Source organism: Cornus florida, unplaced genomic scaffold, assembly GCF_030987335.1.
Source record: "Cornus florida cultivar Cherokee Brave unplaced genomic scaffold, ASM3098733v1 CherokeeBrave_3.0.0_Hap2_Chr03, whole genome shotgun sequence".
Classification (NCBI taxonomy): Eukaryota; Viridiplantae; Streptophyta; class Magnoliopsida; order Cornales; family Cornaceae; genus Cornus; species Cornus florida.
This window is the reverse complement of record NW_026775573.1, coordinates 44,485,349-44,629,527: the sequence shown is the minus strand read 5'-3', so window position 1 is coordinate 44,629,527 and position 144,179 is coordinate 44,485,349. Positions and strand designations below refer to the sequence as shown.

At 37.2% G+C, this 144,179-nt stretch overlaps 5 protein-coding genes across 6 annotated transcripts; 1 reads left to right on the top strand and 4 right to left on the bottom strand.

The window, feature by feature from the left end:
* Positions 1–46,922: 46,922 nt before the first annotated feature.
* Positions 46,923–47,756, bottom strand: LOC132301538 (F-box protein At3g07870-like). Its single transcript, XM_059798779.1, has one exon. It carries the CDS (start codon positions 47,754–47,756, stop codon positions 46,923–46,925), a length of 834 nt encoding a protein of 277 aa, XP_059654762.1.
* A 1,444-nt stretch (positions 47,757–49,200) lies between these two features.
* On the top strand, positions 49,201–50,530 carry LOC132300400 (pathogenesis-related thaumatin-like protein 3.5). Its single transcript, XM_059797444.1, has 3 exons — positions 49,201–49,295; positions 49,475–50,129; positions 50,391–50,530. The coding sequence occupies exons 1-3, from the start codon at positions 49,235–49,237 to the stop codon at positions 50,524–50,526; spliced, it is 852 nt and encodes a 283-aa protein (XP_059653427.1). The 5' UTR covers positions 49,201–49,234; the 3' UTR covers positions 50,527–50,530.
* A 658-nt stretch (positions 50,531–51,188) lies between these two features.
* LOC132300399 (uncharacterized) lies at positions 51,189–103,973 on the bottom strand. Of its 2 annotated transcripts, none has more exons than XM_059797442.1 (12): positions 103,642–103,973; positions 100,650–100,878; positions 98,814–98,961; positions 91,564–91,671; positions 86,246–86,403; positions 73,213–73,378; positions 71,697–71,833; positions 64,709–65,396; positions 55,897–56,009; positions 55,297–55,552; positions 51,977–52,259; positions 51,189–51,452 (listed from the first exon to the last, which is right to left on the bottom strand). In XM_059797442.1, the coding sequence occupies exons 1-12, from the start codon at positions 103,844–103,846 to the stop codon at positions 51,421–51,423; spliced, it is 2,523 nt and encodes an 840-aa protein (XP_059653425.1). In that variant the 5' UTR covers positions 103,847–103,973; the 3' UTR covers positions 51,189–51,420. The 2 variants fall into 2 exon arrangements, with proteins under 2 accessions (XP_059653425.1, XP_059653426.1); XM_059797443.1 differs by having other exon boundaries at positions 51,189–51,449.
* A 4,947-nt stretch (positions 103,974–108,920) lies between these two features.
* On the bottom strand, positions 108,921–110,006 carry LOC132301537 (putative F-box protein At4g38870). The gene has a single exon (XM_059798778.1). It carries the CDS (start codon positions 110,004–110,006, stop codon positions 108,921–108,923), a length of 1,086 nt encoding a protein of 361 aa, XP_059654761.1.
* A 21,719-nt stretch (positions 110,007–131,725) lies between these two features.
* On the bottom strand, positions 131,726–132,799 carry LOC132301536 (putative F-box protein At4g38870). Its single transcript, XM_059798777.1, has one exon. It carries the CDS (start codon positions 132,797–132,799, stop codon positions 131,726–131,728), a length of 1,074 nt encoding a protein of 357 aa, XP_059654760.1.
* Positions 132,800–144,179: the final 11,380 nt, after the last annotated feature.

Genomic DNA, 144,179 nt, shown 5'->3' with positions numbered 1-144,179 from the left:
TATCATTCTAAGAACAATTCTAGACACTTAGGTTGCCATAGACTAGCGCAGTCCCAGTGGTTCGACTTACCCGACCAATAGCCCTACTTTATAATGATTCGTGCTATTGCGAATGTTGATGTATAGTTGATCAACCGATCAATTAGGAAGCATTTGAATGGTTTGTGGCTTGATTTCATAGTGGTGTGCTCTAAATGGTGGCAATTGAATGCATGTAGGTGCATTATATTCATTAGGCTCATAGTGATCTCTTAAAGCAAAGGGAGGATTAGCAATTGGAGGTGCAACATGGGCACCTTAGTTGCCTTGAATGATGGGAGGTGGTGGAGCATAGATTGGCCTTGGCATTCCTAAAGGAACTTGGCCTTGTTGTGGTGGTGGATGAACATATGGTCTTGGCATGCCTAATGGAACTTGCATGTTATCATGATGCACATTGGGGTGGAGGATACCTTATTGGTCTATGTGACCAAGGTCCTCCACATGGTCCTCATTGTGTCCTTCCATTAATGAAATGGATAGACTAGAACTACCTCTTCCCCTAGGGTTTCGAACAATAGATTCAGGATGAAAATTTAAAGGAACAAGAGTGGGTCTCAATGATCTATGACCATGCATGCATAATGCAACACAACAAACAATAACAACAAACACTTCACCTTCACAACAAATCAACAATCAACTAACTTCCTTCACATACAATGTTCATACTCCCATGCTTTAACAATAATATGCAAGAAAAGTAAATTGCCTCCACGAGGGCTCACGATTTATCTAAGAATTGAAATACTAGCCTCCACGCGGGCCGACGATTTAACTAAGAGTTTGAGTAAGAAAAAGCTCACAAAGGTCCTTTAGCACTTCAACTCCAAATTTATAACTTAGCTTAGCAATTTTTTTTTAATGATTTTAGCATTTTTTCTTTGCTTGCTTAGCTCATTTGCTTGGAATACTCCTTTACTTGCTTCCTAGCTCAATACTCCTTGTCAAACAAGAACAAACACAATAAATAACAAAAATTGAAAACAAAGTAAAGACACGATCAAAAGAATACTAATTCCTAATTGATTCCACAAATATGACGTTGTCAATCAATCAATCCCCGGCAATGGCGCTAAAAACTTGGTGGTTGTCGCACTCCGAACCCAAAGTTTATGCAATGTGGTCAAGTTTTACATTTAGAAATTGCCACTACTACCTTTCACTAAAAATATAGCTAGGGTGAGTAGGGATCATCCCAAGGGATTGAGTGTCGTACTAGGTTGAGGAATCAAAATTAGGGTTAGTAGGTCGAGTGATCAAAATAGTGGTTGGTTGGTTGAATTAAACTAGATGCAATTAAATTAAAGTAAGCAATAATGTAATAGAGAGAATAAAAGAGAGAGAGAGAGATCTTAGGGTTTAGAGATCACCACTAAGCATAGCTTTTCTACACTTTTAATGAATGATTAATGAGGGGAAGAACATGTATTGCAACAAGGTGTGTGTGTGTGGTTGTTTTAACAAGCATGGATGACAAATTAAGCATATATTGTCTAAACAACATGGTGGTTAGCACAACGTATCAAATTAAGCCATTAATCCTTTCTTTAAGCTCACAATCCAAACACATCACAAGGTTAAAGATACATGTTACTTGCTTTTCATAAGTATGGAACATCAACAACAAGCATGGATTGTCCTCCTATTTAACAACTATACTACAACTAAGCTAATGGCAAGAAATTAAGCTAATTAAACAAAGGGAGAGGTACAATCTATCAATAAATGAGTATGAACCATCAAATAAATCACAAGAACATGACATTAAACACTATATCTTGACAATCTCTAAATCTATACCATCGACACACGTAGACATGTATCAATAACACAATAAATAGAGACAAACACATGAACATCTATTCTAGTATACATAGACATATGGATAGAATGAAATGATCAATTGGAAGCATTAAACCACATAAATCATTGAATAAACAAGATCTATATATATAAAAGTGTCAAAACATGAATCACAATACAAATCCCCTCAAAAATATATAAATCAAGAAGTAGAAAGCATGCTTAGGGCTAACTCTAGCCCCAAGAGGATGTCTAGCCACTCATGGATGATGTCCTCCAACCCTCAAGGGCAAGCTCCATGGAAGAAATTTGCTCCTTGGTTGACGAAGAGCCTCCAATGGTGTCTCTAGCCTCCTCCTCTTCTTTGCTTCCTCCCTAAGAGTTCTACAATGTATGATATGATATGATGTAAAAAGAAATCCTTATCCTTATATAGGTAGGTCAAATGACACCCAAAATGAGCTGGGGTCGTACAACAAATATTCCCCAATGATTGGATAAAGGACAACTTTTTGTGAGCTGGAAATTTAACTTTTTCGCACTGGAGGAAGTTCGATCGATCAAACCTTGGACTTGGATCGATCGACTATGGTTGAGATCTATTGAACTTAGGCTGGATCGATCCACGATGGCGGTGCCTTTTTAGATAAAAACAAATCTGAGATATTTTGAAGATATTTTTGGGAAAAGGACTAAAGTGGTTGGTAGGGTGGTACAACTGGATAAGATCAATCATATGGATAAGGACAAAAATGTCCGATCGATTAGAGAAGGAAGTTAGATCGATCGAACTTTTGAGATCTTTGAACAGGCGCAAACATGGCTCAGATCCATCTTGAAGTGCTGAGATCGATGAAAGTTGGATCGATCGAACTTTTCTTGAGATCGATCGAAGTTGCTGAAATTCCACCATTTGCTTCCTTTTGCTCTACTTTGTTCCTTTCTATGATTCATCCCAGAATTGCTTCAATTATGCTCTTATTTGGCTGAGTTAGCTTATTTTGGGAATGAGTACCTAAAAATGGAAATAACACGAAATCAATACAAGACGGTAAAATAAGATAGATAAAGGTCCTAGAATACCTAAGCTTAAGGGGTTTAAATACGCACTTTTCAGCGCTCATCAGGTATATAAAAAATAATTTGGTAATAAACGAAAACGGTATACAAGAAGAATTAAAAGAATAAATAATTTGCTGAAAGAAATTCTATTGATAAAATAAATCCTTCCTTACAAAATAAATTCCATAAATTTAAATCTCTAAAATACAACTCGGGAATCTTGTAAGTCAAGGACTCCTAAACCATGTACTACTAATCCATCAATTCATATATAAATAAACTAACATCTAACAAGAAATGCCAACACTACTTAGAAGTAGATGAGATGAGTAGATGAAAGACAAATCTCCAAGCTACGGATCCTCAATCTCAAGATTGGAGCCTCTAATAACCTGAAAAATAATGTGTGGGTTAGACCCACGAGTAAGCTCCCTCTACCAAGTCTCTGAAAACCAATAAGTAAAACATCTCTAACCAAAATTATCCTAATTAAAGTTTCAACCTTTAATATAAGATGATATATATATATATACAATATAAAAGTCACGTCCATTTAATACGTTTCTTGAATTCCAAAACTATTTAAAAACAATTTAATCATATACATAACTAAAACTAGGGCTGCAACTCAGGCGGGTTTGAAGTATAACTTGAGCCCAACCCACCATATAAAATGTTAAACCCAAGCCCAGCCCAACTCTATCTTCAGCCCTAACTACTTAATCCGAGCCCAACCCATCCTTCTATTTTTAAATTCGAGCTTGCAACTCTGGCTTAGATTCTATGTTAAAAATTTGAGTGAATTCGAGTTACTCATATAGCTAATCTTCACACCAAAAATTTAATATGATTGAGAATTAGTTTTAGATTAAATTACTCTTAAAAAAAAAAAAAAAGTTTAAAGACATTTTATAAATTTGAATAAATTATAAACAAATTCTTAGAAAATTAATTATCTTAAATGTTAACATACAATAAGTTAAGATTTAACAAATGAAGTTGAAAAGAAAAAAAAGTAATTGTAGTTTAAATATTATATATAATGTATTTAAAATAAAAAATATATATGAAAATAATATTAGAATTCGGGTTCGGGTTTGCTCGGGTTGCTAGTACCTCAACCAAAGTCTAACCTTAATTAAATTCGGGTTGAGATTTTTTAACCCAAACCCAACCTTATTTGTAAAAATAATTGTCCAAACCCAAGCAAAATTGGACGGGCTCGGGTTGGGTTCGGGTTGCCTAACACAAGTTGCACCTCTACCCAAAACCAATTCTCAAATACCATTCACTTTTTTTGAGAAACTCCTTTACACCAAAAATTTCGCTTTAAATAATTAAATAATCATTTAATAATATATAACAATTCAAGGAATATTTTCCTTTAATTTAATTTCAATATCCTCCCACATTTGATTTTATTTATAAAAATCATTTAGCAATAATATATGTTTTGGCAACTTATCCAAGCCTCTACAAGTATGTTTTTATTCATACTATAAAATAACCTAATATCCTTTATACCTTAAATTATTTAATATAAAGACATTTATATTCTCCAAATTACAAACACAATACCATAGATGTATATTTAATCATCTAACTCACATAGAAATTTATTTATCCTTTGGCAACTCATCCATACTTCCTCAAGTAATTTATATATGCTTTTACAAATCATCAATGCCCTTACAAGTTTGTTTATTTATATTTTGGCAAATCAACCATGCCTCTATAAGTATATTTATGTCCATACTTTTAATTATCAATTCATTCATGTTTTCCATGTATGTATTTTATTTATACAATTAATAAGGCAATTTATTTATACCTTTGGCAACTCATCCATTCCTCTAATGTAACCACGTACCAACATTACATTTAATAACATAATAAATCATACTACAGGCATCCCATGCATATTATAAGCATAAAACATTTAAATAAACTGCCTACTATGATTTTATCCATAACACCACATGTAAGAGAATGATATATCTGATAACACAACTTATTAGTTGATCAATACATGCTTACTCAAATACCACAGTTTTAAACATGGTTACTTTTATCCTTTCTCATTAATTCATGAATCATGTAAATTTAATACAAATATCATGCAATTAAATCATATCAACTGTTCCCGAGACTTAAGAACGTGTTTGGGATCTTTAGAAGTTAATTTGAAATCATTCTAAGGAGTTTGAACGCACCCAGCAGCCCCCAGTGCTCGAGCACTAACAAAAGCGCTCGAGCGCCATGAACAGCGCTCAAGTGCTAACAACAGTGCTCGAGCGCTATGGACAGTGCTCGAGCGATGTTCTAACAGCAGCGACTTAGCCTCTAAAATTCATTTGTTTCGCCTCTGATTCACGTACTAACAGTCCTAATTCATCTTAGGACATCCTAACCCATGCTTACGCATATAATCGTGCATTAATATCAAATAATAACATGCTTTAATTTAATTAAACCTTCTCAACCAAAACATACAAATACATATATATATATATATATATATATAACCCGTTTCATTCTATGCGTTTAAACCTATGTCTAAGTGAATTAGCATACCAAATTAATCTACTGATTTTGATGCCCAATGTGTTAAACTTATTGGTTATAAGAGGAGTGTTAGAAGAGATAAAGGTTTCGAAACGAAACCGACGTTGCAACCTTCCCAGATCCAATATGTTCTGCACTCTGGTTACCTTGTTGTTGTCACCCTCCTTGGTCCGGCCTCCCCTCCATGATTCGGCCTCCCTTTTTCTTCTTCCTCCCAAATCTATCTTTTCTCTCGGCATCTCTCTCTTTCTCTTTCTCTCGGCAGATTTCTTTCTACCTTCTTCTTAGCACGTAGTAACCTCTCTCTCTCATCTAACTTATGTATATATATCTAATATATCCCACAGACAATATATATATATATATATATACACCCATATGTTGGCAACAATCCTAATTCATATAGAATTTTAACTACATTAAAAATACGTAAAACATATCAACATATATAAATAAATATATATATATATATATATTATGTAATACATATATATATATATTATAAATCCTTCTTGACCGATACATATACGTGTATATACGTTCCATACACATCTACTTACTATATGAATATTTATTTTATGTTATATATATTCATATAATAAATAGTCCATAATAATGTTATTATATATACATTATTTTCATATATACATAATTCCCAACTATAGGTGAAGATGCAAGGAATTCATTTCTATTTTCTCTCTCTAGAATTCTTACACTTCAACCGAATAATAATCCTCTCCTTTCTCTATAATCACTTCTCATATTTATAGGTAGTTACAAACACTAATGGACTGCTAGATCTGGGCCCGTTCTTCTGTGGACTTTGGTCCTCTTTGATGGACTATTCACGTTCGGCCCATATGGCGGTGTTTCCTTATAGGCTGGACTCAGCTGCTCGGACCAGATGCCACGTTCGCGGGTCATATCCGGCCCATGTCGCTTCTGGCATCCTCAACTGCCCCCATAATTACTCCCTAATTAATAAGGGGGTAATTATCAAAGGCGTCCCATCATGATGTTGACGGCTCAAGAAGCTCTTATGGGGGAATGGACGGTCGGATCCGAAATCAATGTTTCGAGATTCGATAAACTTCTCGCCTTCCTGACACTTCGGCCTTCGGGTCCACTCCGTCTTTATAAGGCTCTAGAATGTCACTTCATGCCTTTTTACCGTCTCCATCTTTCTCCATCATCAGTCAAATCTCTCATTTGTCTTCTTAGAATCGTGCTAAATTTCATCCGGTGAACTTCTACGAGAGTCATTCTTCCAGCGATCTTGCAGTGCTCTTTGTTGCTTTCTACCCCGGAGGTTAATCCCGTTCCTTTTTACTTTCGGTAGACTTCTTTTATTCTTTTAGATCCTTCATTCGTTCTCACCATGGTTGTAAATCTAGATGTTCTTCGTATGAGGCTTAGACTTCCTGACGATATCCAAATTAGGGTTTGCCCTAGAGATGTAAATATTATGACTGGTGCCGGTCTTCTTCCCGGCAAGGTTTTATTTGCTAACCTTTAACTGAATGTCGTTAGGTTCCCTCTGCATCCCTTCTTTAACTATGTTTTCAATAGATTGGGGATCTCCCCTCTGCAGGTAAACCCAAATTTCCTTAGAGTCATATCCGTTCTGCTACTACTGATTCGTGACAGAGGTCTGGATCTTGATATCATAAATCTTCTTCTCTGTTATAAGGTTAGTAAGATCCAAACTGAAGAGCCATTCTAACACTTCTACCCGATTGACAAGATGTCCATATGTAAGGACACAATCAAATCTGAAAAGGGTTTGAGGGACAACATCGTGGGGGTTAGTGGGGCCTGGTCTTCGCCGGCTGCAGAGGATTACCCAATCCCGAGCGCCTTTGGCGTGTGTTTTGTCTCCTCGTATAAGAAATTCAAAACTCATAAAAACGATTGTCCTTGCGAAATATGTGTTCCTCGCTTTTGTACTTTCTTATGTCGCTCCTTAGGCATTCCTTGTGATGACTTGAGCTACAGTGTTTGCAGGGATAGGAGTAATTACTTGAAGAAGTACGTTCTGAACGACATTCCTTCTTGCTCAGACCTCCTCACTTCAGACAACCTTCTAGCACTTTCAGCCCTCGGCTATACAATGAGCAAACTTCAGATTCCTTCCTTTGGCAAGAGGAAAAATCCTCCCCCAGCCACCATAACTGCTGGAGCAACCTCTTCTCCCGCATCAGCCTCTTCTTCAGCCACCATCTCTGACACTATCCCGAGCGTAGTAGCTATTGATCCTGTTGTTAGCACTCCCGCTACCAACCCGAGCACATCTCCACAGATCACTACTACCTCTGCTGCTGCTGGGGGTGTTCGGGATAAAGAGCGAGGCAAAAGGCCTCATCCTGACGGTGGAGTCAACCTCGAGGATGAATCTCTTACAAGGAGGACCCGAATCTCTGGGCCGAGCACTCTCTTGCATCGCCCAGTCAGAACTCCTGCCCTCTCTGGGCCTGTTTTAGCTGCTGCCTCTGCTTCAGCCTCAGCTTCTGCCTCTGCTTTGTCACCATGGGCTCCTCGATTCGTCCGAACGGATGGGACGTTCGTGAAGCCGAACGAGACCATGTTCAAGGATGGCCAGACCGCCATGGCATACTATAGGAGCATGTGGACTCCCAAGGACATTGAGGCGGCAAAGGGTTTGTCACAGAAGGAGGTGTTCAGCCGCTTTCCCCTATCTGCCATGGAGGTGACTTTTATTTTCTAGTCCATTAATCTTCTCATAATATTTGTTCTTGACTTCTTCAGACCATGCGATTGTTTTAACCAGTATTCATGCATATCTATGCAGACTTTGTTCGGTATGATGGCTATGCAGAAGCAGGTAGAAATGGGGAACGCCAGGGCCCGTAAATTCTCTGATAGCCTTGATGTGGCTAATAAGGAAAACACTATCCTTGCCACCAAGAACACCGAGCTATTGGTTCAGCTTGAAAGAGCTAAAAAAGAGAGAGACGCTCTGAAGAAGGAAACCGACTCTCTTCAGGATGAAAAAGATGCCCTTCAGTTTGAGAAGAGTGTCTGGCAGACTGAGCGCGATTCAATCAGGGATGAAAAGGCAGAGCTCCAGCGCCTTCTGGCTGATGAGCAGTCCGCTCGGATGGCATTTGAGAAAAGAGCTCTGGACGAGCGTAATGCTCTGATTGACACCATTAGCAGAGTGAATGGTGGCATGCTGGCTCTTCATGCTCGGTTTTCAAGAGTTGGAGCTCTTAGATATGCTCAGGGGTTTCGAGATGGTTTCTCCGACCGAGTTCCGGCTGAAGGTCAGACCAGTTCAACTCCGGATGAAATTGACAAGGATCTAGGGATTGACCCTCTAGGAGTCTACGTTGACCCAGAATCCACCGCAGCCGAGCACATATTTGATGAGTGTCAGGAGATTGCTTCCTCCAGGATCACTCCAGCTCCCTCTACCGTTCAGCCTCTAATCGCTCTTCCTTCATTAACTATGGTATCTCCCATAGTCACTGCTGAGGTTGGGCCCCAGCAGAACGACTCTGTTATTCATCTCGATTCCCCACCTCGTGAAGGTGAGGTGGCTAATGGGAACGAGGAGACGAGTCAGCACAACCAGGAGGCTGACGGTACTGAGGCAACCAGCTAGGGCTCTTCAGATACCTTGATCTCATACTCTTTTGTAGTTATGTTATTTGAACGTTTCACTTTTTGTAACCTCAAAGCCTATTATGAATGAGATGACAAAACTTTCTGGGCTAAGCTCTGTTCAAACCCACTTTCAATATTTTTTATATTGACTTTGTCTATGCGTGAGTGACTGGCGCTCGGCTAAAATTCCACTTGCCATTTTTTTTTTTTTTTAAGCGTCTGGCGTTCGGCTCATAGTGCCAGCTGCCACTTATCTTGCTTAAGTGTCTGGCGCTCGGCTAGAATGCCATTTGCCACTTGGCTTTTCATTTTTTAGCAAGTTTCTGGCATTCGGCTCATAGTGCTAGCTGCCACTTATCTTGCTTAAGTGCCTGGCGCTCGGCTAGAATGCCACTTGTTACTTGGCTTTTCATTTTTTAACAAGTTTCTGGAGTTCGGCTCATAGTGTCAGCTGCCACTTATCTTGCTCAAGTGCCTGGCGCTCGGCTAGAATGCCATTTGCCACTTGGCTTTTCATTTTTTAGCAAGTGTCTGGCGTTCGGCTCATGGTGCCAGTTGCCACTTATCTTGCTTAAGTGCCTGGCGCTCGGCTAGAATGCCACTTGCCACTTGGCTTTTCATTTTTTAGCAAGTTTCTGGCGTTCGGCTCATAGTGCCAGCTGCCACTTATCTTGCTCAAGTGCCTGGCGCTCGGCTAGAATGCCACTTGCCACTTAGCTTTTCATTTTTTAGCAAGTTTCTGGCGTTCGGCTCATGGTGCCAGCTGCCACTTATCTTGCTTAAGTGCCTGGCGCTCGGCTAGAATGCCACTTGCCACTTGGCTTTTCATTTTTTAGCAAGTTTCTGGCGTTCGGCTCATAGTGCCAGCTGCCACTTATCTTGCTCAAGTGCCTGGCGCTCGGCTAGAATGCCACTTGCCACTTGGCTTTTCATTTTTTAGCAAGTGTCTGGCGTTCGGCTCATGGTGCCAGCTGCCATTTATCTTGCTTAAGTGCCTGGCGCTCGGCTAGAATGCCACTTGCCACTTAGATTTTTATTTTTTAGCAAGTTTTTGGCGTTCGGCTCATAGTACCAGCTGCCACTTATCTTGCTCAAGTGCCTGGCGCTCGGTTAGAATGCCACTTGCCACTTGGCTTTTCATTTTTTACTTAATTAATCTCTTAAAAAGGAATACTATTTTTATAAATCTCAGGAACTTGTACATTCATACGTATTCAATTGAAAATGAACAACATCCGATAAAACTGAAACTCAACTTTTATTGATAATACCTTTTCAGAGACGTAGCATTCCAGGGCTTGTTAACCAACCTTCCAGCCATGGTCTCTAATGTATATGCCCCCTTCCCTATGACTTCTGCAATTTTATATAGACCTTCCCATGGTGGCATCATTTTTTTGACTATCCCCACCTTTCTTTTCAGAATTAGATCGTCAGGGACAAAATCTCTACGTTTCACTCTTTTGTTATGACTATTCGCCAGTGTTTGTTGGTAGGATGTGAGCTTTATTGCTGCAGCGTCCCTTTTTTCCTCTACCATATCAAGATTCAACTTTAACATTCTGTCGTTCTGACTTTAACTCCATGTTAAGCTTCTGATAGTTGGAACCAAGTGTTCAACCAGTATAACCGCCTCGGTACCATACGCCATTGCAAATGGGCTCTCCCCAGTCGGCCGCCTCGGGGTGGTTCTGTAAGCCTATAGGACGTTCGGGAGTTCATCCAACCACTTCCCTTTATGGTCCTCCAGCTTTTTCTTAATGCAGGCGAAAATTGTTCTGTTTGTAAATTCTGCTTGTCCATTGGCCTGGGGGTGACTTACTGCTGCCAACTTTTGATTGATTCCATACTCCTCCAGCAACTCTCTTACTTGCTTGTTGTTGAGGTTACTGCCATTATCCATGACTATTGACCTCAGAACGCCGAAACGGCAGATAATATGGCTCTAGATAAAACGTCTCACATGAGTCTGAGTCACGCTCGGATATGGTTCTGCTTCCACCCACTTAGTAAAGTAATCCGTGGCTAGCAGCACATACTTGTTCTGAGCTCTTACAGTTAGCAGAGGACCAACCACATCCATCCCTCATTGCGCGAAAGGCCATGGTGAGGCCATTACGTGCAATTCCTCAGGTGGTTGGTGGATCAATGGTCCATACCGTTGGCATTTATCGCACCTTCGAGAGAACTCCTCCGCATCTCGTGACATGTTTGGCCAGAAATACCCTTGTGTCATTGCTTTGTGCGCTAACGATCTTCCCCCAAAATGATTTCCACATACGCCTTCATGAATAGCTCGTAACACCTGCTGAGCCTCTGTGGGGGTGACACACTTCAAGTATGGCCCAGAAAAGGATCTTCTGTACAGCTGGTTGTGCACTATGGCATATTTTGCAGCATTCGCTTTGATTTTCCTAGCTTCATCCCTTTGCGCAGGCAGAACGCCTTCTCGAATATAAGTGATGATGGGGTCAATCTAACTTGGCTCATACGGTATGACATTGACTTGCCAAGGTTCAGAGCCTGAAGGTTCTTCAAAAATGGATGGTTGGCTTAGTATTCTTATTGGAATCACCCTCGCCAATGTCTCGCCAGAGCTCAAAGCACTACATGCTAACCGATCTGCATCCGCGTTATGTTGTCTCGGCAATTGAATGAATTCAATCTTCACAAAGTCCTTGGCTTTATGCAGAACGGCAGAACGATATGCCTCCATCGTGTCATCCTTGGTTGCGTACTCACCATTTACCTGCCGAATAATCAACTGTGAGTCACTATAAACAGTCAAACTTCTGACCTGTAGCTCTCTGGCCAACTTTAACCTATTCAGCAACGCCTCGTATTCCGCTTCATTATTAGTGGCCCGGAACTCAAGTCTGAGCGCTTGACTCAAAGAGGTGCCTTCTGGGGTTTGCAATTTAATCCCAATGCCTGCCCCCATCTGATTAGAGGAGCCATCCACATAAAGTTTCCATGAGCAGCATCTAAGGTCTTCTTCCGTATCTTCTGAGTCACATTCCAACAGGAAATCAGCCACCGCTTGTCCTTTAACAGTTGTTCTCGGCTCATACGTTATGTCAAATGAACTTAACTCTATGGCCCATTTTGTCATTCTACCCGAGAGTTCTGGCTTGTGCATGAGCACTCTGATTGGAAAAGTCGTTATGACAACTATAGGATGGGATTCGAAATAATGCCTCAACTTTCTTTTTGCATTTACGAGTGAGAGTATCACCCGTTCGGCCTTCGAGTACCTTCGTTCTGCCTCGGTCATTATCTTACTGACATAAAACACCGAGTGTTGCACCCCTTCCTCACAACGAATCAGAATGGCACTTGTCACAACACTAGATACTCTAAGATATAGATATAACTTCTCTTCTGGATCCGGGGCTGACAGGATTGGTGGATTCTTCATATATTCCTTCAAATGAGTTAGTGCTTGTCGTTGTTCATCCCCCCAGACCTGTCTTCCATGACTCCGGATCGTGTCAAAGAACGGCTTGCAGCGGTCTGACAACTTAGAAATGAATCGACTTAATGCAGCTATTCGTCCAGTGAGGGCTTGCACTTCTTTAATTGTCATTGGCTCGGCATTCTTAGTCAAAGCCTCCGCTTGAGCAGGGCTAGTTTCGATGCCTCTACGATTGACCACGTGTCCCAGGAATTGGCATAAACTCACACCGAACAAGCACTTGGTTGGATTGAACCTCATCCCATATCGCCTCAGCACATCAAATACGTCTTGCAGATGTTTCAGATGATCATCCTTCTTCCTATTCTTTACCACCATATCATCAATATAGGCTTCCACAGTCTTTCCTATTTGATCCTTGAAAATTTTGCTAACAAGCCTTTGATAAGTTGCTCCAGCGTTTTTCAGTCCGAAAGGCATAACTTTGTAGCAGTAGGTCCCTCACTCGGTAACAAAAGAAGTTTTTTCTTCATCTGCTGGGTCCATGGGGATCTGATTATAACCTAAATAAGCGTCCAGAAAGGTTAAACGCTCATACCCGGTGGTAGCATCCACCATTTGATCAATCTTAGGCAGCGGGAAGCTATCCTTCGGACAAGCTTTGTTTAAATTAGTGAAGTCAATGCATACCCGCCATTTCCCATTCTTCTTCTGCATGACAACGACGTTTGACAACCAATCGGGATAGTGCACTTCTCTGATGAATCCCGCATCAAGCAGCCTATTAACTTCCTCGGCTATGATCTGGTTACGTTCTGGAGCAAACCTTCATTGCTTCTGCTTTACTGGTTTGAAATTGGGATTGACGTTCAAGGAATGACAGGATACGGAAGGACTAATTCCGGGCATGTCTAGGTGACTCCATGCAAATACATTGGCATTATGAGACAAAAAGTCAATTAGCTCCTGCTTCTCTTCCCTGGTCAGTCTTATTCCTACTCTGGTAGTTTGCTCTGGCTTGAACTGATCGATCTGCACATCCAGAAGGGGCTCCTCGGTCAAGTCAACAGGCTCCTTCGCCTTATTCTGCTTGGGCGGAGGTTCCTGTAATTGCTATCTTAGGCTCGCCGAACGGATGGGTGCCTTCCCTTTCCCAGCATATTTCAGTGTGACGGAATAACACTCTTTGGCTGCAACCTGATCCCCATGAATGTCGATCACCTTATTTCCATCGGGTCTGAGGCACCTCATGACCTGATGCACAGTTGAGGGTACACCTTGGACTCTGTGAATCCAACCCCTACCCATCAGGAGATTATACGAGGGGTGAATCTCCACAACTACAAAAGTTTCCATAAGAGCTCGTTCCTGATAAGCGCCGAATATTGCATATTCAAGCGCCCTTAATTGCATTAGTTAAGTCTATTGTTCGTTTAATTATGTAGATTACTTTCATTTGTATATTTTTGTGCATTTTCAGGTTCAATTGCAATAAAGGAGCAAGAAGGGTGTTTTGTAGAGTTTTTGAATATCAAGGTGCCAATTCTGAAATTCTGCCAGCAGTGAAGCCCGAACTTTGTTTGCCATTTTGACCTACCAAACTTAAGAACTAGACTTCCCTCATAACATAAAAGATTTAGAGCTCTGAATCAGCTTTCCAAATCTTCAAGCAGTTCATCATTCGGAGTTCAGAGCAGAGAGTTATGATCTTCTTATTAGAGGTGCTCAGAACTGCCTGGCAGCAATGAAAATCTTCCTTGTTCTTCAATTTCAACCAACCAAACTTGAGAATTGGATCTCCACCAAAACATAAAGTTTTTAGAGCTCTGAATTAGCTTTCCAAATCTTCAAACGGTTTGTCATTCAGAGTTTGGAGCACAAAGTTATAGCCATTTTACCAAAGTAGGTCCGGGCGAAGCAATGCAAGCATGGAGCAATCTGCTCCAATTTCGAGTGCTCGAGGCCTTGCTTCGAGTGCTCGAAATTCAGGCAGAATTACCTTCGGGAATTCTCAGTTTGGCAGCCACTTGTGCATTGGTTTTCTCATTTCTACTTACTTCTTTATGAGGTGGTTGGGGTTGTTTTTGGGAGGGGGAGAGAGGCCTTACCTATACAAAAGAAGATAAGGGAGGCCACACATGATGAATCTCACTTTTGGATCAGATTTTTGGAGAGAGAAGAGAGCAAAGAGGAGGAGTTCTTGAAGCTTCAAGGAGGAAGCTCGAAAATGGAAGGAGGATCCATGGTTCTTCTTCATTCTAAGGCTCCCATGTGTAACTAACTCCTCCTCTAGGGAGGTAATGGAACCCCTCATTGTAAGCATGCTTTACTTTTGATTCTAGTTTGGGGAAAATAATGTATTTTTGTGGTGATTCCATAATCTAGAACTCTTACTTGATGTAATGAATTGATTTTGATTTAATGATCATGTTGGACCTACTTTCTTGTCTTAGAATGTATGTTTTCATGGTTGTATGGTTTACATTTTCATGGTGACAATGAAGATGAGATTTTTGGAATGGTTTTAATGGCATGTTATTGAGAGATTTGATAGGCCATAGCTTAGGTTCTTCCTTTGATGGCTTATTCTTAATTCTTAGCTTCATGTGCTCTTATCATGTGATTGATGGTTTGACAATTTCTAGCTTAGTGAACATGTCTGAAATTACACTTTAGTTTAGGTAATTGAGCATGTAAAATCTTTGATAAATTGTTCTTGCCTATTGATTCCATGAATCCTTTGAAGGTAATGTAGTAACCATGAGTAACTACTTATCATAGCCACATATTTATGTTGTTTTTCCCTGAATGAATCATATTCTAGCATGTTTATATTGTAGGTGGTGAAGTTACTTCCCTAGTCTCTTTTGCCCACATTTTATCTCTTTTAAATTCTTGCAAGTTCTTAATTTATGCATCTTTACATTCCTATCTTTAGTGACAAACGAACACTCTATACCCCTTCATCATCCTAAGAATGACTCTAGACACTTAGGTTGCCTTAGACTAGCACAGTCCCAGTGGTTCGACTTACCCGACCAATAGCCCTATTTTATAATGATTCGTGCTATTGCGAAGGTTGATGTTAATTGACCAACCGATCAATTTTTGGCGCCGTTGCCGGGGACTGCAAACGGTTTAGCAACCAAAGTTTAAGGTTAAATTTAGTTTGATTGTGCATATTGTGTTTTGTGCATATTTTTCGTGTGGTTTAACCATTTTTATGTTGTAAGATTCTAGGGACTCGAAGCTCGCCGTGGGAATGCTAGCAAATTGTAAGTCTAGAGGACCCCAGGTAAGTCTCGTGACTTCTAGTTTCGAGTTGTGAATATTGTGCATGTGTTAAATTTAGTTTTAGTTTAGTTGTGAAGCCCTTGTTAAGGCTCTTATCCTGTTTAAATTTCGTGTTCAAGCATCGGTCCTTGTCGTGGCCAATTTAATTTTTGTCTTGATAATTGAGGAGAAAAGGAATATCATATGTGGAGGTTATGGTGATGAAGTGTTGTGTTGATTACTTTGTGTGTTGTTGAATTACTCCTAAATGGAGAATAATTATCTCCCAACTCAATTCTACACACCACATGCGTTTTGTGCTTTTTGCTCTAGTAATACACATCATACAAGAGATTGTCTTCCAACGAGACAATTCTCGGATTTTTATCTAGAGCAACCAAATGCAAATTTTTCTGAACTGGGTAGTGATCCATACTTCAATGGTTATAACTCGGGTTCAGGAGATCATCAAAACTTCTTGTGGCTTGACATAGGAAATTCAGCCCCACAATCTCTTGGGCAACATTTTCACTCCAATTTTCAACCCAATGATCATTATTTCCAGCCCTCTTCTTCTCCTTTTCTACCGTCTCCATTGGATGAGTTAATAGCTGCCAACGAACAAATGATAGAGTCTATGCATACGCAAATGATGGAGTCCAACAAGCAAATGTTGGATGACATTGTTAGCATGCAATCCACCGCCTATTCTCATTCCCAATCTAGAGTTGATTTAGATGACCAAATAGCCCAAATTCAACAAATGGTTGATGTTCTAAATCAGGAAAAGGAAGCAGAATTTCCAATTGAACTTGTGGTCAATCCAAAAGAGAATTCTATGAATGATGAGTTTACTTCTAGTAATTTTCATCACGAGAATGTTCAAGTGGTTACCGCATGTGAAAATGAAGAAATAGTGGGTGAAGACCAAATTGTAGCCACACAAAAAATTGAAGAATTTGTGGTTCAAAATGAGGAAATTAATGATGATGAGATTGTATCCTATAAAAATCCAGCACAACCCCTACATAATCCCTTGCTTGATGTACCTCCTTTAATGGAGGATCCTCTAAAAGCTTGCTTAGCTCATTTCAATTATGAGGATTTTGATGTTGACAATTCTATTCTGGAGGTAAATTCTTTGTTTGAAATTCCTCCACCTATTCATTCTCTTCCTTGGGCAACATCAAATGCACCCCTCTCTTAGGAGCTTGTATCTCATCCCATTCCCTCACTTGAGTTATCTCAGGCTGTTGAGCCCGAACCGCCAGATAAGTGTGAGGAGGATGTTGAAAGTCTGAAGGATAACTTGTCGAGCATTCCCGTGCTCAATATGACACTTCATCAGTCTTTGCTTGGTTCACCCTCACCTAATCCATCTTCCCATAATCCAAATCAGCCCCATAATCCAAAATTCTTCATTGAGGATGAAGAGTGGATAGAGGTCTTTCCATTACCTCTTTCCAACTTTTGTCTTCAAGCTCTTTTTCTTCCGCTTCCAAAAGAACTTTCTTATTTAGGGAAGCTTGAATCTCTTGAGAGACATGGTATAGGGTGATGAGGACTAACCTAATCTCGGTGCGTTTAGCTATCGACGTTAAATTTAGCCACTCAAGGGAAGAAATTCTTTTTATTTCTATGCTTCCCTAATTTCCAATTGCCTGAGCCTTGAAATTTTCTGGGAAATGGTTAAGAAAAGCCAAAACTTTAACCTTATCTGGAACTATCTTAAATTGTGTTCCCGCAATTCAGATTGGTTTTCTTAGACCTTCTCAGCTCTTGTTTTCATTCCCGGAAATTTTCAGCTCCATCCGGCAATTTCATAGGACCCTCGGAATGGTACTCTTATGCAAAACCTCCTACTTTCAATGTACTAGTTTTTTGAGGTTTCCTAAGTCCATCCGAGCATTTAAGTCCTACATTGGCACACTCTCTGACCTCACTGCCATTTCCGTTTAGCAAAGATGGAAATCCAAGTGCTCATAGGACTTAGAGAAAATTTTGCACTGCAATTTGAGGGCTCGAAAGTTCCAAAATGCTCACTGTCAAGTTTTCGAGTGCTCGAAACATCACTTCGAGTGCTCGAAAGATCCATGCAGCATCCCATTCCCTACTGCTTTCAGTTCGAGCGCTCGAAGACACCATTTCGAGCGCTCGAAAGCCCATCCATGCCCACTGTCCATTTTTCGAGTGCTCGAAGAGACACTTTCGAACGCTCGAAACCTACTGTCCATACTTCGAGCGCTCGAAGGGCTTACTTCGAGCGCTCGAACTCCCTCACTCCTTTAAAAAACTGACTTTTCTTCTTCCATTTATTCAGTTTCACTCATCCATTCCCCTTGCTCCCACGACCTCCTTGATTCATTTCACCTCCCTAACTTCTCCACCTCTTCTTCTTCCTCATTTCTTCATCTCTAACCTTCTCCCATCTCCATCACTCTCTCATCCACATCACCACCACTTACCACCAAGCACAAGGGGTCTTTGGTTCATTTTTGGGTAAGTTTCTTCTTTCTCTTTCTCTTTCACATTTTTGGTATAAATGGAGGATGGGATTGATTATGTGGAGGTGTAGTATTTGTTTGGGGTGGTGTATTGCAATTGCAGGGCCAAAATTTTTGGGTTTTCAAGTTTCTAATCAACCTTTGGCCCTCTTCCTTTTTGTCTTGCACACCAGGTGTTTGACGAATTGCCTAAGCCAACTTCACCTCTCTAAATGGCACCACTTTTGGCATTATTTTGTTATCCATTTTAAATTTATGGCTAATGTGTGCATATTTGTGTTTTGTATGGATTTTTATCTTTCAATAAAATTCATGTAGCGTTATTATCTCTGTTTTGGTTTTTCTTAAGAGACCTATGCTTTTACATGTGTATATTAGTTTTGTTTTGACAGGTCTTCATGTCCAAGTTTGGGGGACGCGTTTGCGCATTCACATCGATGGATATCTTTGCATTCGTCACTCCACTTGGTAATATTGTTCTTTTACCTTCTTTGCTCTTATTTTGTTTCACCTGTCTTCACACATTGAGGACAATGTGACATTCAAGTTTGGGGGTGCAATAGGACATTTTTGGTTTCACATTTTTGCTAAGCAATGATAGTACGATTTGAACTTGTCGGGGATGAAGCATATGTTTAATACCTTGTGTGTAGAAGTTATTGACATTTTTGAAAATAAAAAAAAAATTGAGTTGAAATGATCATGTGGATTCAAATTAGTCTGTATAAATGTCTCAATTAGATTCTTACTGGATTTGACACTCTTTTAAGCTTCACAATGCACATATGCACATTGGAAACTAAACTGTGAGGCATGCAACTTGATCGACCTTGACCTTGGCCTAGTTAATTTGATTTGATGAACCTGATAAATGAATATCTTTGGCATGATTTAAGTTGTCTAAAAAAAAAAAAAACTGAGAAAGAAAGAAAATAATGACCAGTTGACGTTCGTAGCCTTTCCAACTCGAGCTATTAAGCCCTATGGAGTGTCTCTACACTTAACACCCTAAAGCCGTCTGGTTTGGGAATTGTTGGCCTAACGCTTGCTACATGGGTTGGTTAGAAAGCTTAAAGGACTTAAACATTGCACGGTCATTCAAAAAAAAAGCTTGTAATAAACATGGTTCGTTGGAGTTCGTAGCCTTTCCAACTTGAGCTATTAAGCCCTAGGAGTGTCTCTACACTTAACACCCTAAAACCATCTGGTTTGGGAGTTGTTGGCCTAACGCTTGCTACATAGGTTGGTTAGAAAGCTTAAGGGACTTCAGCATTGCACAACCATTCTATGTTTCGCTTATGAGTTACAATAAATTGTCAACAAGCAACAAAAGTTATCTTGTAAATAAAATCATGCCTTAGGGACCTCATTTAAAGGGGAATTCAATGATTCGAAAACTTGTGCTTGGAAATTGGAAAAGAAAGTAAAAGCCGTATGTTAATAATCCAATTCACTTTCACTGAAGCTAGAGTTGATTTCCATTCAAGAGATGATAATTGAGTTATTTATATAGTCTATGATGTTGATACATGCATGTTGAAATGTGTTTTGCATCAATACTTCATATATGCAAGGTAGTCTTCCCAATGACCCCATCTCCAGCTCTTTTTCTGTTTCAAGTTATTTTTAAGCTATGTATATATCTCATTTTACCATGGATGATATTTTTGTAGTAGCATGCCCATGGTTGTCTTTTCATTAAGTTTTTCATTGTAGTTTTGCTAAGGGACTAGCAAAATGTAAGTTTGGGGGTGTGATAAGCGCCGAATATTGCATATTCAAGCGCCCTTAATTGCATTAGTTAAGTCCATTGTTCGTTTAATTATGTAGATTACTTTCATTCGTATGTTTTTGTGCATTTTCAGGTTCAATTGCAATAAAGGAGCAAGAAGGGTGTTTTGTAGAGTTTTTGAATATCAAGGTGCCAATTCTGAAATTCTGGCAGCAGTGAAGCCCAAACTTTGTTCGCCATTTTGACCTACCAAACTCAAGAACTAGACTTCCCTTATAACATGAAAGATTTAGAGCTCTGAATCAGCTTTCCAAATCTTCAAGCGGTTTGTCATTCGGAGTTCGGAGCAGAGAGTTATGATCTTCTTATTAGAGGTGCTCAGAACTGCCTGGCAGCAATGAAAGTCTTCCTTGTTCTTCAATTTCAACCAACCAGACTTGAGAATTGGATCTCCACCAAAACATAAAGTTTTTAGAGCTCTGAATTAGCTTTCCAAATATTCAAATGGTTTGTCATTCAGAGTTTGGAACACAAAGTTATAGCCATTTTACCAAAGTAGGTCCGGGCAAAGCAATGCAAGCATGGAGCAATCTGCTCCAATTTCGAGTGCTTGAGGCCTTGGTTCGAGTGCTCGAAATTCAGGCAAAATTGCCTTCAGGAATTCTCAGTTTGGCAGCCACTTGTGCATTGGTTTTCTCATTTCTACTTACTTCTTTATGAGGTGGTTGGGGATGTTTTTGGGAAGGGGAGAGAGGCCTTACCTATACAAAAGAAGAGAAGGGAGGCCACACATGATGAATCTCACTTTTAGATCAGATTTTTGGAGAGAGAAGAGAGCAAAGAGGAGGAGTTCTTGAAGCTTCAAGGAGGAAGCTCGAAAATGGAAGGAGGATCCATGGTTCTTCTTCATTCTAAGGCTCCCATGTGTAACTAACTCTTCCTCTAGGGAGGTAATGGAACCCCTCATTGTAAGCATGCTTTACTTTTGATTCTAGTTTGGGAAAAATAATGTATTTTTGTGGTGATTCCATAATCTAGAACTCTTACTTGATGTAATGAATTGATTTTGATTTAATGATCATGTTGGACCTACTTTCTTGTCTTAGAATGTATGTTTTCATGGTTGTATGGTTTGCATTTTCATGGTGACAATGAAGATGAGATTTTTGGAATGGTTTTAATGGCATGTTGTTGAGAGATTTGATAGGCCATAGCTTAGGTTCTTCCTTTGATGGCTTATTCTTAATTCTTAGCTTCATGTGCTCTTATCATGTGATTGATGGTTTGACAATTTCTAGCTTAGTGAACATGTCTGAAATTACACTTTAGTTTAGGTAATTGAGCATGTAAAATCTTTGCTAAATTGTTCTTGCCTATTGATTCCATGAATCCTTTGAAGGTAATGTAGTAACCATGAGTAACTACTTATCATAGCCACATATTTATGTTGTTTTTCCCTGAATGAATCATATTCTAGCATGTTTATATTGTAGGTGGTGAAGTTACTTCCCTAGTCTCTTTTGCCCACATTTTATCTCTTTTAAATTCTTGCAAGTTCTTAATTTATGCATCTTTACATTCCTATCTTTAGTGACAAACAAACACTCTATACCCCTTCATCATCCTAAGAATGACTCTAGACACTTAGGTTGCCTTAGACTAGCGCAGTCCCAGTGGTTCGACTTACCCGACAATAGCCCTATTTTACAATGATTCGTGCTATTGCGAAGGTTGATGTTAATCTGGACTCGAATTCTTCGAATTATGCTTACGGTGGACTAGATCTGAATTCTCCTAATTCTAAATCCGTCAAATCCAGCCGCAATTGAACAAATCGTTGTTACGTAGATCTGAAGCCACCTCCGTCAAAGCAACATGAATCAAAATTCCTTCAGAATAGGTCACAATCTCTCAGATCTGGATCCAACTCCCAAAGATCGAGTTTCGTCTTTACGAATTGGTCTGAATCAACGCGATATTGATCAATGACCGATCAATCTTCAACGATTCCCATGGACGACGCCAATTGAAGATGCAAGGAATTCATTTCTATTTTCTCTCTCTAGAATTCTTACACTTCAACCGAATAATAATCTTCTCCTTTCTCTATAATCATTTCTCATATTTATAGGTAGTTACAAACACTAATGGACTGCTAGATCTGGGCCCGTTCTTCTGTGGGCTTTGGTCTTCTTTGATGGACTATTCACGTTCGGCCCATATGGCGGTGTTTCCCTATGGGCTGGACTCAGCTGCTCGGACCGGATGCCACGTTCGCGGGTCATATCCGGCCTATGTCGCTTCTGGCATCCTCAATAGGACTTTAACTTTATTAGTCATACATATAAATATATAGCTGTAAATTTAATATCTATATCTAATTATATAATTAGATTATTTACAGAATATATTTAACATCCATTGGCCTTAAACCATCCCAAATCCTTTAAGGTTTTTCTCTGTAACCCAAGACCAAATCATTTGGTCCCAATAATCCAAATCCAGTCCATTAAACTTAAAGAAATAATTAAATAAATAAAATACTTAAATTAAAATAACTTAATACATGTAGTACATACACAAACCAGAATCACAACAATCAAGTCATTTCAAACAAACAAAATCAACACGCCAATAAATCAATCAACAATCAAGCACATGCATGCACAATCATCATACCAATAAATCAATTAAACAAGTAAACAAATAATTTAATTTAAAACAAATAAAACCATTAAATCCAATTAAAGTCAATTAATTTAATTAAATAATTCCTCCAAAATATAGGGATATTACAGTATTCATATTTATATATATAATATAATTGTAAAATTGTAAAGTATTTAGGGCATTTTAGTCTTTTTATTTAATTCTTTATGTTAGAGAGCTTATTGACAAAGTCAAAGGGTATTTAAGTCATTTTACGAGCTCTGGCACATGTGCGGGTCACGATTGGGGTGTGAGTGAAAGACGGGACAAACATTTGCACTGTGAATAATAGTAATTTTCGAAAATTGTTTCAAGGTGATATTTGGCCAAACCCGAGGGGGGTTTTAGTGAAATTAACCCAAAAAAATAAAAATTACTATTGAATTACATATATGCCGTCCCACACTGCTTTTGTTGGAAAAATAGAGAGAGAAATAAATATTTTGTTGCATAATTTTATTAAATAATTAAAAGATTTGGTATTTTCATCCCCTCAAAGATTGTTTGCAGAGTTGAACCTTAAACATGATGTTTCATTAGAAGGAATAGTCAATGTTCTTATCCACTTGAGTCAACCCTTGGGGTTTATATATATATATATAGCAGTGATCTCTTCTTGCCCGTGGAGTAAGAAAATTCGTCCACGCTTTTATGACCATTGGATGTAATCTATCAGTCACATTTCAAACCCACCTATATTATTTCTTTTAAATACAAAACTACTATCCTTGTTACTTGTTTCCAAATTTAATATTTACTAATACTACTAATTATAACAATAAAAGGTAATTATCAAAAATAGAGAATAAAAACCTTTTCACTTATGGGAAAAAAAAAAAAAAAAGGAAAAAGAAAAAAAGCAATGATATACGATTTCTAAACAAATTTTGAGGTATTTATCTCGAATATGATGTGGCGCAAATCAAAAGACGGATATATCTTCAATTTTAATAGATACTGCACTTTCTTTCTCTTTTTATTTAAATATTACCATATTTAAGTTACAATTAAATTAAGAAAGTAAACAAATTCAAAGAGGAGTAGATGATTTTGATCATATATATATTTATGTGTGTGTGTATGTATGTATGTATGTAAATATATATATATATATATACACACACATACATATATATGTACGCTTTTGTGTGAATTACCCATTGAATGAGAAGTGAGAATGAACATTAAATTAGGTTTCTCTCTCTAATTTTCTTTTCTCTATTTTTATCTTTTGATATATATATATATATATATATATATATTCTCTTATAAACTCTTGATTTTACAATTATGATAAACATGAAGTTGATTATCTATTAAATAAATTATTCAAACATGTAGATCGTTTAGCAAATTAGGGTTCTTATTTAAGATATAATTTAAAAATGCTTTAAGTGAATTATGTATTTATCTAATTATTCACACAAAAATTGGTTCAAAAAACTAGGTTTATTTTTGAAGAAAAAGAGTTAACCCGAAAGCGACTGTCAAAAAGTTTTGTTTAGGTTTAGATTTTACCTTAAATAATTTTTTCTTATTTTTTCTCTCAATTATTGTAACAATCCAAATTCGGTGAATTTGAGTCGCTAACGGATGGAGAAATGAATCTGGGTCCTTATCCGATCCCCAAGGACACACTAAGGGCAAAATGGTCATTTCAAGGTAAGGGAGAGGAGTGAGTTAAATCTAAATGAGTGAAAGGAAGTCTATTTAAGTCGTCATAGCCATATAAACCTATTTTGTATGGTTTTAGATACAAGAACAATGTTTTCACACAATTGGACATTTTTGGTTTGGAATATTTCTGGAGTAGTACGTACTCAAATGGTCATACCTTCCTCTATAGTTTGAGTTTTTGAATGGGATTGGTACTATTGGAAAGATAACTCAAAATCTTTGAAGTTGGACTCAAAGTTGACTTAATTTGGTTACGAAATGAAGGAGATATGATCGATTAAAATCGGGTCAAGAATGTTAGTGAACTAATGGGTTCAGTAGGCTAAAACCATATGTCAGCCGGCTAAAACAATGTTCCAGCATGCATACATTCTATATGAGCCAAAATTACACTGTCGGTCGGCTGGCTTATATCACCAGCTGATCGAAACACCCTTGGAGCTGAAAAATGGGTCGAGACGGTTGAAGTACTCCAAACTCAAAAACATGTGTGCGAGTACCAATTAAGAAGAAACACTTGTCCAGATGGTTGAAGTACTCCCTATAAAGCACGGACACCCCTCCCAGGGGTCCCGTACCAGTGTCGGACACGTGTCTGACACGGACACGCGAGTCCGAGGCTTAGACACGTGTCCAACACTTCTGTGAAGTGTTCAAAAATTATTTTTTATTGGACACAAGGTGGACACGGTTGGGACACGCGACGGACATAGCTGGAACACGCGGCCAACACGTACCGGACACGACGAAGTATATTTTGTAATTTTTTTTAAAGAAAAATGGGATATCTAATGTAATTTTAGAAGTTTAACTCTTTTGACTATTTTGTATAAGATTCTGAACTTTTACTTTTATTAAATTTTATGATTCCGTTATGTTTATTTTTTTATTTGATTCATTCATCTCAGTACTGGAATTAAATAAGTTTTTAGACCGTAACAAGAAAAATAGAGAGAAATCAGAACAATTATATTTGTGGGTGTGTGTAAAATGTAAACTGTAAAGTTGTTGATAACTTTGCTTTGTTCTTAATTAATTAAAGTATTTATTTTATTACTTTTGGGGGAGGTTAGATTTATGGTATTGTGGATTTTGAATATATCTATATATATATATATTATTTTATAGGCGTATCCCTACCGTGTCCGTGTCCTATTTTTTTAAAATTTGTCGTGTCGTTGTATCCGTGTCGTGTCGTACTCGTGTCCTATGTCCGTGCTTTATAGAGTACTCCAAACGAATTAAAAACAAGAAGGAAATGACTAGAAGACAAAGACTAGAGAAGAGGGTGATTATTGAAAGATCCAATTGTTTTTTCAACTTCTAAAGTCCCAGTCTAAGAATTAGATACAAGATGGAGATGCCTAAAAATAACAATGAATGCAGACTTGGTAACTTTAATGATGAAAATATCATTTAAGGTACTTAAAAAGTGGGATTTTATACATGAAGAACCCAAATTCCATTTTATTTCCTTAAGTTTGAGCAACTGAGATATTTTGTTTCTCCAAATGCTAAAATTGAGATAATCTTTTCCAGCTTTCCATCAATTTTCAATTGAGTCTGAATAATTGATTTTAAATAATATATGTTGAATATAATAGAGTGACATAGATATATCTTGAATATAAGAGAGATAAAGAGACACAGAGATATATGTTGAATATGTTCGGTATATTCAAGTGTGTATAAATCATATACAAATGGAGATATATATAAGCTAGTGATAAACAACGGCTATACAATAATCACGGCTATATTATGACAATAATTATGGCAACAATCACTATGTAACAACTATAATATAATATAACATTATTATAGTAACATCCCCCCTCAAACTCAAGGTGGTAGAGCAAATACCAACTTGAGTTTGGAAACTAATTCCCGAAATCTGCCTGGCGGATGTGCTTTGGTAAAGATTTCAGTGGTATGATCAGCAGAAGTTATAAAGTGAAGATGTACAGTTCCCCGAGTAACATGGTGACGCACAATATGACAATCAATTTCAATATGTTTGGTGCATTCATGAAAGACATCATTATGAGCAATGTAGATAGCACTCCGGTTATCACAACAAAGAATAGTACCAGTGGAATGAGAAACACCCATATCTATTAAGAGCCATCGAAGCTAGATAAGTTCTTGTGTGGAATCAGCAAGGGCACAATATTTGGCCTTTGTACTAAGCCTGAAGACGATGGATTGCTTTTTGCTGTGCCAAAAAATAAGAGAGTTCCCAACAAAGAAGCAGTAGCCAGTAGTAGAACGTCTGTCAGTCAGATCACCTGCCTAATTAGTATCATAATAGGCACGTAGTTCAAGTGAAGAATGAGAAGAAAAGTGAAGGCTATGAAACATAGTCCCTTTAATGTATCGAATGATGCGTAGTACAGTAGCATGATGAGTAGATCATGGTGCAGATAAGAACTGGATGACAAGATGCACAACATAGGCGATGTCAGGTCGAGTGACAATAAGGTATACCAAACTGCTAACCAACTATCGATACAATGTAGCATCGCTTAGGAGTGTACCATCTAGAGGAGTGAGCTTGACATTGGTCTCAAGAGTAGGAGCTGTTTTGCAATCTGTGAGTCCAGCACGAGCGAGAATGTCAAAGGAATAGTTGGCTTGGTAGAGATAATAGCCATCCAAATCAGAGAGAATTTCCAAGCCTAGGAAATAACTGAGGCGCCTAAGATCCTTCATATTAAAGTGATGACTAAGAAAATTTTTGAGTGCAGAGATACCTGCAAGATCATTTCCAGTGATTATTATGTCATCAACATAAAGTAAAAAAAGACTAATACCATAGCCAGTCTTGCGAATGAAAAGACTAGAATCATATGAGCTTAAAGTAAATCCAAAATCTCCAATTGTAGTACTGAATTTTGCAAACCACACCCTTGGAGCTTGTTTAAGACCATATAGTGCTCGACGGAGTTTACAGACTTGGTGTGAAGGATAATCATATCTTGGAGGGGGTTTCATATATACTTCTTCAGTGAGATCGCCATTAAGAAAGGTATTTTTGACATCCATTTGAAACAATGTCCATTTGTGGGCTGCTACAATAGCCAGTAGGCTACGGACAGAAGTAAGTCGAGCAACAGGGGCAAATGTTTCCTCATAGTCAATGCCATATTCTTGGGTGAAGCCCTTTACAGCAAGACGAGCTTTGTATCATTCCACGTAACCATTAGAACGAGATTTGATTTTATAAACCTATTTACAACCAACAATATTTTTGTCAGAGGGAGGAGCAACCATGTCCCAGGTCTGAGCTTATGCGAGAGCCTGTAATTCTTCTGTCATAGCTTGCTGCCAAAGGGGGTTAGAACTAGCCTCACGGTAGGATTGAGGCTTATGATGAGACATGATAGTAGAGAAACACTAAACATTGCGTAAATGACTAGGAGGTTTTCTTACCCGATCAGATTGGCGCGAAGAGGTTTAGCAGTAATGATGATATCTGATGAAGAAGATTCAGTAGCAAGACCATTAGATAAAACAGATTCGTCAGGTAAGGCCATTTATGGGTGCTCAGATGAAGACATGGGATCTGGAGTAATGCTTGGGATCTTAGATGAAGCAGATTCATCAGGTAAGGCCATTTGTGGGAGCTCAGATGGTGACGGTGTGTCTAGAGTAGTGTGTGGAATCTCAGATGAAGATATTAAATTTCTGTCATTCGGGAAGAGTGCAACTGAAGAATCGGTAAAGAAAAATGGAGTAGAAAATGAAGATAGATGGAATTTGGATAGAGAAAATAACATTTTGTGTTCCCAAAAGATGACATGATGAGAGATACAAAGACGTTTGGAAATGGGATCCTAACACCTGTATCTTTTGTGTTTAATTCCATAACCTAGAAAATAGCACAGTCGAGCACGAAGCTCTAATTTGGTACGTTCATGAGGTTGAAGTAAGACAAAACAAGCACATCCAAAAACCTTTAAAAGATTATAAGCAGGAAATATGCCATATAAACGTTCATAGGGAGATTGATTGCTAATAATAGGCATTGGAACACAGTTGATCGTGTATACAGCAGTGAGAGTTATTTTCGGCAAAAATGCTCAGGACAAGAACTGGATATGAGGAGAGAACGAATAGTGTTTAACATATGCCTCTGCTTACATTCAGCTCACCCATTTTGTTGGGATGTACCAGGACAAGAAGAGTGAGAAATCATGCCATTTTGGCGAAGAAAGTTTAGAAAATTTGTTTCATTGTACTCCATAGCATTATTAGCGCGAAAGATCTTAATGGATCGGGAAAACTGGGTTTTGACCATGTTTGCAAAATCATAGTAAAGTTGGGATAGTTCAGAGTGATTTTTCATAAGATATAGCCAAGTAAATCGTGATTAATCATCAATAAAAATAACAAAGTATTTGGATCCCCCCATTGTAGTGTGAGGGTAAGATCCCCATACACCAGAGTGAACTAAGTCAAAAGGAGCAGAAGTAATAGATGTGCTTTCATTGAAAGGTAAAACAGGTTATTTTGCAAGTTGACAAGGTAAACAAGTTACATCATCATTTTTAACTGAACCTAATTGACCGGTTGACACTAAGAAGCGTAAACGCCCAATAGACACATGACCTAATCGGGAATGCCAAAGGCTAAGTGAGGGAGCAGAGGTTGCTGAAACAACAGTGGAAACTGTAGAGAGCCGATGAGAAGGAATGCGGAGATGGATGAGCTCAAAGAGACGTCCCACTTTACGGCCTATCCCAAAGGTCTGCCCTGTCTGTGGATCATGTACATGACAACCAGAAGAAGAAAAAATGACATTAAGTCCAAGTTCACATATCTGACCAACATAGATAAGATTGATTGTAAGTTTTGGTATATGGAAGGTATTTGAGAGTGAGACATTGGGGGTGAAAATTTGACCGATGTGATTGACATGTAAGTGAGATCTATTAGCTGTATGAATTGTAGGTGTATTGATGGCAGGATGATGTTTAGAAAACATTGTAGCATCAGAGGTCATGTGATTACAGTAGCTAGAATAAAAAAACCAAGAATTACCTGAGGTAACTGACATAGCAGTGGAAGGAGGTGTACCATTATTAAAGAGAATCTACTTAAGGAGAGCCTCAATATCATTGGTGGACATCGTTGTGAGTGTAGGAGCTGGAGGATAGGACCCCTCAGCGGTGATAGCAGTGATAGATGAAGATGTATGACTATGGTTAGATGAAAAACCTTTGGAAAAATTGGTGCAAGATTGCCAGTTCTTGAGACAATCACTTTGGTAGTGACTTGGGCCTTTTTTGTAACAAAACTTGTAGATTCTGGTGGGACAAGTTAATAAAGCATGATCTGTTTTGTGACAGTAGGTACACTCTTTTGAAGAGGAGAGAGATTAAGTCAGTTTCTTTCTGGGTTAATGAGTAGCAAGAACTGTATTTGTAACCTGAGGTTGAGATGTACTTAAATGAGTTTCTTCCAAAAGAAGCTCGGTTATAGCATCTTCTAAGGTAGGCAGAGGATACCGATGAAAGAGAAAGGCTCGAACAGGTTCAAATGAGGGTTGAAGAGCCATGAGAAACATGATGACACATTGTCGATCTCGATAGGTAGTAAACTTTGTAGCATCAGAAGTACAAGACCAATAGGTTCAGAAAGAAATAGTTGATCCCAAATAGCATGTATTTCAGAGACAAATGTACTGATAAATTGACTAGACTATTGAGTTTTGCTGTGAAGATTGGTCAGAAGTTGATATTGATGGGCAAGATCAATATTGGTGTAACGATGCTTCAAAAAATCCCAGATGGATTTTGTAGAATTAAACCGGCCAAATTTGATACTAATAGATGAACCGGAGGTGTTGCGAAACCAAGTGATAATCTGATGATTTTTGTTGTCCATTCTTCAAGACGGTCATCATATTTTTCTTTAGTTTTGGTTTCTTCTTGTACAGGCTCAAGGATATCACCAGTGACAATGCGTCATAGTTTCTTACATTTAAGAAAACTGGCAATAACTTGGGTCCAAAGAATATAATATAAACTGCCTTCCGATGTAGTGCCAATGGGATGAGAATTTTCTGACCTATCCATAAAGAGTAGCTATATGAGATGCCTATTTGAAACAGTTTTATACGGTCACTGTCATGCAAAACAGAATCCAAAAAAAAAATTGGAAAGAGCACGTCAAGGCATACAAATAACAAGTCTAAACCAGTCCTGTAAAAAAGAGTGGGGTCCCACATTCCGTTTGAGTAATCAAGCACGGTCCTTATCTTCTCTTTCTCAAAAAAAATAAATAAATAAATAATCGGCCAGATACAAAAGATTTTATAAAGACCCAATACAGAGACCAAGATGATATTGTCGATCACGGGGAACAGAACTCCGGCAAGGGTGTAAGACTCAACTGAGACGAGATCCAGCAGAGAGAAGGACAGGTCACCGGAGAAGAACTGAGCAGAGATCTGCAAAGAGAAGAACAGGTCGCCGGGATTTGAACGAGAGGACGGATCTGGCGAGACAGACCGAACGGTGTCCAAGGATGGCGGTGACGGCGAGCAATCTACGGTAGACGGTAGAGAGCAACGGCAGAGGGCAGTCGGTGCCGGCGTCGTAGAGGAGCGATTTGATAAGGACGACGTTGATTGGTTTTAAGACCAAATTCTGACTTTACGAGACCAAATTCTTTATCACAGGTTTCAGCGGTAGAGACCAAATTCTGACTTTACGAGGCCGGCGAAAAAATCAATTGTCAGTGGCTTCGTTGATTATTGAGAGAGAGCACGATGAAAAATCAATTGCTGGCTAGTATTGACCAGAGAAAGCGATGGTGGTAATGAGTCACTGTTGATTTTGTCGGAGATAATAGCAATTTCAGGGATAATATAAAAATATCTGTGATGAACAAAAGCAAAAAAAGCACTGTATTGATGTTGACTTCAAAAAACAATCCGTGATGAAAAAAAGCAAAAAACACTGTATTGATGACTTCAAAAAGGAATATGTGATAATATATAGGGGAAAAAGACAAAAAAGTAAAAAAAATATATAATAATAATAATGGTGCAGATTGTAATGAAGAACAAATCAGAGATATAATGGTGAGGAAGGCGGCAGTGAGCATGTAAGTTGTTCAGTACAGGCCGGCAGTGAGCATATAAGTTGTTCAGTACAGGCTAACTCTGATATCAATTTGAATACAAGAGAGTGACAGAGATATATCTTGAATATAAGAGAGATAGAGAAACAGAAATATGTTAAATATATTGTGTATATTCAAGTATGTATAAATCGTATACAAATGGAGATATATGTAGGCTAGTGATAACAACGGTTATACAATAATCACCGCTATACTACGACAATAATTATAGCAACAATCACTATGTAACGGCTATAATATAATATAACATTATTATAATGGATGGATGTATAATTTAAATATCCATAATTAAGGAAAGATTGCTAAATTAGCGCACTATTGAGATAGGCTCTGCACATTATGATAAGAATTATAGATTGAGATAAGCTTTACAGATTACGATAAGGATTAAATATTGTGATAAGGATTAAAGATTACGATAAGGATTAAGTCTACAGATTACAATAAGGTAATTATACGTGATATCTTAACCTAAGCCTTATAAAAAAGGCGGGTTGATCAACGTTTTGAGGTACGCAATAAATCCTAACTCAATTTCTCGATTTCTCCAGAGAGATTATCATTCACACTGACTTGTTTGTCGGAACCTACTCCACCGGTAACACACCGGTGTTCGTAGGATCACTTTTTCTTCTCTTTATTCAGGAAGTCAGATCAGATCCGGGTTGCAGAGAATCCATCATCAACAGTTGGCGCCGTCTGTGGGAACTTATTTTTGTTCTCTAAATAAAGCATGGTTCGATTGCGATCTGGTCTGGCTATTGGCAAGGACGAAGGGTTGCAGGCTTCTGATGCAGGGACTTCAACGGGGCAACCCCCGTCGTCCCAAACGATCAGGAACGCGTCGCAGCGTTGGAACAACTGGTGAACCAGTTAGTCCAGTAAAATGCGATGATTCTGCAACGCTTAACCGCCCCCAACGAGGAAAGAAACAATGAAGTACCCAACAATGACTCCCGTAGGGTTAACAACGACGTTAAGCTTAGTCAAATAAGGGGTCAACAGAGGAGCCATCACCATCGATCTCCTGAGCGGAATACCACTAGGCTCCATAGAGATACTTCTAGTTATGTTGGTGACAAGACGGAGGACATCACTCATTTCGATCAAGAGATGCAGGATCTGAAAGTTAGGGTTGAAGACGTCATGCAAGCGATGAAAGGGAAGGGCCAGGCCGTAGTGAACGATATGGTATAGAAGACCAACCTAGCTTTTAGCCCAGCTGTTATGAGTTGTCCTCTACCTAGCAAATTCAAGATGCCAACTCTTAAGAGCTTCGATAGGACACAAGATTCTCTCGACCATTTGGAGACCTACAAAGCTCTTATGTATTTGCAAGCCGTACCAGACGAGATTATGTGCAGGGCTTTCCTTACCACACTAAAGGGTTGGTCTTGTCTCTGGTTCAATAAATTAAAACCAGGCTCCATTGAAAACTTTGAAGAGTTGAACAAATAATTCATAGGACACTTCATCGCTGGGTAGAAGCATAGGAGACCAGCAACACATTTATTGAATGTGAAGCAGTAGAAGGGAGAGCCTCTTCATGATTACATAAGTCGCTTTAACACTGAAATGTTGCAGGTAGAAGAGGTGGACGACAAGGTTACCCTCACAGCCTTTATGGGAGGACTACAGACTTCTAAGTTCCTATTTTCCTTATCAAAAGAAGCCCCTACAAGCATGACAGAGTTGATGGTTAGAGCGTGGAAGCACATGAACGCTGAGGATGCTATGAATGTACGAAAAAACAAAGATGGTGAAGATAAGAGGTCGGAGAAGAAAAGGCCAGCACCTAGTACTAGGGAGGAAAGGGAATCGAAGTACAAGAAATTCTCAAACACCCAGGCTGATAGATCGTCTCGCCGTCCAGTGAGCCTAGGCAAGTATAACAACTACACCCCCCTAAATACATCAGTAGAGCAGGCCTTTCTGCAGATTCAAGATGACGCATTATTGAAATGGCCGCCAAAGCTAAAAGTTGATCCAGCAAAGAGGTCTTGAGATAAATACTGTAGGTTCCACCGGGACCATGGACATAACACATGAGATTGTTTCGACCTCAAAAACCAGATCGAGAACCTTGTTTGTAAGGGTAATTTATGTAAATTCACGACTGGAAATGGAAAAGGAGGCTCCAACCCAACCCGAGAGGGCTGAGATGATCGCCCTCCTCAACACCAACCAATGGGTAAGATCAAAGTTATATCGGGTGGCTTCGCTGGTGGTGGAGAGACGAGTTCGGCTCGGAGGGCACATGCCAGGAGAATTCAGAATTTTTCAAAGGTAAATGAAGTTGGAGTGACAAGTCATCCAACGAAATTACCGCGAGTTGAAGAGCCGGTTATAACCTTTTCTGAAGAAGATGATAAGGGAATTCACCAGCCCCATGATAACCCTTTGGTAGTTTCCATGGTCGTCGTTAATTTCACTATGTGACGAATACTGATAGACAATGGTAGCTCGGCTGACATACTATTTCTCGGGGTGTACGACAAATTAAAAATCGGCCGAGAGAAGCTCTGACCCATGAAGTCACCACTGGTGGGATTTTCAGGTGACAAAGTATATCCACTGGGGGCAGTTACCCTTCCAGTCACTGCAGGAGCCAATCCAAAGCAGGTCACTGTAATGGTGGACTTTCTAGTGGTGGACTGCCCATCATCATACAATATTATCCTGGGGAGGACAACATTGAATACCATGAAAGCAATCACGTCCACTTACCATCTCTTGATACGCTTCCCAACTGAATATGGTATGGGAGAGCAAAGAGGGGACCAAACAATGGCTCGCGAATGTTATGTCGCCTCTCTTAGAAAAACAAAATCGCGAGAGGCATTTACGATTGAAGGGCTGGAAGGAAAATATAGACCAGACTTCCATAGAGCGGAACCTACAGAGGAGCTAGAAGAGGTCATCCTTGGTGATGGTGAGCCCGAGAAAAAAGTGAGTATAGGGTCTTTACTCCCCCCAGGTATCAAAGATGAACTTACTTAATTCCTCAGGAAGAATCGAGACGTATTTGCATGGGTCCATGAAGACATGCCGGGTATAGACCCCACTATCATGGAGCACCGCTTAAATGTAAATCCTGACTTCAAACCTGTCAGACAAAAGAGGAGGACTTTCGTTCCAGAAAGGAATCAGGCTATATCAAAAGAGGTGGAAAAGCTCTTAAAAGTTGACTTTATTCAAGAGGTGTACTACCCCGACTGGCTGAAAAATGTGGTCTTAGTGAAGAAGGCAAATGGAAAGTGGAGGCTATGTGTGGATTTCACCGACCTTAACAAAGCTTGCCCGAATGACAGCTTTCCTCTCCCAAGAATCGATATGCTCGTTGAGGGAACGGCTGGACACGAACTATTAAGTTTCATGGATGCATATTTTGGATACAACCAGATATCTATGTACACCTCAGATAGAGAAAAAATGGCCTTCGTACTGTTACAAAGTAATGCCGTTTGGGCTCAAGAACGCTGGTGCAACATACCAAAGGCTAGTGAATGCAATGTTTAAGCATCAAATTGGTAGAAACATGGAGGTATATGTTGATGACATGTTGGTGAAAAGCTTAAAAGCTGAAGACCATTTGACTGACCTGCAGGAGACCTTCGAGGTACTTAGGAGGCATAAGATGAAACTCAACCCCAACAAATATGCCTTTAGGGTTTCCTCAGGAAAGCTCTTGGGATATATGGTAAGCAGAAGAGGAATTGAGGCCAATTCAGAGAAGATCCGAGCAGTCATTGACGTGAGATCGCCAAGATCAACCAAGGATCTACAATGACTAACAGGGAAGATTGCTGCCTTGAGTAGGTTAATCTCTCGATCAACTGACAGGTGTCTACCTTTCTTTCGTGTGCTAAAGAAGGCGTTTGAATGGACCCCAGAGTGTGAACAGGCGTTCAAAGAACTAAAGCAATACCTTAGTTCTCCCCCACTACTGTCTCGAACCATACCGGGAGAGGAACTATACATATACCTTGCAGTCTCCACGACAGCTGTCAGTTCAGCTCTAATACGAGAAGAAGAAGTGGTCCAAAGGCCAGTATACTCCGTGAGCAGAGCACTTAGGGGTGCGGAGGAAAGATATCCAAGGATGGAACAGTTGGCATTTGCTTTAATTGTGTCCGCCAGGAAACTGAGACCATACTTTCAAGTGCATACGATAGTGGTCCTAACAGATCAACCCCTTCGACAGGTCCTACACAAGCCAGAAAGCTCTGGTCGATTGATGAAGTGGTCAGTAGAGTTAGAAGAGTTTGACATTCAGTATAAGCCAAGAACAGCAGTAAAGGCTCAGGTATTGGTTGATTTCTTAGCTGAGTTTACCCCTCCAGAAGAGGAGAAACAACTCAATTTTTGATAGAACCAGGTTTAAGTGAGCAGATGGGCCCAGAAGTAGTCTGGGACTTGTTCGTGGATGGGTCATCTAATGTTCAGGTTAGCGGAGCCGGGTTTGTTCTTGTCTCCCCAGAGGGAGAAAGTATACAGTACGCACGTCGGGTTGGTTTCAAAGCAACCAACAACAAAGCAGAGTACGAAGCCTTGATAGCAGGATTAAAAGTGGCAAATGCCCTAGGGGTTGAATAATTAAATATGTACACCGACTCCGAGCTGGTCGCTGGACAAGTTCAAGCGGAATATGAGGCACGAGACGAGAAGATGAAGAGTTACCTACAAAAGGTGAAGGAATTAAAGAATCACTTCCAAAGATTCTCAATTCATCAAATACCACGAGAAGAGAATGGGAAAACAGACGCTTTAGCCCGGCTAGCTATTGCATTGAACCTGAGATCAACAAGAATATACCACTGGAATGTTTGGATGAACCATCTATATCTCAAGAGAGACAAATTGAAGTGCAACAAGCGATATTGAGTGTGGAATGGGCAGATCCTATCATCAGATATATCAAGGATGGGGTGCTACCAACAGACCAAGCAGAAGCTCGAAAGGTCAAGATGCGGACAGCTAGGTATACGCTTGTCAAAGGGGTGCTCTACAAGAGAAGCTTCTCTATGCCGTATTTACGATGCGTTTCTAGCGAGGAAGCTGACTACATTTTAAGGGAGATCCACCTAGGAGTTTGTGGTAACCATGCTGGGGGTAGGTCACTTGCTAACAAGGCCATCCGACTAGGATACTATTGGCCCACCATGCAAAAAGATGCACTTGACTTCGTTAAAAAGTGCGACAAGTGTCAACGATTTGCCAACATCACGAGACAACCGTCAGAGGAGATGACTCCCATGTCAAGACCACACCTCTTTCCCCCTTAAAAGAATGAAGGGTCAGCTTCATCTTCTTCCCTCGATAAAAAGATGAGGGGTTAACTACTTTCCTTGTTAAAGGGTGAGCTGAGTGAAGCTCATATTAATCTACTTCCCCTGTTAAAGGGTGACCTGGGTGAAACTCGTATTAATCTACTTCCCTTGTTAAAGGGTGAGATGAGTGAAGCTCATAGTAATCTACTTCCCTCGTAAAAAGATGAGGGGTTAACTACTTCCTTTGTTAAAGGATGAGCTGAGTGAAGCTCATAGTAATCTACTTCTCTTGTTAAAGGGTGACCTGGGTGAAGCTCGTATTAATCTACTTCCCCTGTTAAAGGGTGACCTGGGTGAAGCTCGTATTAATCTACTTCCCTTATTAAAGGGTGAGATGAGTGAAGCTCATAGTAATCTACTTCCCTCGTTAAAAGGTGAGCTGGGTGAAACTCATAGTAATTTACTTCCCCTGTTAAAGGGTGAGTTGAGTGAAGCAGCTTGCCAAATAATAGGAGCATGGGTGAAGCTCGTATTAATCTACTTCCCTTGTTAAAGGGTGAGATGAGTAAAGCTCATAGTAATTTACTTCCCTCGTTAAAATGTGAGCTGGGTGAAACTCATAATAATCTACTTCCCCTGTTAAAGGGTGAGCTGAGTGAAGCAGCTTGCTAAATAATGGGAGCATGCCAGTAGGGCAGCTTGCCAAATAATGGGAGCATGCCAGCAGGGCAGCTTGCCAAATAAAGGCAGCCTGCCAGCAGAGCAGCTTGCCAAATAATGGCAGCATGCCAGTAGGATAGCTTGCCAAATAACGGCAGCATGCCAGCAGAGCAGCTTGTTAAATAAAGGCAGTATGCCAGCAGAGCAGCTTGCCAAATAACGGCAGCATGCCAGTAGGACAGCTTGCCAAATAACGGCAACATGCCAGCAGAGCAGCTTGCCAAATAAAGGCAGTATGCCAGCAGGGCAGCTTGCCAAATAACGGCAGCATGCCAGCAGAACAGCTTGCCAAATAAAGGCAGCATGCCAGCAGGGCAGCTTGCCAAATAATGGCAGCAATGCCAGCAGGATAGCTTGCCAAATAACGGCAGCATGGCATGTAGCTTGCCACATAACGGTAGAGCTCCAACATGGCAGCTTGCCACATATACGAGCTGCCAATGTAGCACTACGACAAATATACAAACTTGCCACTATACGACAAATATATGAGCTTGCCACATATACGAGCTGCCAATGTGATACTATGACCCTGTATTTGCGAAGTGACAATATAAGTCAGCCTATTGGACAAGGCTCTGCAATTCTAACTATATATTATTATGTAATATTTTGCAATTAACGTTCCGGTGGTTTGACAAGCAATCCTCCGAAACGGGGGGCAACTGATGGATGTATAATTTAAATATCCATAATTAAGGGAAGATTGCTAAATTAGCGCACTATTGAGATAGGCTCTGCAGATTACGATAAGAATTATAGATTGAGATAGGCTTTATAGATTACGATAAGGAATAAATATTGTGATAAGGATTAAAGATTACGATAAGGATTAAGTCTACAGATTACAATAAGGTAATTATACGTGATATCTTAACCTAAGCCCTATAAAAAAGGCGGGCTGATCAACGTTTTGAGGTACGCAATAAACCCTAACTCAATTTCTCGATTTCTCCAGAGAGATTATCATTCACACTGACTTGTTCGTCAGAGCCTACTCCACCGGTAACACACCGGTGTTCGTAGAATCACTTTTTCTTCTCTTTATTCAGGAAGTCAGATCAGATCCGGGTTGCGCAGAATCCATCATCAACAATAATAACAATATAGAAGGAATGCCCAGAGAACAAAAGGTAAAATAGATAAAGACAACAAATTTAGGCCATTCTTATTTTTTTTTATTTTTCATTTTCACAGTCAAGAATAAAATTTTATCGATAAATGTAAAAAAAAGATAGATCCATCAGATCCCTAGCCTAAATATCACATCAGGAAATACATCATGAAATGACACTTACCAGACCTTAAAGTCAATTGACCCACCTTTGAGTTAATTTTAGCATTAGGTTAAATGCAAAAAACCCCCTCTACTATCGATATAATGCAAAATGGTCCTTGTGTGGTAATAAACCCCTATATACTATCAATTTGGTGAAAATAGGTCCCTGTGTGGTGTAAAATGACGATAATGCCCTCACTGCAGTTGCATAAATTAATAATTATAAATACAGGCTATGTAAAATGACTTTTTTGTCCAATTTGTGTACAATTGTGTTTGTTTGGGATAAGGATAAAATAAACCTCAAATTGTATAAAATTGGGATAGCTTAAACCTGATATAATTAAAAGTAAAACCAAACATTCCCCTACTATATAAAACACATTTAATCATTTTCAACCCTAAGTCAGCATTCCTTTGAGTGAGGCCGACTCTAAAATCCTTAGTGTTATGAAACCCTAACCCGTTTGTGTGTAGTTGTTCTCCAAATTGATTGAATCTTTGTATTTGTGTGTTGATCGGTTGAAGATAAGTTGCAGGACTTCTAAAGTCAGTGAAAGATTGATTGTGTTGTTGTACAGTGGTGCTGTGAAGAGTTGATCGTGTCGCAAGTGTTCTTAAATCAAAATTTTGTTCTTAAATCGTGTTATTTGTCTAAAATTTTGCGTTGTGAAGACTTGTAAACTCGCTGAAAGTTTTGTATGATTGTGTGATTCGATTTTGTTTCACCATTTGTTAGGGTTTTTTGATTCGTCTCGTAAATTGTTAGGGTTTTCGGATTTTGTTCTTAAATCGTGTATGCATGTATGCTCAATTTTGTTTCAACATTTGTTTGGGTTTTTTGATTTTTTTCTTATTAGTTTCCTAACAATTAAGGTTTTTGTAAACAATAGTGGGTTTATCATGTTTTCTTATATTCTCTTGCAATTTTGACCTCTATATATGTTTGTGTCATGTATGTACGATTCAGTGCTGTTAAGGGTTTGTCCGTAGGTTGGTCCATTTGTGCTTTTTGCCTATATCTATCTCGATATTGAAATAGATTTAGCATATATATGTTTGTGTGACCCAATGCATGATTATGACTCATATATACCAAATATGATGATCTGGTCTCCATTAAATTGCTGTTTTATACTATAAAGTTTGAATTTTTATATGCACATATGCTTTGTTCAATGCATTATTGTGGGTTGATTGACCTTATTAATTTATTGTTAGGGTTTTATAAACAATAGTGGTCCCTTGCCTTTATGATTTGTTTAATGTATTATTGTGGGTTGATTGACCTTATTTATTGTTAGGGTTTTGTAAACAATAGTGGTCCTATGTGTATAGAAAATGCTAAGCTTTATGTTGGGTCTAAGTGTTACAAACAGTACCTCAGGATAATTGTCTTTTGTTTATTTATACTTTTGATGGAATCTTTATATATGTGATGTTGGGTCCATATCTTTATTATTTATATTATTTATAATATGTTATTGTAACACTAACATTGTTTTTAGTGCATGACATGCATATTGCATGACAAATCCATAGGTCCCGCTCTGATATGCATGCATGCTTGTGACAAGAGCATATATAGTTGTGGTTTTTGACGGCTTATATTTCTATGGTTGTTTAGTAAATGGGGTATTATTTATAAGATGTTATTGAAACACTAACATTGTTTTTTAGTGCATGACATGCATATTGCATGGCGGATCCATAGATCTCGCTCTGATATGCATGCCTGCTTGTGACAAAAGCATATATAGTTGTGGTTTGTGACGGCTTATATTTCTATGGTTTTTTATTAAATGGGGAAGACATACATGCTTTAGCTGCATCATTCGGGAAAGTTGAATCAACGTAACAACTATGTTGGTGGTAACATAGAGCTAGTTGACAATATGCACTCTGACATGATGTCTTACTTTGAATTGGAAGACATTGTGGATATGCTGCAGTTGGGTGAGAGTAAAATGTTCTACAGAGATTCTATTGGTGGGCACTTAATGCAGATAATTAATGATGGGAGTGTTATGGAGATGTTTATGGCCTACAACAACTCATCTTTGATTAAGATTTATGTCACTAATACTGAGAATGAGGATAATAGGTTTAGTGCAATAACCTTCATTTTAGACAGACAATTGGTTTATGGATAACCTCATGGATTTGCTTAGCCCCCACAAAGCAATAACCTTCATTTCAGATAGACAAAGGTATGTTAGCAAAGTATTTTAGTTTTTAAATAGTTTAAAATTACATTTTCAGATAGTTTAAAATTACATTTTCATATAGTTTTAAAAACATTTTAATAGAGTTTAAAAAACATTTTAAAATTACATTTATAGATAGTTTTTAGATAGTTTAAAATTACATTTTCATATAGTTTTAAAAAAAATTCAGATAGTCTAAAATTACATTTACTTATAGTTTAAAACTGTAGACTTTCAGGGACACACTTAATAGTTTAAAATTACATTTTCATATAGTCTAAAAAACATTTTCAGATAGTTTAAAATTACATTTACTGATAGTTTAAAACTGCAGACTTTCAGGGACACACTTGATAATTTAAAATACATTTTCAGATAGTTTAAAAAACATTTTCAGATAGTTTAAAAGTACATTTATTGATAGTTTAAAACTGCAGACTTTCAGGGACACACTTGATAGTTTAAAATACATTTTCAAATAGTTTAAAATTACTTTTTCAGATAGTTTAAAATTACATTTACTGATATTATGATTTTATTATAGGGTTTGGTTGACACACTTGAGAAGCTTGGGTCAGATCACAGATTCTGTGTAAGGCACATGTATGACAACTTCAAAAAGAAATTCCAAAGCTTCAAGTTGAAGTGGGATGCAACAAATTCTTTCACAATTGTAGACTTTCAGGGACACATGCAGAGAATGAGGGAAATTAACACATATGCATATGATTGGTTGGCTAAGATACCCCCTCACTTGTAGGCTAAGTGTAAGTACTCAGAATGGTCAAAGTATGACCTTAACAACAATAATATGTATGAATCATGGAATTCACACATACTAAAGGCTAGAGATAAACCCATCATCACCATGCTTAAAATGATCAGAAAGTCATTGTTGAGGATGTATCAAGAGAAAAAGGAGTACATGGAGGGGAAAGAGGGGTTGTTGTGTCCAGCTCTAGCAGCTCAGCTAAAACTAAACAAGGGGTACTCAATAGGTTGTCTTGCTCACCTCTCTGGAAAAGCCATTTATGTGGTTGAAGATGGAGGAATGAATGAAACTGTTGACTTAAATGATAAAAAATAAAAAAATAAAAAAATAAAAAAAAAGAAACCCTGTAGTTGTAGGGCATAGGATGTCACAGGTATCCAATGTAAGCATGCATGTGCAGCTATACAAAAGAGAAGAGGGGCAGTTCTTGAAGAGTTTGTTGACCCATACTTTTATAGGGAAACATTCTTGAAGTCATACGGAGGGATGGTATATCCAATGACATTGAGAAATATAAGAGAAGTAACTGGGGTGGTTCTAATGATTTATCCTATAGCTAGGACCCCCCCCCCCCCCCTCCCCCCCCCCCCCCCAGGCAGGGCAAATAAAATAAGGAAGAAAGCTCGTGATGAAGGTACATCAAGTGGAAAAACACGTGTACAAACAAAGGGCTCACCTTATTTGTGGAAGATGTAAATTAACTGATCACAACTCAATGACCTACAAAAATGAACAAGTGCAGAGAGGACCACCTAAAAGCAAAGGAGGTAGACCCAAAAACCCTCAACTTGGAGTATTACATGTTCAAAAGGCTAGTGAAACTATTCTTAATGGGACTGGTAGAGGTGTTGGCATTACTGTGGGGATGAATGGTATTGGAAGAGGTGTTGGGAGTAACAATGCTATGGGAAGTACTTCAGTGAGAGGCAGTGGTGTTGCGAGTACGAATTGCATTGGTAGAGGTGTTGGGAGTAACAATGTTGTGGGAAGTACTTCAGTGAAATTGTGGGAAGTGGGATAGGTAGAGGTGTTGTGAGAGGCAGGGGTGGTGGCAGTGGTAGGGTTGTAAATGTTGACATTGGTGCAGGCAACTTGACTGTTGTCCCAGTGATGGCTAGTGGGATCAACAGTGAGGTATATGTATTGATTTATATTAATTTTTGTTTTTATTTTACAAGTGTTATCAAGTCAACTTTAACTTTAACTTTAACTTTAACTTTACCATCTTTATAGGTTATCAATGTTTCTTAATCTCAGATTCTTGACATGCCACATACATTAGGGAATGGTATGTACTAAAGAAAGCCAAGATTGGTGGTTTCAAGTAAATGAATTTTCAATTTTACTTCTTTTCCATTCAAAACACATACTTGCTTAGGGCAATTTTAATTATTTTGTATCACTTATTTGTTGCAGATTCCACTATCTAAAACTGTTGCCTTTGTTTGATCCAAGATTCAAATTACTTCATTCCAAGGTGTTGCCTTTTGCTAGTGGACAATATGTGACTTGTATGGTAAATTTGAAGTAATTTTTTGTGTATTTGATTCATGGATGAACAAATGGACAACTGTTGTTTTTGTTTTTAATTATCTGTTTGAATGGATATGAACAATAATATGTATGTATGTGTTATGTTGTTGGGGAACTATGGAGCAATATCTATGTATTTCTGTGTTTTTGGGGAACTGTAGACCAATTTCTAATATTTTGTATCACTTATTTGTTGGGGAACTATTGACCAGTATCTATGTATGTCTGTGTTTTTTTTTTTTTTGGGTAAATTATGTATGTCTATGTTGTTGGTGGTTGTGATTATTTAAGTTATTGTCATTGAATGGGTGGTGTAGGCTATAGTTGGTCATTATTGAATGGTTGCTCACCATTAAATGGGTGGTGCAGTAGGTGTGTCTTAAGTTATCTATGTATGTCTGTGTTATTGGGTACAATGTTTACTTTAAAGCCTGTTGTGGTTGCATTTAAATCTGTTGTAGTTGCATTCAAACAGGTTGTGTATGTTTGGATAGGTAGGGGTCAGTGGAGCTCTCACTTACAGATTGGATGTCTTCTTGTTGAGGAAAAAGTCCTTTAATTCATCTGATTGAGTTGCATTCAAACAGGTTGTAGTTGCATTCAAACAGGTTGTACTTGCATTAAAACAGTCCCCTACTTGCATTTAAACACATTATGCTTGATGGAAAACATCAGAACATTACAATGTTTCACATTACTAGCTTGAACAATACAACACAAGTAAAGAACCCCAAAAGAAAATTGAGAATGGAATCATTAAACTGAGGTAAGCATCTTCTTTTAGGTTAGGCAAATCCAATGTTCTTCATTTATCTTAATTCTGCTATCATGGTTGGAGCTTGAGCAACTAATGGAGAATCAGCTCTTTGCAAGTCCCGCAGCTCTCGTATCTTTGTCATAAGATTCCAAATCAATTTACGGTAATAATCGGGCAGTTCATCATCCTCCCACCTTAAAAAATCACACGAACCAGTCCTGTAGTTTGCGCACCCGTAAAACCATCTACAAGGATTTCGTTGGGTAGATGACACCTTCAATGGACTTTTAACTCCACATTTACAATAATATTCTTTCACTGACCTCCCATATGGACAATGGTTTCTTGAGCTTGAAGATGATGGCATGTTTTGGAGTAAATGAATAAATTTTTTGAGACAATTAATAATATAATTAGTGTGCAGATATGGATAAAGAAAGAAATGGAGCAGATATGGATAAATAAAGAAATAAAGAGAGGAAAGAAACAGAAGCAGAAATAAAGAGAGGAAATAAACAACAGATATGGAGAAAGAAATTAAAGGGGGGGGGGGTGGTTATATGCACATATGGGTGAGGGGCAAAATGGGAATCGAAAGGGTAAAATATGGTTTTCATGTTTACTTTTTGTAAAAAGGTGGTCAGAGGGGCTTATTTGCACCTTTTTTAAATTCTATAGATTAATATGCAAATTTTCAAAAAGTAGGGACTAGTTATGCACAAACCCTATATATCCGGGGTTTTTTTGCACTTAACCCTTTAGCATTTGAAGCAAATCCTTCTTCACATACTCTAAAGCTCAACCAATTCCAAAATCAATTTTAATCCATTCTGTGTAAAGCTTAATTTACAAGCATCCAGTTATTTTATTCAATTTTATTTATTTATTTATTTTTCCCGGAACCTTGTCCAAACCCAAACCGTTTTATTTGATTTTCCTCCATTCTTTTTTCAGCTTCAAAAGTCCCAATATAAGATGGAGAAGACTAACAGTGTAATTATACAATGATACCAAAGAATGCAAACTTGGTACCTCTAATGATGTGGTGAATCAGGACATACGATTTTCAATCAACAATGAGTTAAAAATTGGGATTTATCCATGACGAATCGAAATATCATATTACATCCTAAAGTTTGAGCAACTGGGATGTTTTGCCCAATTGCTAAAATTAATCTCATCGATCTAATTTCAACTGAGTTTGAATGATGGACAAACAATCATAATACTGATTTTGCTGTACCAAAACCTAGAGAACAACCTCCACTGAGCAGCAGAACCAAGGAATACCATATGGCACTCTCCTTAGTAATCAAAGATGTAGAAAATGTCCCGAAAAATCTCCAAATTCGGCACAAGAACAACTAAAAAACTCCACCCCAGAAGCCACAATAGCCAAACTCAAGTATAGAAAATCACAAGGCACTACAAACTCAGCTGCTGACCGCTAAAAGTTCCTGAAATAAGATGCTATGTGCAACAAACTACAGATGCTATGTTTTGACATCCATCTAGCACAAAATATTTTCACATTGATCATCTCGTGCACGATAGGCATAAATCATAGACCTTAAACACATGTTCAGTGAGCCAGAATAAACCATTTCAAAGTTCAATGCTAGTGCAAGGTGGTCGGTAGCAAATGAAGACCAAAGCACGGATGGGGCAAGACAAAAAGTTACAACAGCAGCGAAATGTCGAATTGAATACCAGCGTGAATCACTCCAAAAGCAGCTCCCCTGAATTACTGACACAACAACACCAGATGAAGTGCCTTGTATCCTGCATCCTTATCTTCCCAGTTATGATATAAAGTCAAAATCCATCAATCGGGAGCTTGTAGACCAGATTAGTTATATAAAGGAAAGTTCAAAGCAGAAGAAACAGACAAGCCAGACTTATGGCACGCCATACATTGACAACCTAACAGCAGAAGCAAAAAGCAACAGACCTCGCAACATAGAAAGAGAAGCTTCCATGAGGATAAACCTTCAACTGAAACAATTGTTTAAAACCCCAAAACTTAAATAACAAATGCTATGCATAAGGCAGCCATGAAAACCATATGAGAGAACCACCATCCAGTTAACAACTAAAAACAGTAAAAAGTTCTATCCTACTATGCAGCTAGCCACTAAATGCACTGTATTACTATAACCATCACATGTAATACTCTCCGCGCACTATGTGCATTCCCAAAGGAACGTGGTGCTTTACCCATCTTCTTAAACTCAAAAACATTTTCCTCGTCAATTCTCTGTTGCTTCAATACAACCAGAACAGTATACATCAAATTCAGATTATAGAATAGATGAATACAATTCTTATTTACCCAGCCACATACAACATAAAAATCCAGCTCAAGGCATTCTTTTTTAATGTCAAAAAACAAACAAAAGCCGCTTGGTAAAACTCCCATTAAATTCATTCCAGAAAATGGCATTAAAAAAAAAAAAAAAAAAAAAAAAAAAAAAAAAAAAAGACACACACACACAAAGCAAGGGAGTATGAACAAAATACATTTTCAACATGGCATATAGAAGCCATGATAAGCAAAATGGCTGTCTTTATCCCTGCTAGCCACTTCTATCATATAAATTATTCCCATATGAGTTGAATATTAGCCACAAATGAACCATTAGTCGAGCTAGGTACATCATCATTTAAAATAAAGTGTTAACGTACTCCAGCCCTGTCTAAATAAGATACTACTGATATGACAAGAAGTAGTGAAACCAAATAAGGTAACAAATAAAATCAACATTGGAACTGTAGCTAATACTCCACTGCTATGTCATATATATATCTTGCCTGCTCCTTCAATCATCCTTCTTGCAATCCATTTGCTTTGTCAATCAAGACTAAGCTCTCTGTGTAAGTATTGACAGAAAGTGCTGCATCATATCCACGGAATCCTAGATACTCGAATGTTCGAGCCTTTATGTCAACTGAAATCATCCACCCATCTTTTACCAAAACAACTTCACCATTCCTCCTCAACCCTATAACCCGAACATTGTGTCCAGACGGTATACTAGAATCAAGATTAAACCAATTGGACAATGGCCCCACTTCTCTCAAATCAAATCCTCTACTATAATCAATATTAAACAAATTGGTCCATGACTCCACAACACCATATTCTTTCATCACCCAGACTGACACTTTGCATTCATAAGAATCAATGTGGAACGCACAAAGTGAGTCTTGAAACACCGCACAAGACAAACTATGTGGTAGACTCGTTGGTAGCTCCATCTCTGAAAATACTTCAGTACCCAAATTGAATAACACAATGTACAGGCGATGATCGTCGCCTCCAGAAACCCAATGGATAGCCCCATTGAGATAGGCATGAAATGGATCAAAACCGATACGAGGTACCAGACTAGGTACACTAATGTTTCTCCAAACACCCTCTTTAAGAGAAAAAATGTCAAACCTCAGTGCCACCAGAAATATAAACAATTCTAACAACCTTATAGTCATTCCTTGTGGAATCGAATCCGAATCCAAGAACACGATCAAACTTGCCGTGTGAACGGAAGGTGATGCGAGGTCTTGGAAGTACAACAATTTTCCTAATAGTGGGGTTCCACAAATATAAACTTCAATCCGGAAAGACCCGTATATCATCAGCAACGCATACCAAGCCATTGCAAGAACCAAGCATAGTTAAACAGGGACAAATGCTTGCAACTGGAGAATTTTCTAGATTCAAAGGGTACTCAGTGAGGGATTCATCATCAAGATGCAAGGAAAAATGTTCGTTCATGAAGTTGAGAGTAGTACTCGAGGAGAAGTAGGTGAGTGTTGTTCATGTTGTTCAAATGTGTGGTAAGATTGAACCAAAAGGTAACAAAATTCTCACTACTGATCAGAGAACACCAAGATTTACATACACACCTGAAACGAAGAAGAGTTCTGGCCGGTAGTCTTCCCAGAATTTCCATCATCACTTCGTCCGGTATGTAGTCCGACATTGTTAAAACAAAAAACAACAACAACTACTATTGAATTACATATATGCCCCCACACGACCTATATTTGGAATTATGGATTTTAAAATATGTTAGAATTTGAAAAAAAAAAAAAAAAAAAAAAAGAAGAGAATTTTATTTTATAAGATGAAATCATGAATTATTACTATTTAATTTCACAATAAAATGCAGTTAAATTGTTTGAAATGTTGATGCAATTTGTCGGAATTAAAAAATTCTATAAAAAATTTTATCCTAGAGCTAGAGGGTCCTTCATCCAATAAATTTCATTTGAATCTATAGTTCAGGTGATAAGAGGAAACTAAATTGAGCCATTAATTTTTATACCCAAGTATCAAGAAAAAAATTTCATGATAGAGAGGAATGCTCAAATGTAGTGTATTTTACTCATAGAACTTTTAGTCACATATTATGAACCTAATTTAAAAAGTACTCTAATTAAAGTGTTCTAAAGAAACATGGAATGAAATTTGTTGGGTTTTTTGTTTTTAAGTTTTTATTTATTTTTGTCAACAATACCACCAATGCAAAAATTGGAACAAAAATATTATTTGATTCGTTGATCCTTAAAAAAATAAATAAGTAAAGTTTTGTTATCCAATAACAAATGAGAAATTTATGGAAAGTTACAATCCCCACCCCAGAATAGTGCACCTACACGCCTTCATCAACGTCAATTTCTTACTGGAAAATCAAGAGCTAACTATCAAGATCTGATCTGTTAAAGCACCCATAAATTCACTAGTGAGCACATATAGTCCCATATCCCATATGTACTGGGCAATTAATGAGAAATTATCTTTAAAGTGTCCCTAAGGAGATTCGAACTCTTAACTTTCAAGATATGATAGGAGAGTATCTGTTATTAAACAATCCCGTTTATGAACTTGTTGCCTACATTGACACTCACAAGTCACAAAATAGGAGTGAAGTAAGAAGTATGATAGAAATTGTTTGAAGTTAGGAATCATTTGGTTATGGGACGAAGGAAGGAACCTTTTTGGGTTGCCCACACTTCTCTCAGCACGTATTCTTCCATTCTTTTTGTATATTTTATACTCATATAAGCACACATCTTCCTACGCTTGAGTTCACTCACAGCCTACTAGTAGAGAGAGAGATAGAGTGTGAGAGATGACTTCCCTTCATATTGTCCTTCCAACAGTCTTGTATATACTGGTTATTATTGCAGCAGGTAAATTCTCTCTTCAGACTTGTTTGGTTCTCGAGAAAATAAAAGAAATATACATTTTTATGCTTCATAACAATTTTCAATTTCTTATCTATTTATTTATTTATTTTACTTTGACAAGTTACTCACACGCGCATTTTGTCTATAATGAGATTTTAACTTCTTTGCATGTAATTTGACAGGTTTACAATTGTCCGAGTGTAGGAATTTCAACATAGTAAATGACTGCAAAGAGACCATATGGCCCGGAATAACACCAAATGACAATTTCAGTGGCTTTGAACTCAAACCAGGCCAATCTGCCATCTTCACACCCTCGGACACTTGGGGTGGCAGGATATGGGCCCGGACCGGTTGCAATTTCGACAAAGACAGCAACGGCACGTGCCAAACTGGCAGCTGCGGTAGCTCCCTAAAATGTGGAGGTCCCGGCGAGCCACCCGCCTCCATTGCCGAGTTTACCCTCGGAGAACTCGATTATTACGATGTTAGCCTTGTCGACGGCTTCAACTTGCCACTAGTTGTCACACCCCTTAATGGCAAAGGAAATTGCAGTGCCGCGGGTTGTGACAGCGACTTGAGGGTCAACTGTCCCTCGGAGCTCGCTTTTAAACCCAACGGGAAGATCATCGCCTGCCGGAGTGCGTGTAACGTGTTCAACACCGACGAGTACTGTTGCAGGGGAATGTACTCTAATCCCATTACATGTTTGCCTACAAATTATTCGAAAAGCTTCAAAGCAGCATGCCCTGCAGCGTATAGCTACGCTCACGACGATCCTACGAGCATTCTGACTTGCTCTGCCACTGACTACGTTGTCACATTCTGTTCTTCAAGGTATGTAAACATATTTTTCATGCAATTTAGGCCAGAAATTGACATAAACACTGGTGTAAATCACAGTGAAATTGAGTTTTTCATGCAACTATATGGTCAGTGGCAAAATGGGCTAATTTTATTTCCTTACATGGTATGTTTACTACACTTGGGCCAACAACCTAAACATTAGTCTACAAAACAAGCAAAGAAGCATATGTTCTGTGTTACTGTGTGTTGTTTCACTATGTTCTCTAACAGTTGATGGTGTTTTGACTATAGGAATAAAACGGCCTGCACATATCATGATAACCAGCTTGTTTGTAATGGATCAGAGGGCTTAATGGACTTTCCTCAAAGATTGTGGATCCTTGTACTAGCATTTTTCATGATGATAAGTTTACCAATTACATTTTGATGTATTAATCATTCTTTATATCAAGATATTTACACATTTGTGTGTGTTTCTATCAAGATCTCCAAAGCCCCTTTGACATGCATTTTGTTTATGTTATTTTTTTTTTTTGTACTACAGCGTCGATTTTGACAATAAAAACATATTTTGTGCGACCTTGTTTTATTTTACACAATGCTAAAACACTTCCTGAATGGTAGCCCAAAACCAAAACATAAAAAAATTATTTTTTCTTATTTTGACAACTGTTTATGACCTTAAACTATATTTTACATATATTTTACATGTTTATGTTTCCAACAATTCCACAACAAAACAACATTCCCAAACGTGCTTCCGATTTTTTTTTTCCGATACACTCCTATAACAAAAACAATGTTCCTGTATTATCCAAAAACAAAACGCCTAAAACAAAACGCATGCCAAACGGACTCTAAGTGATCTTTACATTAAGACTCGTTTGTTTGAACATAAAATATAAAATATTTTATGTGTTTTCTAGTGTTTGGTTGTCGTAAAATATTTACGAAAAAGAAAAAATCAAAACCTAACAAAAATAATTTATTCATTAATTTTCTGTAAGCTATTTTACACGCTCCACACGATGGACTCGACCTCAACATTAACTTAAATCTTTGCCAAATGACGAAAAATAAAAATAAATATTTTATCTCAAAAAAGATGTATATTTTATGAAAAAAATATTAATATAAAAAATTAACTAAAATTATATGATATTCTATAAAGAAAGATGAATATTAGACTGACTTCAATAATTAGCACACTAGCTGAGTGAGTGAATAGCTCCAACTCCTGAGTGAATTATGGTTACATTCATTATTACATAAAATGTGTATGTATTTCCCCTAAAGCATCAAAAGCCAGCACCAGAGTTAATCACAGAATTTGATGTTCAGATGCTTTCCCTGCTGCACAAACAACACAAACAAATTCAAGATTCAAGAATTATAAATTGCTGGAAGAATCTGAATCCCGGAATTTGGATATTTTTTATCAAACAATTCAGATGAAATTCAAGAGATCTGAGAAACATTTTGTATTGTCACTCTCACAAATTTTTAAAGAACATGCAACTTTTGGATAGATTCATATTCAATGCAATACAAAGAAACTAATGAAAAAAAAAAAAAAAAAAAGATATTGGAAACAAAATAACTATGAAATTGTCTCAATGCATTTAAAATGATTCTATTTATTGTCCTGCATAAAATGATTATCAAACAAAGGGCAATAAGCTACAAAATACACAATATTGTTTTAACAGTCATAAAGAATGGGCATGCATTTTGAATAAAAACAAGACTCTAATTTATATATACATAAAAATATAACGGGTAATGGGTAAATTTTTTGTTTTCCAAAAACTCAAGAAAGGATCCTTAGATTTTAATGACACCGGTAAATCTACATTTCAAAATTTATGTAGACTTACTACTGCTCCGAGTTCTTTCTGAATTTGATCCGTCATCAATACGCTTTCTTTGACTCAATGCTCCGGTCTCGTCACCCTCAAATGGTAATACAACCACAGGGGCTGCAGGCACAGTGTCCCAACGCTCCTTCATAAGGCTCATGAATTTCACAACCATCTGCCTCCGAAACTTGAGCTCCCGCGTGAAGAAATCAAAGAGAAGAAAAGCAAGAATGTATTTGAAAGGGACAACAAGGAGAATGGCTGAACTTAGTAAGAGGACCAGAGCAACCTCCATCGTTATCTGAGAAGATTTTAAAACAAAATCAACTTGGTCAAGCAAAAATAAATAGATAAATAAAAAGGAAAATTGTATATATGCTTTTTCCCACACCCCAATTCCCAACCAAAGGGTACAATATTTACAACAATGAACCAGCCAAATATACTTGCCAATCATCTCCATGAAATTTACATTTCGAGAAACCATCCATTCTTTCTAGACTTTAAATTTCCTACTTTTGCCTTTATGCAAGACAGAATAACTTACAAATCAGAGAATTACTGAAAAAAAGAACAAAATTCCAAATCAGAGATGAAATCACGAGGGGACTTTTCACAGCAGGTCTCATGCCTAAAGGCCGCTATCTCCATTCACCTATAAAGTCATTACAAATCAGAGATGACATCATGAGGGGACTATTCACAGCAGGTATCATGCCTAAAGCTTGTGTCTCCACTGCTTATCAGATTTTATTTTATTTTATTTTTTTATTTTATTTTTTATTATTATTTTTTTTTTTCCTGAAAGTTCAAGCAAACACGCACACCCACTGTATACTTTTTGGACCCACCGGCTCGAACACTCAATCTCCCCAAAGGGGGAGGAGAGCTTATACCATCTACGCTAGAGCCCGTTGGTTACTTATCTAACCCATAAGTTAATTATCAGACATTCACCTCTCTAAAATCATTTAAACCTACTTTCCAAATCCATGCTATAAGACAACTCTCACCTCATTGCATTACCAACCACAATTTGTTTTCCTACATTTCCTCCTACTTCAAACCTCCACAGCCTGTCCATATCTAATCCATAGTGCCAAAGCCATGTCCCCACCAGTGCACCACACTCATTCCGATAAACATTAAAAACCCCTCACTCAATTATTTAAGATGACTGACAACATCCAATTTATTAAGTCCCCTGTTCTTGTCACAAAGGATCTGCCTGAATTTTGTGGCCTTCAGCCATAACTAGAATACTAGAATTAGTGAAGGGAGACAAACTATAACAGAAAGCCTGAATGAATACTCCAGACAAAATCAGCCTACTCTCTTAGAAACATTAGGTTCTTTTCCAACTTGCCAATCTTCTCTCAAGACTCTTAATGATCAGGTCCCATACCATCTTTTCCGTCAGAGGTTGAACCAACTGAAGGCCCAAGTAAGCAGACGTGACACTATCAATCATACAACACCAGATGGATGTCAACACCACAATAATATCTATCCCAATCCCCACTTCCACAAACCAACCTTGAGGCAAAAACTCTCTCTTCAATAAAACTGGCTAAAGAAAAGCAATACACTTCTAATGTATCTGAAGTGAGCCCAGTCAACACAGCAAGAAGTGAAGGAATTATCAGCATACAAGTGGAATCCTAATCATTTCTTAAAGTCTGCCTTCCATTATTCAATCGCACAAAGCCTCAGGCTCAACTACCTTGCATCAAGACTCGTGCATTTTCAAGAAAAACTTTCCTAGAGAATGTTGACTGAAATGGGATATATGAAGGAACAATCGAAATAAACGTAAATTAATTGTGTGGAAATTTAGTGTTCCTTTTCATCATACGGGCAGATATTCTCTAGAGAGAGGGAAAGAGAGATAGTGGGGGAAAGAAGTGCACTAAGGACTACACTTGTAAAACAGAGACACAACCAAATGTTTTTATGGATTCCCTTCAACAAAATGAGAGCAGTCTTTATTTTCCAGAGAACTGACAGTAAAAAGTATGAATTTTAACAAGTTCACAGGACTTTCTCAAGTCTTGACAAGTATTTATCAGATTGCTAGAACATAGTCATGTAGTATATAGAATGGGGACCAGGTAAGCAGGATGCTGCTCACCTTACAGAATAGTATCCAACAAGTTCTTTTATCTGTTTGCTATAAAATGATCTTGTAACACCAGAATGGGATCAGGTATGACACACCTCAACTTGAAAACTATTATCTTGAGTAGGCATGAATAGAACATATTGGTTGCTCACTTAGAAGTTAAAGCATGAAAATTTTAGTTCAAATTGCATAATTCAGGAGAAGATGATAAACGTATTGTAGATTGAATGAGTTTCTCTACTCACTGATGTGTTGAGAGCATTTCACCTTTTCCCAGAACTTTAGATCTTATTAGGTTTAGGTTTATAACTTATGATATTGCTTTAAAAAAGGAAAAAGAAGAAAGATCCTGGGTTGCTAAAGGTGTTCTGAATCGAAATGTGCCATGTTCCACACGTCGCACTAAATATCACGCCGGTCCTATTGTCTACTTACAAGGATGAATAAGCTCCAGTGGCAGCCACCCGACCACATGGCTGATGGTGCACATCATTACTATAATTAATTTTGCACTCCTTCAGCTGCTTGACATAAAAACAGACCACTGTTGTGAGGTTAAATATTAATTTACTCTACAAGCATTCCAGAATATATATATTTTATTTATGTTAAAAAAAAAAATGCACCAATTATTCAACAATGTTACTCCCATTATTAAACATTTTATTACTGTTGAAGTATCATATATATCTTAAAACAGAACAATATAAAAACTGATATGCTTCAAACACTTGTTCAGAACTTTAGATATTACACAATGGTATAACTGCATACACGTACGTAATGGATTTAGATGCAAGTCTCATCATCCTTAAGAACACAAGAAGCTCAATATCAAAAGAATAGTAACCATAAAATTGTAAGTAATTCTCAAGGAGCAAAAACAAGGCTGAAAATACCCTCGTGGCATCTTCTCCCCAAGAACTAATTGCATAGAACATTAATTGCTGGTGATTTTTTGTCCTTACGAGGTGAAGGAGAGGTTCTTAACGATGCATATCAAAGAAATTGATGCTGCTAACAACTAATATATAAAAGAAATATGTTTAAGCATGTCTTTCATTATTTATTTTTTTATTTTTATTTTTTATTTATTCTATAGAAAAAGCATATTCTGTGCATCAGTATAAAAGAGCTAATAAACATGATTGTTCATGCAAAGTCACATAGATACATGATGCCAAATTACAACTAGTTCTATCATGAGCCGGCATACCTGAGGTTGTCCAGCAAGAAAAATTGTTCGTATTTTCAGAAGTGAAACATTCAGATTCTGGATATACATTTCCATGTCTCGCATGGCCATTTTTAGAGCTACAATCTTCTGAATCGTATTTGATGGTGGCTGATCACGTATAGTTACTTGTCCAAAAAATCTTCCTAGGCGGCCCTGTTCCTTGAGTCCCTTCAGTAATAGCATCCCAGCTGCTAAAATCATCAACATCGTCGGAAATATATATGGCAGCAAGTTTCTGGGCAAACAAATATCATAGATGGTACACATCAATGTTTTCACCAATTACGAATGTAATCATAAATGATAGTGAATGTGTGAAAAAGTTCCAGAGAATAATGCAATTTTGAACCACAATAACACAAGGGTTATGATATCAACTTGCACCCCAATTTTTTTTTTTTAAAGAAATCACACAATTACCCTTAAAAAATGCCTTTACTCCATAATTACTATGAAAAATATTAATGCACTCCACGTTTGAGGGGTTGATAGTACTAAAGATTACTTGTGTAAAGAAACTTGAACTAAGATTGATGCCATGAAACATCATTTAGGTAGCAATAATCATAACATTTTTACCTGAAAATTACCACATATGCGAGTACAAGAAAAGAGGCGGTTAAGTGTGGCTCCTCCCAGTGCCTGAGTTTTTCAAAACTTCTGGCAGTGACAGTTAAAGGAAGCACAAGTTCCTGATTAAAATAAAATTCCAGATTGTAAGAATATGAACTTGGGGATTATAACTGTAAAGATTGCACAAAGAAGAAATCCAGAGTCGTAAAGATTGCACAGAAAAGAATCCAGAGTCGTATATTACATTGTTACAAAGAAGTAAAATACAAGACATAATAATATAATAAGCCCTAAACTAATAAACTGAGAAAAGGACAATACTACCCTCAAAATAAAATAAATCCTACTCTAACACCCCTCTCCTTCTCAAACTCACAATGTGACAGTGAGAAACATCGAGAGTTTGCTAAGAAGAAAACGAAAATGTAAAATAGTGTGGGACTTTGAAGTCAGCCAACTGTAGAGAAGAAGAAACAAATGGTAGAGAAATGGTGCCAAGCTGAAGGTGTTGGCGCGTGAAATGACAATCAATCTCGATGTGCTTGGCGCATTCATGAAACCCAGAATTGTGTGCAATCTGAATAACACTCTTGTTATCAAAGTACATAGAAGTTGGACCAACCAAAGAAACACCCAAATCAGCAAGCAACACTGTAGCCAAACTATCTCTGCTGTAGTTGCAGCCATGGCACGATACTCAGCTTCAGCATAAGAACGACCAATAACTGTTTGCTTCTTGCTTTTCCAGAAAATTAGAGAATCACCTAGGAAAATGCAGAAACCGGTGGTATACTTACCATCTGTGGGATCCCCAGCCCAGTTAGCATCAGAAAAAGCTCGAAGCTCCAAAACTGATGTAGAAAAAAACAACAAAATTTTGTGCAAAGTACCTCGAAGATAACACAAGATACGAAGAACCGCAGCCCAGTGAACAGTAGTAGGAGACGATACAAACTGGCTGACAATGTGAACAGCATATGTAAGATCAGGTCGAGTGACATTGAGATATACTAAATTGCCAACTATAGCTCGATATAAAGTAAGATCAGACAAAGGAACACCATGTAGGAGCATAGCTAACATTAAGTTTGATAGGAGTTTCAACAGTCCGAGTATCACTGAGATGAGCTCTGCGAAAAACATCTGTGGCATACTTAGACACTGAGAGAAGATAACCTTTGGGAGAATGAGCAACTTCAATGCCAAGAAAATAACGAAGAGGACCAAGATCCTTCATCTCAAATTGCTGCTGCAATCGAGACTTAAGAAAGCAATGCGAGCTAAGTCATCACCCGTCAAAATCATGTCATCAATGTATAAAAGAAGAATAATACAGCCAGCAGAAGTAGAGCAAAGAAAATGAGCAGAATCATAATCACTAGAAAGAAAACCCGAAGCACACATCACCGTAGAGAATTTCTCAAACCAAGCTCTAGGAGAGCTTGTTTGAGACCATACAATGCCTTTCTACGTCTGCACACCTCACCAGGATTATGAGAAAGACGAGGAGGAGTCAAATAAACTTCTTCATTCAAGTCCCCATTTAAAAAGGCATTTTTTGACATCCAGCTGTGACAAATCCTACTAGTAAACAACAGCAATAGCAATCAATGTGCGAACAGTAGTCATTGAGCAAAGGTCTCCTCAGTCAATACCATATTCTTGCATAATCCTCTTGCAACCAAACGTGCTTTATATCGTTCAACAGAGCCGACAGACATAGTCTTGATTTTATAGACCCACCTGCATCCAATTGCATGTTTATCTGAAGGTAACAACACCAAGTCCCATGTGCTTGTCTTATGCAAAGCAAGAGCTCGTCATCCATTGTCTGTTGCCAAAGAGGATCAAGAACAACCTCCTTATAGGAGGTGGGCTCAGAAAGAGAATGAATGGATGCCAAAAAATAACAGAAAGTAGTAGAATAACAAGAATTAGAAAAAGCAAAACGATCGGGACACTTATGAATGCACTGAGAATAGCGAGGAGGGGCGGGGTTCACGCCACCAAAAACAAATTGTGAATCTGTTGAGAGAGATGGAGGAGATGTACCTGCAGAAGAAACCGCTTTATTCCTGTGAGTGTACTTGTGAATAATAGAAGGAACAACTAGAGAAGAAGGTGTAGAAGATGTCGGTGCAGAAGAAGATGAAACATTAGAGAAAGGTAGATCATCAACAGAAGACGTAATGAAATTGTCATCATGAAAAGGATCAATAGGAAGGAGATCAGACTGACTCAAACTAGTAGAGCTGGAGAGAATAGAAATGAAAGGCATATGCCCAAGCAATAGCACATGACGAGACACACACAACTTTTGAGGAACAGGATCATAACAACGACACCCCTTTTGGCCTTCACCATAAAAAAGAAACACACAGAAGAACGTGCAGATAGGAAAAAAAAATCTGGGGGCTTACCATATAATCATTCAGAAGGAGAAAGACCAAAGGTAAAATAATAGTTGGTATCCTATTTATTATATGAACAACAGTGAGAACAGCCTCCCCCAAAAGCTACTAGGTTCAGTAGAATACAACAAAAGAGAACGAGCAGTCTCCATGACGTGCTGATGCTTTCGTTCAGCAACACCATTCTGCTCAGGAGTTTCAGTACAAGAAGACTGAAAAATTGTGCCATCAAATTTGAATAGATCAAGAAAAGGATTATAACTATACTCTCCACCTAAATCCCATCGAAAGAATTTGATTACAGAGGAGTATTGGATGCGAATCATAGCACGTAAAGCACTAAAAAATAGAAAAGAATTTAGGACATTTCATAAGATAAATCCAACAATATCAACTATAATCATTTTAGTAGAAATAGGAGCAGGTCCCTGTTGACTTTAAGAGATAATCAAATCAAAGAGTAAAGTATAAGAAGAAGAAAAAGAGAAAAAAGAGGATGAGAGTAAATGAGAGAGAGATGGGGAAAGAGAGAAAAAATGAAAATAATCCTTTCATCCCCCCACCCCCCCCCCCCCCCCAAAAGAGCTGGTGCAAGGATATTTAGCATGCCCAACTTGACTAACATATTTTGCAGGCAAGTCTTGCTCACACCCTTAGTCAAAACATCAGCAATCTGATCATGTGTGTTGACGTATGGAGTACAAATCAGCCCAAGACGAAGCTTTTCCTTGATGAAGTGCCAATTGACTTCAATGTGCTTTGTCCCGTCATGTTGAACTAGATTATGGGCAATGCTAATAGCACCCTTGTTGTCACAATACAACTTCATTGACTAGAAAATAGAATAACCCAACTCACACAACATCGTTCGTAGCCATAACAAATCACAGACTCCATGTGCCATGGATCTGAACTCAGCCTCTGCACTAGAACTAGCTACTACAGACTGTTTTTTGTTTTGCCATGAAACAAGATTACCTATCCTGAAGTAAATCGTTGATCTTTCATAGACCCTGCTCAATTAGCATCAGTATAAGCTTCAACACGCAAGTGGCCATGACGGCCAAACAATATCCCCTTACCAAGTGAACCCTTGAGGTAGCGAAGTTTATGATGAGTTGCCTCAAGGTGAGGTGTACGTGGAGCATGCATAAACTTACTAATCACAATAACAGCATAGGTAATATCTGGGCGCGTGAGAGATTGGTAAATCATTCTCCCAACCAATCATTGAAATCTCCCCATATCGTCTAATGGGTCTCCATCTACATCATTAAGCCTATGGTTCTGCTCAATGGGAATATCAATAGGTTTAGCTCCAAGCCTGCCTGTTTCAGCCAACAAATCTAACACATACTTCCGTTGAGAAATGACCACCCCTTTCTTCAATCTGCATACTTTGATGCCAAGAAAGCATCTCAATGATCCGAGGCCTTTAACCTTGAACTCTGTCCCCAAGAATGACTTCATTTGATGAATCTTTTTTGGACAATTTCCAGTGAAAACAATATCATCGACATTTACAATAAGAGCAGTGTAGCAGCCCTAGTGCTTTTTGATGAAGAGAGAGTGATCTGCCTGACTCCGTGTACCTTACTCTTTTCACAGCAGTGTTGAACCTCTCAAACCAAGTACGTGGCGACTACTTTAACCCACACAAGGCTTTATTTAGCTTGCACACTAAATTCTGACCATTAGCAAGCTTAAACCCTGGTGGCATAGTCATATACACCTCTTCCTCCAAGCCACCATGAAGGAAAGCATTCTTTACATCCAGCTGATGTAAAGGGAAATTCAAATTAACTGCCAAAGAAAGGACACGTATGGAGTTCACCTTGGCAACTGGAGCAAATGTTTCCAAATAATCAATCCCATAGGTATGAGTGAAGCCCTTTGCAACTAACCGGGCTTTATATCTCTCAATTGTTTCGTTTGCATGATACTTTATTGTGTAGACCCATTTGCAGCCTACTGGTTTCTTACCCCTAGGTAACGGAACAATATCCCAAGTACCATTCTTCTCAAGGGCCTTCATCTCTTCAAGCATGGCTTCTTTCCATGGAGTTTGACTGAGAGCATCTGAAACACTAGAAGGAACAGATACAGAGGAGATACATGAAGTGCAAGCACAATATGTTGGAGATAAGGCATCATAGGATACAAACTGAGATATGGGATGTTTTGTACAACTACAAACACCCTTACGATAGGCAATAGGGACATCAAGATCAACAGGAATACTATTAGGAAAAGAATCAGGAGTATCAATGTCAACTGAGGAATTACCTGGATCGAGGGAGACTCCTTGGTCCTGGGGTGAGTCAATGACTCATTTTACCGTCCTACTGTAGACAATTGGCTGCTTTCCCTGCCGCAAATCATTAGTGGTAGGAGGACCAGACATAGGCACCTCAATAAGAAGCTCCCCCTGAATGGGAACACGCAAAGGAAGGGGGCATTCCCTCTAAATGGACGACAGATTCTCTACCTTTATAGTAGTCTCCCCCAGTAAAGTATCCCACAAAAAAAAAATAATAAATAAATAAATAAGAAGAAAAAAATCCTCAAAGAATGTAACATCCATGGAGACAAAGGGACAACAAGTGGTAGGGTTATAACACCGATACCCTTTCTGAGTGGCGGAGTATCCAAGAAAGACACATCGAATTGCCTTAGGGTCCATTTTGTCCCTCGATGATGAATGTGAACATAACAAACATAACCAAACACTTTTGAAGGGATAGTGAACAAGGCAGTGTGATAGTGTAAGACACAGAAGGGGGATTGATAGCCAAGAACCTTAGAAGGCATGCGATTGATAAGGTATGTAGCTATTAAGGTTGCATCAGCCCAATAACTTTTAGGCACTCCCATCCCAATTTAAAGAAAACGGGTCACCTCTGTAATATGACGGTGTTTTCTTTTAGCTACACCGTTCTGTTGTTGTGTATCGACACAGGAGGTTTGATGGAAAATCCCGTTATCAGCAAAAAAGGAGGCAAAACCACCATACATAAACTCTCCTCCATTATCAGATCGAAGGCTTTTGAGGGACAACCAAACTGAGTACATATCATCCTATGAAAGGTTTTAAAAATGGAATGAACTTCATCTTTGATTTTCATAAGATAAAGCCAAGTATATCGACTAAAGTCATCAACAAACACAACAAAGTAATGAAAACCAAGTAACGAAGTAGTAGGTTCAGGACCCTACACATCAGAATGAACAAGCTGCAAAAGAGCTGTACTTTTATTAATACTAGTAAGATAAGACACATGACATTGTTTAACAAGAACGCATGTTTCACAATTTAACTCCAAAAGATTCAACAGAAGCAAACTGGGGAAGCACATGCTTCAAAACAGGAAGAGGTAAATGACCTAGTTTATTATGTCATCACATTAACAGATCTTTATTGACATTACTATTCCTAACACTAGATTGATTTGCAACATAATAAGAAGTTGGCCTCGTGTTCAGCAAATACAAGCCATTGTCCTCACATCCACTCCAATCGTCTTCCTTGTATCCAAGTCTTGAAACACACAGTGAGATGGGAAAAAGGTTACACTACAATTCAAGCCTTTTGTAATGTGACCAACAGAAAGGAGGTTATTGGTGGGACATGAAGAACAGAGGATAAGGTAAGATTAGGAGAGGCGGAAACAGTGCCCTTCCCCGCAATGGAGGTGAAGGTGCCATCAGCCACTCTAACCTTATCTTTACCAGACCATAAACTGTACGAAATCAGATGTCATACCAGTCATGTGATCAGTGACTCCTGCATCAATGATCCAGGGTGGCCCACAGATAATGTGGAAACCTCATGTGCCGAATGAGAAGTACTTGTTTGAACGAAGTTAGGGGTAGAAATGGAGGCATTTTGAGCTAGTAAATGTCGAAGAGCATCAAGTTCAGCCCCAGACAAAGAACTCGGTGGCACTGAGGAGATATGAGTAGTAAAAGTAGTCTCACGCTTTGCAGTACTTGCCGTAGATAACCCCCTAAATGGCCCAGGCGTTGGCCTAGCATTCGCATGTGCAGGAGCTGGAGTAGGGCAACCGTGTAGATTCCAACATGTTTCCCTAGTGTGTCGCGTACGCCCACAGTGTTCACACCTCAACTTGCTCTTGTCATCCTGCTTCCTTCCATTTGGAGGATTGTACTTGTTCCATTGTTGTGTGGCTAGAGTAGATCTCTCAGACAATGGTACTTCTAACTCAGGCGTAGTGTATACAGATGCAAACATAGCCTTCATTCTACTTTCCTGAGCCTGGATATACGAAAACACATCTTTAACAGAAGTAAGGGCTGGATACCTGCCTAACACTTGTACCCTGGCATGCTCATATCTCGGATGTAGACCACCCAAGAACTCATAGATTCGATTCTTTTCTACCATAGCACGAAATGCTTTAACATCAGCTGCACACACAGGTATGCAGTCTTGGTAGTGATCTGACTCTTCCCATTTGCCACGTAGAGTGTGGTAATATGTAGCAAGAGTTTGGTCTTCCTGCTTGAATCTTGATATCTGTTGTTGGAGTTCATATAGTTTTGCAAAATTACCAACCGAGGAATATGTCTCTTCTACAGCATGCTATAGCTCTTTAGCCGTTTTCACAAACAAAAACCCTTTGCTGATCTGTGGCAGCATTGACTGCAACAACCACGTCATAACTAGTGCATTATTTGAACTCCACTATTTGAATTCAAGATTACTCTTGGAGGGATACGTGACAGTCCCTTCGATATGGTCGATCATCCTACGACCAGTGATATGCATTCGAGCAGATTAATGAGCCCACTCCATATAGTTCATCTCATCCAGCCTAACAATCGTAATACAAAGGCCTGAATGGTGATCACTACTACCTCCCAATACTGGAGTCAAACTTGTGGAAGACCCAGCTTCTTTTAAAGTCACATCTGAGCCACACATTTTATCAAACAGTTTCTGGGTATTAATCCTTATAAACAAAAACAACAAGAAAATACGTAGAGAACCACCTCTCTAACACACGAACTTCAACTAGAAAGATAAATGTATTCTTAGATGCATAAAAAAGCGACCACACAGTCACCACACAAACAATAGAAAGTAACAAAGTCGACCATACCAGAATCACGAACGACGAAGAAAAAGCCATTGTTGCATAACCTCGCGAACATGAAAAAAAATAAAAATAAAAAAAATAAAAAAATAAAAAAAAAAACGATCGAGACTGCAATAGATCAAAAGCAGGTCCAGTAAATTTTTGCAAACAAATCCCATCTTGGAATCTCTTAAAAATCAGTTGGATCTGTAGTATGTGTGGATGTGATTAACCATATTGACTTTAAGAGAGAATAAAATCAAAGAGTAAAGTATAAGAAGAAGAAAAAGAGAAGAAAGAGGTTGAGAGAAAAAGAGAGAGAGAATGAAAATAATCCTTTCATTCTTCCACCACATTATATTTATAATAATAAGTTTCAGAAATTACACATAAGCCCCAACATTATATAATTAATAACAAATAAGCCCCTGACAACAGTCCCCACACATCAAAATGAACTAAATCAAAAGGTGCCATAGAAATAGTAGAACTCTTATTAAAGGGCAAAGCAGAAAATTTTGCAAGTTTGCAACCACTACAATCAAAATGTCATGACTATGCAAATTCCCCGAAACACCAGTGGAGGCTAAATATTGTAAACGAGAACTAGAAACATGTCCAAGACGGGAATGCCATAAGCAAAAATTAGAGGACTTGGGACTCAAAAGCAAGCTGTAATTGCTGTAAAATTATATTTTCAACCAATGATGAAACCCTAGCTATTACAAGACTTAATATAGAGTTTCGTTCTTAGCCATAGATTGGCTTACTACCAAATATAGACTAAAACAAAACAGGAAAATTGCTGGAAATCAGAAAAATTACAGAATCAGGAAATTTCAGAGTATGGAAATTTATGGAAAGTTTCTAAAAGACATAAAGTTGACTCTGCAGAAAATTAGGAATTTTGTTTGGTCCTCCTCGCATTCCTATCCTTCTTTGGGTGCTTCCAATGGTTCACAAAATCACTGACTACATCATTTATCAAGACACAGAGCAAAAATTTGATAATGACAAACCAAAATTAAAAAACCAATATTAATGTGATACCAGCCATCTGATAACAAAATTGTAAACTTCAGTCTCAAGTGAATTTTTTTTCTAGATGTTTTAGAAGTACAAAAAAACTTACCAATCAAAAGTCTATTCAGATAAAGATTTACATTATATAGAGTTTAAAATCATGATTACACACACACACACACAGATCATGATTTGATTCAATGCTCATGCATAAATCTAGCCTATGAGGAACTATACAAAGAGTCAGGGAAAGAAGAATAAGAAAGAGACTAGACATAGTCCAACCTTGAAAAGGTCTATGTTACTGGGTATCCCTTCCAGCATTGCCGCGTCTATAGTGGCTTGTGTTTTTTCAACAACCCGGCATTTCTCTCTGCAAGCAATTGCTGCCTTTTCCACCAAAGTCATATCAGCCACTACAAGATTTTTACTCAAAACTAAGCCTTGTCTTACTGAAGAGTTCTTCCAGAAATCAACTGAAGCACTAGATGCCCATGATGGAGATCTCATCCACTTCCTCAAGTATACACTTCCATCCATGTCAAACACATGATTACTACTTTCTGATACCTCATCAGATGGCCTCACTTCTTGACCCGGTTGATACCCTCCCTCTGTAATTTTTGTAACTAGCGGTCCACCCCAACAATTTACGGCCAGAGTTTGGTAAACAACATCACCATAGGGTGCATTTTGTAAATATGAAAGTTGAACAAGTTTAGTGGGATCATCCAAGAGCTTCCGCATAAACTGAAGCGCCTGAAGTCTTGCAATACCATTAATAGCATGAGTGATAGCCCTTGCCTTCCCTTTGTGAGCACCATACACATGATATACTGACTGATCACCATCCTTGGGTCCATACTCTCGTATGAAATTGTGTAAAGCAATTACTTCACTAATAAATGCATGCCACACATCTCGTCTCATTTCACCTCCCAAATCAATAAGTTCAAGTACCCATGTTTCAGACCTGATTAGACATATACAATAAAGACATGAACTTAGCGATCTTAAAAGAGTTTATGAGGAGGATGTAAATAGAAGGCAGAGGAAATTCATAATTGACACAAAAGAAAACAAAAATTGCATTTTCACGACTTATGAGAAACTCTATCTCCCATGTCTCTACAACAATTTAATGCTAGATAAGCAATAAATAATGCCAGAGGTTTCCAGCATCCTGCATAAGTGGGAACATCACTTGGTAACAGCCTCTTTTTAAGCAAAAAGCATCCTTGTTGAATTCAAGAGTTCCATCCTTTGTCTTAACATATATATGTTAAGATTAAGATTCTAGAGCTCTTATATATATATATACACATACATATATACACATTCCTTATAAGTATTAGGAAAGTTACCTTTTTATGCTATAGGCCATATATGCTAGGTTTCCAAGTTTTTCAAAAACCTACTTAGGCAGGTGCTTATGCATAAAGAAAAAGTTTTTTAAACATGCATCCATGCTTATTTTGTAAAGTTCAAAGTTTCCATGCCTAGACATTGCTTGTGCATTGAGAAAACGTTTTTCTAGAACCTTCAATTTTTTTTTTTTTTTAAATTTTTTTTTTGATGAGTAAGAAAATTCATAAAAAGCGTTCAAAAGGGGAACGCGTCCCAAAACAACACGAGACACATGGGACCCTAAGGCCCCAAGGAACTCAGAAAATCTATTGTCTCCTCAGGGGAGGAACAATGTCTACCTGAAGGCCAACAAAAGAGAGCTAATAAAAAAAATTTAAGAACAACAATAGAAGATTCCTCTCCTTCGAAAGATCTTTTATTCCGCTCCCTCCACAAACACCACCATAGGCATAAGGGCGCCATCCTCCAATACCCACGAGCCGTGCTCCCAGGTAGCACACTCTCCAAACATCCATTAATCCTCTCACAGATCTAGGCATGACCCACGGAACTTCAAAAAGACCCAACAAAAGGCTCCAACAATCAAAAGCCACTGGACAATGCAAAAGAAGATGGTCATCCGGCTGTCCATTACACTTACACATGCAACACCGGTTAACAGTGATTTGTTTTCTCCTCCACAAGTTGTCAAGCGTCAAAATTTTGCCCCACCACTGTCCAAGCAAAGAAAACTACTTAGAGCAGTGCCTTGGATCGCCACACTGCCTTCCACAGAAACGTAGTCCCGACTAGGTCTGAAAGACATCCAAATTGGGATCTCACTTCGAAGCTTCCCCGAGAAGAAGGCACCCAAACAAGAGAATCCCTACCTCCGCCATGAATCTCCTGGCTATACAAAAGTTCCAAAAATCCATAGACGTCATCCAGCTCCCAATCCTAAAAAGATCTCAGAAATTGCACATCCTAGGTCAGCCCCCCGCTATCAAGCCGATAGCAGTCAACTACCGAGTCCAAGTCTTTGATCTCTTAAGTTTTGTACTTGGTTTGTCATTTAGACCCAATTATTTAGTCTGAATATTTTTTCCAAGTCTTTGATCTCTGTTCCGCTTCAGACTACAAAGAACAGAATTGTACACTCCCCTTTTACATTTATAGGTTTGAATCCTTCTAAAATAAATTACAACTGCTCAAGGATGATGATTTGCCTAAGAAAATTAAATGGCAATAATTATCCGTCTTGGGCTCATGCTGTTCAGATTTTTCTGCGTGGAAAAGGAAGTTGAAATACTTCACTGATAATCCCCCCTCTGACAATAAGGAACTTAAAGACCAGGCATGTGATGATTGTGTTGTTATGGGATGGCTAACACAGTATGAAACATGATATTCCTAGTACAGTTGAATTTTGTGACTCTTCTAAGAAGATTAGGGACTCTTTTGCACAGTCATATTCGCACCAGAGTAATGTTTCTCGGTTTGAGTTGTATGAGAAGATTTTAGCTACTAAGCAATCTGGGAAACCATTGTTGGAATACTACAGTAACATGAAGAATTTGTGGGATTAGTTACTGCAACATCGACCATTTACTACTAATTTAGAGCAACAAAAGCGTCATTGTGAGGAGTTTATGATTGGCTCATTGTTATTTGGTTTAGACAGATTTTTGTGGCTTCAAAGATCAGATTCTCACTAGCGAGATGTTACCCACAGCTGCTAATGCTTATCTTTGACTACTAAGATCATCTTTGGGGCAAAGCTCTACTGCATCTTGTACAAAGTCTTCTGCATTACTATCTAGCAGTGGAGGTGGTGGTAGTTCTCGTGGTAGTCGCAGTTTTCATGGTGACCGCCGCTCTAGTGGACATGGTGATAGGAAGTGTGATCATTGTGGTGGTATAAACCACACCGACTCTTATTGTTGGGTGAAATATTTCAAACCATCGTATGTGCATCAGGTTACCGGTGGCCTCGCACTACATTTCGACATGTAGCTTCTGATTCTGGTTCTCATGATGCACTCAGTACTCAACTTATTGAGTTCATTTAGACACTACAATCTGCTCTCCCGTCCACTTCCACTGCTACCTTGCCAATTCAGGTAATATTGCATGTGTGGCTCAATCTCCTTCGTCTTGGGTCATTGACTCCGGAGCTAGCTCACACGTCTGGTAGATCATCTCTCTTTTCTGCCTTAACACCTATTAAACACCATATTGTTCTAGCAGATGGTTCTTCTAGGTCTGTCCTTGGGAAAGGTGTTCTTCACCCTACCCATTCATTGTCCTTATAGTCCAATCTCTATGTCCCTAATTTTCCTTTTAATTTTCTTTCTGTAAGTCAATTGACTAAAGCATTACATTGTTCCATAACCTTTCCTCCCACTTGATGTGTTTTTCAGGATCTCGGGACGAAGAAGATGATTGGTTCGGGGCATGAGAAGGACGGGCTATATTATCTGGATCTTGATGAACCACCTCCTATCTTATCATCAGCTTTGAGTGCTACCATCTCTCCTCTTCGGTGGCATTTTTGTTTGGGTCACCCGTCATTGGCAAAGTTAAGATTAGCGATTCCTAAGTTGAGTTGTGTGTCTATTTTAAAATGTAAAGCTTGCCAGTTAGGCAAGCATCACCGTAGTTCCTTTCCGAGTCGTAGTCATAGTTGTCAAACTAAGCATTTTAATGTAGTTCATATGGACATATGGGGTCCTTCTCGAACCGCCAGTTTGAATGGATTTCTTTATCTTGTTATATTTGTTGATGATTATTCTTGAATGACACGGCTATTTTTAATGAAAGAAAGATCTGAGTTACCTCGTATTGTTGCTAAATTTTATAATGAAATTTTTACTCAGTTTGGTAAGCGCGTTAAAAAAATTCGATCTTATAATGCCTTGGAATATAAATAGGCTATCATAAATTCCTTTTGTGATGATCGTGGTATTATTCATTAGACCAGTTGTGCCCACACTTCTCAATAGAATAGTGTTGCTGAACGAAAGCATTGCCATCTATTGGATGTTGCTCATACCTTGTTCAATATGAAGGTGCCAAAACATTTTTGGGCTATACAATTCTTACTACTTGTTATCTCATTAATCGTATGCCTTCTGCTGTTGTAAATAATTAGACTCCCTTTTCTCTTTTATATCCTAGTATCTCTCCCTTTCAGCTCACTCCTCGTGTTTTTGGTTTATGTAGCCTTCGTTCATATATTGGATCGTGGTCGTGACAAACTGTCTCCTTATGCTCGTAAATGTGTTTTTCTTGGATATTTCCACACACAAAAGGGATATCGATGTTATAGTCCTCAATCCAATCGATACTTTGTGAGTGCCAATGTTACCTTTTTTTTAGTCCTCTACCTTCTTTTTGTCCTCTGGTCAGTGTTCGTCTCCGGATCACATATCCGCTTATGAGGGGAGCCTTTCTCATCTTTCCTGACTCTTCCAATGCTAATAGCTCCACCTTCTAATCCTACACTTTCTATTTCTCCATTACAGGTTTGTCAGCACTCTAAATCTTGGCCCCTTTTTCCTTATGGTCCGGACACAACGTCTTCTCGACTAGAGGTTCCTGTTCCTTCATCATCCACTTCTACCATTGATGATTTGCCTATTGCGTTGCGTCGACGTAAGAGTACTTGTACCTTAGCATCTTGTTGCTAACTTTGTGTCCTACAATCATATTTCTTCCTTATTGCAGTCTTTCGATTTTACCTTGTCATCTATCTCTGTTCCCTCGTCTTATCAGCAGGCTTCTATCTTCCTAATATATAAATAGGGTGAGAGGTGTGGAAAACCCGGATACACGCTCTCTACCTTTTACAGAACTTCTCTTCTCCTCTTCCTCTTCCTCCCTTCCTCTTTGTTTCTACAACTACATCCTCAATTTCAACTACTTTAACAAGTGATAAATAAAGCGCGTAATTGAAATAAGTATTGCGTGGATTTTAAATTTGGGTAAGTTTCCATTGTAGACCTATTCACCCTCCTCTAGGTCTGTTTAGGGCAATCGTGACCATACGATCCTACTCACTGCATTCTTGATTGTTACTTTACTATTTCAGTCAAGACCTCATCAGCTAATCTCACTCCTGAGTTAATTGATAAAACCCCAACATGTACCTCAAAATACAATAAACAATCTCTAAATGTGAAGTGCGAGGGTCATGCATATACCGACTTGCAACCTCGATTGCATAAGCTATCTGGTAGAGTGTGAGAAAGATATATAAACTTCCCTACAAGTCTCTGATATTTAACTTTATTTACTTGATTTCTTTTGGCACTTCTAAGGTGATCATTTGCATCAATATGGAAGTCTGCCGGTCTACACCCCAACATATTGGTTTCTTCTCAGAAAACCAATAATATATTTCCTCTAGCAAATGAAAATCCCTTTTCAAGATCTAGAAACCTCAATTCTAAGGAAATATCATAAATTACCGAGTCTTTTATTTTGAATTCAGCTAGAAGAGCTTTCAATCTGGAGATCTCCTCGACATCATCACCGGTTACAACAAATTTTTTATTTTTATTTTACATGAGCAAGAAACACACTCACACGCCCACTTGCCCCTGTGGGGACTTGAACCCTCAACCTTCTACTTTGGAAGGTGAGGATGTGCCACTAGGTTACAACCTTTGGTGGTATCATCGTTGTGTACAACTATGTCATCCACATATGCAGTAAGGATAGTAATCTTGTCAATTGCTCATTTTGTGAACATAGTATGATCAGCTTGACTATATTTGCAACCAGTCTTCACCATAGCCTTACAATATTTATCAACCCAAGCTTTGGGAGATTTCTTCAATCCATAGAGTGCCTTCTTCAATTTACACACCTTCCCTTCAGTTACATGTGATGAGAAGCCTGAAGGAATCTCCATGTACACTTCCACCTCTAGATCCCCATGTAAAAAGGCAATTTTAACATTTAACTGTTCAAGAGTCAAACCCAGATTTGTTACACATGAAGTAAGTGCTCGAATGGAGCTGATTTGAACAATCGATGCAAATGTCTCCTCATAGTTTATATCATATGTTTGAGTGAATCCTTCACAATCAACCTATTGTTATATCTATTAATTGTCCCATTTGCCTTTGTTGGAATATTTGAATAATTAGTGCATGATTAGCGTTCAGGGTAGTTCTGTAATTTTTCTTATTCGACAAAATAAATAGATAGTGTGTAGAGGTGTTGGTGACACTCTTCAATCCTTCCTTACAACTCCTCTCTTCCTTCTCTCTTTTTTAAATTTTTCTCAAATCCTAATCTTTCAAGTCTAGTATCATCTTCAACCAGGTATTAGAAAATCAGCTCAGGATTCAAAAGCCATTGGAGGTCGGAGGAGTAAACTACATGTCAGTATACAACATGCGTGTGCTAACGTCACTGTCACATGGTGACATCAGCAGCCCCGCCGTCAACCTTGACAAAAATTTATATGTGTCAATTATCCTATTTTTTTCTCAGAATTAAGGTGGTGTTTTTGTGGATGTTTGAAACCATTTGATTCCAGTTTTCCATTTTGAGTTAAACTATCAGCAATTTCAAGGCTTTCAGGTAGAATTGTTTGGTCAAGTCTGGTTCAGAGGGATGCGCCTAGGTCCCAGCTATTTCAAGGCTAAAATACAATGAACTATCAGCGTCTAATGATTTTATTAATATTATTATTTTGGATTAATAAATGTATAATTCTCTCCCCATATATCATGACATGAGAGAATTTCATCGACAGAATCAAGTAATAGCATGGAGAAACATACAACAGCTAGATGCTGAACATGTAGAGCATCTTATAATAGTTATAAACTTATTATATAGATGCTTCTGCTTGAAAAATCAGTTATCAGTAACTCAAATAATTCTACAGACTAGTATTGAGAGGCTTACTCACTCCAAACCAGAGGAAACAGAGACAGCAGAGTCAAAAATATCAGTTCCCAAAGGTCCAACCCTGGTTTTCTCTACCCGTGAACCATTTCTTGTTAGATCCAGTCTAACAGCATTTCTTTGCCTTGCCAAGTCAACTGCCTGTGAAAAGGTACAATACAATAAACCACTTGAGAGAGGGGTTGCTCCAATGAAACTTCTAAAATGGGATAAAACAACAAAACCGGCTAGAACTTAAAACTTCACAAGTAGAAAATACAATCATGTCAAAAACTATAAAAATAGTAGTAGTAATAAATAACAATAAGTTTCTAAGATTTTGAACTCCGCAGATAAAAATGTAGACACTTTTTCCGCAATAGATTTGTCCGGTTCAAATCTATTGAGGAATTTTTTTTTTCAGATTCTTATCTGAAGACAATGTGTCTTAAACATTACTTAACATATATATATATATATTTGCCTTCAACATTTCTTAATCTCTGCACATGCTCATGTTTAATTAGCTGCAGCCCAAAAATTATAATCACGTCCGTAAACAGCTTTCTCACTTTTATGTTTTCCATAACTGGGCACAACTTTAACAAAATGTATCTTTGGTTTTCACAAAATAGATGAACTAGGACTCTAATTTCAAAATATTTGAACAGGCACACGATGATACACATCAATAAAGGAATATTAAAAATTAAAGAATATAGGAGTGCATGCAAATGCTAGGAAAATTTCATTTTTTGCCCTTTTCATTGAAAAGACAAAAAAAAATTGATAAGAAAATCAGATTTGGAAATATATAGCTAGAAAAGGAAGCATAATAATAAACTAATGTAAATAAATAGACTTTTAAGAGGACTTAGCATCCAATTTTGCATAGGAATCGAATATTGGCAATAAATATGGGGTTATAATAAGTCTAAGGTGTCTCTTACTGGTATTTTAACTCTTTACATACTATTGAGAGAATTTATATCTTTTAGAGAGAATCTTTGAGAATCAATCTACCGTTTTTCATAGACTTCCATACTCTGTGATTGAGAGAATCAAGCAAGGAGAAGAATGAACATGACAAGTCATTGGAGATCAAAGGATTAAAGGAGCAGTGAACTGCATGAGGAGCGAGTTCGTTGACTAGCAGCAACAAAGATCAGGTTGGATCGTCTGGCGTGAGTCTGAATCAAAAGGAACCAGAGGATTCTTGGGTTAGTCTAGCTAACCTAGTTATAAATATTTCTTCATAGTGGATTTTAAATACCTAGACTAGTTCCCATGCTTTTTTTTTTTTTTTTTTCCTTTCTAGGGTTTTTCCCATAAAAAATGTAGTGTATCTGTTTTACTTTATTTACTATGCGTTTGTGATTGATTCGTCAACTATTTTCCTGTTCCATGTATAATCAGATTTAGCTACTCATCGATTCCAAAGTATCTGAGTGAAATAGATCACATGTAAGGTATTAGTATCTCAAATTATAAACACTCGTTTTATTTTTCCTCATGCATAAAATTGCTCAAATATCAAATACCTCAAAGTAGAGTGCTTTATCTGTCAAAGTAAGTTTTCCTGGCCATGCCATGTTCTTCTCCCATTTTAGAACAGGCCGCTTCCTGCTAGAACCAAGGCATAAGATTCTCTCACCAGAGATTTGGGAGCATTCTTGAAATTGGTAGGATTTCCGTCCTTCATGCACTCTACACCGAAAAGAAAAATAGAAATTCAAAAATGGAGCACTAATGCAAAACTCAGGTTACTAGTACACATTCAAAGATTACAAAGAGAAAATTCTTAATTAAATATACATATATATCAGACCATTGTATGACTATCATTCCGCAGAGAATAGAATTTCGACCAACATAAAGCTAGTTAGGTGAATAATGCAATAACAAAGATGAAGCAGATATTTGTTCCAATAAGGAAAGTTATACTTAAAGAACAATAGTTTAAAGATAATCAAGGTGAACACAAAGGCGAAAAAGAATAAATTCTGATATTCTCTTTTCATATCACATATGTTAGTTTATAGGCCTATATACATATAGAAGTGTATTACAAATTCTATCTAAGGAAAAGATATATACAAATCATAATTCCTATAATATAGGAACTACTTATGTAAAATTTAAAAAAGTCAACTATCTAACTATGGATAATTCCTAAAAATCCTCCCTAACTAATTTCCTAACAATTCAGCCTAGATCTTTCCACACACCCCCTCAAGCTGGCTCGAAAAATATCTTGCATTCCCAGCTTGCATGTAAGATTGTCAAATTTCCTCTTCGGTAATCCTTTAGTGAGGATAACAGCTACCTGTTCTCCTGTAGGAATATAGGGCATACATATCACTCCTCCTTCCAATTTCTCCTTAATAAAATGTCGATCAACTTCCACATGCTTAGTCCTATCATGTTGGACAGGATTGTGAGCTATGTTGATTGCAGCTTTATTATCACAGTAAAGCTTCATAGGCATCGGACTTGAGATTTTAAGATCTTCAAGTAATCTTTTCAGCCACAAAAGTTCACAAATTCCATCAGCAACTGCTCTGAACTCAGCTTCTGCACTTCTCCTTGCTACAACGGTTTACTTCTTGCTCCTCCAAGTAACCAAGTTGCCACCAACACAGGTACAGTAACCTGAAGTAGATCTTTTATCCGTCACACTACCTGCCCAATCAGCATCAGTATAGGCTTCAATCCTTAGATGGCCATGGTTTTCAAATAACAAACCTCTTCGAGGTGATCCCTTTAGGTATTTAAGAATCCGGTAGGCTGCCTCAAAGTGTTCTCCTCCTGGTGAGTGCATAAATTGATTCACTACACTCATTGCAAAGGCAATATCTGGCCAAGTGTGTGAAAGATAAATGAGTCTTCCAACCAGCCTTTGGAATTGCTCTCGGTTCACCACTTTTTCTACACTTGCTGCCTGCAACTTTAAATTGGGTTCCATAGGTTTGCAGCCAAGTAAATGTGTCTCCATAAGTAAATCCAACACATACTTCCTTTGAGAGACAAATATCCCTCTCTTGGATCTGGCAAATTCCATTCCTAGGAAGTATTTCAAAGCTCCAAGATCTTTTATCTCAAATTCTTTTGCAAGAAAAGACTTCAAATCCTCCAATTCTCTTTTATTATCTTCGGTCAAGATTATGTCATCCACATAAACAATAAGTATGGCTATCTTACCATCACTTGAATGTTTGTAGAACAGAGTGTGATCAGCTTGACTTTGACGATATCCATGACCCTTGATAGCTTTAGTGAATCGATCAAACCATGCTCTGGGTGATTGTTTCAAACTATATAGCGATTTCTTCAATTTACACACCTTTCCAGCTCCATAATCATTTTCAAATCCTGGTGGTAGATTCATAAACACTTCTTCCTCTAGCTCACCATTTAAGAACGCATTCTTTATATCTAACTGTTGCAATGGCCAACTCGAGCTTGCAGTAAGAGACAACAGCACCCGTATTGAATTTACCTTTGCCACCAGGGGCAAAGGTTTCTTGGTAACCTATTCCATATGTTTGGGTGAAGCCTTTAGCTACGAGTCTTGCCTTGTATCTCGCAATATTACCACCAGCCTTATATTTGACCATGAACACCCATTTGCAGCCTATTGTCACGGGCTTAGAGTTTTAGCACCACTCTAGCTACTCCCGTGCGGCACCAAGACGTTACTTCTACTCTCGCAAGGACTTGGTCAGCCTAACTCTCGTGCACACTTTAGCCAACACACTCTCCTCGTGCGCTTACTAGTGTTGCAGTGGCCTCGCCCTCTCCTCACTTGGCTTGCACACTCACACATACTAAGGCACTTAAGTTGGCAAGGAAAGAACACTTCTATTACTTCAAAGAATGCTTTGTACAAGGCTAGCACTCAAACTCTCTACAAGACTCTCAAGACTCACTCTAAGACTTATTGCCTACAAAATGAAGTCCTGCCTCTATTTATAGGCATCCCCATCCCTAATGGATGGCTAGGATGCATTCTAACCAACGGTGGAGATCGATTCTCTAGAATCTTCTCCCACCTTCTTCATACTTCCATACTTATCTACAAGTATCTACAATATTCTAGAACTCTCCATATTACTCCACACGATTCTGGAGAGCTCTAGAATATACTACACATATCTAGAATCTTCCACACAACTTTAGACAACTCCGGAAGATTTTAGAAACTCCACTCGCCATGCAGTTGCCATGCAGCGTCCGCGTGTCGTCTGCATGGCCCAACCTCCATAGGCGGGGCGTGACACTAAGGTCTTCTTCTCCCTTGGCACCTCAACAATCTCCTAAGTTTTGTTCTCATCAAGAGCCCTCATCTCTTCCATAATTGTTGCCTTCCACTCAAAGTATGATTCAAGGCCTCCTGTATAGTTCTAGGAATTGAAACACTAGAGAGATTAGTGGTAAAGGCTCTATAATTTGGAGACAATCTATGGTAGGACACATATTTAGCAATAAGATGCATGGTACAAGAGCGAGTACCCTTCTTAAGTGCAACATGAATATCAAGGTCATGAGAAAGGCTTTCTTCATTGCTGGTTTCAGGAATTAAAGATGGATTAGAGATAGAAATACTTGTTTCATTCAAGTTGCCTTTATCTGGAGAATTTTCTTGGCAGGTAGTAGGTTGGTGCTCTTTATTTTGATCCTTCCGTCTTCGAGAGTAAACACGAAGCTCAGATTGAGATTGGATTTAAAGTGGTTCTCCCCCTGAAGTGTAGCCTATAATGTTCGACTCAATAGGCTTCGGAGAGGCTGAAATAGTGGGTTTAGTAGGTTCAATAGGTAAGGTAAGGTTTGGTGACACACTCGGCAATGGTAAAGCGCCCAACACTTCCCAAAAATGGTCTTCCCTCTCATTAATCTCCCCCTGAAGAGTATTTTTGGTGAACTAGGGTTGAGTCTCAAAAAAGGTCACATCCATACTCACAAAGAATTTTCTAGAGGTGAGGTTATAACATTTATACCCTTTCTGTTTAGGAGAGTAGCCAACAAACACGCACTTTTCAGCCCTAGGATCAAGTTTTGAATGGTCCCGTGTATGAACATGTACAAAAGCAGTGCATCCAAACACTTTAAGAGGTAATGAGGTGAAGATCCTAATATATGGAAAAACTGACAGCAAGCTGTTTAGGGGCATCTCAAATTTCAACACCCTAGTTGGCATTCTGTTGATCAAGTATGAAGCTGTAAGAAAAGCCTCACCCCATAGATATTTAGTGAACATTATTGCCCTAGCAAACTCAAGTAAATGGCAGTTTTTTCTCTCAACTATCCCGATTTGTTGTGGGGTGTCAAAGCAAGTGGAATGATGGAAAATACCATTTTCTTTCAAAAAATCACCAAGAATAGAGTTAAAGAATTATTTTCCATTGTCGGTTTAAATACTTGAATCCGGGTTTGAAACTGGTTTTCAATCATGGCATAAAACTCTTTAAACGTTCTCGCAGCCTCAAATTTTTCTCTCAAAAGATATACCCAACCACTCTAGTATGGTCATCAATGATAGTGATGAACCACCTAGTTCAAGTCACATTAGTAACCCGAGAAGGCCCCCACACATCACTATGAATCAAATAAAATGGTTTGGATGCTTGTTATAAATGAGAAGGATAAGAAACGCGATGATGCTTTGATAATTAACAAGATTCACATTGAAATAACTGTTGTAAAGCACAAAACAGACGTGAAGAGAGAAATGAAACACGAAGAACACAAGGATATTACGTGATTCAGCCACTATGGCCTACATCCACGGCACAGAGCACAAAGAGCTACATCACTTTATAATATATTCTCTCTTAATTCATATACAATACAATGATGGAGGCTCCTTTATATAGGAGAAGAAATTATGAGAATGAAAAGAATTAGAAAATAGGAAACAAGGAGGATTTTTCTCCACTGATTCCTCTAATAACACCAAATCCTCAATAATAGGAAACAACATTAATTCCTGAAAGATTTTCCTCCACTGATTCCTCCATTAAATCTTCAATACTCCCCCTTAAGTTGGAGCATGAATGCCCAACTTGACATTGAGATGATAAGTGTGAATGATGAAGAGAGAAGACTAAACCAACGGGCCAGTGGCCTAGCGGTATCAGCCTCTTACCTCCCAAAGGGAGGTCAGGAGTTCAAATCTTAGAAGAGACAAGTGTATGTGAGTACCAACTAGGAAAAAAAAGAAAAAAAAGAGAGAAGACGAAGAACAATGCTACCGAACACACCGACAAGTGACAACCCAAACAAGTCAACAAAAAATTCCCGGAGACACGGCAAAGGCGAGGACAATGCTACCGAACACACCGGCAGCCCAAACAAGTCGATAAAAACTGTCGAGGACACGGTAAAGGCAAAGACAATGCTACCGAACACACCGGCAGCCCAAACAAGTCAACAAAAACTGTCGAAGACACGACAAAGGCGAAGAACATTACCACCGAACAAACCAGCAGCCCTAACAAGTCACAAATAGCACCAAGAAACCCTTAGCAACATTTCAGATGCTAAGGGAATATCCCAAAATAGGGGTCCGAACCTAGGAAGAGAAATTAGGCTCTGATACCATGTTGTAAAGCATAAAATAGAAGTAAAGAGAGGAATGAAACACGAAGAACACAAGGATATTATGTGGTTCAGCCACTAAGGCCTACATCCACGGCACAAAGAGCACAAAGGGCTACATCACTTTATAATATATTCTCTCTTAATTCATATACAATACAATGGTGGAGGATCCTTTATATAGGAGAACAAATTATGAGAATGGAAAGAATTAGAAAATAGGAAACAAGGAGGATTTTTCTCCACTGATTCCTCTAATAACACCAAATCTTCAATAATAGGAAACAAAATTAATTCCTGAAAGATTTTCCTCCACTGATTCCTCCATTAAATCTACAATAATAACAAAGGATTTAAATTTTGAACAGGGATGGAAACAAATGTTTTAAGTAAAAGAAACTGGGATTGCCTAACTTATAGTGCCATAACATTATTTGACTTTTAATAGAAATAGAAATATCACTACTACTTGCAGCTTGAGCTTGTCCACTCTTGAAGATTTCATTATCAAAATAATAGAGTACATCAACCATCGTAGCACTGCCAATCATCTTCCCTGGATATACATCCTGAAATTCACAGTGAGAATCAAGAAATTTGACAGCACAATTAGAATCCTTAGTGAGTTTACTAACTGATAAAAGATTGCATGAAAGGTTAAGGACATGGAGGGCATATTTTAAAACAAGGTTTTCTGAGAGAAGTATAGAACCTTTTCGTGCAACTGGTATCAAACTACCATCGGCAATACAAATTTTTAAGTGACCAGAACTTGATAAATACGTACTAAACAAATGTGATAAACTAGTTAATATGAAATGCACCAGAATCAATGATCCAAGGTGCTGGATTTAAAGAACTAGTGAGAGCACTTAAAGAGCTACCTTTTTGGGCAAGAGAACCTGATGAGACACTTGAAACCTGAGTTTGGTTCAGCATTTTAGATAGATGATCAAGCTGCTCCTTACTGAATGGAGATGCCTCGGTTTCAATAGTAGCTTGCATTCCACACCCATTCTTGTCTCCAAATATGCCTACCTTCCAATTTGATGGTTTTCCATGTAGTTTCCAGCATATTTCTCAAGTGTGCCTTGGTTTGTTACATAAATCACACCAGATCTTGGTTTTCTTTTCAATCTTCCGCTGTAGATGATTTGTTGGTTTTGGATTAACTGCAGCTGCTGCCATTTCAGTGGCTGTTACATTAAGTGCAGAGTTCTCACTATGAGTGCTAGAGGATTTCTTTCCCATCATCACCAACCTGCGGCTTTCTTCCCTCCTAACTTCCGAGAAGACTTCTCTAATGGTAGGCAATGGCTCTTTGCGCAGAATTCGTCCTCTCACTTCATCTAACTCAACATTGAGTCCAGCCAAAAATTCAAATACACGGTCCTTCTCAACTGTTTTCTTGAACTGGGCACTATCACCTGCACACTTCCATTCAAAATCATAAAAGAGGTCAAGTTCTTGCCACAACCTTGTAATATGTTGCAATACTTTGTAACAGTCTGATCTCCTTGTCTTGTTTCTCAGATCCTTGTTTCAATTTCATAGACTTAAGCAGAATTGACTAAGTCTGAGTATGTCTCACTCACTGCATCCCATAATTCTTTGGCAGTGGAGAGATACATAAATGTCTGGCCTATTTCCGATTCCATAGAGTTCACTAGCCATGACATAATCATGGAATTTTCTGCATCCCAAATGGCATATGCTAGATCATCTTCCTTTGGGGCCTGCTTTGCACCAGTTAAATAACCAATCTTCCCCCGCCCTCGGACAAACAACTTTACGGATTGAGACCACCGTAGAAAATTATGTCCATTCAGCCGATGAGTGGTAATTTGGAGGATTGGGTTGTCACCTGAACCAGATGAAGTGATCTGGGATTTCCGAGCATTTGAAGAATCGACCAAAGCTTCCTCAGTGGAGATTCCAAACATCACGGATTTAACTAAAGAAATCGTCCAGAAATTACGAAGAGACATAGAAGAATAAGTCTTCTAAATTCTGGTATAAACGACCAGAATTAACAATGAATGTTTGCTAATTTTATCGGATAATCAGCAGAACAATGGAGTAGTTTACCGTCCTAGTGAGTGCGGCTCGGATACCATGAATACAAAGGTGAAAAAGAATAAATTCTGATATTCTCTTTTCATATAGTTTACAGACCTATATATATATAAGTGTATTACAAATTCTATCTAAGGAAAAGATATACACAGATCATAATTCCTATAATATAGGAACTACTTATGTAAAATTTAAAAAAAAGTCAACTATCTAGCTATGGATAATTCCTAAAAATCCTCCCTAACTAATATCCTAAACAATTCAGCCTAGATCTTTCCACACAAGGGATCCACCATATTCCGCGATCAATACTATCATTCAATCCATTATATGAGATTGAGGACTTGACAACTACTGGTTGAGATTGAAATCGCTAGATTCATAATTTTTTTTCAAAAATTCTAAATTTGTTTTGAAATGTGTCAACGTGTTTTGAGTCGTTCATGTACATCTATTGAAGACACTTACCAAGATCACGATGTACAATTTGAATCTTGAATCACACATCCAAGGACCAAGGGTGCCAAATGGTACTTTCTCACCTTCCAAAGTAGAAGGTTGAAGGTTCAAGTCCCCAGAGAGGCAAAGTGGGTGTGTGAGTGAGTTTCTTGCCAAGGTAAGAACAAAAAATTAAAAATAAATTAAAAAGTCCAAGGAAAAGACCTACATTGACCTAGTTTGATCTTGATGGCGCACACAAATTTATTCAAAATAAGTTTCTGAAAATTAGTTTTTCAAAGTTATTGTTTTATATATTTTTTTAAAGCTATATTTTAAACTGAACAGGTCAACTGATCGAACATCTTCCAGTAGTCATCAATCGAATTGATCAATCGATATTTGACTCAAAATTATTTTTCAAAACCAGTATGCCTCGATCGATCGAGGTCAGTCCAGTAGGCTTCAAACAAAGGATCGAACCTGACGTATATATGTTTTCGGAAACTTTCTTAAAACATAATTTTACACAGAATCTACTTGCTAATATGTATCGGCTATAATTATGGGGTTATATTCAGCCTAGATACGACCACCAAGCCTTTCGGGATACCACTTCGGGGCGGAGGCTCAAAAGAATTCCGATTAGCAATTGACCCTCAAAACTCCATGGTAACCTTATTTCACACACTGGCCTAAACTAAACTGCTTTCTTATCCTTCAGAGTCCTCTTCATCCCCAGATCCATGGGTCCTCATCTAGAGAGAAAAAGTCCTTTAGAGAAGATAATTTCAAACTACTCAATCTAGGGTTTCCTTAGGCAACATTATAGTGTTTATCAAGGAGGAATTCAACAATCTGATATGCTTATAAATAAATAAATAAATAAAGAATTCAACAATCTGATCCAATTCAACCGATCAATTGTTAGAGCCAAAAGGGCGGTTAACAACAATCTACTCTAAAAGCTTAAGCTTTTAGAGAGGGTGTAACTTTAATATTTATATCCTTCAACACACCCTCTCACGTGTGGCCTTCTTTTGGTCCAACACATGCTTTTCAATTTTTTAATTAGGGTGACGGCAAGGTTTGAACTCGAGACCTTTGGCTCTGATACCATGTTAACAAACATCTACTCAGCTTTTAGAGAGGGTGTAACTTTAATATTTATATCCTTCAACCAAGGCGAACAATAACTGGAGAACAGGATTTGTGAGGAGCGAAGTCTGTTGATGAGTCAGCTGACGTTTAAAGACTTGTGTGAAAAGTTTAGTATCAGCATGGGCCAAGAGGTAAATAGGTTCTAGGGTGTGGGAACTGTCAACTTGTTTGTAACTTCTCCCTTGCATAATGAATTGTACTTGTCTAGACTGGGTCCAGTGATTTTTCCTGGTTTGGATTTTCCACGTAAAAATATGTTTTTCTTATTTTCCACTGATGCATGATTGTGAGCATGATTGATGGAAATTGAAGACTAACAGGTATAAACAATAATTAAAATATCAATCATCACAACTAAATAACTGAATTTCAAATAAGGCTTAATGGTAATTTAAAAAGTTAGTTAAGTTCAAAATAATATCCATAAGACCTATTAACACCCACCCTCCCCCTTTCTAGGATTAAGTCACCACTTGTACTCTAATGCAACAGGGCCTTAGCTAACAGTCCAACATACCCATCAAGAGTGTAGGGTTACCATCCAATTGTTTGGTTAGTATCAAAGCGAGTTGCTTGACACACTGAGTAGATCATGAATAGCCTTAAGGAAGGTGGATTCATAGTTAAGCCGATTTTGTTTAACAGAACAAATTATGGCTATTGGTAAGTCAAAATGAGGATTTTCTAAAATCCAGTGATGAAGAAGAATGGACCACTGTTGAAATCTGTTGGGAACCTCCAACTAAGGTACTTGAAGGTGAAATTGTGACTAGATCTAGTAAAGAATGTAATAAATTGAACTAGCTGAAGGAAAATGGAACTCTAAAGGCTTAAATCCAATATTTAGTGTTGTCACACCTAGTGAATTTACTAGGATTTCAATGTGTACAACCTCTAAGCAAGTATGGCACATCTTAGAAAAAGTAAATGAAGGTACAACAACAGTAAAAAAATTTAAGATGCAAATGCTAACCACGAAATTCAGAACTCTTAGTTTGGATAACTAAAATATTTGACGAGTTCTATGCAAAACTTTAAGAAATTAAAATAGGAAAAAAAAAAAAAAAAATGAAATTAATGTCATAAGAAAGATACTTAGGTTTCTCCCCTGCAGGTTTCAAGCTAAGTATTAAAGAAAGAAATTGGATTCGTAAGAAACTTGCTCAGAAACATCTATTAAAGAAGTAAAAATATTTATAATATCAATATAAAAGATTTAGTAGGATGAACTGGATTTCCCTCTGGCTAAAAAGAATAAAACATTACTGTAAAAATTGTCAAAGAAATGAATAAAGGACTGAGAATGAAATTCCTTTTCAAATTAAGAAACTTAGAAGATTTTTTGAAGAGAACGAAAATATAATTAAAAAAAAAAACCATAAAAGTAATTCATCAAAAGATAGGAAAGATCCATCAAAGGAAGAAACAAGAAGTAAATGAAAAGATAGGTCTTATGAAGTCTGTTGAAAGAGAGAGAGAGAGAGAATATATGAAAATGTATATCTTATTGAGTGAGTAATACAATAATACAATGGTGTTTATATAGGAGAAGCTACAGGAGCGAGTGAGTGGAGAACAAGTAAACCCTATACGTGGTAATTCTATATATGGTAGTGAGGGGTAGGTGACAACTCATACAATACTAACTGTACACGTGTGACAACTCATACAATACTGTACAACAAAGTCAATTGTTGGAGGTGTAATAAAAAAGAACACAACACGTAGGTAGTGATTGTCCAATGAGAAAAAGGAATTGTAAAAAGAGAGGGAAATCAAAAGCTATAAAAGCCACATTGTCTGAATCTGATAGTGAAGATACAACTAGCAAAATTGAGGAGGAACCTCAAGTAGCTCTTGTGGCCATAGCAGGCACCTTAAAGATGATTATAAGTGGAAAAAATAAAAATAAAAATAAAATAAAATAAAAACAAGAAACTTTAGAAAGTGAAACAGAAGATGATGCTGAGAGTTTAATTGGAAGTGAGAATGAGAAAATAACAAATAAGTTAGTCTACAAGGTTCAGAATGCATCCAATGAACTTTTAAGAAAACAGTAAGTGTTAAGAAGACAAGCAAGAAGCTCAATGAGAAAATCAAACAATTCGAGCCTAGTAAGGAGGAATTTAAAAAAGAAAATTCTAAAAAATTCAAGTTTAATAGAAGACGTAGAAAACAAATTTAAAAAGATTTGTTTGGCATAAATTTCTTGAACAATAAGTAAATGAAGCAATGAACCGGAAATCATTTTATTTGAAAAATAAAAATAAAAGACCTAGAAACCATATTGAAAAAATAAATAAATAAAAATAAAAAAAAAAACCCCGCTACCATGTTCTCAGAATGGGAACTGAAAACTTAAGATAAATCACTCACAATAGGAAAGTCTTAGCCTGATAAGTCTGACTGGCTTTACTTCAATGCTAATGCTACAAATCGAAGTTTCAAGTTTGTTTTAAAAACAATTCCAGCACTACCTGGAAATATTCAATAAAGAAGCCTTCACAAAACCCAGAAATATCACTCACAATAGGAAGAGAGATTCTATGCTAGAGACTGTAAAAACCCCAGAAATCAATAAAGAACATGTAGAACTAAGCAAGTGATAATAATTAAATACGTATGTTCAATTACAAAAATTTCAAAACATAAAAGTAAAATAAACCTGTGTAGGAAAAGAAGGAAGAATTAAATAAGTATGTTCCATTACCATTGTATTCATTGGCTATAAAAACCCTAAGCATGAAAATATCCAATAAATTTGTTGGCCACTCTTAGTTAGATTAAAAGAGAAACTTGAAATCCTAAGACTGATAATACTGAGCATTTGTTTCATATTTATATTATTTTAATTTTTTAGTCTATATACCTTTGAAAGGAAGGATGTAAATAGATGAAAATTCCTTACAGAGTATACTCAGTCACACATGATTAATTGGGTAAAATATATATTTTTTGTTTTGTTAATGAAATCAGAGTTTTTATTTTTGGTTAGTGATAAATTCAGTAAGTCTATCAGACACACATTAAGTCATGCATTTATACTTATGGTTCTAGAATGGCAAGTTAAATCCTACCTCTAAAAATCAAAATGATTATACATGACAAGATCGTGTCAATACAAAACAGTCGCGTGGAAAAAGAAAAAAAAATTATAAACACTGTTATAACCATGGAAAGACCACCTAATGGGAAAAGTCTGAAGCTACCTAGACATGTGAAAAGAAGAAATGAACAAAAATAAAAGAAATAACAAGAAACTATAAATGTTTTTTTCTGTCTAAGAACTGGGTACCCACTACTGTGAATGCCATCGTGATACTTAATAGAGATGAGATTGTGTGTTATAATGAATATTAAGATGAGATTGTGTGTTATAATGAAATGATGTGTGCTCTAAAAAGTTACAGTTCGATCACTTGTCAAAAAAAAAAAATTACAGTCTGATTCTTCATTAACATTCCTATATTAAAAAGTTATGACAAACAAATTGAGAGTCGCATTGAATGGGCACGAGCTTTGGACCATAGTCTAATATTATACTTCATGTATCTCATTGCATCTCAATTTTCTTTTCCCAAAAAAATCTAAGTAGTTGAAAATCGGAATCCTTGTATTGTTTTTCCTAACAAATACAATACGATATTATATTTAGAAAAGTTATGCTTCAATTTTGAAGACATGTTAGGACAGCTGTCCCAAAAACATTTAATAAGTATAGGATACATAGTCGAAAACTAGAACTATTTGAGAAGTATTGGATATGTGTTCAAAATTTAGAAAAGAAATGTTCTTGAATTACTAATACGTTTAGGAAATATCAGACAGTTATCTGCAAGTATTTGAGAAGTATCGGTATACAAGAGTAGTATTGTTAACGATATAGATACGTCCTTGTTGTAGAAGCATCCGTGCTTCAAAAATTACTAAGAAAAGAGTGGAAATATGACCATTAAGAATCTCATTCATCCAGGCGGAGATGTAAGGTGGAAATAGCTTAATGGCCTATTTCTGCAAAAAAATGTTACTTCATAGGCATCTCGCCATTAACATACTTTATTTACTACTACAGAATCCATTATAATATCAATGTTTATAACCTCCAAGAATGGTTAAACTCTACAAATCTTCTGAGTCTAATGATCATGAACACATTCGAGTTGTAAAATTAGGACACTACCAAGTGTATGTCCTGCCTTGTGCCAAAGTGGGATGTTGGGAAGGAAATATAAGCATATAACATAATAATTAGATGAAAACCATAAATTCCGCTCAAGATAGAAAAGAAATGATGAAGCTCACTTGAGAAGTTCGGCAATATATGTGGACCACAAGTTAAATGAGATGCCTTGTTCATCACCAGCAATAGCCTTGAAAAGGTTATGTGCTGTTGACCAATCAGCCACGCCAGAAACAGCAGGAGCAATGCGAACAAAAGCCTCCTCTCCAACAAGCCTCCTCTTCAAGGTCAACAAGGAAACAATAGATTGTGACTCATAATGCTCAGAAACTGTATTTTACAATTGCAAAAGAGAAATTGAACCTCAAACCAAGCAATTAGATGAAAGGCAAATATACATTCATCAAGTATGGTAATTATAATTGTAAGAATATTCATAAAAGAATTACAAGTGGACAAGTGTGAATTGAGATTTCTTGATTAGTTCTCATATTAATAATGAACAACTGTTTCTTAAAACTGCATCTTGCAACTTCTCAATACAATTTTTATTTTGATATGCCTCTCATTCTCAAGCTTCAGTGGAAAAACCTTTTCCTGCACCATTGGCCCCTCATATTAGATTAAAAGATGTTCCCAAAGAATAGAAACTGTCACCAACTCATGTTAACTTAACTGCTCAAAACCTTTCAAATACGAGCCCTTCTTTCTCTATTCCTGCAATGGGGTTTGGCAAGAGGAGGATGGTTCTGTCTTTACACTCTCCGATGTCTCCCCCACAATCCAACTAAGGTCCCTTGGCTCAAACCAGGGAGCAGCCGAAATCAGTTTCATACGACTTGTTGTCCATTCCAGACTTCTCGCTTGTATGGCAAGTGCATCAACAACAACCCAGTGAGTTGCAGCAGCGTATAAGTGCATCAGTTCTTGTTATCGGTTGAAGCTACCAGAGATGGATGAGACCTTGGCTGGTCTAGATCCATTCTGTTCATAACTAAAATATACACATTAAAGAAATACCCTCACAAATAAGACTAATGACAAGTGTGCAGTTTTCCCTGGATAAATTTGGTTTCTCCTCAAGGCACATACATGGCCCTCATCAAGTTAGATAGACTAGTTGAAAAGTGTGTACCCTAGAAAGGCTATAATATGACTTCCTTACCAGCAATTAACAGATATATCTTTTTCACTCTTGAGATCAAGTTATAGAATGGAGTAATAATTCATTATGTTTACATCAATTAGCATCTCGGTTCTGGGCCTTCTGGTAAAAGGCACATGCAGGGAGGAGATGTGTGTGTGTGTAGAGAGAGAGAGACAGAGAGAGAGAGAAAGTAGATCATCTCAGTAGGTAGACGATGATACGTATTTTGGAGAGAGAGGGAGGGAGTAGAGCATCTGAGTAGGTAGATGATGATCATGGCATTTTGGAGAGAACTTCACAACTGCAACAAAGTATAATGTTAGGAATTTTGGTTGGAATGGTCATGTTAGGTCTCTCATGGATTAGCCTTTTGAAAATTAGCATAAAAAATTGTATGAATACATTTTTTTTTTTTTTAAATAATAATAAAAGTCCACTGCCCCACAAAACCATCTTTGCTACATTAATCATGGTTGCAAACTTCAGAAACACTAAAGTGCACGGCCTGCCCAATCAATTTTGTACAGCCTGCCTAATCAATTTTGTTAGAACAGTTTTCCTTTCTTTAACAAGTAAAAACCAGACAAAATTTGAATTTTTTTTTTTCTTCTGAAAACTGTTTTTTATAACTGAGTTAAAGCAATGCCTAATTTCAAAGGACAATGTTTTGTAATTATTTGGGAACTGATCTTTGTTTTTAGTGTTTTTGGAAACTTTTTCCAGATAATTGAACCAAATAGACCCACAACCACCGTGGAAGATTAGCAAATCAATTTTCTCATGAACTCTCACTTGCCTAATTCTGAGAGTTCAAAATTAACACCACCTTTACAGTCCATGCAAAACCAATACTTACCCGATCCAAATATCCAAGAGAGCAATCACCGGTGTTATGAAAAGCAGATTACCATTTAGGTCAACATTCTATAAGTGTTTAAATGTTATTGAGACTTGCTGTCTTTTGAAGGATTTAAATATTTAAGTTACACCCTCTCTAATGGCATAAGCTTTTGGAGTCGATGGTCGTTAACATGGTATTAGAGACAAAGGTCTCGAGTTCAAACCTCACTGTCACCATAATTAAAAAATTGAAAAACACATGTTGGAGCAAAAGAAGGCCACACGTGAGGGGGTGTGTTGAAGGATTTAAATATTTAAGTTTCACCATCTCTAACAGCTTAACTTTTGGAGTAGATGGTTGTTAACACTGTCTTTGAAGAATCCCGTATATGTTACAAAACGTGATGCAAATAAATAATGGTCTACGGAATGTGCCTTGAAGAAAAAGTATTTCATTCTTGTTTTGGGTACTAAGTAATTAAGCTTTGGAATTATTAATTATTTACTCAGGAAAGTGGTAAGGTGTTATTAATGCTGTGGGGGAATTCTAAGGGTCATTCTAAGAAAAGTCAAGTGTGATTAATAATAGTATTATAAAAGGGACAACCCTCTATATCTGCTGTAATCAAGTCTTAATCAATATACGTTTGAAATATTTTCAGAGTTTAAACTCTCAAAGGCTTTCCCCAGATTTTCTTTAGAAATCTAGGCTCCAACGGTGATTGGAGTAACACTAGTCCTTCTTACTGTTGAAAGAAGATTTCTGTGTTTTTCTGTTTGCTTCAAGTGGTATCAGAGCCTTGATATAAGATCTGTGATTATTGCAGATCTATGGCTAGGCAAGGAAGCCACAAAAGAAGACGTTCAAAAATTCCGCATCAAATTTCTCGACTAAGCACTATATTAGAACAATATGGAATCATTTCTCCTCTGAATCTGGCCAGTAGGAGAGAGAGGGATCAGCAAATGGAAGCATATGAATGCGAATATTGGACAGAACAGACTACTGGAGAAAGAAATCAGTAGCATAAGCTGTCTCGAAGTCCAAAACAGAGTGCTGCTGGGTCATACAACACACGGGCATAAATGGTGAAACGTACTGAAGAACCTGAATTTTGGTCCTACACGTGAGGATTCAAGATTCAAGTCTGGCAAGTGCCCAAGAGTTGTAAACAATCACATTATCGATGGAAAACAACTCTTGGTTGAGGAAGATCGTGGAACTTTGTCGATGTCACCTCCACATTTGATGAATCTTTCGGAAATATAGATGAAGAAAATCAGTTCTTGGGGGTACATTCAACTCCCCATCTTCCAGAATTTGACAACAAATAAAGAGGAATGTGAAGGAAAAAAGAAGGCAGAAGAGGAGAAATCTAAGGAAGCAAACAACAACTTGTCTAAAGTTGTAGAAGCTGCTGCCACTGTTCAGCCTGCTTTCCATGGATTTGTCAACAATTTTGTTAGGACAAATGCATCGAACCCAAGAAACACGACAGAAAATAAACATGCCACACACAAAGAACACAAAGATTTAGCGTGATTTGGCAAAGCCTACGTCCATGGTGAAGATCCGGCGAAAGAATTCACTATACGAAAATTTGGAGATTACAAGTTTCAGCCCCCAAACCCTAGCTTTTGCTCTCTCTTTTCTGCAATGTTCAGTGTCTCTCAATTATTTCACTCCAAACCCTAAGCGCCCTTATATATCGGGCTACAAGAGAATACTAAATAGGGACCACGAACTGCAAGCAAAAACCAGGTCAAAAAATTTCCTCGGGAGTTGCCCCCAAAAACACGACACCCGGCACCAAATATGGGCCACAACATCACAAATTTCTCTGCTAAAATCTTACCTATTGCAAATCCTGGTAAGAGCTATGCCCACATCTTATATTCTTCTGGTGATTAGCCGAAAACTCTAGTTGCAAATCTGAATGAGGGTTCTGCCATGAAGAGCATAGATTTCAATCCAGTGCAACAAACTCTGCTTCCTTCTGGAAATATTGGTGATGTCGCATTGTGGGAGGTTGGTGGCAAGAAGAAGCTTGTTTCCATAAATTTCAAGGTCTCAAACCTTGGATTATGTTCAATGACTCTGCAGGAATCTTTGGCCAATGAGTATCCTGCATCAGTGAAGAGACTGATATGGAGTTCTGATGGCATTTTTTTGGTGCTGCGTACGCCGCCAAGAACACTAAAGCAGATATATTCCTCCCATGGTGGTAAGGATATACGAAACCACCTAGAAATTGATGCTCAGGTTGATGGTGTTAGTGATCTTGCTTTCCCTCATCCAAACCAACAGTTATGCTTCATAACTTGTGGACAGGACAAGACAATTAAGGTGTGGAATGTTGCCACTGATTCTAAGCAGTACACCTTTTAGGGTCATGAGACTCCTGTTTATTCTGTATGCTCACATTATAAGGAAAACATTCAGTTCATCTTTTCAGCACCTATTGAGAGTATAAATAATAATTCTGAACGGATTTCATATGCATGACATGATTTGGGATGGATTCTTGGTGCAACATATAACTAGGAATTGGCCCAATGTAAAAATCAGAGCAGTCCAAGTCTTGGTTCATGATTTATCTTCAAGCAAGTTTTGGAGATTTCACAAGAGAGCTTTGAAAATTCATTCAAAGTTATCCCTCGTCAGTAGCAAAAGCTTAATGTGCTTTGATTGAGCATGGAAAAGAAGAAGAAAGGATGGAAGGCTTTTCATGATAAATTGTTTCAAACTTGAGGCCGAGTTTTCTTCAAGGAGGAGCGTAAGATGCAAAGAATTAATGGTGCTTTGGAAAGTGCCTTGAAGAAAGTCGAAGAGTCATTATTATTTTGGGTACTAAGTAATTAAGCTTTGGAATTACCAAGTTCTTACTTGGGAAAGTGGTAAAATGTTATTAACGTTGTGTGGGGATTCTAGAAGTCATTCTAGGAAAAGTCAAGCTTCATTAATAGTAGTATTATAAAAGGGACAGTCCTCTATATCTGCTGTGATCAAGTCTTAATCAATATAAGTTTGATATATTACCAGAGTTTAAACTTCTCGAAGGCTTTTCCCAGATTTCCCTTTAGAAATCTAGGCTCCAACGTAATTGGAATAACTCTAGTGTTTACTGCTGTAAGAAGACTCCTGTGTTTTTTTCTGTTTGCTACAGAATGGCACACAGTACATCATTCTTTTTCTTCTTTTCTCCTTATTGGAGAATTATATATAGGAGTAGTTCACTCAGTCTTCAACCACTCGTTAATTACTCCAGTCAATCCCATGAACTACTTCAATCATGGAATTCTCCATAAGATTACTTCCCGCTCATTCATTGGTTTTCCATTAAATTAAATCTTAAAATGCAAAATTAGAAACTACGCTGTTAATGCAATAACATAAGTACATAACCAGCAGATGCTTCAAAGGGCTTTCTAAAACATAGAGATTGAACTAACCTTGAAAGAAGCTTTCTCCGAAGCATTAGCTCGATAATCCTTTCCTGTGCTGTAAGGCTTCTCCCATGCAAGCATAGTTATGAAAATCAGTCTCTGGAATGCAGGTTCCTGTTAACAGACAGTCTGAAAGAAATAAGCAAATATGTAAGTTTACAAAACCCAAAACTTAAAACATTTCGTCCAAGAAAAGAAGTAAAGAACTAAACAAGTCTTTATCTCACTTTGAAGCTTTTTGTTGATTTGAATGCCCTAAAATTAACTTAAAGAAAAGTAGTACGACAAATATCGAAGTTTTCAAAGGATTATCGTCCGCATAGCCCAACTCTGTAGGTTGTAATTCAGTGGTTGACCCCTTAAATACCTTGTTCTTCCCTTGGCAGGGAACCCTCGGGCCTAGCTCCTAAGTGATCAGAACGAGAAGCTAGAATGCGAACAGGAGCATGAGAGTGTCGATTGCTAACATACCTTGTGCGTCTTCAAATTACCTATAATTGAACATCTAAATATACATGTATTCAATTTATTACATTTTTCACTTGTTGTATTGTGGTTCGATTAATAATTAATAAATCCTGTCCTTGATGTAGGTCATAGGTTCAGAGTGTAAATAGAGCCACTTTTTATAAAAAAAAAATTAAATGTTAGGTATGTCTCCACTCTCCCTTCAAGGACATACACAAGGTAATGCACTTCTGACATAAAAAGAAGGTGCAGCTTTTTGTTGGTGATGAAATGGCTCCTACTCCTAGTTCCATACTCCCATGGACGTTTCGGTTCAACTCTCCCACCCCTATAATATTCTGACAAACTTGTGTATAGGCTGCACCTAACTTGCCTAGGAAAAGAGGTGCCTGTGTGTATGATCACCTATATTCACATCTACACTAAGAAATGATCAGTTGAACATGGGAGTGAGGCATCACTGTGCTCTCACGAAATCTATCCACGGACTGCCCACAGATCCACATCTAATATGCTGTTTTGCAAACTCAGAAAGAGAACAAAAAGGAATGAACTTCCTTTCTGCTTGCTCTGAATAATCTTTATTTATTCTTTACCATGAAATTTTGGTTCTTAAGAGTAATGATGGGTTTGTGTCAGAATTTACCAGTATCTCCTCATTTTTCTCATGGAAAAATGATCTGAAGGCTAAAATTCCCTTAAATATTTATGCATTTGCCTGGTGAGTTGCACACAAATGATCTGCTCCAAATTAGGCGGTCTTAACCCTTAAAGGCTTTATGGCACAATATTTCGGTTCTATGGCACTAATTTAGCGAAATAGTAAACCACTATTTCATTAATTACTGTTGAAAGATATAAAAATTGAAGAGAGAAATTAAAAATGAAGAACACAAGGAAAGATACACAAAGCCCAAAGGGCTACATCTCCCTTATTATATTCTCTCTTCAGATTGTTTACAATGAGCACCTCTATTTATAGGTGAAAGAACAAACTGGTAAATCATAAAATCAATCCCATAAATCACTCCAATCATATTTTATCATGGACTAAAATCACTCCCACAATATTCTCAGAGCAATATTCTGTGGAGTAATTTAAGGTTCCTATAATAATATTCTCCACCACCCTCCCTCAAGTTGGTTCACGGAGATTTTAACTCAAGTGTCCAACTTGAAACTAAGTACGAATTTGTTGGAGTCTGAAACAAGTTGCAAAGTCTGAGATGAGTTGATAGGAAGATCCGAGACAAGTTGATCAATAGATCGGAGACGAGTAGAGTATAGAGTATGGTATGATAAACCTGCTCTGATACCATGTTGAAACATATAAAAATTGAAGAGAGAAAAAAAACACGTAGAACACAAGGAAAGACACACAAAGCCTAAAGGGCTACATCACCCTTATTATATTCTCTCTTAAGATTGTTTACAATGAGCGCCTCTATTTATAGGTGAAAGAATAAAGCGATAAATATGGAAAATACATTAATGGAAGATTCATGAAATCAATCCCATAAATCACTCCAATAATATTTTATCATAGACTAAAATCACTCCCACAATATTCTCAGAGCAATATTCTGAGTAATTTAAGGTTCCTATAATAATATTCTTTAACAATTACCAACTCTCTCTCTCTCTCCACAAAGACCTCTCTGTTCTGCTGTTATTTTTTAGGAAGTAAATGCATTATAAATAAAAGCCCAAGAGCGGACACAACACCTATAAACAGGGCCAAATCCCTTAAACAACCAAAAATCTTAAGTATCCAGCATTATTATTTGGGTTAATTACAATGGCACCCCCTGAGGTTTGGCCAAATCTCACACGGCAAGAAATTTTGAAAATAACTTTCACTTACATTACAAATATTTGCTCCGTCTTTCACTCACACCCCATTTGTCACCTGCACATGGTGTCAGAGCCCTAACACCATGTAAAATGACTTGGATACCCTTTGACTATGTCAAAACACCAACAATTATGTAAAAAGATTAAAATAATTTATAAATTATTTGTAAATTTCACAATCACCCCCTTTTAACCATTCACATCTCTCCCACAAACCCAAAAGTCTCCACCATTAGCCAACAAGGAATACTCAGATAGAATTTTTTTTTTTTTTTTTTAATCGTTTGGAATGCTGATGTGGGAATATGGATGGTAGAATTTATTTGTAAAATTTCTTACCTTACTAGAGAACAGTTTTGGTCTCCTGCTTGCATTGTATTTGTAACTAGTTCATCTTTCCTAAATTTTCTCTGCTGTGATTAATTTTTGGTCTCATGCATTTCTTTTATATATGCATATGATTGGTTCACAGTAGCAATTGGGAGAGGTTTACGGTGGTGCGAAGGCAAAGAAGCTGAATCCAAAGACGCCAAAGAAACCAAAGGTCTCTGTTGCCAACGCCGTAGTGAAGATTGATGCCTCTAATGTACCTAGGGCTGCAAATGAATCGAGTTGTTCATGAACAACTCGGGCTCATTCGTTAAACAAATGAGCCGAGCTCGAGCTCGATTTCTAAGCTTGTTTAGTAAACGACCTGATCCTGAGCAATGCTGGACTCGACTCGTATAGGCTTGTGAACATGAACTCGTGTAGACTCGTTTATGTTCATGAACATGAGCTCGTGTAAGCTCGTTTATGTTCATGATCTGTAGGCTCGTTTACATTTATTTTTATTTTTTAATGAAATTCTTTAATTTTTGAAAGTATATGATAAAAATACAATAATTTACTAAACGAGCTAGCGAGCTCAAAAATGAGCTTGAACAAATTTTGACTATAAATTCAAATTATTCTCTTAAATGAGCCGCGCCCAAGCCCGAGCTCAGTTTTTTGAGCTCGTCACGAGCCCGAGCCAAACTATAAACAAACGAGCCCGAGCAGCCTGAGGCTCGGCTCGGCTTGGTTCATTTGCAGCCCTAGATGTATCCTCGTCATGAGCCACTACTTTATCATCTTCGTCATCGCCCTCCATGTCTTCGGCAAGCTATATTGCTATCGATCTGGTGCCAAAGCTTAGTGTTCCGGATTTGGATCAACCGAATCAGAATCTTTTGTTGGTGTCTTTATGATCGGTAATTGGAATGCCACGAATTTTTCACTCTATAATTTTTTTTGTAATTTTTGTTTCCTTGTAATTATTGAGCTCCATTTAGGTTTCTTTCGAAAGTAGAGATAAAAAGAGGATTTTGGTTTCCATATGTTGAAGATGAATGATGAGTTGATTAATAATGATGCTATCTAAATCATCATCATGATTTATGTGGTCAATCTGGTTTAGATTTTTTTTTTAGTTCGAGCTTCATGCTCTGTAATTAAAGAATGATTGTTACTCTTTTCTTGTGCTCCAAATTCTGCGCGGAGCTAACTGATTTTGGATTTGAATCTTTCTTGAATGAAGCTTGGTTCATGTTTTACTGGAATTAACTTTTCATAAGATGTTGAGGCCTAGAAACTTCTGATTTTGGCAGGTTGACTATGGCGGATTGAGTTGACGGAGTTGCTATAGAGAGAGATGAAGTATTTAGAGAAGAGAAAGGAATGGTCCGCGTTGGAGGGGCAATTTGGACGTTTGACACCTCTGATATTTTTTTAAATTAATTTGGATTAAATAGTGGAGGCATATATGACATTTCACACCTTCTTGACACCGTTAGTGACGGAAATTTTCATGGGGTGTGAGTGAAAGTTATTTTCAAATTTTCTCTCCCATGTGAGATTTGGCCCAAATATCAGGGATTTTTAAAATTTATGAACAAAATACTCTACATCATCAAAACTACCCCTGCTCTACTCCAATAGTCACCCTGTATAAGACATGAAGGGATTTGTGTCAGGACTAGGGTTTCTATCACCAAGAAAACTCTCAGCCCACAACCAATCAAATTTCACATCAACTGCTCAACCTCAGTTAATACCAAACAAAGAATACAATGTACAAAAGTTGAAAGAGAAGATAATTGTGATTCCCTCAAACCTTAGCACATGCAACACCAATTGGGGATAAACTTTTCTCCAACCAAAACTTATCCAAGTCAGGATTGCCTCTAAGGTAGCGGTCCAAACAAAGAAAGATACATTAGAAGGCAACTTGACCTTCCAAATACCTTTCCAAATTACTCTAGGATTGTCACCCCCATAAATCACTCCTAAAATTGTTGAACCACGAGCTGCCTATTGAACCGTATCTGTCAGGAATCCAATCTCAATGATCCCCCTAATCACCAACAGCAAAAAAAAAAAAAAAAAAAAAAAAACAACTAGTGTCTTTAACACATGCATCCACAAACTCCAACTCCCATTTTTGGCCAGAAAATACAACTTCATTACCCCAACAAATGGTACTAAGTCATAGCCAACTTCCAGCAAGACAAACCTTTCCATAGGAAGCCGTTACCACTTCTTCGATTGGAAGGAGATTTTCCACAGTCAGATTTCTTTTGGAAACGGCAAAGTTTTCTCAATCGATATATATTCTTGCACCTGAAGAATATATATGTCATAGTATTTTTCTTCCAATTTTAGAAAAAAATGCTAGTACTTTATTTGTCCCAAATTCACATCTTGTGATTTTTGGGGGGCAAAACTTGGCTAATCCACTATGTATTTGGCCAGAAGATGTACAAATTCGTCCTCTTCATAAACCTCCAGACGCCGGGGGGCAACGAAATTGGACGGGAGGCTTCAAATCCTAAAACTTACAACTTTCGGCCTAGTTAATAGGCTAATTAAAGTTTTCGGCCAAATGGTACATTCCGGCTGAAAAGTTTTGGTTGTCCCATTCCTTAGCCAACAAGAACATCACATACCAAATTCTCACTCACATCTAAAATTTTATATGTCGTACAATTCTTCAAAAAATATCAGGCACATAAAATTTGGGCGGCATATGTTTACACCATAATTATCAGCCACTTTCCAGTGGAAGGTTGCCCTGGTCGATTCCAATGGAAGGTACTACGACGTTTTAGTGGAAATCACTATCTTCTAAAGACTTTAGCTAAAAACCAATCCAAGTTGGACATGTGGCTTAATAAAAGGGCCACAACTATAACTACTTGCACCATAATTATCGGTCACTTTTTTTTTTTTTCCTAGTTGGTACTCACACACACTTGTCTCTTCTGAGACTTGAACCCCTAACCTCCCTTTGGAAAGTAAGAGGTTGATACCGCTAAGCCACTGGCCATTGGTAATTATCGGTCACTTTCCAATGGAAAGTTGTTGTGGCCGATTCTAATGGAAGGGTGATATGTAAACGTGGGTGCAATCATAAAGCAACACGTGGAAGCCAAGGAAGCAACCAATTACATGCAAGTGGAAAGTCATGGGACACGTGGCAGCCGAGGAAGTAAGCAGTTTCATACAAGTGGAAAGTCATGGGACACATGGCAGCCGAGGAAGCAAGCAGTTACATGCAAGTGGAAAGCCATGGAACACATGGCAAGCCAAGAGGTAAGCAGTTGGAAGACTCATCTTTGACACGTGGTAGAATTTCCAATTAAAGAGGGATTATTCCAATGGAATGTGCAAGATTCCAGTGGAATGTCATGCGAATAAGTAGCAGAAATGGCAGGACGTGGACTAGAACGTGGCTGCAAGTTGAGAGCACAACCCAGAAACGTGGAACACGTGGAGGATTTCCATTGGAAGAGCAGTTATTCCCGGCCAATGGAAAGTCACGCTGAAAATGGCAAAAATGTCGGAAAACATGGTCATACACGTGTAAGCACTATGAAGGATGAACAATGCAATAGGACACATGGCATGAATCCAACCAATCCACTTAGAGGCATCTAAAGTTGGCAATGAAACTGCCCATGCTAACTGCCATTACCAAATTCTATAAATAGGGCATGTTATTGTTACTTAAAGGCCTCCTCAACACACACACAACTACATCACTTCATTTATCTTTCAATTCCTGCAATTGTCCTTCATGTTATCTTTCAATTCATGCAATGTACTTCAATTATCTTCATTAATGCAACTTAACTTTCAGCACTTTACTTTCCAAGTCATGCACCTTCAATTCATTACTTTCACTCTAGCACTTCAAGTCCTTTCATTTCCAGCCGTAAGAAAATCTCAAAGTCCTTTGTCACTAAAGGCAAAAAAGAACCTTTGGAGGTGGTCATTCCAGACCTCCTTTCAGTCGCCTAATCCATTTCATTTCCATCTGGAATATAGTTTGGACTCTCACTCGGAATTTCCTGAATTCCTGGCACACCCGCACTTCCACCAGACCAGTGGAAGAGATTTTTTACAGGCCAAACAATATATACATAAAACTTTAGGCCTGCATCAGATCTTTCTTCTTCTTCTTCTTCTTCTTTCTATTTTTTTCCCTTTTTCTCAATAAGACTCAAAAACTTGTTTCCCAAGTCCTAACCGGATCCCAAACCCTTGCCCTTTGGAACTGGCACAAGATACCACTCAAGCTAGCAGCTGGGATCTCTGAATGTTCAAAAATACACATTTTTTTCTCGTGTAAAGAAAATATATTTGATTAAATTAGATTGTACTAAACTTTGTGCTATTTTCACATATTCATTTTCTGATAATCCAAAAAAAAAAAAAAATGATGTGACATTGCAGATTTTCTCAAGCTGAACCCGAAAAAGAAGAATCAACAACAGAAAAATGATATTCCAAAAAATCCACAATCCAAGAACCATTTTGTTTATGGTAAATGAATTCCAGCAGTGACAGAAAATGCCTATCTAGCTCCATTCAAGAATGGAACAAAGCATGAAATTAAAACTAAGTCTACAAACCTTGAGGCAAGGATGAATTTCAGAACTATCTCTCGACAAGAACCTGAAGCAGCAATACTCCACCAAATTACGGGCATCATTATACACAAATTCAGGAACAAGTGCTTTAAATATCTTCTGCATTTTCTGCCCAGTCAATCCATTCATCCTGCATTATCCCAAAAAAAAAAAACGTAAAACATAGTTTATACCCTTGATTCCTAAAAATTCCATAACAAATGATAGCAAGCATGTAAATATAAGAATTGTGTCATATGTCCTGTATTTAAAGATTTTTAGACTTAGATAAGGCATATGATAGAGTGCCAAGGTACATAATTTGGTGGACTCTACAAAAAGAACATGTCTCTGTGCAACTTATAAATCTTGCTCAGGATATTTATAGTGAGACATCAACTAGAGTTCATACTACATTTGGAGAAACTGGACACTTCTCAATAAAAGTAGGATTACAAGGATCAGTGTTAAGTCAACACCTATTTATGATAGTGTTAGATGAAATAACAAAGGGTATCTAAAACATTCCAAGATGAAATAACAAAGGGTATCTAAAACATTCCATGGGGGATGTTGTTTGTTGAATACATAGTTTTATTAGATACTTCTAATAAAGCCTTAGCAACAAAATTAGAAGATTGGAGAAAAACTTAATAAGATAAAGGCCTAAAACAGAATATATGGAATGCAAATTTGATAAAGTAGCAGAAGAAAACGATATAACTACTACAATTCAAGGCCAAAAAGTTACTCAAAGTATTATTTAGGGTCAATATTACAAAAAGATGGGAAGATAGATGGTGATGTTGTAACTAGGATTAAAACAAGGTGGACAAAATGGAGGAAGTTGTATTGCGACAAATGACTACTAAATAAATTATAAGGAAATTTCTATAAGACGGTTATTGGGGCAGCTATAGTGTTGGGTGTTGAAAAAGAAACAAGTTGTAGCAGAAATGAAAATGTTACAATGGATGAAAGGAGTATCTAGAAGAGATAAGATTAGTAAAAACCGAGCGAGGGGAAAGCTAGGAATAGAGGCTATTAATGATAAAATAAGAGAACTAGACTTTGGTAGTATGGTGATAAACAGCATAGACCAAAGAAACACCTGTTAGAAGAGGAAGGGGTTTTGCCTAGAAGGCAAGAGACAAAGAGGCCGATCAAAAAGTACATGGGATGAAGCAATTAAAAATGATTTTAAAAAATTAAGCAGTAAAGGAGACATGGGTATATAATAGGAAAGAATGGAAAAAGATAATTAATGTGGCCGACCCTATTCATTCGGGACAAAGGCAAGGATGATGATGGTCTAGGGGTACCAATAATGCAAAGCCAGCTAAGCACATTTTATGAACTTCTGATAATAATTGAGCAATAGAAGGAAACTACATTTGCAGAATCTACATCACCAAGAGCAGCTGTCAAATCTCTATATTTTCTCCACAGACAACCCATATGAATCATCTTGAAACAACTGATTTGATGCTTTAAAGTATGATTTGTATTAAACTATTCTAATTGGTATTTATCTTTCAAGAAAGGAAAAAAAAAAAAAAATTATCTCATGTAAAAGAACTGGAAATGGAAAAAAGATTTATGGTTCATTGGTTCTCATATTTGGCATTCAACTCATACTTATAAAACAATATTCATTGGACTGAATAATAACAACAAAAACAATGATGACGATGACAATGTGGACAATAAGGATAGCAATGGTAAAATGTTCATTTTCACTAATCAAAACCAGTTTTAACCAAAACGGAACAATTACACAGTAGACACCAATATAAGAAATTCCAAGCTTCAATTGGTCACATTGCCAACTATCTTCACCTGCTGAATTGCTCTATCGAAACAACAGCATCTGAAGAAAGATGTCCATTTGGAGTTCTGCTATCAATAGTTTGCTCAGCCATAAAGTTGTCTTCCATATCTTGAGTATCAAAAGCATCTCCAAGATTAGGCTTCCTATCATGAACAGTTTTTACCAGTGGAGATGTAACGTCGCTAAAAAAGCCTTGGGTCTTTGATACCCATAGGCCTAAGGTTTCCTGAACTGCATCTGTCAACGAAGAACACATTTCCACTTATTACTCATGATAAATGGCACATTGTGAATAATGTCATGTTATGATAATTCTTTTATCATTATACTTTAATTTTTTCCTGTAGGCACATAAACTCAGCCAGAACTGACCATGGTCACCATTTTTTGCAACTGTAACTGTATGTCCTCAACAGAACAAGTTCCAAAAGGTTGAACCACTTGCATACACTAATTTTTTAAGCACATATATCATATATAAAACGTGCAAGACAACTGAGCAGTCTTATAAAGCCCCTGAGGTACCTAAAGGCTCAACATGGAACAAGGATTAAAGAGGAATGGAGAATCATTGAAGCACAACTTGAAGACTCTAATCTCCCAAAGCAATGCCTTAAAGTTCATGTCACTCAGTTGAAATGTAAAACCAATTTTATTAGGATTGAGAGTTAGGGTATAAGATATGATAGAGAGAGAGAGAGAGAGGGAAAGAGAGAATACGTAAGAAAAAGAGTTTGATAATATCACTCACATCTCTACACCCCACTTATTTATAAATCAAATAAGCAACATTACAAAATACGCCAAGCGCTTGTTAGACAGTAATCATGAACTATTCAAATATTCCAACACGTCATGCTGATGGGGAACGGCGTGTGATTCACACGCATGAGCTGCACGTGTTCCACCGTTACTTTTGGAGAAGAGGGAAAGACAAATAAAATTGAGGATTTTAGTAATTTAGGGTTTTTATTCATGCGTATTGTTATATTTGATCATGTTTAGATTTTAGGGTTATTGTGGTATTTTTATAAAGGCTCTTTTGTAATTTGAGAACTCAGTTTTTGAGAAATTGAATATTATCGTTGAGTTTGTGAACTCCCTTTGTGTCCTTCTCCCTCCTTGTTCTTGCTGTTCTTGAAATTTTCAATTCTTCAACATTATCATTTTTTGCCTCTTCTTCAACATCTTTTTCTTCTTTGACCATTTTTTCTTAATTTTCAACTTTTCCAACAACTCCTTGTTACACTTCATTTTGTTTCATGTTTTCAATTTGTTCTTTAACATCTTCCTTTTTCACTTCCTTTTCATTCACCATTTCAAGTTGGTCATCAATATTTAAATCTTCAAGTTCTTAACTTCTTATGTATAATTCTCCTATTCATCCTCCACTTGAAACTTTCATTATCTTCCTTCGTGAACTGATCTTCCTCAAAACATTGTATCAACTATTCTGTCAGTCATAGCTCAGCTCCACGATTAGAGGCATTAGTCTCCAGCATCTTGCAATTGATTTGGTGACAGAACTCTCTAATATACTTCCATATAGCCTTTTGCGAGATTAAAAATGCCTTCTCTTCTTCTTTTCAAGTAGTCTGTTGGATGTGCCTTTCTCTGGCTCTTCTCCAACAAAGTCCCACAGGCCACAAATCACATGCTATGAACGACGAAGAAATGACAATCTTTATTTAGAAAACATAAACTTGTCACCAATGGATTAAATTTTCTCTTTTCTCTAAGGAGATATATATTCTCCATTCAACGTAGGATCGATGTGATTGTAATATGCTAAGGCCTTCGGGGTCATCAAAGTGTGATACCACTTTGCTCTCTTTACTCTCATACCACCTTTTTGGAGATAAGAGGGCTAGATATTTGGAGAAATGCTAAGAAAATAATTCATTCCACCGGAAAAAATGGCTGGAGTATATAAGTTAATACAGACTTCAAAGAGCATGTATCTAACCAAATACATTGATTCAAATTTTAACACCATTACTCCCACTAAGATGACTTCTTGGCATGTACAAACTCCCACAAAGATAAATTTTGGATTTCTACATAAATTCATTTATTTTCCTACATAAACCATACAAAAACCATGTAGCTAGAAATCAGAATAAAACAGCGCTGGATCTGCACATGGCAACAATCCTCTTCTTACAGTAGCAGGTACATCACTAGGTTGCTTTTTAGTGAAAATTTTCTTTAACTAATACATAAAGAGGAAACAGCTCCAAGCCAAAATGGCGTTCATGTTCCATAAAGAAGCAAAAAAATGCACAAGACAAACTCAATCATCTTTTTAAGCCTATTAATTCCACAAAATCCAAAATTTTAAAGATTGCAATAGCAAGTATTATTATACCAATAAATTATAGAAAGATGATATTCTAGTGCAGTTTATGACTTTAAATGACACGCATGAACTCATTATACCTAGTATTCCATAGAGAGATGAATGAAGCAAAAAATAAAAATCAGTAAGTTTACAAAAACCCAATTTGGAGTGGGGAATTTTCTTCTTACTTAAAGGCTAACAAAGAAAATTAACCAAAAAAGAATGAATGCATTACAGAATACCTTCTGATAGAGTATGAACAAATGAAGAGAATTAGCCAAAAAAAAAAGAATGAACCCATTACAGAATACCTTTCCATAAAGGATGAATGAGAGTATAATGAAGAAAATGAGCTTAAAAAAAAGGATGAACCCATTACAGAAAACCTTTCCATAAAGTATAAACAAACAATAATGAAAGTATAATGAAGAAAATTAGCCAAAAAAGAATGAACCCATTATAGAATACCTTTCCATAAAGTATAAACAAACAACAATGAGAGCATAATGAACAAAATTAGCCGCCAATTTTTATTTATTTTTATTCATAAAAAATTGAACCCAATACAGAATACCTTTCTATAAAGTATGAACAAACAATAATGAGAGTATAATGAAAGTAAAGACAAATGAAAATAATAGCGGAAAAATTATACTCACTGGCATCAAAATCAATGAATTTCCATCTATTATCACCGGACGACTGACCCACGAGCTTGAACCGAAACCTGTAGACTGAAGAAGACGAATTTCTATCACTAAACCCAACCTTCTTGCATAAATTATATGGGATTAACGAATATGGTAAAATTGGTGGTGTTCTGAAATGGGTTGCTGAGAACTTTGATTGCATCTTTAGTATCATGATTCAAGCTTCGATTTCACGAGTTTGCTGTACGTATACATAATAGAGGACATGGAGATAGATAAAGAAGAGAGCACTAATTTTGGTAAAAGACAAGAAGAGTGAGACTTCCAGAATGTGGTGTTGGGTTGGACTAATAATGGCTTCTGTTAATTTACTAGCGTTTAGTGTTTTCCGTTTGTACGATATTTCCCTCGACGAGTAACGGCGTAAAGATTGATCCTGTTTTTTATTTTTAGCCTGTAAAGATGGACGTTAAGATTCTTCATAATGCGTGTGAGTAAATTAAGAGGTAGGTTTTTCAATATCACAAATCGATTTCCTTTTAATTTCATTTTTTTTACTTTTTTTTTCTTTAAAGTTATAATTTTTTTATTAACAAGAAAAAAGCAAAGCGTATTTTTTTTTTATATCATTGGACTAATTATCTTTAATTAATGTTACTGTCTTCTTAATCAAGAATCTACTGATATGATATCGCGAATAAAACTGAATATGATATCAGTTTTAACAAAATAATAAAATCACATTACGGTTATTAATGCTAAAAGTAAGTGAAATTATTCGGTAAGATAATAAAAAAATTCAAAAAAAATAAAATTTACTAAATAAAAATGAGACGATCTTTTTGAAAATAAAAAAATTAAAAATAATATTTTAGATGTCAACAAATTAAATGATGATTAAATGCATTAGAAAAATGAGTGTAGTGGTTTTTGTTACAATTTACAAATGCAAGTCTTCGGACCACGTGACCTTTTTAAAAAATTAGATGATTAATGCATTAAGAAAAGTGAGTCATTGCGGTTACTAATACTAAAAGTAAATTATAAAATTAGAGGAGAGTCTATAAGATAATAAAAAAATTAAAAAAAAGTAAAATTTAATAAATAAAAATGAGACAATCTTTTGAAAATTAAAATTTAAAAAAAAAAAAAAATAGATGTCAACGATGTGGTCAACAAATTAAATGACTAAATCCATTAAAAAAAAAAAATTGAGTGTAACGGTTTGTGGTATAATTTATAAATGCAAGTCTCCCATAACACGTGACCTTTTAAAAAAGAAATAAAAAATTTAGATGATTAATGCGTTAAAAAAAGAGAGTCCCGACTCTCAGTGCATTGTGTAGTTTTCTGTGTGAATACAATGCAAATGGGTGGCCCATGTGGGCGCCGAAATTTGAAAAAGTGGTAATCTTTACGTGCAAAATTGCTACTCTTTACATCAATCGTTTTGGGCGCAAATCCTCTGCTTCCCATAACGTACCCTTGCGGTGAGTTTTTACGTGATTTATATTTGGTCACGTCATTCAGTATCATTTAATAATTGAGACCGTGCTTGACAATTACATTACTATTTATAAGTAACATGTCATCACCATTTATAAGTAATATTATAAGAGTCTAAAAAGTAATATCGCAAAAGTCTAAAAGTAACACTACCATTTATGTGCATATCTTAATTTGAGGATGAAGATACTCATAAATGATAATAAAATGTACTTGTAAATGGTGTTGTAATTGTCAAACACAGTATGTTGAATTGAGTTACGTTTGTATGTGACATTACTTAGTCTACATTACGTGCATATTTTATTTTGAGGGTGAAAATACTTTAAAATAATGGTAAAAAAGATTTTTAATTTTTTGTAATTGATGCACCCAAACGCTGCCTCAAGAGTTATTAAATAAAGAATGATATGGCAAAATATAGGCCATTAAAAGTCATTACAGGGGACCGCATAGGATTCTCACAGCAAAGGATTTGCGCCCTGTTCGTTTGGTGATCACAAAACAGTACATAAATAAATATGATAATTTTATATTATTATTAATAAACATCTTGATTATTTGTTATTTTGAGATGGTCGGATCAATTAGTTTTGAAATTATGTAATAATTTTTCTGAAATATAGACGTTGTGAATTGTGATATGAGAAATCTCAGATATTTATATATATATATGCACACACACACACCCACACAAAACATAATATAATATTTTATTATATATCAAAAAACCTAATTTTGCTTATTTTATCTAAATTTATCATAAATTAATCAATGTTTTGCATGTTAGAAGTGAATAGATATACTAATCGGTGTATCTTATTGATACTTCGTTGCTTTTCGAAGTAGAAGATCGATAGTTCAAATTTCCATAGGGACAAGTGAGTACGTGAATGTGTTTAATAGTTAAAAAAAAAATTGGTAAATATTGTTTTTGTTTTGTAAAACTTTATATTATTTTTCTAATTAACCTATGATATGTTTTAAAATTACACTCAAATTCTAACTTTTAAAAAAATAGTTGAATTTTTTTTTTTTTTTCTTTTTGGCCAGATAATTGAAAAATTATCACAGCCGTGTTTTAAAAGCCTCCCAATCAAGTCTAACTAAAAAAATAATATATTTCAATTACTAGACATTTTTAACCGTATCGAACACACGTCCTGCTATGTTTCATGTGTGTCCGTGTCAGACATGGCCACGACACTTCTATAATAGTGTTTGTGCTTCCTAGGTGCACGTTGAAAAGATTATGTGTGAATTTTTTTTTTTTTTGTTTATTTTTTTTTTTTAATCTTAGCAAGATCTACAGATAAAGTACCACTAATAAGTATATGCCCCTTCAATTGTAACATTTGAGTAACCCCATAATGCTTTAAAAAACGAATTCCTTTAGGCAACATCAACACCTCAGCCATGTAAGAGGAATGGATGTTTCATTTAGACAGAAATGCAATTTTCATGGGCCTTCCTCTACAATCCCAAAGGATAAAACCCCTCCACAAAATGATGATGACTCATGGAAGATTGTATCAAATTTTAATTTGAGTTTCCCAACTGGGGTGACCCAATTCATACAGAGAGACGACGGAAACATTAAGAAGTCTCTCGGAGAATCACGTGAGATATAAATTTGTAATGTTGGTGAATTTCGTAGTCAAATCTTAATGATCGAGTTATAATTTTTATTTATCTTGAGCCTCGCTCTTTTGGAGCTGAAGCGCAGGTGCTGCTTACCTATGAATTCTTTGAGAACATTATTTAGAACGGTTAAGTCAGTGAGGTACATTTGTGAGTATCTTTCAAAGTTGGGTATGAGATTACAGGTTGGAAATAACATTCAACAAAGTCCAACCAATTGCACTTTGCTTTAGAACCGATTGCACTTTCTGCATAGAATCAGTTCTCCCGAGAGTTATGGAACTGGTTGCACTTTGAAATCGAGCTGGTTATTTTAGTCTGAATGTGCGAAAAATTATATTAAGGTAACTTTTGAGTTTATTATCTTTAGCCAAATTTGTAGGACAGTTCTTACGCGGTTTTTAAAAGCTCTTTTCACATATTGTAAAAAGTCACTACTATATATATAACCTCTTCGATAAACTTTAATAGAGTTTAGACGAGAGATTGGTGACTTTACTTGAAAAATCAATCTTTTCATCTTTTTCTAATTATTGAAGTTTTTTGAAAGGTTTATTTAGAGAAATCTAATGTTTAATTTTTTAAAGCACGCACTTAAACACAAGATCGATTAGGGACTTAAACACAAGAGTGATTAGGGTGATGTTCCTCTATTGATCAACAAAGAATCTTTAGAGTCTACATCATTTATAAGTTGATCAAAGCAACACATTTTTACAAACCTTCACAAAATTCATATTTGAAAGAAGAGGAGGATTCAATCATACTTTGAATGGTCAAAACACTCATAGAGTGTTGGTTGATCTACCAGCGACCTTTCTACAGAGATCAAGAGTAAACTTGAAGTTGAGCGCTGTTGAATGAGGGACTTGTATGTAAAGCTAGGAATGGTCATCAATTGATTTTTGATACAACGATAGGGTGTGAGACTGAGTCAAAGTCGATACAATTTCCAAATAGCCTATCAAGCTAAACAAAAGGAGAATCAAACCTTGAATAGACACAAAATTAATGTTTCCAAAAAAAAATGAAAACAAGAAACTAAAAATAATTTTGCAAAGGAAGCTGCCAGTCTCAGCAGATTGTACCTCAAAAATTATGGTATAATAGACCCAAGTCTGCCTCAAAAAGTCTTAGCAGCAGACCATCAAGGAAATTATTGTTCCAATAGCAATAGGAAGAAGATACTGCATCATGTCACATATTTAGACCTTTCCAAACTCACGTGCGATCTTAGACATTGGTTGCGGGGCGTGAGTTGTAGTAACATTCTCAGGAAAAAAATAAAATAAAATAAAATAAACTTGGAAGTTATCAGACAAATTCAAATGCAGAATAGACCAAGGTACCGGACAAAGAAATCATAATGCTGAGATAAACTATTGGCTGGATAGGATAAAATCCAAATATAGCCCAACAAATTAGGGTCCAAAATATTAAAAAAATTGGAAGAAACAAACACGATCCAAATGCTCTATTTTGTCTATAAACAGCTAAGAACACAATCCGAGACTGAAACCAATCCAAACCAAAGATACCAAAAGAAGTTAGACAATTTTTGATCTTCTAATCCACATTTTACCCCCTTCAATGTCAAAACGGACTACCATTAATATTCACGCCCCATTCAAGCAAACATGCTTCATATGATTCACAAATATTCACTCCTCATTCAAACTTATATTTAAATACAAACAAATAAGTTTTTGTTTCATAGAAGTGAAATTTTTAAGAGCTAAATTTTAAGGGTTGAATTTTGAAATGATAATTGTAAATTGATCTATATATATTAAATTTTAAGGGTGAACTGTCACTTAAAAATTTAACTCATTTTTGTTGGCACTTGTTCTTTTAAGTGATATTCAAATTACACTTAATCACTTAATCCAATCAGAATTAAGTGCTGAATTGATAACAAAATAAAGTTTGCCTTGTGTAAAGAATACTAATGCTTAACAAAAGCTGGAATGAATCAGAAAGTTTAATTCCTTGATCAAGATAATATACTCATATCTTCAGGAAACTTGTACATGCATGAGACTAAACATAACGTCCACTGAAAAAAGAAAAAAGAAAAAATAAAAATTTGGAATCATCAAGAATAAGAAAATAAGAAATTTAGCAACCTTTTCACCTATAACTCACAGCCCTTTCAACCGGAATAAACTCTCCACGTATTTGGCATAGAAGTGAACATTTGGAGTCATTGTTTTTAGGATCCTTAATTTTTTCCTTTCCAGATCATAAAAAGACAGTTTTGATGCCTCTTTAGAGAAAAATAAACCGACTAATATCTCAGAAGTATGAATGGTACCATATGGTCTCATGAGCAGACCATTATTATTTATTAGTGGCTCCCCTTCGTACATCATTACGAGGCTCTGTCTGTTCCACAGTTGCTTGCGGCAGTCTTCTAATATCCAAATTGTCTTCCTATCAAAGTCCATCACAGCCAAACGTTCTCCAACCTGTACCAGAAAAGAGGCCGAATTTGCACCTTCGGGGAGAGACACGACTGAAAACTTCTCTTGTCCCACTTCAAACGCCTCTAACACATATTCATCCGAATTAGAATGTATAAAATATATAAAACCGGCAATGGAACAAGAACGACTGATAATGCCACGATGACAACTGATGGAACAATCAATATCTCTCCATGAGTTCGTGCCGAACGTCAAAATCTTGTACTCATACTCAAACATTATTTCCCTTCGATTATGTAGTTTAGTTATAATAGCGTGTCTGTAAAGGACTTTGTATTTGTTAGAGGAAGGATCAAACCCTAAGAAGTATTGCGGATCCAATTCTTTTGAAGATTCCTCAAAGGAAGCTTTAGTCTTGCTCCTGAGTGGTGGTGGGATAATTATGCATTCGCGTGTGCTAGGATTCGATATGTAGTTATCGATACAGATGAGGCCGTTATGATACTGTGGATTTCTGAAATATGTGCGAGGCAAATTTAGAATGTGATGGACCGAATCAAACTCTGGGTCTGCCAGCTCGAGTCTACAAGTATTGTCGTAGTGGAGGATACTGATACCACCAGGACAAGTATGGGAGCGAGTATGGTGCGATTGAACAAAAAAGGGATCGTCAATAATGGAGCACCAAAGCTTCGAAACACACTTCAATCTTAGCAAACTTTTTACAGGAAGCTCCTTAAGTATCTGGAAGATTATTTCTGGAGGAAGTGAAAACACTGATATTTCTTGGGATTTCTCCATCTGGAAGATTAAAGAGGAATGTTTTATAAATTTTTGTAGACGTGGTTGAAAACTGAAAACAGGACAAACATGTAAGCTCATATTCAGATAAAAATAAATAAATAAACATACCAAAATTGGAAAGATGTTGGAAAAGAAAAGAAAAAAAATAAAAACAAAAATTAGGTATGCATCAAAAATTTTAAAAAAAAAAATTGCTGAAGAACAAAAGGACGTTGAAAAAGAAGATCGGAGGAAAAAAAAAAAAAAAATCAAACGTACTATTAATCTCTTGTCCATTTATATTCAGCAAGACGCATTTATGTTTTAAAGCAAACGATTCTTGGATTTTCTCATATTTGAAAAACGAGAAAATAGTCCAAGAAATCAGCAACGTACTAGTCCTAGCCGCTGCCCATCTGGGATGAATCAACCATATTGCATATATATATATACACACACACACACACACACATACATATACATATATCTATCAGAAAGAAAGAGAGGACCATCGTACCTTAGCCGCCTTCAGTCGTCGCTGTTGGGGGAAGGTAGTTTTGACTAGCCAGTAAGAGAGCACGAGCGGCGTAGGGTTTATAGTTTGACGCGGTTGAAGATTTAACCTGTTGCGAGGTATATATTGATGAAAAGATATCAAATTCTATTCAAATTCATAATTTCTAGAATACAAGAGTATGCTTATAAAGTATGTACAGAAGAATCTATTCTTAGAAGGTACACAAATGTAGGCTAGAATTCTTGGAAATACATAATCAGTGGAAACCAAATAAATACATAAAATCCCTATAATCTCTCCACAAGATCCTCACAACTCACGCCAACACCCCTCCTCAAGTTGGTGGAGACATCCCAGTGAGTTATAAAACACCTTGCTTGAGACGGCCTTTGTAAGGATATCTGCCAACTGATCTTCTGATTTTACAAAAGGAAATTGAACTATCTTAGCTTCAAACTTTTCCTTGATAAAATGTCGGTCCACTTCAACATGTTTTGTTCGGTCATGTTGAACTGGGTTTGGTGCAATCTCTATAGCCGCTTTATTATCACAAAATAGATTCATTGCAGAGCTGGATGAATAGCCAATTTCTTCCAGTAGCCTCTTTAACCAAAGAAGCTTGCACAGTCCTTTAGCCATGCCTCTAAACTCAGCTTCTGCACTAGATAATGCAACCACCTTCTGTTTCTTGCTTCTCCAAGTAACTAGATTGCCACCCACGAAAGTGAAATATCCTGATGTAGACTTTCTGTCAGTAATACTCCCAGCCCAGTCAGCATCCGTATAACCATCAATGTTTAAATGATTATATTTCCTGAACATGAGTCCTTTTCCTGGGGAAGACTTCAAGTACCGTAAAATCCGAAGCACGGCATTCATGTGATCGTTATTAGGATTATGCATGAATTGACTCATTAAACTCACAGCATAGGCAATATCCGATCGTGTATGAGACAAGTAGATTAGCTTTCTCACAAGCCGTTGGTACCTTTTGTGATACCCCCAGATTTCCGGATGCGGGTTGGCCAGGCTCACGCCCGATTACCCGAGGATATCAAACAAATTAGTAATTAACGAACACAGAATAATTATATCAAAAGAGCTAAATAAAATTTGCTGAAATGAAAACTAAAAGAGTAATCCAATATTTGAAAACCTCAGAAAAAATAACTCCATTGATAAATAAGATATTTCAGATACAACTGATTCACCACGAACACATATCGTTCTCCAATACAACTCGGGAATCCATCTAGTGGACCCCTAAAATAACCCACCGAACTCAAAAGACGGAAAACAAAACCCAAGTCTACACACAAAATATACTCCTATGTCATCGGTGGAGTGAACAACTGTATCTGCTCAGCACGATCAAGCTCTGCAGCCTGGAACTAACGAACACCTGTAAAGAATAATAGAAGAGTGGGTCAGGCCCACGAGCAAGTTCTAATCTAGCTGCAATCCATACAATGACCCGATACGCAGATACACCGTAGATACCTCACAATATCTATTTAGTCCATACATATATATATCCACACTATGGGACATTCACTGAACTACAATAGGATTCTCAACCTGAATAGAAGGCAACATGCGAAAACGCACCCAAAGGTGGGCATGAGTACCTAGACCTAACAGGGTACACCTCAACCTACTATAGCTAGCTACGCATCCACTGCATATACGCGTCCTAACCAACGAGTCTGAGACTCAAGCTCATCTCGTGGTACCATAACCATATATTTTAAGTCCATTCAAATCCATCCATAGGACCTCCAATAAATCGTTCAGCTTATTCAGCTGCACAGACTTATATAAAGGATCCAATAAGTCGTTCAGTTTATTCAACTGCACAGACTTAAATATAAGGAGAATTATGTTTTTATAATTCGTACCCTTCCTCCCAAAATAGGTAGGACTGAGTATTTTGAATCAGTCTGTCCCTAGTATGTCACCGTCCCATACCGGTACATCCAATCCACAAAATCCATATAATTGATAGAACAGGCAAAGCTGTTCACCAATTAAAATCCATAAGGTAGGAATTAGCATTTTGAGCTAAACCATACCTAGTATGCCACCGTCCCATACCGGTGCATATTATCCTCCATATCCATGTAAATTACAACATTCAAATGATAAGCAAGTAATTTACAATGCAAAACCAAACCCAGATAATTGACAGAATTTTAATGTGAGAATTCAGTAATTAAAATCCAATACATAATTCCAAATAATTGGTCAAATTTAATATAAGAATTCAGCAATTATAATCCAATATATGATTCCAAATAATTGACCGAATTAAGTATAAGAATTCAGCAATTATGTTCCAATACATAATTTCAGGTAAGTTACAAGGCATAAATAATAAGCACGTAACTTATAGTCCAAAACCAACCGTCCATATCATTGCAGAATAGTATTTAGTATTCTAATAACTTAAATCCAAAACCATGTAAATTAGAGGCTATAAATAATAGTACAATAATTTAAAATCCAAAACCAATATCCAAATAATTACAGAAGATTTTTAAGTGTTTCAGCAATTTAAATCCAAACAATTAACCATATAGTTGCAGGAGATGATTTAATAAATCAACAACTAACATCCAGAGCCTGCATAGATCACATCTAACACATTAATGACCCTATAATATATTTAAAACCATTTTATAAATATATTAAATCTCACTGGAATGCCTAAAAGTAAGCTTAAGTATTTAAAATTTTTTCTATCCACTAACCGTATACAATGTACATAAGTGTTATACAGTTTGATCCGTTAATTTAGAATTAACCTTAAATCAATTTAGGGTCTTAATAACACCCAAAAATTAACTATTTAATCCTTCCGTGAAGTCTCATTAAATTTCTAAAATTTAATCAAGCCATTTAGTTCCTTTCTCTATTAGTAGCATACACCGTTGTATATTTTTACACTACTTCATCCTTTGTCTTAGAGACTTAAACCATACAACAATAAGTTTAATAACACTTAGAATTAACTACTTAGATCCTCTGTTAAGTCCCTACAGTTCATTAGAATCACTCAGAAGCTCAAACAGTGCTCAAAACACCAAACAGAGCCCTAGAAAACACTTTCTGGACGTAAAACAAATTGGAGCCAGCTCTTGGAATGGAAGAGCCGGCTCTTCCCCTATTGGAGCCGGCTCTAATTCCCTAGGAGCCGGCTCTTGCTGAAGGGGAGCCGGCTCTTGACTTTCTAGAGCCGGCTCTCTTCCTCTTGAGAGACTCCAGTTCATCTCTGCTCCGTTTCCGTCAATCTGCTCCTTCTCCGATCAATTCCTACCCCTTTGGTTGTTTCTTAAACTGATCTAAAGGATCTAACACCCTCTTGATAGCATCCCCAAGGTTTGATTATAGCAATTTAAATTAATTAAAAGAAGTAAACTTGTGCAAAAACTGAAACCTCATGCATGGATTACAACGAAGCAAAATGCAACAGAGATCTAAAACAGAAATAGCAACCTTCCTATGAGATTTACATAACTCCCGTAGTCTTTCCATACTTAGTTTACAGTAGTTGCAATAAAAACAGAGACAAAAACTACGACAAAAACCCTCATGCTTAAAGGACATAAAACTGAACCAACTTGCATGCACTGTAACAGATATTGCAGAAATCATCATAGAAATTATTCAAAGCATACATATGATTAATTTGATGTATAACATACATGAATGATTTAGTTGTTAATTTCCTTAAAACCCTAGAGCATATCTAGGTGCACAGAACACGGCTCAAAGGGAAAGAGGAAGATAGAACTTGCCTGAATAAGTTTGCAAACAAACCCTTGTTGCCGTTGGTCTCAGTTTTTTCAATATCCACTGAAACTTGTCTAACCTCCTAGAACCTCTGCTCCTTCCTTCTCCTTGGTTAAACCTTGGAACCCCAGTCGAAATTCTCACAAACTGCTCTGTTCTCACCAAAACTCCCTCTGCAACTCTCTCTATTTGGCAGACTTTTCCATGTAAAAGTTACGACAATATGTAACCCTAGGTTTAACATATACTGAGGTATTTATAATTGCAAGATTAAAACCCTAATCCACAGAGCCCTAACTTCGTCGGCCCACAAAGTAACCCAGTTTAGTTACATATCAGATGCTTATGAGACGGCTCCAAAAACCCTAACTAAAACGTATCTAAAACCCCAGTTAATGGGAATTACATAATTACCCTGTTCAAAAATTAAATACTTAATAAATAATTAATTTAATAAAACCCATTAATTAAATCAAATAAGCAAGCAACGAATCACTTAAAACACATAAAATAAATAAAACAATTAATTAAAATAAACAAACAAATAAAGAATTACACCCTTAATTAAAATAAACAAACAATTAAAAAAATAACACAATGAATTAAAATAAACAAACAATTGGACACATAAGCATATAGATACAAAATCAATTTAAAATGCACAAAAATAACATTTAAATTCCATTTTTATCCCTTTTGAAATTAGGGGTATTACACCTTTCTCTATTCGTGGGTGTTTGGTTCGAGTGTTCTCCCAATCCATGATTTTGAACCATTGGCGTTTCTGCAGGCTTACAATCAAGCATTCCTGTTTCAGCTAGCAAATCAAGTACGTATTTCCTTTGTGATAGAAATATGCCTTGATTTGACCGAGCTACTTCGATACCCAGAAAGTATTTTAATCCCCCAAGGTTCTTCATTTCAAACTCGGTTGCCAGATGCTTCTGTAAACTAGAGATTTCCTTCTCATCATTTCCTGTAATTATCATATCGTCAACGTAAATTATTAGACCCGTTACCATCCCTTGTCGATGTTTCAAGAACAGAGTATGATCTGAATTGCTCTGTTTGAAACCATGCTTCCTCATAGCTAAGCCAAATCGTCCAAACCACGCTCTAGGTGATTGCTTTAGTCCATAAAGTGCCTTCTGTAGTTTGCATACCATTCCAGTTTGTGATGAGGTTGTAAAGCCTGGTGGAATGTCCATGTACACTTCTTCTGCTAGATTCCCATGAAGAAACGCATTTTTTACATCAAACTGATGTAGTGGCCAATCTAAGTTTGCAGCAAGAGACAGCAATACTCTGACCGTATTCAACTTTGCTACTGGTGAAAACGTCTCTTGATAGTCTATACCATATGTCTGAGTATATCCTTTCGCAACAAGTCTTGCCTTGTATCTCTCTACTGACCCATCTGCCTTGTGTTTAATGGAGAACACCCATCTACATCCCACCGTTTTCTTTTCTTTGGGTAGCGACATAAGCTTCCACGTATCATTTTTCTGCAAAGCTGTCATCTCTTCAGTTATTGCTTGAATCCATTTGGGGTTGTTTAAGGCCTCTTGTACTGTACTTGGAACATGCTCAGAAGATAGCTTGTGCACAAAAGCTTTGAGGGATTGTGATAATCTCTGGGTGCAAACATGGTTGGCAATCGGATACTTCTTCTTCTTTTCTCCATGGTCTGGTGAGTATCTATTTGGTGGCTTACCACGGTTGTATCTGAAAGGTAATTTGTAGCCAACAAAATCATCTATAGTATTACTAGGAGAAGAGTTTAGAGATTGTACCTTAGGAGTATTCTCAGGAGAGTGATCGTTTGGTACTAAAGAATGAGGAGTGGGCTGCTCTTGCTCAGTGGGTTGCTTTTGTTCACTCCTAGCCTTGGCATCATCATTTTCTTCTCCTTGTCCTATAGAAGCCTCTGGGAGTGGAATAATTCCAACCAGATCAGTGTCATCATGCCTTAGTTGAATTTCATCAATTTGATTTACCTCCAAGTTTGTATCTTCAAAGCCTGGCCAGTTCTCCTAATTGTCCACATTCTGTTCTTCACATAATAGTTCCCCCTGAAGAGAAGAATGGGAACCTTGTTTTGAAAAGAAAGTTTCAGATTCGAGAAAAGTGACATCCATCGTGGTATAAAGACGTCTGGTAGTGGGATCATAGCACCTATAGCCTTTCTTATGTGTTGCGTACCCCAGAAAAACACAACGAACAGCACATACATCAAGCTTTGTTCGCTGATTTTTATGAAGATGAACATAAGCAAGACAACCAAATATTCATGGCGGAAGCATCAAGACAGAAGGCAATGACACATGATGAGTAAGAGCTTGTAGTGGAGTTTCAAAGTCCAAGACTCGAGATGGCATTCGATTCAGCAAGTAAACAGCAGTACCAACTGCATCTGCCCAATACCGTCGGGGTGCATGTGCTACTGTTAAAAGGGCTCGGGCTGTTTCGAGGATATGTCTATTTTTTTGCTCCGCGACACCATTTTGTTGTGGTGTTTGAGAACAAGTGGTTTCATGACAAAGACCATGTGCTTGGAAATATTCTCATAACTCATTATTGTCATACTCTCCGCCATTATCAGGTCGAAGAATTTGAAGTTTAGCAAAAAATTGTGTCTTGATCATATTATGGAAAGAACGAAAAATTCCAAACACCTCATTCTTATTTTTCATCACATAAAGCCAAGTCATACGTGTGCAATCATCTATAAAGATCACAAACCATCTAACTTCTGAAGAAATTAAGATGGGAGCCGGGCCCCAAACATCCGAGTGAATTAACATAAACGGGGTCTCACATTTTTTAAAACTTATTGGATAAGATACACGATGACTCTTGGCTAGAATGCAAGTTTCACACTTAAAATCAGACTCATGTAAATTGGAAAACAAACTTGGAAACAAACGCTTTAAGTAAGAAAACGATGGATGCCCCAGTCGACGATGCCACAACCAAATCTATCGTTCTTTGTCACCAGTTCGACGCACATTATTTGCCCGGTCGAAGCTTAAATCATCCATGTAGTACAACCCTCCTCTTTTAGTACCACGACCAATAATCTCCTTGGTGAGAATATCCTGGAACAAACAGAAACTCGGATACATTAGTGCACAACAATTCAGTTCCTTAGTAGCTTGGCCTATAGATAATAATTTATTCGAAAGAGATGGAACTAATAAAGTATTTGATAGTGAAAAAGAGGGTGAAAGTGCCACTCTTCCAGCCCCTGTAACTGGGTATGTCACTCCATTAGCATTAGCAACACACGTCCGTTTTTGTTGAGTGGTTTCGACAAAATCTTGTGGATCAAATGTCATGTGATCGGTTGCCCCTGAATGTACAATCCAACCATGATTACCTGGATCATTAAGAGCCACGAATTTGTTTGCAGCAGCAGGAGATGAGTCCTCTTATGGTATAAGGGATAGTTAAGATTCAGTGTTCACGAGTGCGACTCGGCCATGAGTCTCGCCTGCACCAGTTTCACGTTTCTTTTTTTTCTTAAGTTCATGCCACCACTCTGGATATCCATGTAGTTTAAAACAGGTGTCTCTGGTATGTTTCATATGCCCACAGTGTGTGCAACCCCCTCCCTCTGCTTGTGACTTTGACTTTGTCCATGTGTTAAGCTTTCCATTGGACAAAATCTGAAGTGAAGGTTGCTGTTGTGATTTCTGTCCACCTTTTGAGAGCATAACATCACTGGGTGTGGTATCTCCTTTTGTCAACATCACTGCTTGCCTTAGATTTTCTCGGCGAACATGTGCATAGGCCTGCTCTACTGTAGGAAATGGCTGAATTTGGAGCACATCTCCTCGAATCTTGTCAAGGCGATCATCTAGTCCATCCAAGAATGTATAAACTCTATCCTCCTATAAAATAGAATTACACCTCTGTATATCAATTTCACATTGCATCGGATTCGGGCGGCGAAAATCAATTTCTCTCCATAGGCCTTGAAGATTGTTGTAATATGTCTCGATAGATCCTCCACCTTGTTTGAGCCTAGTCACCTTCCTCTTGAGATCATAAACTTGCGAGGTGTCAGCGCCATCAAAATATGTTGTAGCGATTGCATCCCATACTACTTTCGCCATTGGGAATCTAATGTAGTTGCCAATCAGTTTTGGATCCATTGAATTAATCAGCTATCCCTTTACCACTGCATTTTCAGTTCTCCATTTTCTAAAAATAGGATCACTCTCTCTGGGTTGTAGAAGATCCCCATTTATATATCCCAACTTGTCTTTGCCTGAGATGTACATCTCAACAACCTGGGACCAAAGTCCATAATTGGTGTCGTCCAACTTGATGCCAATTGGTGCAGCAACAGATTCGTGACTCAGTGAGGTTGGTGTTTGGTTCAACATTTGTGAAATTCTGGAGGTCAAGTCTGCAAGAATTGAATTCTCGCCTTGGGAACTCTTTATTAAAGAGTACGTTCTGTCATTGATCTCAAATTTTTTTTTTTTTAATCCACAGTCCTAGAATCTACCGTGGATAGCAGGACTCGGCAAAGAGAAGACGAACCGGCTGTAGAGCTCGGCCGTGAGCTCCGGTCGTGGAAGGCGACCTGCGATGGTGCTGCGGTGTGATAAGCGCCGAATATTGTATATTCAAGCGCCCTTGATTGCATTATTTAAGTCCATTGTTTGCTTATATTATATAGATTACTTTTATTTGCATGTTTTTGTATTTTTTCAGGTCCATTGGCCAAAAAGAAGCAAGAATGATGCTTTGTGGAGTTTTGGCCATCAAAAGGCACAAGGCTGAATTTCTGGCAGCAGTAAATCCTGAACTTTGCTCGCCATTTTGACCTTGAAAACTTAAGAACTGGACTTCCATCATAGCATGACATATTTAGAGCTCTGAATTAGCTTTCTAAATCTTTAAGTGGTTCATCATTCGGAGTTCGGAGCAGAGAGTTATGATCTTCTTATCATAAGTGCTCAGAACTGCCTGGCAGCAATGAAGTTCTGCCTTGTTCTTCAATTTCGACCAACCATACTTGAGAGTTATATCTCCACCAAAACATAAAGTTTTTAGAGCTCTGAATTGGCTTTCCAAATCTTCAAACGGTTCATCATTCGGAGTTTGGACCGCAAAGTTATGGCCATTTTACCAAAGTAGGTCCGGGCGAAGCAAAGCAAGCATGAAGCAATCTGCTCCATTTTCGAGTGCTCGAGGCCCTATTTCGAGCACTCGAAATTCAGGCAGATTGCACTTCGGAAATGGCTCATTTCAGCCCACTTGCACCTTGGTTTCTTCATTTTGTTTTCCTCTTTAATGAAGTGGTTGGAGATGTTGGTGGTTGGCTTTTTGGGTGGAGTAACATGTCTACAAAGGAGGGGAGCCACACATAACATATCATTAAACTTCATTTTGAGAAGATAGAGGAGAGGGAAGAAGAAAAAAAAAGCGAGGAGTTCTTCAAGCAAAGGAAGGAGCATGAAAATGGAGTCTTGGATGGAGTTTCTTCCTTCTTCTAGCTTAGCAATGGGTAACTAACTCTTTCTCTAGGGAGGTGATGAAGTCCCTCCCTTGTAAGCATGTCCTAGGGTAGTCTATATTGGGGGATTGCAATGTATATTTATGGTTTTTTTTCATAGCTAAGAGCACTTCATTTGGTGTAATGAATGTTTATATATGTATGGATGATTTCTTCAAGCTCATTATCTTATGTTAGGTGATGTCTTGTATTAATCTTTTTGCTTGAGTTTACATGGTGAGAATGGAAACAAGGTTATGAAATGATTTAATGGCATGTTGATAGGTGACTTTGATAGACCATTGCTTAGGAAATCCTTTGATGGTGTACGCTTAATCTCTAGCTCCACGTGCTTCATCATTTTGTCAAGAATTTAATAGTCTTTCATTTAAGTAAACGTGTATAAGCTACACCTTAGTTAGGTAGTCTAACCATGTTTACCCTTTTGATGGATTATACTTGTTTGAGACCTAATGTACCTCTTGATTACTTACATGGCAACTATGTGTTGCTATGTAGTTCTTGACCATCATATGTTGTTTTTCCCTTAATTTAGGTTTAATCTAGCATGTGTATAGGGATGGAGGCGGATTCACTTCCTTAGTCTTCTTTACTCGTCTTTCATCTCTTAAATTCTTGCAAGTTCTTCATTAATGCATATTTCAATTCATAGTATAAGTGACAAACAATTAACAACTCTTTATTACACCTCATCATCCTAAGAATGATTCTAGATATTTAGGTTACTTTAGACTAGCGTAGTCCCAGTGGCTCGACTTACCCGACCAATAGTCTTATTTTACAATGATTCGTGCTATTGCTAAGGTTGATGTATAATTGACCAACCGATCAATTTTTGGCGCCGTTGCCGGGGACTGCAAACGGTTTAGCAACCAAAGTTCTAGGGTTAATTTTAGTTTGATTGTGAATATTGTGTTTTGTGAATATTTCTTGTGTGTTTTAACCATCTTTGTGTTGTAAGTGAGATCCTAGGGACTCGAAGCTCGCCGTGGGAATGCTAGCAAATTGTGAGTCTAGAGGACCCCAGGTAAGTCTCGTGACGTCTAGTTTCGAATTGTGGATATTGTGCATGTGTTAAGCTTAGAAGTAATTAAATTGCAAGCCCTTGTCGAGGCTATTTCAATTGTGTATTTTCAATTCCAAGCATCGGTCCTTGTCGTGGCCATTTTAATTTTTGTCTTGATAATTGAGGAGAAAGGGAATATCATTGTATGTGGAGTTGATGATAAAGAATTGTTGTGTTGATTATGTTGTGTGTTGTTGATGTTTAACTCCTAGATGGAGAATAATTATCTCCCAACTCAATTCTACACACCACGTGCATTTTGTGCTTTTTGCTCTAGTAATACACATCATACAAGAGATTGTCTTCCAACGAGACAATTCTCGGATTTTTATCTAGAGCAACCAAATGCAAATTTCTCTGAACCGGGTAGTGATCCATACTTCAATGGTTATAACTCGGGTTCAAGAGATCATCAAAACTTTTTGTGGCATGACATAGGAAATTCAGCCCCACAATCTCTTAGGCAACATTTTCACTCCAATTTTCAACCCAATGATCATTATTTCCAGCCCTCTTCTTCTCCTTTTCTACCGTCTCCATTGGATGAGTTAATAGCTGCCAACGAAGAAATGATAGAATCTATGCATACGCAAATGATGGAGTCCAACAAGCAAATGTTGGATGACATTGTTAGCATGCAATCCACCGCCTATTCTCATTCCCAATCTAGAGTTGATTTAGATGACCAAATAGCCCAAATTCAACAAATGGTTGATGTTCTAAATCAGGAAAAGGAAGAAGAATTTCCAATTGAACTTGTGGTCAATCCAAAAGAGAATTCTATGAATGATGAGTTTACTTCTAGTAATTTTCATCACGAGAATGTTCAAGTGGTTATCGCATGTGAAAATGAAGAAATAGTGGGTGAAGATCAAATTGTAGCCACACAAAAAATTGAAGAATTTGTGGTTCAAAATGAGGAAATTAATGATGATGAGATTGTATCCTATAAAAATCTAGCACAGCCCCTACATAATCCCTTGCTTGATGCACCTCCTTTAATGGAGGATCCTCTAAAAACATGCTTAGCTCATTTTAATTATGAGGATTTTGATGTTGCCAATTCTATTTGCGAGGTCAATTCTTTGCTTGATATTCCTCCACTCATTCACTCTCCTCATTGGAAAACATCAAATGTATCTCTTTCGTGGGAGCTTGCACCTCCTCTCATTCCTTCTCCTGAGTTATCTCAAGCTATTGAGCCCGAACCATCGGATAGGTGTGAGGAGGATGTTGAAAGTCTGAAGGATAACTTGTTGAGCATTCCCATGCTCAATATGACCCTTCATAAGTCGTTGCTTGGTGCACCCTCACCTAATCCATCTTCTTATAATCCAAATCAGCCCCATAATCCAAAGTTCTTCATTGAGGATGAAGAGTGGATTGAGGTCTTTCCATTACCTCTTTCCAACTTTTGTCTTCAAGCTCTTTTCCTTCCGCTTCCAAAAGAACTTTCTTACTTAGGGAAGCTTGAATCTCTTGAGAGACATGGTATAGGGTGATGAGGACTAACCTGATCTCGGTGCGTCTAGCTATCGACGTTAAATTTAGCACTCATGGGAAGCAATTATTTCAATTTCCAAGCTTCCCTCCTTTCAATTGCCTGAGCCTTGAAATTTTCCGGGAAATGGTTTCGAAAAGCCAAAAATTTGATTTTTCTGGAATGCTCTTCAATTGTGTTTCACAATTTTAGACCGGCTTATTAGACCTTCTCAACTCCTGTTTTCATTCCCGCAAGTTTCCGGCTCTATCAGACAATTTTCTCGGACTTTCGACATGGCACTCACATGCATAGCCTCTCATCTTCAATACATTGTTGGATCATGGTTCCTCAAAATCATCCATGCATTTGTGTGATGTTGCGAAAGTTTGAAAAGTTTCTTAAATTCATTCATGCAGTAGAGAGTAGTTGCAAGGTCTCAAAATTTTTCCAAATTTCATCCATGCATTTGAGATGATGTGCAATTTCAAATTTTTTTTTTTTTTTTTCTTTTCTCCTAAATTCATCCAAGCATTGGAGAAAAATTGCTCAGTCTGAAAAATTTTCAAACTTTTCCATGCATTGCATTGAAGCTTAAAGCTTGGCAATTTTTCCATCCCTGCAATTGCAAAGTTTTTGAAAAAAATTTTCCCACAAGTCCATCCATGCATTGCATTAGAATAATGTGCCAAGTTTCATAATTTTCCATGCCAAGTTTCACTTTCTATCCATGCATGCAAGGTGAAACTATTCTATCCATGCATTGATTTGGAAGCATATTGCAAGGTTTTATCAATTCTTCAGCTCTCAGTTGATCATATTCACATTCACAATGCATAAGAATGAAGCACATAATGTTACAATGCATGCAAAAATTCATCTCTCAACCTCAATGCTCACTGCCGAGTGCTCCAAGGCTTTAACCAAGATTCCATGAGCCTACTGCCTTCATTTAGAGCACTCTAGCTCCCATTTGGAGTGCTCTAAATGTGAACCATCAATCCCAAGCTCACTGCCTTCATTTAGAGCACTCTAGCTTCCAATTTGAGTGTTCCAAATTCTTCAACCCACAATGCCGAACCTACTGCTCTCATTTCGAGCACTCTAAATTCTGGTTTGAGTGCTCGAATTCCATGCACCAACCAACCCTCACTCTCTGCCAAAATGTCGAGCACTCGAAAAGGCCATTTCGAGTGCTCCAACTTCCTTGCGCCAACCATCTTGCCCTCTGCCGGATCTTCGAGCACTCGAAGACCCACTTTGGAGTGCTCGAATTTTGCTTCACCTCCAACCTTTCTCTCTCTCATCCACTTCCTCAACCCATCTTCTCACCATCCCTCTCAAACCAACCAACCCTCTCTCTCGGCAACCTCAACAACAAATACCCAACCCACCCCATGCAACCCCAACTCTCGGCTTCTCTCTCTTCCATACACAACCCATAATCAACTTCCATGCATGCCCCTGCAAATCAACCTCCTCACCAACCCAACCTCATTTCTCCTCTCGGCATCTCTCACCCCATAACACCTTTCACCCTCACCTCAACCCCTGCAACCCCCACTCAACCTCGGCAGCAACCACAACCCCACCACCTCACAATACTTCATCTTCCTCACTCCAACACCACCTCACCATCCATGCACCAACCTTCCTTTCTCTCTCTCTCTCAACCTCAGCTTGCAAACCAACTCACAACAACCGCACCCAAGCACCCTCAACCTCACCCAACAAATCCCAACCAACCTTCCAACCTTCTCTCTTTCTCGGCCTCTCCAGCCAAACCACCCTCCAACCGGCAAACCAAACATCACGACCACCATGCCCACCACCTCCCGGCAACTTTCTCTCTCTACCCAACCAAACCAACACTCCTAAAAAAAATGATAATAACAATTCTTAAAAAAAAAAATAAATAAATAAAAAAATTGTATAGATTTTTGTCTTTCTTTAACATTCATATTTGTATTCTTATTTATGTTTTGATTTTTCTTATGAGACCTATGCTTTCACTTGTGTATAGTAGTTGTGTTTCGATAGGTTTTCCTGTCCAAGTTTGAGGGACGCAGTTGCGCACTCACATAGCTGAACATCTTCGCCTTCGTCACTCCACTTGGTATTATTGTTCTTTAACCCTCTCTGTTCTTATTTTCATTCACTTGTCTTCACACATTGAGGACAATGTGCCATTCAAGTTTGGGGGTATAGTGTACGGTATTGTATATTGTAGAGTGTTTGCATTTGCTATTTTGTTTAAATAGATTTGTATAAAATTGAAAATTTAAAAAAAAAAATGGAAGCAATGATTTTGGAATTTGTTGGAGATTAAAGCATGTGTTGAATACTTTGTGTATAGAGGTAAATGATAGTTTTGAATTGAGAAAAATCTGAAATGAACATATGGATTAAAAAAGGTTTGTATAAATGCTTCAATTAGATTATCTTCAAGTATCATTCTCTTCCATGCTTCACAATGCACAGATGCACATTGAAAACTTAACTGTGAGGCATGCAACTTGATTGACCTTGATCTTGGCCTAGTTAATCTGATTTGATGAACCTGATAGATGGATACCTTTGGCATGTATTTTGAAAAAAAAAAAAAAAAAAAAAAAAAAAAAAAAAAAAAAAAAAAAAAAAATCTGAGAAAGAAAGAAAATAATGACCAGTTGACGTTCATAACCTTTCAAACTCGAGCTATTAAGCCCTAGGAGTGTCTCTACACTTAGCACCCTAAAGCCGTCTGGTTTGGGAGTGTTGGCCTAACGCTCGCTACAAGGGTTGGTTAGAAAGCTTAAAGGACTTAAACATTGCATGGTCATTCAAAAAAAATTGTAATAAGCATGGTTCGCTGGAGTTCGTAGCCTTTCCAACTTGAGCTATTAAGCCCTTTGGAGTGTCTCTTCACTTAACACCCTAAAGCCATTTGGGAGCTGTTGGCCTAACGCTTGCTACATAGGTTGGTTAGAAAGCTTAAAGGATTTCAGCATTGCACAACCATTCTATGTTTCACTTCTGAGTTACAATAAATTGTCAGCTTTGTTCTGTAATAAATTCATGCCTTAGGGACTTCATTTAAAAGGGAATTCAATGATTTGAAAACTTGTGCCTTGGAATTGGAAAAGAAAGTAAAAGCCGCATATTGAGAACCCAATCCACTTTCACTGAAGCTTGAGATGATTTCTATTATAGATATAACAATTGAAGTATTTATATAGACTATGATGCTAATGCATAAAAGTTGAAACTTGAATAACCATTTTGTTCTATCAATGCTTTATATACACAAGGTAGTCTTCATAATGATTCCATCTCCAGTGTTCTCTATATTCTAAGTTTTCAAATGAGCTTCGTGCATCTTCACGCACCATGTTGATGTTTGTGGGTATCATTTCGGTTAAACCCTCACGAGACTTCACTCGTCCTCTAGGGATGCCTAGGGGTTTAAAAGGCTTGTTGCATATGCTAAATGCAACCGTCGCTCTCACGAAAGAGGAGATTTGTTGTCATTTCATTAAGTATTTTCATTCTAGTTTTGCTAAGGGACTAGCAAAATGTAAGTTTGGGGGTATGATAAGCGCTGAATATTGCATATTCAAGCACCCTTAATTGCATTATTTAAGTCCATTGTTTGCTTATATTATGTAGATTACTTTCATTTGCATGTTTTTGTATTTTTTCAGGTCCATTGGCCAAAAAGAAGCAAGAAGGATGCTTTGTGGAGTTTTGGCCATCAAAAGGCACAAGGCTGAATTTCTGGCAGCAGTAGATCCTAAACTTTGCTCACCATTTTGACCTTGAAAACTTGAGAACTGGACTTCTATCATAACATGACATATTTAGAGCTCTGAATCAGCTTTCCAAATCTTCAAGTGGTTCATCATTCGGAGTTCGGAGCAGAGAGTTATGATCTTCTTATCATAGGTGCTCAGAACTGTCTGGCAGCAATGAAGTTCTGCCTTGTTCTTTAATTTCGACCAATCAGACTTGAGAATTGGATCTCCACCAAAACATAAACTTTTTATATCTCTGAATTAGCTTTCCAAATATTCAAACGGTTCATCATTCGGAGTTTGGAGCGCAAAGTTATGGCCATTTTACCAAAGTAGGTCCGGGCGAAGCAAAGCAAGCATGGAGCAATCTGCTCCATTTTCGAGTGCTCGAGGCCCTATTTCAAGCACTCAAAATTCAGGCAGATTGCACTTCGGAAATGGCTCATTTCAGCCCACTTACACCTTGGTTTCTTCATTTTGTTTTCCTCTTTAATGAAGTGGTTGGAGATGTTGGTGGTTGGCTTTTTGGGTGGAGTAACATGTCTACAAAGGAGGGGAGCCACACATAACATATCATTAAGCTTCATTTTGAGAAGATAGAGGAGAGGGAAGAGGAAAAAAAAAGGGAGGAGTTCTTCAAGCAAAGGAAGGAGCACGAAAATGGAGTCTTGGATGGAGTTTCTTCCTTCTTCTAGCTTAGCAATGGGTAACTAACTCTTTCTCTAGGGAGGTGATGAAGTCCCTCCCTTGTAAGCATGTCCTAGGGTAGTCTATATTGGGGGATTGCAATGTATATTTATGGTCTTTTTCATAGCTAAGAGCACTTCATTTGGTGTAATGAATGTTTATATATGTATGGAAGATTTCTTCAAGCTCATTATCTTATGTTAGGTGATGTCTTGTATTAATCTTTTTGCTTGAGTTTACATGGTGAGAATGGAAACAAGGTTATGAAATGATTTAATGGCATGTTGATAGGTGACTTTGATAGACCATTGCTTAGGAAATCCTTTGATGGTGTACGCTTAATCTCTAGCTCCATGTGCTTCATCATTTTGTCAAGAATTTGATAGTCTTTCATTTAAGTAAACGTGTATAAGCTACACCTTAGTTAGGTAGTCTAACCATGTTTACCCTTTTGATGGATTATACTTGTTTGAGACCTAATGTACCTCTTGATTACTTACATGGCAACTATGTGTTGCTATGTAGTTCTTGACCATCATATGTTGTTTTTCCCTTAATTTAGGTCTAATCTAGCATGTGTATAGGGATGGAGGCGGATTCACTTCCTTAGTCTTCTTTACTCGTCTTTCATCTCTTAAATTCTTGCAAGTTCTTCATTAATGCATATTTCAATTCATAGTATAAGTGACAAACAATTAACAACTCTTTATTACACCTCATCATCCTAAGAATGATTCTAGACATTTAGGTTGCTTTAGACTAGCGTAGTCCCAGTGGTTCGACTTACTCGACCAATAGCCCTATTTTACAATGATTCGTGCTATTGTGAAGGTTGATGTATAATTGACCAACCGATCACGGTGGCGGGTCGTCCTCAGATCGGCGACTGGTTTGGGTTTTTGGTTGCTGTCCGGCGCGGCGAGGAAGGGCAACGGCGTGACAGATCCAGAGATGGTTCACGTAGTGGACGTCGATGACTACAGCGACATCGACTAGGTCTCGTCGGTGACGAGTGATGACGACGACGAGTCTTGGGGCATCGTTTGTTTCACTTGTCGTTGGCGAATCTGGATTTCGCGGCTGCGGAGCTGAGTTCGCGGCGGCGGATCTGGGCATTCAAATATTTCACGAGGACAGCGCGCTTGCTGGCTCCTTTTCCGGCGATGGATCCTCGGTGTATGGCAGCGGTAAAATGGAATCTTGCGGGCTGGTAACTAGAGATCCGGTTTCTAAATTTTGTGATTTGCAGAGAGATGGCAAGTTCTGTTGATTACAGAGAGGTGATAGATATCTGGGTTTTGATTTTTTGAGAAAAAAAAAAAAAAAAAATTCTGGAACAATGAATCAAATGGGTTTTTTTTTTTTTTTTTTTTTTTTTTTTTAACCACGCTCTGATACCATGATGAAAAGATATCAAATTCTATTCAAATTCATAATTTCCAGAATTCAAGAGTATGCTTATAAAGTATATACAGAAGAATCTATTCTTAGAAGGTACACAAATGTAGGCTATAATTCTTGGAAATACATAATCAATGGAAACCAAATAAATACATAAAATCCCTATAATCTCTCCACAAGATCCTCTGTTAACAACTCACGCCAACATATATATTGTTTGCATCAGTTACGCACTCGTATCTATTGGGCGTTGGAAGGAGATGTGGTTCCGTGGAGGACCTACATCATTTAAGCTCAAACTATGGTAGATGGGAAACGTAATTTTCTTTTAATAAAATGGTTATTTATTTAATTGAAGACTTGATCGCCTGGCTTGGCCTGATCCGCCTACCGTATTATATATATAGTAATTTTTACTCTCTCCGTCCCACATTAAAGATCCGTATATAGAAATTGGAGTTTTTAAGGGAATATGCATTTAATGCATTGTCCCCTTTTAAAATTACCAACTTGTCCCTTCTAATTTAAATATATATAGTTACAAAGTTTAAAATTTTTTTAAAAAATAAAGGACAATGATGAAAATTTAGAATTTATTTGTTTTGACTTTTCAAAGAGGACAACTAATTTGGGATATGTAAAAAGAGAACAATGAACTACTAATATGGGACGGGGGGAGTATAATTTCTTTACATATATATAAAAATTTATGGGTTAAATGCTCCAACACCCCCTTCATGTTTGGATTTATTGCCCTGATATTAAACTTAGCCATTTTTGCTCTTACACCCCTATGAAAAGTAAGAAAAAATTGATTTTACTATAATACCATTACCTTTATTTTAACTTTAAAATTATGTAGACAAATAAAACGTGAAATGACAATATTATCCTACACTCAATTCGCTCTCTTCCCTCCCTGAATCGCTATCACAGTACGTCATGAGGCAAGGGAAGAGGGAGGGCTATTTCTTAATTCCCATATAATTCATATATATATATATATATATATATCAAGAGGTAGGGTGGTTATCAAAAGAATTTTTTTTTTTTGGTAAACCAACTCTCTGTTTGGTTGCCGAGAAATGGAAGGAAAATAAAATGGAATTTTTTTTTTTGAAACTAAAATGGATTTTAAAAAAAAAAAAAATCTATATCATGTTTTTTTTTTTTTTTTTTGTTTCTAATTTTATTATTATTATTATTATTTTTGATAAATTCTATTGGAATGACTTTGTAGAAATAGTGACGGCAATGGCTTCTAATTTTTTTTTTCTCCCTCCCAAGTGGTTATGGTGTGGTGGCGGTGGTTGGGGTGACCATGGCTTGTATGTTTTTTGCTCTTCCAGTGGTACTGTAATTGTGGTGGTGTTTGGGTTCGCCATGGAAGAATTGTTAGTACTATTTTGGTCCATTAAATTGACATTATATTTACATAAAATCATGAAGGGTAATTTAGCCATTATATTTTATCAATTTAAAAGAAAGGGGTGTCACAGCAAGATAAACCAAACCTCGTGAGGGCGTATTAGCAAAATTGGCTGAGGTTTATCATGAGAGCAATAAATTGAAACCTCATGGGGTGTGAGGGCATTTAACCCAAAATTTATATATAATACCCCTAAAATTATTTTAGTTTTTAAATTTTTTCTTATTTTCTCCTCCCTCTCTTTAAATTTTCATAATTTTCTTTATAAAGTAGAATTTCTTTAATTTTTTAAAGTTATGTCATTTTTCTATCTTTTTTCATTTTTTTACTATCTAAAATTATTATTCTTTCTTCTTTTCTTTAAATTCTTTAATGCCTCGGTCTTTGATTGCAGAAAAGGGAATGAATTAAGGAAGTAAAAGAAACTACACAAACATTCCATGAAAATTATTTTATAAAACAAAATATGAAGGGGAAAAAGCCAGATGTCTATATTTCATTCCATAAGTACAATTCTAGTACAAGATTACAAGTAAAGGAATTTTTGTTATACTAAGATTATTTTTTTTTTTGAAAGTTAAAGTTGAATTGCATAAAAAGCAAGAGATACAAAGTTAGCCATAGCTAACTAATGGAAAGAAAGTTGGGCCACGCCCAAATACAAAGCAAAGAAAAGAAACAAAGAGCCCAAAAGGCACAAAGCAATAAACAGATAACCATATATTGCATCCCAATTCCGGTAACAGGAGCATAACTCCAGCTAGATAGTATCTCAATTGCAGTGGTCAGGTGGTTTCCTTGGTGGTCGGATAATGGAATCTGGTACATCCCACTCTGCTGTAATCCATGAAACGTTGGATGTGTCTGTGATGGATGAGAGTATGATCTTTGATCTGATTGATTCAAGAATTTGGTGTAGTAGTGAGTTTGCAGTTATGGCTTTTTTTTTTTCTGAAAAATCCTTCTGTTCCTCTCAATCCATGTGTGATACACAAGTGCTGCCAAGCTCATTTTGGAGAGAGTGTGACTGTGAGAAGTTGAGAAACCCTTCCAGTTATACTAAGATTATACTCCTAAGGATAGAACAGAATAAAGGAAATACAAGTAAAGGAAAATAAAATTAAAAGAAAATTGTGAAAAAGCTACATGATGACAATATCTGATATTTATACTTGTGTTTTGGATCAGTTGTGCACAAGAGGACTAAATGAGACATATCTCACAAGTACATGGAATACAATTTCCAAATAGTCTATCAAGCTTAACAATAGGAAAATCAAACCATGAATCGAAACAAATGCAATGTATCTAAACTATAAAAAAACAACAAAACCTAAAAATTTCCAATGAATCTGCATGCCAGTCTCAGCAGAATGCTCCTCAAAAAGTTTGGGATAAGTCTGTATATACTGCACCACGATCATCACAGAAGCTCAGAGGTGTAGTCACAAGCAAACATGATATTCACTCCTCAATATTTAAACTTATATATATTTAGTTTAAATACAAAGAAATGAGTTTTTACTTCATAAAACTGGAATTTATAAGAGTTAAATTTTAAGTGATGAATTTTGAAGTGACATTTGTAAATTGAGATTTTTTTTTTTAATTTAATTCGTTCATTTAAAAATTGAATTCATTTTCCGTGGTGCCATTCAAAATGTACTTAGATAAAACACTTAATCCATTCAGAATTATGCGTTGAATTAGGCTATCAAACATCTAAGACAAAATAAATTTTGCACTGTGTAAAGAATACTAATGCGCGCTTAACAAAAGCTGGAATGAAGCAGAAACTTTTGTCCCTCAAGATAATTTAGTTAGATCTTCAAGAAACTTGTACAGGCATGAGACATGAGCATCTAAGATTATCTCAACTGGATAAATTCATTAGGGTACTATCAATATATAAAAGCAATTTGAGAGTTAACTATAGCTAGATCGATCAAATTGTGTTACAACCATAAACTACTAAACATACTGAAAGAATCAAAATTAAAAACTTGGAATCCCGAGAATAAGTGCGCAAATAAATTACTCTAGCAATGTTATTACCTATAACTCACAACCCTTTCAACCGAAATAAGCTCTCCACGTATTTGGTACAGGAGCGAACATGCGGAGCCTCTTTTTTGAGGATCCTTAACTTTTTACTTTCTAAATCGTAATAAGACAGTTTCGGTGTCTCTTTGGATGAGAAAAATAAGCCGACTAATATCTCTGAGGTATGAATGGTACCGTATGGTATCATGGACACACCATACTTATTTATTAGTGGCTCCCCCTTGTACATCATTTTGAGGCTCTGTTTGTTCCACAGTTGCTTGTGGCAGTCTTCCGATATCCAAATTGTCTTCCTATCAAAGTCCATCAGAGCCAAACGTTCTCCAACCTGTACTAAAGAACAGGCAGAATTTGCGCCTTCCGGGAGAGACATGACTGAAAACTTCTCGTGTTCCACTTCAAAAGCCATCAACACATTTTCATCCGATTTACGATCTAAACAATATATACAATATATAACACCTGCAATGCAACAAGAAAGACTGGATTTCCAATAAGAATTGATGGAACCATCAATGTCTCTCCAGGAGTTGGTGCCGAGCGTCAGAATCTTGCACTCAAGTCTTACTGGAGGGTGTAGTTTAGTAATAATAGAGCGTCTGTAAAGGACTTTGGGTTTGTTAGCTGAAGAATCAAACCCTAGGAAGTATTCCTCGAAGGAAGCTTTAGTCTTACTAATGGATGGTGGTGGGATGATTATGCATTCTCGTGTGCTAGGATTTAATATGCAGTTTTCTATACAGATGAGGCCATTGTGATACTGTAGATTTCGATATCTTAGGTGAGGCAAATTTAGAATGTGCTGGACTGAATCAACCTCGGGGTCTGCCAACTCGAGTCTACAAGTATCGTCGTCGTCGTTTATCCTAGAGTGGAGGATACTGATACCACCAGGACGAGTATGGGAGCGATTGTGGTGTGACTGAACAAAAAAGGGATCGTCAATAATGGAGCACCAAAGTTTCGAAACACACCTCAATCTTAACAAACTTTTTACAGGAAGCTGCTTAAGTATCTGGAAGATTATTTCTTGAGGAAGTGAAAATTCTGATATCCCTTGCCCTTTCTCCATCCGGAAGATTAGCAACCTGTTGTTGCTGCTGTTATAGATTCTTTAAATCAAGAAATAAAGAAAAAAATTTCTCAAAACAATATGTCAATAAGAAACAAAAATAGTTAACAAAAATTTTAAAAAGGAAAGAAAAAATAGAGAAGTTTAAAAGGAAAAAAATTAGACTTTGATTTCAAAAAGAAAATTTGATTTTTTTTTTAAAAGGGAATTAAATGAATTTAAAAGATAACAAAGACAAGAAATATAAAATTTAAAAAGTAAAAATTTAACCCGGTGTGACGTATCTAATGGGTTTTTGAAAACAAACCCATTATAACTTATAATAATGAATCTCCCTTGGGAAATGTAATTTTGTTTTAATAAAAGTTATTTATTTATTTATTTGAAGACTTGAGGTGTTTTGAAATTGATCCATATAATCAACTACTTGTGTATACTTTTATGTTTGGTGTGTATGAATGGATGGAATGGAATGCTCATTCCAACCACTTAGTTATTTGGTTTGTAGGAATGGAATGGAATGGAGTGGAATGATCATTCCAATAGAATGAAAATCCATTCCATTAATAAACTTATGGAATGACCATATAAAATATTTTTGTAATATTCTCAATAAGTCCTTAATCACATTCCAATAAGGCAAAAATATTTAGTATTCACCAAAAATCTTTCACATTCCATTTTTCATGTTTATCAGCTTCTTTATTAGACGTGATAAATGTCTTTCATCTTCCCTCTCTTCTGAATATACCCAGAGCTGCCATTGACAAAAAAGTTGCAGGACTTTCAACCAAAATATAAGTATTAATTTATTTGTTTATTTATTTTTGATAAGTAGATATTAAATTTCTTTTTTCTTCTGAGTATATTACTTTTTTATTTTTATATTTATTTATTTTTTTTGTATCTTTGTGTTGAAATATTTGTGTAATCATTTGAAACCAAAAGTGGATTAGTTTGACTTTTGGACCCTTAGTCAAGTTCATTGTTGGATTATTGGAGAACCTTACTTATTTATTTTTTATTGGAACTAAAATTTTCAAGAAATTTACAATAAAAAAAATTAAAAAAAAAAAATTACACAAATACTTGGAAATATTATCAGGTTTTTTTGTTGGGTTGATGATTTATTTATTTCCTTAACTTTATTTTAAGTTGATCTTATGGTGCACGATTTTTTATATATTATTAAGATTGATATATCATTAAATATATATATATATATATATATATATATATATATATATATTATTTTTTGGCCTTTACATCAATACCAAACAATAAAATGGTAATAATTATTTCATTTCATAACGATTCACCGTGTCACACCAAACATTAGAATGGTAATACTCATTCCATTCCAAATTTTATTTCATTCCATTCATGCATACTAAACTTAACATTGGTACTTTGAAGGTTAAAGATCACATTAAAAATAATTTTTAAAGATTATTATCACTTAGATCTCATTTTAATTTTCCTTCATTGATGTCATTAAAATTAAAAATATCATATAAACCCACACTTTTTAAATATATTTTAATTCATAATATAATAAAATTAAAATGCCAAAACTACCCCTAATAAATGTGTCTCTCGAAAGTTCGAAAGAATCGAAACCCTATTCTTTGTTTCTTCTTCACCCACCAGCCACCAAACCACCCTAATGGACACCAAACCACCCTAATGGACCAAATGGAGCAGGCTTACAAGCCTAATTGATTTGGATACACACCCTGCATACAGAGGTGACTCCTCCTCCTCCTCATCATCCTCTCTCATCCCAGAGCCGTCATCATCGCTATCGTACCGGAGCACAAACTAGAATCGATTCTCACAGTTCTCAAGTGCAAAGACCAATCGTTGTTCATGGCTTGGACGGAATTCTCAATTTTAGAATTCAAATCGTACTGCGTCAAGAGTCTTCGCCACCTGATGATCGGCGACAGACAACGATCGACAATGATTACTATTGAGGAAGACTCCGGCGAAGGCGAGGATGGTAGTTGCAGGTTCCAGTGACTACATAGAGATGATCTTCGTTGGCATTTTGACTTTTAAAAAGATGACGGGCTTGAACAAATCAATTCAATTTTTAGATATATTTCTGTTGTAGGGTGTCATCTCAAATACAAAAGAACAGAAAATAGAAAGGCACATATTTGGACACAATAAAAATAAGCTAGTGGCCGGTATTTGTAAAAATGAAAGTGTGAGATTAAGATTAGGAGTATAAATATTTATGAAATATTTTTATCCATTTCAATTATACTTTTAATTGTGGTGGTGGGGATGATGGTTCTGAAACTCCCGCTAAGTGAGATGATGATGGTGGTGGTGAAATTGGTATTGATGGTGGTGGTGGAATTGGTACAGACATGATGAGAAATATATACACACACAGGCATAAAGAATAATGTTAGTCAATTGATTTGGCCACACAAAGTCAAACGGGTAATAATATCTTTTTACGTGCAACAAGTGATCCGACACAACTGAAAAGTAACTCTTGAAATGTGAGGGAAAAATAGACCAAACGTTTGTAATATATGCGATAATAATTTTTAAAAATTGTTTCAATGTGATATTTGACTAAACTTGAGAGGTATCAGTGAAATTAATTCAAAAAATTAATTAGAGATTGTTGAAGCATGATTCTACATGACTTGGAAGGACATCGTTTTTTCTACAATAAATATGAACATTGATCGGTATCAATCACCAAAACTCAAGTAAAAGGATAAATTTAATGTATCAATTGTCTCGTATCTATTTGAATGGATAGATGTCGTACTTAAAGCAATATGCTGGTACAATTATTGTGATACGAGGAAACAGCCGAGGAGATCGATTCTTTTTTTTGAATTTGAACTGTTGTTATGTGCTTGTTATTACTCGCCCGCCTTCATTCAATTTTAAACTCATCAATTGTGGTTGGACTACTTTATCGATCGAATCCGTTTAGACTACCCCATTTCAAATAATCTTATCAATTGCGCCCATTCCCGAGCTTGTTCGATGCTTGGGGAATGTGAGACACTATTTGAGTACATTTTGAATCATTGCGTTGACTTTTATGAACTACAAATTGTGCCATGGCCACATAGCTTGATCAGATATTCTGTTCAAAGGAAAAGAAAAGCTTTCTCAGGTATTTTAGTAGAGGTTCAACTACTTTCCAACTTCTGGAACTAACTATAAATCTTTATGCAGGAACTTCTCATTGTCAAAAAGGAATTCAAACCATCAACGGGTCACTGACTTAGCGGTATTAACTTCTTACTTGTCAAAGGGAAGTCAGGAATTCAAATCTAAGAAGAGACGTGTATATGAGTACCATTTTTTTCTATGTGAGTACCAATTAAAAAAAAAGAAAAGAAAATAATTCAAACCTCGTCATTTTTCTTCTGATGAAGGAGATTCTTCAGGTAGAGAGAAAAGTGCCTCCAAATACCATTCAACATTCTAGCAAACCCCTTAAGAAACACAGTCCAACACAGTCCAACAGGCAAAGCAATTGGAAAATTAAAAATAAAATCCTTTCTGGCCTGGAAAAGGCTGAGGACTTCAACTTGCCTCGAGATTCTCCAAAGCAGAAGAAAAGCAAACCGTTCAAATAGATTATCTCGGTGACACTCTTCCTCTTTATATATTTTATACTGGCAAGGAATCTTGTAAAATCGTCCAAAATTCCTTTTTATTTACCTCCAAGCTTTAATTTTTTAAAAGTCTGGCCAGTCAAGGTGGAAAAAACTTGCCAATTCCAACTCCAACTATTGAAGCACCAGTACCTTCTGGTCCAATAATTGGAACTACGACAGACACCTTACATTCAAGAGGCAAGTTTTTATAAGTTTAAACTTCGCCTCCTTTTTTGCTTTCTCTTTGATTAATTACTCACGTATAACCTCATCTCAGGCTACTCTTTCTCTTTCGAATTCAGCTTCCTTTATAGTGAAACGAAGAGTTCTTCCAGCCTTAGAGGATTTGTACAAGGTAATCAAAGCCACCAAGTCTTCAAGTACATCAACCTCTAGTGCTAGCATGCCTATGCTTCCAGGTCCTTCAGAGGAAACTATCAAGGTGGCAAAGGAACTATATCAAGGATTCATTGAACAAACTACACCATCAACTCCAACTTATTGCCTCAAATATGAATTCTTGCACCTCGTCTATTGCTCAGTATGAAAAGAAGGTAAAGCTTAGGAATAAGGATTTTGAAGATTTCCAACTTGCCTTGGAAACCTTATCCAAAAATCAGAGAACATGCTGAAAAACTTACAACTTAGAAAGAGGCATTAACAAAAGAGCTAAACAGAATTCAAAAGGAATTGGAACAAATTGAGCATGAGGAGTTTGAGCTAGACCAAACGGCGAGTGCCATTCTTACCGAGTCTGAGCCTTTCAAGAAAGATTGGGAGAATCCGGTTAATGAGCTCCCTTAACTTGAAGATGCCAAAGCCAAAGCCATTGACTCCCATGAAGAGTCAAGACATATTTGGGTTGACTTTGAAAATGAGCTCTCTTCCATGAGTCTTTCTATTGTGGTTCTTATCGTGTGATGGATTTTATGATTGTTTTGAACTTTTGGTCTTTTGGGAAGTAGTACGATATGGGCTGGCCTGTAATGAAAGTTAAGTTTGAATGGTAGGAATAAAGTTGTGTGGCCATCTATGGGCCGGATTAGTGGCCATTGCAATCTTTTGTTTTATGCCATGTAATGAAATTAATCAAGAATGAGAATGCCATTTATATCGTAACTCTTTTTTTTCCCTCTCTCCTTAATTAATGTTTTTTTATTAAAAATTTATATTCTTAACTAACTCTCTCTCTCTCTCTCTCTCTCTCTCTTTGATAGTAAATACTAAGTATGTATTTGACCTTGGGGTAGTGGTGAGACTTTCCATGTACTTTTTCTAGCTTTTCTCTTTTTTATTTTATTTTATTTTATTTTATTTTATCTTATCTTATTTCTCTCAACAAGCCTTCTCTCTCCACTTTCATTACAAATTTATAGTTCTCTTTCTTCTCCATTCAATATTCATTACTCTCAATTTTATATATAGTCGATCATCCTGTTTCTTCAATTCATTATAGGTTTGAACAATTTAAAATACATGAAGATTCTTTTTTTGGTTTTTTGTTTAATTTCAGAAGTCTAAAATCATTAGACGATGATAGCTTGAGAAAATAGTCTTAATTTAGAACTATTTCTAAAACATGACGAGGATATTGATGGTTTAGATTTATTTTCAGATTTAAAAATTTTAAAAGAAATTTTACACACATAAACAAGCAGTCGAATTGACATATTAAATTATATTAAAAGACTAGCTTCTTTTCCAAATGCATGCATTCCTTAAAGAATATTATTGACAATACTTATAAATGTTGATACGGTACAAAGGAGTTTTCCTAAATTAAAGTTGATAAAATCACATTCACAATCAATTATGTTATAGGAAAGGTTAAATGGATTGGCTATATTACGTATTTAAAAAGTTATATTAACTAAACCTGAGTACAAGGATCTAATTAGTAACTTTTGCTTCTCAAAAAGAATCCAATTAGTAACTTTTGCATCTCAAAAAGCAAGTTGGATAACTTTTACACCTTAAAAGGGTAGTTTTATACATGACGTTCAGTTGGTAGGCTCAGACCCAGGTTCTCGTTTCGTGTTAGTCCCAAATGGGTTGTTCCAAATTGAAACGTACTGAAGTTTTTGTTTTTTTGTTTTTTTTATAATAACTACTTATACGTAAAAATTAAAAATTATATACAAAAGAGTGTGTATATATGTATATATAATACGCTGAACTATATCTGTCCTGAAAAGGATTGAGAGCTTAGAGCTGTCATACTTGAGTGCGCAAGTCTTAACAATTTCAAGCACAGTGGAATAAACATATTATTTCATCTGCTACAATTTTAGGAGCGATTGTGAGGTCTGTCAATTATGGCCAACAACTTTCACTGTTGGTTTTGGAAAATGGCCGAATTGTTGGGTAGAATGATGTAACAGGTAGAGAACGTGATTTCTTACTAATTTGCTGATTCACTTTTATTATTCACCATCCTTAATTTCAGAAACCTTTCTGCCGTCCTCAATTTCTTACACTATGTTTCTTTCATCATCCTCAATTTCTCTCTCTTGCACAAATTAAAAACCCGTTTTTTTGCCGTATTGTTGTAGACGTATTGACGATCTACAACATACTTTTGACGATTTGCAGAGTACATCTGGTAAATCAAATATATATATATATATATCAATCTCCCTGTATGTGTATATGTTGCTGCAAATTTTAGACAATCTCCTTGTATATGTATTCTCTCTCTTGCACCAAATAGAACCCCTCTGAAATTGGAGATGATGAGAGAAACGGGTTTCTAATTTGTGCAAGAGAGAGAAATTGAGGTTGGTAGAGAAATGGGTTTCTAATTTGTGCAACAGAGAGAAATTGAGGATGATGAGAGAAACATTGTCTGAAAATTTGGGGACGACATAGAGGTTTTTGAAATTAGGAATGGTACACAGTAAAAGTGAAGGACAATACTTAGGTCCAATCCAGGTTGGATGAAGTTCATCTAACCTAGGTATGTGACCCAATTATTTCATGACAAGTGTCCAATAATGTTATTGGATTTAAGTTGGGTAGTACCCGAGTTTGACCCGTTGCTCTAACATTTTTAAGGATCAAAATAACCCTATCTTCTCCCCTTTCATTCTTTATCTACCATGCTTTCAGAAACCTTTTCTCTAGATCGCTAAACCTCCCCCAAATCAGTTGGTAGCTGCCCTTCTCGCTCTCATCAAGTCTCTCTTTCTCTCTCTAAACCAATCAAAATATCAGTTACATAGAATCGCCCATGATAACTCCTTCATAGCTAGGATTTTACATGTCCCCCCATTTTCTCTCTCCTAACAATTTATAGTGAGTGTGTGTATGTGTGTGTTTTATATAACAGAAAGAAAAATTGGGTGTAGAAGAGCATAATGGGTCAAGAAAATTTAACCACTCATAAGCGAGGCGGAATACTTCCAACCACCACCGCCAACGGCCGCAGAGTCAGCGCCGATGTCGGCTGCCAGAACTCCCTCATGCCTTGTGGTCGCCAGATCCACCAGACCTTCAACAACATCAAGATCACAATCCTCTGCAGCTTGGTCACCATTCTCGTCCTCCGCGGCACCATCGGCTTTGTCACCATTCTCATCATCCGCGGCACTATCGGCAAACGGGAACGCTGATTTGGGTACGATCTTGGTTTGTATGGGACTAATTTGGTCTTGTTTATAATTGGTGATGGGTTGTGTTTGGTGGGTGAGTAGTGGTGGTAATTAGTGATGGTTGTGTAGTAATGGTAAATAATGAAGGATGTGTTTGGGTGGTGTCGGTGGTGGCAATGTATAACGTTTGAAGAAAAGGAGGTTGAGAGAGAATGAAAAGGGAGAAGATGGGGTTATTTTGGTTCCTTGAGTTGTATCCAAGTATTGTCCAAAAGTGAATAAGCATATTAGTGATTTTCTACCGGTTGGACTCTCACATTATTCTGCTCAACAATTGTAAATATCAGTTCCAGTTGGTTTTTGGGAGTATTCAAACCCTTTTCATATATTATAAAGTCAAAAGATGATAATGATATTGATGCTCTGCCAAGCAAACTAGAATTCAAAAGCATTTCATTTGATACACTCCAGCTTGTTACTTAGCTCATTCTGCAATCATCACGGATCACTAATCTAATAATTAATCTAACTCTATGGAGTTACATTCCTAATTGGAGATGTAAACCGATAGTTAAACAAATAAAATGCACCAATACTGCATCGGATGTATAAAATTTTAAGATAGAGCTACACATGGACACTACTAAATTAATAACAGGATCTAATATAAGTTATTCACTCATTTTGAACTAATAATATAATAAAAAAATTATTGAATTATTTAATGTGTTTAATCAAAAGTGTTGCACTCATATCTCATACTCATTTTCAAGTATTGTGTGTTCAACACGATCGGGCACTTAACTTACTTTGAAAAGTGCATCTAACATAGCTTCAATGGGTACACACCTATCTTCTCAAGGGAAAGAGTATTTGGGAGGTCCAAATTCCACAATAGTGTTCATGGAACTGGAGGAAAATTCTTCAGCTAAGGCCAGCATTCAGACCTCTTGTCAAGATAGAAATTGGGGATGGAAAGTTATCCAATTTTTGGTTTGACAATTGGTGTTTCCTTGGCCCCCTTCATCAACAAATTTCTCCTCAACAGCTTACTGAATTGCCACATGATAGCACTACCAAAGTTAGTTGCTTAATCACCAACTCAGGCTGGTCATTCCCACCATCCATCACCACTACACTCCCTCAGCTACTAAACCACAACTTATTGCCCTCACCTTTCCCCCACAAGCAAGACAAACTCAGCTGGATCCCATCCCCAAATGGTGAATTCTCAATTGCACACACCATGAAACACCTCAGCTAGCATCTACCTTCCTTACCATGGACACATTTAGTATGGTCCAAACCAATCATTCCTAAGCATTCCTTTACACTCTGGGTAGCTATCAAGCAGAGGTTACCAACCTTAGACAGGGATTGTACTTCTCACATTAACTCTACCATCTGTGTTCTTTGTCATGAGGATCTTGAATGTCACAACCACCTATTCTTCAATTGCTCTTATGTCAAGCTTTTGTGGACATTTCTTCAAATACGTTGCGGGTTCCATATTCTGCCACCAAATTGGGCTAGCCTTGTTTCATGGATCGCGCACCATTGGAGAGGAGATAATCCCAATCACAGTTGTTCAATTTCCAGATTGGCGCTCTCTTCCCTTGTCTACAATATCTGAAATGAGCGTAACAGGAGAATTTTCAAAAAGAAATCCTTATCACAGAACTCTATCCTCCATCGCACTCTTGATATGGTCAGAGTCAAGCTTGCTAGCCTTCCCATCTCCAGCTCCATTAATAGGGAGCAAATTGCCAAGCAATGAGACCTTCCATTGCCTCCCATTCGTCCGCCGACAGAACCACCAGATCGCTAATTGTGGAGTTTATCTCCTTGCTTTCACCGGATTGTGGAGTTTGTCTTTCTCCCTTTGATTTCTTTGTTTCAGTTGGAATCCGTGGCAGCTTGCTGGGCTGCAATATAACTTTTGCTTGGGCCTAACTTGGGCCTTTTCACATTGGGCTGTAAATCTTTCCTCTTATATCAATAAATTGAATTTTACCTTTCAAAAAAAAAAAAAAAACAACATAGCTTCAAAATAACTTGGAGCCCATATCTCCAAAGTCCAACCAAATGTTGAAAATCTTACCAATATCAACATAAATTCCAGATTGAAACATTTAAGCCACTGAAACACAATCACGAAAATTTCTCTTTTAGTGTTCAGGTAAATGAAAATTTATAAGAAAAATATAGAAGATGCAAATATATAGAAGACGCTAGGCATGCAGTTTAGTTGGAGGGCCAATAAGAAGCTAGAAGGAAGATGAGAAACTACTAATTTCTTAGGAGGGAAATGCAAATGTAAACCAGGCACAATTCATTGGAGAATCCTTACCATGATATATCTATAAATTATCTCAACCATGCATCTTTACCTCCGACAACCTGCTAAACTTGAAATTTATTCAGAGAGAAGGAAAGAAAAAGGGAAGGAAAGAAGAAAGGTAATAAAAATTAATGCATAGAAATGCTCCACAAATTCATTCCGGCAACAGGAGTTCAATAATATATAGAAGCAATTCGAGAGCATGAATTAACTATAAACTACTAAACATACATTGTTTTAAACCACAGGAAGAATCAAAATTAGAAATTTGGAATCACCAAGAATAAATAATAATAATAATAATAATAATAATACAAAAAAACTGATAACATTAGGCAAATAAGAATGTTTAGCAATAACTCACTTCCCTTTCAATCGGAATAAGCTCTCCACGTATTTGGTAGTATAGTGAATATGATGTTTATATGGAGCCAGCTTTGTTCTGAGGATCCTTAACTTGTTGCTTTTCATATCATAATAACACAGATATGATGCCTCCTGAAAATAATAAAAGTTGAATAATATCTCAGCCGTATGAATGGAACCAACGGGGACCAAGTCTACATCACCTTTTAGTCGGACGCCACCCAACTTCATTGTGAGGCTCTGTTTGTTCCACAATTGCTTGTCGCAATCTTCTAATATCCAAATTGTGTTCACATAAATATCTAACAGAGCCAAACTTTGTCCTACTTCGATTAAACAATGGATGCCATTTGTCCCTTCAGGGAGAGGCACGACTGAAAACTTCTCACGTCCGACTTCAAAAGCCACTAGCCCAACCGAATAATATAAAGAATATATAACACCCCCAATGCAACGACAATTAGAACCACCGTGAAAACTACCAGTACCATACTGGATAAAATCATCATCAGTATCTCTCCAGGAGTTGTCGTTAGGGCCGTTGCCGAGAGTCAAAATATTGTAATGGAATCTTGAGTTAGTAATAATATAGCCAAGGACTTTATGCCTGTTACTCGTGTGCTAGGGTTCCATATGCAGTCGTCCATAAGGATCAAGCCGTTAACATACTGTGGCTGTTTTATAAATAGGTTGCGAAATTTTAGAATGCCATGGACAGAGTCTCCCTCTGGGTTTACTGAGAAGAGTCTATAAGAGTCAGTATCATTACGGTGATCGCGATGTGAAGTAAAGAGGACGATACTGATACCGCCAGGTCGAGTATGGGAGCGAGTATGGTGCGACTGAACAAAAAGGGGATCGTCAATAATGGAGCAACAGAGATTCGAAACACACCTCAATCTTAGCAAACTTTTTACTTGAAGCTCTTTAAGTATCTGGAAGATTATATCTGGAGAAAGAGAAAACTTTACTCTCTCTCTCCTTTTCTCCATCCGGAAGATTAGCAAACTATTGTTGATGATGTTGGCGGCTAGGGTTTATAAGTTTTTGTGTAATCCTAGTCGGCTAGGGTTTCTGATTTGACGTGGGCAGGAATAAAGGTCCCAGAATAACCTTGTAGTGTTTGCATCAGGGGATCCTTGCGGCTTTGAAAGGAGAGGTGGAGGACCTAACATTCAAGCCCAAAAACCCCATTATCATCACTTGCAATAATGGTACATGTAACTTTATTTTAAATAAAAGCTCTTTATTATTATTATTAAAATTAATTAGATTAATTTTTTTTTTTTTAATTCAAACCCCTAGTGTGTGCTTATCATTTGAAGGGACCTGTATGGCTGTATTTGGAAGTTTCTTAAAGCATTATTAGTCTTGTTTCGTGGTTTTTTTTTACCTTTGCTAGTATACTGTAGCGAAACAAAATCATGAAGCATGTTTGACAA

What these genes read in the sequence shown, in the direction of transcription:
- LOC132301538 (XM_059798779.1), bottom strand. Translation starts at nt 47,756, where the DNA reads ATGGCTTGGTATGCGTTGCTGATGATATACGGGTCTTTCCGGATTGAA.
- LOC132300400 (XM_059797444.1), top strand. Translation starts at nt 49,235, where the DNA reads ATGACTTCCCTTCATATTGTCCTTCCAACAGTCTTGTATATACTGGTT. An exon ending in ACTGGTTATTATTGCAGCAG is followed by an intron (nt 49,296 to 49,474) that starts GTAAATTCTCTC and finishes GTAATTTGACAG; the next exon opens with GTTTACAATTGTCCGAGTGT. An exon ending in GTCACATTCTGTTCTTCAAG is followed by an intron (nt 50,130 to 50,390) that starts GTATGTAAACAT and finishes TTTTGACTATAG; the next exon opens with GAATAAAACGGCCTGCACAT.
- LOC132300399 (XM_059797442.1), bottom strand. Translation starts at nt 103,846, where the DNA reads ATGATACTAAAGATGCAATCAAAGTTCTCAGCAACCCATTTCAGAACA. An exon ending in CGGAGAAAGCTTCTTTCAAG is followed by an intron (nt 86,404 to 91,563) that starts GTTAGTTCAATC and finishes TTGACCTTGAAG; the next exon opens with AGGAGGCTTGTTGGAGAGGA. An exon ending in ATAAAGCACTCTACTTTGAG is followed by an intron (nt 71,834 to 73,212) that starts GTATTTGATATT and finishes ACCTTTTCACAG; the next exon opens with GCAGTTGACTTGGCAAGGCA.
- LOC132301537 (XM_059798778.1), bottom strand. Translation starts at nt 110,006, where the DNA reads ATGGAGAAATCCCAAGAAATATCAGTGTTTTCACTTCCTCCAGAAATA.
- LOC132301536 (XM_059798777.1), bottom strand. Translation starts at nt 132,799, where the DNA reads ATGGAGAAAGGGCAAGGGATATCAGAATTTTCACTTCCTCAAGAAATA.